At 40.3% G+C, this 125666-nt stretch overlaps 1 pseudogene across 1 annotated transcript; it reads left to right on the forward strand.

The window, feature by feature from the left end:
* The first annotated feature begins 47567 nt into the window (after nucleotides 1-47567).
* On the forward strand, nucleotides 47568-91485 carry LOC309858722 (lipase member K-like; annotated as a pseudogene). The gene is made up of 13 exons: nucleotides 47568-47678; nucleotides 50022-50136; nucleotides 56652-56850; nucleotides 58089-58180; nucleotides 59342-59477; nucleotides 64940-65086; nucleotides 66943-67014; nucleotides 69274-69345; nucleotides 73091-73308; nucleotides 82596-82657; nucleotides 84881-84962; nucleotides 91129-91250; nucleotides 91409-91485. The product of its transcript is annotated as a lipase member K-like (transcript).
* The last annotated feature ends 34181 nt before the right edge of the window (nucleotides 91486-125666 follow it).

Raw genomic sequence — 125666 nt, forward strand, 5'->3', positions numbered from 1 at the left:
GGAGTTCGGGGGAGAAAAAAGGGAAGAAAGAGCCTGGATACCAGTGTGATAGGGCTGCGTCTGCCCCACTTCCGGCCAAGCTTCAGAAGTAGGGGGATCATAAAAGCCATAGAGGGTTTGCATCACCTCACTTCCCGAGTGTATAGCCGGCCTTTCCAAAAAGTGTGTGCAAAGAGTCACAATGGTGGTTGGGGCACCTGGGTGGCTCAGTTCTTAAGCATCTGCCTTCGGCTCAGGTCATGATCCTGGAGCCCTGGGCTCAATGGGCATCAGAGGGTGGTAAAGGGGACACCACATACAAGGACTTAGACTCCAGTCCTTCCAACTCCTCTATAATGCATAACTTCACAGGCTTTTCTTAGTCCATGGAGACAGCAAGATGAAAAGGGAGAGTTCTAGAATTGAGTGTAAATTTACCCCATAAATGCTGAAAAAAAAATAATCTATAATTTACTGGATTGGAAAACTAAGTTTCTTACCCAAGTCAAAATGGAGGTTAGAAGCCAGGCCAAGTCCAGTTCACTCTGTGGTTGCTAACTCTGTGTTCCACACATGCTTATGGGCCTTTAAAAGGCTTCTACAGAGAGGAGAATGGAGTTGGGGGAAATTTGAAGGGGAGGTAAACCATGAGAGACTATGGACTCTGAAAAACAATCTGAAGGTTTTGAAGGGGCAGGGTTGGGAGGTCAGGGTACCAGGTGGTGTGTATTATAGAGGGCACAGATTGCATGGAGCACTAGGTGTGGTGCAAAAATAATGAATACTGTTATGCTGAAAGTAAAAAATAAATTAAAAAAGTCTTCTACCAAAAATAATGGAATATGCATAGATAGTGAGAAAAAAATAAAATACATGCATATAAGATTATTGGAATGCAGTTAAGAGAAGACACATAACTTTAAAGGACACAGTTCATGCTACAGATCATTCCTTCCTTTTTTTGGCACCAAAAAAGTAGAGCACTGAGAATAGATACACATTTAGAGATATCATTTTAAAGAATTTTTTTTAAAGATTTTATTTATTTATTTGACAGAGAGAGATCAGAAGCAGGCAGAGAGGCAGGCAGAGAGAGAGAGAAGGAAGCAGGCTCCCTGCTGAGCAGAGAGCCCGATGCAGGGCTCAATCCCAGGACCCTGGGACCATGACCGGAGCCAAAGGCAGCGGCTTAACCCACTGAGCCACCCAGGCTCCCCGTCTTTTTAAAGAATTTAAGAAGGTGAATATAGTGTAAGCGTTTCTTCAAAGTTTTCAAATGACCCTTCAAATAAGACTTACTAAGAATTACTTAAGCTGATATTTAAAAAATAAGTTGGTGGGTATTATAGAGGGCATGGATTGCATGCAGCACTGGGTGTGGTGAAAAAATAATGAATACTGTTATGCTAAAAATAAATATATTAATACAAAAATAAGTTGGGGGTATCTGGTAATGGTGGACTGGGACAATGTGAAAAACATTTATTTGAAGAAAAGGAGAGTTAAAAATGTGGGGAAAAATTACAGGGTCAAGGAAAAGAAGCCCAGGAAAGTAAGCCTGGCTTTTTAACTGTTTATATCCCAACCACATCTGCTTATTTCAGGTGTATAATTAAAATCCTGAAAATCATTAGTTGAGAACAAAAGTTGTAATTCAGCTTACCAAAGGGAAGTTTCCCTGATTAACCCTGATCTTCAGACTTTAGACTGAACCTCAAAGTACTATAACCTAAGAATAAAGTCAAACCACAAATTGATGACCCTTCCAGAAACTGCAGACCACCTTTGAATCTTAAGAATTCTTAATTCTTAAGATGATTTGGGAATACCGATGCCATAGCCATCTGTCAGAAACAAAAGTAAGTCTTCTCTGAAGGAAGAACAAGTCATTTAAGATGCTAGAAATAATGCTAAATCTTGCAATATTTCAGGATAGGTTGGGTTACAAAAATAAGTTGTGTCTTTATATACTAATGTCAAATAATCGCAAAATGATATTTTAAACATGCCATTTACAATATCACAGACAGTTATAATACTTAGGAACACAGATAAACAAATGTGCTCAGGTCGAAAGGCAATATCATTAAGATCTCCACTCTTTCAAATGTATCCATGTATTCAAAGGAATTGCAATCAAAATTCCACAGGGTTTTTTTTTTTTTCCTGGAAATGGTTATACTCATTCTAAGCTTTTTGTAAAATTACAATTAATCTAGAATTGTCAGAGTAATTTTTTAAAATGTTGGAGGATTTGTACTACCAAATTGCAAGATTTAAATCACAAAGCTTCCTTAATTAAGACTGTGTGGAGTTAATATAAAAAGACTTTGAGATTATGCTGAGTGAAAAAGCCAAGCAGAGAGAGTCAGTTATCATAGGGTTTCACTTATTTGTGGAGCATAACAAATAACATGGGGGACAAGGAGAGATGGAGAGGAGAGGGAGTTGAGGGAAATTGGAAGGGGAGGTGAACCATGACAGACTATGGATTCTGAAAAACAACCTGAGGGTTTTGAAGGGGCGGGGGGTGGGAGGTTGGGGGAACTAGGTGGTGGGCATTGGAGAGGACATGGATTGCATAGAGCACTGGGTGTGGTGCAAAAACAATGAATACTGTTACGCTGAAAATAAATTTAAAAAGAAGTCAACATTCAGTTCCTAAACCAGACACATTTAACTGGTTGTTTTTCTTGTTGTTTTAATAGAAAATCCCATAAAATAGACTAGAGTAGCTTTGTATGGTATAATAGTAAAAATTATCAGTTGGAAAAAAAAAAAAAGACTTCTAGATCCATGGGACAATTCAGAGTTCAGAGAGAGACTAACATGTATGTTGTCAGTTGGTTCTCAGTGGGTAAAATATTGTTTTCCAACGTGGATATGATTACAGAAAAAAGATGAACTTTGACCTCTATATTACATCACACATAAAATTTAATTTGAAATGAAATAGACCTCAATCCAAAACCCAAAACTCTAGAACTTCTAGAAGAAACAGAGGAGAAATTCTCTGCAACTTGGGGATAGTCTAAAATATCCCAGCTGAATCAGAGCATGAGCAGTCATAAAGGAAATTTTGATAATTATAATTAAAATCTCCTGCCTGTCAAAGGACACTTTAAGAGAATGACAGATAAACCACCACATGAGAAAAATATATATATACAACAAATAAATCTGGCAAAATCTATTTTTCTGAAATACATAAAAATCATTCTCAAACTCAGTCAGAAGAAAAGGAACCTAAGAAAATTTAAGCAAAAGACTTAAACAGATTCTTCATAGAAGATGTAAGAAGGACTAATCAAACGGGTATAGGGAAATGTGTTCAACATCATTAATCAACATGGAAATGAAAATCAAAACTACAATAAGATATCACCTCACATCTGTGGGGATGGCTAGAATCAAAATCTCAAACAATAGCAAGTATTGGCAAGAATGGAGAGAAAAGAGAAACTTATATCCATTGTTAATGTAAATCGGTAGGGTCACTATAGGAAGTATTCTGGAGATTTCTGAAAAGTTAAAAATAGAGCTATCATAGAATCCAATAACCTCACAACTGGTTATACATCCAAAGGAAATAAAGTCACTATCTCAAAGAGATATCTGCACTCCTATGTTCATTGTATCATTATTCTCAGTGGTTGAGATATAAAAACAGCCTGTGTCTGTCGATGGATGCAAGGATGAAGATCATTTATCTATCTAGGTGTACATATAGATAGATGTTTATGTACTATCATCAGGTTTATAATCATCAGTATCAATATACACTAGTTATATATGCATATAAAATTCGGCCTTAAAAAAGAAGGAAATCCTTCCATTTACAAAGATGTGGAAACCTGGATGAGCCTGGAGGACTTTACACTAAATGAAATAAGTCAGAGAAAGACAAATGCTGTATTATCACATTTATGTGTAGAATTTAAAAAAGTCAAACTCATAGTAACAGGGAGTAGAATGGTGGCTACCAGGAAGTGGGAGAAATAGGGAGATGTTGGTTAAAGGATACAAACTGTCAGATATAAGATGAGTAAGTTCGGGGCACCTAGGTAGCTCAGTGGGTTAAGCCTCTGCCTTTGGCTTGGGTCATAATCTCAGGGTCCTGGGATCAAATCCTGAATCAGGCTCTCTGCTTTGGTGGGGAACCTGCTTCCCTCTGTCTGCCTCTCTGCCTACTTGTGATTTCTGTCTGTCAAATAAATAAATAAAATCTTTAAGAAAAAAGATGAGTAAGAGATCTATATATGAATAAGAGACCTATATAAGAGATGTATATATGGTGACTATAGTTAATAATATACTTTATTCTAAAAAATAATGATAATAATATACTGTATTCTAGAAAGTTACAAAAGAGGTGGATAGCAAACATTCTCACCACACGCACAAAAGATAATGACATGAAGTGATAGTTATGTTACGTAGCTTGATTGTGATCATCATAGAACATACACATATAACAAATATGAAAATTTACATCTTAAATATATACAATTTTTGTCAATCATACCTCAGTATAGCTGTGGGGGTAAAAGGAATGGCCAATCAGCCTCTGAAAACATTTTCAGCATTATGAGTCATCAAAGAACCACAAATTAAAACAGTACAAAGTATTTCATAGTCACCAGAATGGCAAAATAAAAAAGAGGTTATTGCTAAGTATTGGGAAGATGGTGGAATAATTAGAATCCTTATACATTGCAAAACAACCCAGTGATTTCTTATAAAAGTAAAATGTGCTTAACATGAAACCCAGCAGTTCCATTCTTGGGTATTTACTCAAAAGAAAAGAAAACAGGAGTGAGTGCTATGAAGTATAAACCTGACAATTCACAGACCTGTACCCCTGGGGCCAATAATACATTATATTTTAATATAAATAAGTAAATAAATAAATAAATAAATAAATAAGAAATACCAGAAGACAGATAAGAAAAAAGAGCAAGCACAACTCTGAAACCACTATGTACATTTCTGTATACTTCTCTTTCTTCTACACACGGATGTGTATACTTTATTTTAAAGAAATAAAAAAAAAAAAACAGGAATGCCTGAATATTGACAACCAGTACTGAAAATCACCATGTTAATATTATAAGGGGGAAGTGGAGAGCCATATGATCCTTTTAATAAATGAAAAGAAGTATTCAACAAAATTTAAAATCTACTTATGATAATAACTCTTCAAGTAAGAATAAAGTTTTCTTAATCTGACAAAGAGTATTTAGAACATAATCTACATCAAACTTCAAAGTGACTGATGGAGAATTGAAGCTTTCCTGCTGAAGCCAGAACGAACAATACGTCTCATCACATACTCATGTCAACATTGCAGTAAAGATCCTAGCCAGTGCAACAGCACAAGAGTAGGAAACAAAGGTGTGAAGGTTAGTAAAATGAAAAACAAAGCTCATTATTCTCATTTAATATGATTGAATACATAGAAAATTGCAATGGATTTACATATAAATCAGTGGAATTAATCAGTGAGTTTAGCAAAGTTACTTTGACTTAATGTCAGTCTTAAAAATATTATATTTATATGGATCATTTATAAGGAAGCAGAACTGACACGATGCCCCACCACCATTGTCAATAAGTGTACACAGTACATTTGTGGTTAAAAAGGGGGAAAAATGACTTTGTACCCTTGGATAAACAAAAAATAATTGGGTCACCCTACCTCAGTGTAGGTCTCAAAATAAATGTAACCTGGAGCTTCTCTCATAAATGGTTGACTCTTGATAAAAAAAAAAAAAAAACCTTTATTACTGCCCCATATAGTACTGTTGTCTGAATAAATTTCACGATCTTTGTGGATATGATAATTACACGAAAACATTGCTGTATTCCCTACATGAATGAACTAATACAACCAACACAACCTTTGTAATCTTGGTTTTTCTCCTTTCAAATACTCATTATATTTCTTATTTGATAAGCCAGGACTTCTAAAGTCTCTCCTTGTGTTTTATGAAAGAAAACCAAAATTTTCTTTTCTAATATAATTTCTCTCTGAGTTATCTATCTGTTTATGTCCAGAGAATCTCGCCTACTAAGAGTTGAAACTGACAGTGTGCCAAGTGATGCTTCCATTGGCCCCTCACATCAAGGCAAGCCTTTACTTGGCTTTTGAGGTGATCTTATGTAGTCATAGAATTCTCTCTTTTCCTCCCACCTTCTGTTTTCTTCCTCTTATTCTAATTCGGTTCCAGACTATGTGCAGTTCTCCATCCAGCCTGGTTCTGGTCAAAGGACTGATTTGTGTGTGTGGCCAAATAATGTCTCTCTCGATGCTGGGATGAAGATATTTGGCTCAAGGATCTGATCATCTGGCGATCACTGTTTTTGGAAGAAATGTAGAGAATCACCTTATTGGTAAAGGGCTGCATGGATAACTTCCTAAATATTGATTCTACAGCAAATAGATGAAGAGTTCTTATCTTTGGCCATCCAGTTGACATGATCATTACAAATGGACACTTGTCAGATGGTCCCAATGGCTGTATCAGGAATGCCAGCATATTTTCCATGCAGAAGATGATTACTTTCTGGGGGGAGACTGCCTAACTCAACACCGGGTGAAGAATCATTTATGCAGGACAAAATATTCTTTAATGAAAAAATGTCTTTCCCAGTAATTTTTTGCAATGCTGATGTCTGAAAAAATATGATTTCTGGGGATATGATGATTATGGGAAGAAGTAGCTGTTTTTCTACCATAAACAGTCTGATGATAATCTTGCTATTTTTGTAAACACCTACTGGATTGTTTTTTTCAGTTTGGTGAGCTGGTACTTCTAATTTCTGACTTCTTAAATTAATTGCAAGTAAACATCTCTTAAAAAATGTTTTTTTCTCTAGCTCATTTTTTTCTAACCAGAATAAACGTAAAGTAAATTTTTCAGAAGTATGCTATATACAATAACATCAAAAATATCAAATATCTTGGAAAAAATATAATAAATGTTGTCTGAGACCTCTATACAGAGGAAACTACTTTCCTAATAGGTTTCTCTCTGTTTAAAGATGAATTATGGAATGCATGAGTTAATGGATAGATCTACCATGTGCAAGGATTGGGGAGAGTAACATTGTAATCAATTCTCTTATTATAAAGCCACAATAATTAATGCAGGGATTAGTCAATGGAAAAGAAGTACGAACTTCTGCTTATCAAAGCAGTTAAGAAAATAAAAAACTAGTCAAATAGTGGGAGATAAAAATTATAACACATGCATAGGAAATAGGCTCCAATGTATAATACATGAATAATTTCTACAAGTCTGTATGGTCAAGGGTTAGCTTAGCAGGCCAGTGTTGCACAAACTCTGCACAGTCCCAAGAAAGCTTTGTCTTCAGGACTGTCCAGACTCTGAGCCTTTGCAAAATTCTACCTGATGAGACTATTTTTGTAGACCTGAGGCCTGGCCCTTGGGTACGGGTTGGATCAGGCAGTTCGTGCAAAGAGTGTGACTTAACAGTGAGTCCTGCAGCTGGAGTCTAAGCGGCCAAAGCCAGTCATGCAAACACTGCATGTTTACAGAGTTTCAGATATTATTTCTGGGGAAAGGAAACAGCTCCATGTAACTCCACTGGGAGAAAGAAGCTGGAAACTTGCACCTGGTCTGTACTCAACTTCACCCCGGGCTTTTACCTTTGCTGATATTAGCCTGGATCCATTCTCTGTACGAGCTTAACTGGCTTTCTGTAGCTTGGAAGTCCATCTAGTGAAACACGGAGTCTAAGAATGGCATTGGGGACTTTCAATGCAAACCAAAGAAGAAATGACAGATAACCCAATAATAAAAGAGGCCAGATATTTGAACAGACTTTCATAAAAGAGAAAATCCCAAATTCCATGAAACCTTTCAAAACTGCCTCCACATTTGAAAGCTTTGAAAACATGCAGAATAAAACTATAACAAGATGAGGGAATAACTGAAATTAAAGTACCTGGAAATGCCAAGTGTTGGTCAAGGATATGGAACAAATGGAAATGTCATGCGCTGTTGGCAAGAATATAAATTGATAAAGCTATTTTGCAAAACCTTGGCATTGACTGCTGACGTTGGATAATAACTACTGACTGTAATTCCATATATCCAACAAAACTGAAGGCAGATGTGGACCAAAAATGTAAAAGAATGTTCATGACAGCATTATCCTTAATAGCAAAGACTGGAAACACAACAAATACTCATCAACACCAGCAGAAAGTATCAATGAAATGTTGTATCCATCCAACATGTTGTGCAGTAATGAATATTAATGAAGCATTGCTATATACAGGAACACATACGAGTCTCAAAAACCTAATCTTCAGTAAAACCATGAGAATGCCTGGTTTAATTAATATAGTCTTCAAAACCGAAACTGTAGGGTACCTGGGTGGCTCAGTTGGTTAAGCCTCTGCCTTCGGCTCAGGTCATGATCTCAGGGTCCTGGAACTGAGTCCCACGTTGGGCTCTCTGCTCAACAGGGAGCTTGCTTCTCCATCTCTCTTTGCCTGCCTCTCTGCCTACTTGAGATCTCTGTCTGTCAAATAAATAAAATCTTAAAAAAAAAAGAATATGTAATATTAGAAGTTGAGATAGTTAGAAAGAGAAGGTTCTGGAAAGAAAGCTGGGAGTAAATGGGACAAGGCTTGGGGACTATTTCTTGGGTGTCAGTAGGGTTTGGTTTATTGATCTGGATGGTGGCTACACGGTTGCATTCATTTGAGATAACTCATTGATTCATGCCCTTGTGGTGTGTAGATTTTGCTGTTTTTGTTATACATCAACCAAGAAGTTAAGAAATAAAAGAAAAATAAAGAGCTTAGTTATAATTATGGGAAAAAATTCAGTTAAGCGATTCTTAGGGGATGACTGTTTATAATGAGAATGTAGCTAATTCATTGGTGGGGTGATACAGGAAATATTAGAGATAAAGAACCCTTAACACTTTTTATGAGAAAATGGTAGCCAAAAGAATTTTTGGGAACTTAAACATGACAGTCTTATTCAGTCTCCCTATGAATAAAGTATAGTCAATAATAACTAAGGAAATGACACTATTTTTTTAAAGATTTTATTTTTAAATAACCTCCACACCCAACATGGGGCTCAAATGCATAAACCCAAGATCAAGAATCACACACTCTACAGAATGAGCTAGCCAGGAACTCCAGGAAATCACATAATTATCTTATGGAATATTGAATATTTGTTTATGTCTTAAGAAGCTATATTGACACATGTGAGGCATAACAAACACACATTATTTTCTTCTTCTACATTTGTTGTTATAACTTTCTCCATTAGGACTTTATGTTTGCATTCTACTCTGATAGGGTTTGGTTTATATTTGCTTTGCTTTTTCTCATGCATTTACTCCTCCACTATCTTTCTCATAGATAATTATTTTCTCCCACATTCAAATATTTATTTAGGATCCCTATTGTCTAAGCACATGCTCTTGGTGCTGGACTGCCTTACTGAGAACAGAGAGAACATTAAGTGCTGGAAACCTCTGTATCTTCTCCCTCTAAAGCATAGGATCACTTCATTTCTTCATCCTTCCTTTCCACGCTTCCCTACATTTTTAAAAACTATAGTCCATGATCCTGTTGATTCTATGACCTGTACCCATAATCTTTCTCTTCCCCCTTTCTTTCTCTTCTAGGATCTTGTTCTATTTATCATCTCCCTTTTGCATATTCAATCTCTTTTTTTTTTGTTTGTTTGTTTACAATGTCATCTTCTCCCATCAAATGATATGCTTAGGTCTTCACAGAACTGACTACATAACTTACAGAGTCCAGTACAAAAGCAAACCCAGGGCCCCTTGTTCTAAAATTACTAAATTTTTCAAGGACAAAGTGATGGTAATGCATTAAACCAAGGATGGGCTCTTTTTAATGTGGGACCCTGTGTCACTTTGCAGGTCCCACCTTCATGATACCATCGCTTTGTCTTCACTGACTTAAATGAAAATCTATTCAACTTCATTGTCCTCTGTAACTGCTCTTCTGCTTTAGTCCTTTAGTCCAGGATGGTAATGCAAGGTACCCTCTCCTGAAAAGAGATCACATCTTCTTGATAATGCAGTAAGGAAGAGAGTATGGGAAAACTTAGAAAGTAATTAACCATGAAAATAAAGTAGTGATTCAGTTTAACAGGAATGTGTTGTAGCAAAGTGTGATCACTCAGTGAGTATAGTTGTCACTAAATCAACCTGAAATAGATGTATTTATACATGTCAACCACCTCATTTACATCTTCCAAAGACTTACTTAAGAATCACCTATTTGGGGGCACCTGGGTGGCTCAGTGAGTCAAGCCTCAGCCTTTGGCTCAGGTCACAATCTCAGGGTCCTGTGATCAAGCCCTGCATCATGCTCTCTGCTCACCAGGGAGCCTGCTTCCTTCTGTTTGTCTCTCTCTCTCTCTCTGCCTGTCTCTCTGTCTACTTGTGATCTCTGTCTGTCAAATAAATAAATAAAATCTTAAAAAGAATTTCCTATTTATAAAAATGCTAAATTTACCTAGTACAATGCTAGCCTTTAGCCTGTCTTTACTTATAAAACCACTCTTCTCTTATGCTCTACTCCTGAACCTCCTAGAGAGATAACACAGGACTGTCTTGGAAAGAACCAAGGCTGAGAGTGTCCTAAAATTTCTGCTATAGTGTGAACAAGGGGAAGATTATAGAATGTGGACATCAAGGTAATAGCAGGAGGTAAGTCACGTGGTGCAGCATCTTAGAAGCCATTGTTAGAATGTAAGTCTTCCTTAGAGTGGAATGAGGAGCCATTGCTGTGGTTATAGCTGGGAGGGACATGGTCTGGCTAAACGTGTCTTCAAAAGGGTCATTCTGGCTCTTTCATTAGAATGGACTCAAGGAGCCTCGAGTGAGAGCTGAGAGACCAGTTAAGAAGACATGGCAGTAATCTTCAGGGAACAGTGATGGCTTGCTGAGCGGAACCGGTGCAGGTGTAAAAAGTAAATTATTGTGCCAGCTAATGCAATAAGACAATACAGAGAAAAAAAATAAAAGGTATGCATATTGGGAAGGAAGAAATAAACTATCTTTGTGTGCAGATGACATAATTGTCTATGCAGAAAATATGAAAGAATTAAAAAAAAACCTAGATGTAATAAACAATTACAGCAAGATTGTAGGATACAATACTAATACACAAAAGCCAATAAATTCCTTATATGCCAGTAATTAAACACTGGAATTGGAAATTAAAGGCATAATATCATTTAAATAACACCCAAAAATAAAATACTTAGATATAGATATCACAAAAGCAGTACAAGATCTATATTAAAAAGACTACAAAACTCTGATAAATGAAATAAAAAAAAACTAAATAAATGCAGAGATATCACATGTTCATGGATAGGAGGACGCAATGTTGTCAAAATGTCAGTTCTTCCCAACTTGATCTATAGCTTTTATGCAATCCCAATCAAAATCACAGCAACATATTTTGCAGATATTGAAAGATTTATTTTAAAGTTGTGCTATATGGAGAGGCAACAGAGCTAGAAAAGCCAACACAATAGTGAAGGAGAAGAACTATTTTGGAGGGTCAACATTACCTAACCTCAAGATTCACTGTACTTATAAAGCTATAATAATCAAGACAGTGTAGTATTGGTGAAAGAATAGATAAATAGATCAACAGAACAAAATAAAGAGCCTAGAAACAGACTTCTGTAAATATAATCAACTTATCTTGGACAAGGGAGTAAAGGCAATGCAATGGAACAAAGACTCATTTCAATAGATGGTGTAGGCACACACATCCACACACACAAATAAATCTAGACACAAAAATTAAATCAAAGTAGATCCTATCTGAATATGGAATGGAAAACTGTAAAACTCCTAAAAAATAGCACAGGGGAAGCATAGATGACCTTGAATATGTAGATGACCTTGAGTATGTAGAGGAGTCCTTAGATACAACACCAAAGACATGATCCATAAAAGAAACAATGGAGCTCAAGCCCTATAAAATTTGAAATTCTGCTCTGTGAAAGACCATGTCAAGAAAATGAGAGGATAAGAACAGACTCAGAGAAAATACTTGTAAAAGCACATCTGATAGAGGACTGTTATCCAAAATATACAAAGAACTTTTCAAATTGAACAATAAGAAAGATCAGGTTTTAAAACCTGATTTTAAAAATGGGCCAAAGTGAAAACATAATTTTCAGGTTTTTTGAAATATGAGTTTTAGGACAATATAAGAAACATGTTTTAAAATCTTTTTTTTTTAAATATTTTATTTATTTATTTGTCAGAGAGAGAGGGAGAGAGAGCGAGCACAGGCAGACAGAATGGCAGACAGAGGCAGATGAAGAAGCAGGCTCCCTGCCAAGCAAGGAGCCCTATGTGGGACTCGATCCCAGGACGCTGGGATCATGACCCAAGCCGAAGGCAGCGGCTTAACCCACTGAGCCACCCAGGCGTCCCAACATGTTTGAAAATCTTAATTTTATGGTTCCTAATCTCATTAAATAATGTGAATAAATATTTTTATATCCTTTAAAAAAATAAAAACAGGCCAAAGATCTGAACAGACACCTCACCAAAGATGATATACAGGTGGCAAATAAGCATATGAAAAGATGTTCCACATCATATGTTATCAGGGAAACACAATCTAAAACAATAATTAGATAGCACTGCACACTTATGAGAACAACCAAAATCTGCAGCTCTGTCAGCATCAAATACTAGTGAGAACATGGACAAGGAGGAATTCTCCTTCATTGCTAGTGGACACATGAAATGGCACAGCCGCCTGGAGAACATTTTGACAGTTTCTCACAAAAGTAAACATATCCTTACTATACAACCCTGCAATTTCACTCCTTGATATTTGTACACAAAAGTCTGCAGCAGCTTGCAATTCTTTCTGGTACATCCATTTTACTCAAATAGTAAATTATCTCAATTTTCATTGTATTGTGCCCATTTATGGACAAGAAAGCTAAAGTCATACAAGTGTTGAATGTCAACTGAGAACTTGCAACTTCTCACTTGAGGAATCCCATCAGAGAGTGTGGCAGGATGAGGAAACCATTTTCCCATATGTCTGAAGTTGGAGAGCACTAGTGAGAGTTGGGTGTTTATTTGGTGGGAGAGGGAACTGTGGTATACAGGAGGATATTTTGTATCTGTCTCTCAAGGGGGGAAGACACCCTGATTTGTAGAGTTTGCCAATCTTCCTGGTGAAAATAATTCTTGGCAGAACTGCTTTCAAACTACCATCTTGGAGGGGCTCCACGCAGACCTGGTGAAGGGAGCGCATCCTCGGTTCTCCTCCAGACTATAGGAACAGGTCCCGGCACTGCATGGGAATCAGGAAAAGGCTAGGAGTTAAGGCAGATCATGGAGAGTAGTCCTCTCTGCTGAACTTTATCCTGCCAACAACAGAGAGACAGAGAGTGTGTTCTAGAACTATGGATTGGGTCTCATGTTTATTGTGGGAAAAGAATCCCTTTGTATTTAGGAACTATTTGTATGTGAAGGCTGAAAGGAAAAGAAAATGGAAAATTAAGAATTCCAGGGTCAAGCACCTAACAGTGAGAAGACACATAGCTACTGAGCACCATGGGGAAGCCAAGGAGGTGGGAAATGAGATTCACTTCCACATTTCTTTTCAGTTACACGAGTAATATGAAAATGTAAATGAAATGTATGAAAAAGAGAAGATAAAATATACCTTTTATTAATAATGTAATATCTGGAAATAAAGAATATTATTTAAAAAAAAAGATACCTAGGAATAAACCTAACCAAAGGGGTAAAGGATCTACTCCAAAACTACCGAACATTTATGGAAGAAGTGGAGAAAGGCACAAAAAGATGGAAAAACATTCCATGCTCATGTACTGGAAGCAAAAAGATTATTAAAATGTCCATGCTTCCCAGAGAAATCTGTGTATTTAATGCGTATTACATCTGCTGGCTTTATAGGGGCCAATCCAGTGAGACTGGTGTGCTTATAAGAATAGGAAGTTTGGACACAGACAGGTACAGAGGGAACATGTTGTAAAGACACAGGGAAAAGGCGGTCATCAGCAAACCAAGAAGAGAGGGCTCAGATGAAACCAACATTGCCAATACCTTGATGTCCGACTTCCACTGCTATGGTTCAAGACACCCAGCCCTAGTAAGTGAATGCAGTGACTTTTGTTAAATGCTGCAGAGAACCCTCAGGGTCATCCAGAAGGTGAACTGTATATAAAACCTGAAGCTCTTCTCCTAATTTCTCAAGTCACTAACTGTACACCCTTAGCCAAACGAAGGTCACAGAGCTGGTTCAATTAGAACTGTCAGTTACAGGGGATCCCTACTGACTGCCTCACAGGTTAGCTCTAGAGATTGTGTATATTTTTTAAGATTTTATTTATTTATTTGACAGAGAGAGATCACAAATAGGCAGAGAGGCAGGCAGAGAGAGAGAGGAGGAAGCACGCTCCCTGCTGAGCAGAGAGCTTGATGTGGGACTCCATCCCAGGATCCAGAGATCATGACCCGAGCCGAAGGCAGCGGCTTAACCCACTGAGCCACCCAGGTGCCCCGAGATTGTATATTCTAATACAAGTGAAAACACATAAAGTATACAACGTGTCTTCTGAAGCTAACAGAGTCTTAATATTTTTTTTATAATTTTTTTTCTAAACATATATTTTTATCCCCAGGGGTACAGGTCTGTGAATCGCCAGGTTTACACACTTCCCAGCACTCACCAAAGCACATACCCTCCCCAATGTCCATTACCCCACCCCCCTTCACCCAACTCCCCTCCCCCCAGCAACCCTCAGTTTGTTTTGTAAGATTAAGAGTCACTTATGGTTTCTCTCCCTCCCAATCTCATCTTGTTTCATTGATTCTTCTCCTACCCACTTAAGCCCCCATGTTGCATCACCACTTCCTCATATCAGGGAGATCATATGATAGTTGTCTTTCTCTGCTTCACTTATTTCAATAAGCATGATACGCTCTAGTTCCATCCATGCTGTCGCAAATGGCAAGATTTCATTTCTTTTGATGGCTGCATAGTATTCCATTGTGTATATATACCACATCTTCTTGATCCATTCATCTGTTGATGGACATCTAGGTTCTTTCTGTAGTTTGGCTATTGTGGACATTGCTGCTATAAACATTCGGGTGCATTTGCCCCTTTGGACCACTATGTTTGTATCTTTAAAGTAAATACCCAATAGTACAATTGCTGGGTCATAGGGCAGTTCTATTTTCAACATTTGGGGGAACCACCATGCTGTTTTCCAGAGTGGCTGCACCAGCTTGCATTCCCACCAACAGTGTAGGAGGGTTCCCCTTTCTCCGCATCCTTGCCAGCATCTGTCATTTCCTGACTTGTTTATTTTAGCCATTCTGATTGGTGTGAAGTGATATCTCATTGTGGTTTTGATTTGTATTTCCCTGATGCCGAGTGATATGGAGCACTTTTTCATGTGTCTGTTGGCCATCTGGATGTCTTCTTTGCAGAAATGTCTGTTCATGTCCTCTGCCCATTTCTTGATTGGGTTATTTGTTCTTTGGGTGTTGAGTTTGCTAAGTTCTTTACAGATTTTGGACACTAGTCCTTGATCTGACATGTCGTTTGCAAATATCTTCTTCCATTCTGTCAGTTGTCTTTTTATTTTGTTAACTGTTTCCTTTGCTGTACAAAAGCTTTTGATCTTGATGAAATCCCACTAGTTCATTTTTGCCCTTGCTTCCCTTGCCTTTGGCGTTGTTCCTAGGAAGATGTTGCTGCGGCTGAGGTTGAAGAGGTTGCTGCCTGTGTTCTCCTCAAGGATTTTGATGGATTCCTTTCACACATTGAGGTCCTTCATCCATTTTGAGTCTATTTTCGTGTGTGGTGTAAGGAAATGGTCCAATTTCATTTTTCTGCATGTGGCTGTCCAATTTTCCCAGCACCATTTATTGAAGAGGCTGTCTTTTTTCCATTGGACATTCTTTCCTGCTTTGTCGAAGATTAGTTGACCGTAGAGTTGAGAGTCTATTTCTGGGCTCTCTATTCTGTTCCATTGATCTATGTGTCTGTTTTTGTGCCAGTACCATTCTGTCTTGATGATGACAGCTTTGTAATAGAGCTTGAAGTCCGGAATTGTGATGCCACCAACGTTGGCTTTCTTTTTCAATATCCCTTTGGCTATTCGAGGTCTTTTCTGGTACCATATAAATTTTAGAATTATTTGTTCAATTTCTTTGAAAAAGATGGATGGTACTTTGATAGGAATTGCATTAAATGTGTAGGTTGCTTTAGGTAGCATAGACATTTTTACAATACTTATTCTTCCAATCCAGGAGAATGGAACATTTTTCCATTTCTTTGTGTCTTCCTCAATTTCTTTCATAAGTACATTATAGTTTTCTGAGTATAGATTCTGTGCCTCTTTGGTTAGGTTTATTCCTAGGTATCTTATGGTTTGGGGTGCAATTGTAAATTGGATGGACTCCTTAATTTCTCTTTCTTCTGTCTTGCTGTTGGTGTAGAGAAGTGCAACTGGTTTTTGTGCATTGATTTTATATCCTGACACTTTACTGAATTCCTGTATAAGTTCTAGCAGTTTTGGAGTGGAATCTTTTGGGTTTTCCACATATAGTATCTTATCATCTGTGAAGAGTAATAATTTGACTTATTCTTTGCCGATTTGGATGCATTTATTTTCCTTTTGTTGTCTGATTGCTGAGGCTAGGACCTCTAGTACTATGTTGAATAGCAGTGGTGATAATGGACATCCCTGCCATGTTCCAGACCTTAGCGGAAAAGCTTTCAGTTTTTCTCCATTGAGAATGATATTTGCGGTGGGTTTTTCATAGATGGCTTTGATGATATTGAGGTATGTGCCCTCTATCCCTACACTTTGAAGAGTTTTGATCAGGAAGGGATGCTGTACTTTGTCAAATGCTTTTTCAGCATCTATTGAGAGTATCATATGGTTCTTGTTCTTTCTTTTATTGATGTGTTGTACCACATTGACTGATTTGCAGATGTTGAACCAACCTTGCAGCCCTGGAATAAATCCCACTTGGTCGTGGTGAATAATCCTTTTAATGTACTGTTGAATCCTATGGGCTAGTATTTTGTTGAGTATTTTCGCATCTGTGTTCATCAAGGATATTGGTCTATAGCTCTCCTTTTTGATGGGATCCTTGTCTTGTTTTGGGATCAAGATGATGCTGGGCTCATCAAATGAGTTTGGAAGTTTTCCTTCCATTTCTATTTTTTGGACAGTTTCAGGAGAATAGGAATTACTTCTTCTTTAAATGTTTGGTAGAATTCCCCCGGGAAGACATCTGGCCCTGGGCTTTTGTTTGTTTGGAGATTTTTTAATGACTGTTTCAATCTCCTTACTGCTTATGGATCTGTTCGGGCTTTCTACTTCTTCCTGGTTCAGTTGTGGTAGTTTATATGTTTCTAGGAATGCATCCATTTCTTCCAGATTGTCAAATTTGTTGGCATAGAGTTGCTCATAGTATGTTCTTATAATAGTTTGTATTTCTTTGGTGTTTGTTGTGATCTCTCCTCTTTCATTCATGATTTTATTTATTTGGGTCCTTTCTCTTTTCTTTTTGATACGTTGGAAAAGGGTTTATCAATTTTATTAATTCTTTCAAAGAACCAGCTCCTAGTTTTGTTGATTTGCTCTATTATCTTTTTGGTTTCTATTTAATTGATTTCTGCTCTGATCTTTATGATTTCTCTTCTCCTGCTGGGCTCAGGGATTCTTTCTTGTACTTTCTCCAGCTCCTTTAGGTGGAGGGTTAGGTTGTGTACCTGAGACCTTTCTTGTTTCTTGAGGAAGGCTTGTACCGCTATATATTTTCCTCTCAGGACTGCCTTTGTTGTGTCCCACAGATTTTGAACCGTTGTATTTTCATTGTCAATTGTTTCCATGATTTTTTTCAATTCTTCTTTAATTTCCCTGTTGACCCATTCATTCTTTAGAAGGATGCTGTTTAGTCTCCATGTATTTGGGTCCTTTTCAAACTTCCTTCTGTGGTTGAGTTCTAGCTTTAGAGCATTGTGGTCTGAAAATATGCAGGAAATGATCCCAATCTTTTGATACCGGTTGAGTCCTGATTTAGGACCGAGGATGTGATCTATTCTGGAGAATGTTCCATGTGCACTATAGAAGAATGTGTATTCTGTTGCTTTGGGATGAAATGTTCTGAATATATCTATGATGTCCATCTGGTCCAGTGTGTCGTTTAAGGCCTTTAACTCCTTGCTGATCTTTTGCTTGGATGATCTGTCCATTTCAGTGAGGGGAGTGTTTAAGTCCCCTACTATTATTGTATTATTGTTGATGTGTTTCTTTGATTTTGTTATTAATTGGTTTATATAGTTGGCTGCTCCCACATTGGGGGCATAGATATTTAAAATTGTTAAATCTTCTTGTTGGACAGACCCTTTGAGTATGATATAGTGTCCTTCCTCATCTCTTATTATAGTCTTTGGCTTAAAATCTAATTGATCTGATAAAAGGATTGCCTTTCCTACTTTCTTCTGATGTCCATTAGCATGGTAAATTCTTTTCCACCCCCTCACTTCAAATCTGGAGGTGTCTTCGGGCTTATAATGAGTTTCTTGGAGGCAACATATAGATGGGTTTTGTTTTTTTATCCATTCTGATACCCTGTGTCTTTTGACAGGGGCATTTAGCCCATTAACATTCAGGATAACTATTGAGAGATATGAATTTAGTGCTATTGTATTGCCTGTAAGGTGACTGTTACTGTATATGGTCTCTGTTCCTTTCTGATCTACCACTTGTAGGCTCTCTCTTTGCTTAGAGGACCCCTTTCAAGATTTCCTGTAGAGCTGATTTGGTGTTTGCAAATTCTTTCAGTTGTTGTTTGTCCTGGATGCTTTTAATCTCTCCTTCTATTTTCAATGATAGCCTAGCTGGATATAGTATTCTTGGCTGCATGTTTTTCTCGTTTAGTGCTCTGAAAATATCATGCCAGCTCTTTCTGGCCTGCCAGGTCTCTGTGGATAAGTCAGCTGCCAATCTATTATTTTTACCATTGTATGTTACAGACTTCTTTTCCCAGGCTGCTTTCAGGATTTTCTCTTTGTCACTGAGACTTGTAAATTTTACTATTAGGTGACGGGGCGTGGGCCTATTCTTATTGATTTTGAGGGGCATTCTCTGATCTTCCTGAATTTTGATGCTCGTTCCCTTTGCCATATTGGGGAAATTCTTCCCAATAATTCTCTCTAGTATACCTTCTGCTCCCCTCTCTCTTTCTTCTTCTTCTGGAATCCCAATTATTCTAATGTTGTTTCGTCTTATGGTGTCACTTATCTCTCGAATTCTCCCCTTGTGGTCCAGTAGCTGTTTTTCCCTCTTTTGCTCAGCTTCTTTATTCTCTGTCATTTGGTCTTCTATATCACTAATTCTTTCTTCTGCTTCATTTATCCTAGCAGTGAGAGCCTCCATTTTTATTGCACCTCATTAATAGCTTTTTTGATTTCAACTTGGTTAGATTTTAGTTCTTTTATTTCTCCAGAAAGGGCTTTTATATCTCTCGAGTGGTTTTCTCTAATATCTTCCATGCCTTTTTCGAGCCTGGCTAGAACCTTGAGAATTGTCATTCTGAACTCTAGATCTGACATATTACCAATGTCTGTATTGATTAGGTCCCTAGCCTTCGGTACTGCCTCTTATTCTTTTTTTGGGGTGAATTTTTCCGCCTTGTCATTTTGTCCAGATAAGAGTATATGAAAGAGCAAGTAAAATAGTAAAAGTGTGGTAACAACCCCAGGAAAATATGGTTTAACCAAATCAGAAGAGATCTGAAATCATGAGGGGGGAGAAAGGGGATAAAAAGAGGTTCAAATAGAAAGAAAGGAAAAAAAAAGAAAAGAATTTAAAAAAGGAAAACGAATAAAGAAAAATATAAAAAGGAAAAAATATATATTAGATAAACTAGGTAAAAAACGTTAAAAAAGAAAAGGGTAAAAGTTTAAAACAATATTAGTAGAAGAAGAGAAAAAAAATGAAAAAGAAAAAAATTAAATTAACTGCAAGACTAAAAAAATCACAGGGGAAAAAAAAAAGAAAAGAAAAAAAAATCACAGGGAGAAAGCCTTGAGTTCCATGCTTTGCTTTCTCCTCCTCTGGAATTCTGCTGCTCTCCTTGGTATTGAAACCGCACTCCTTGGTAGGTGAACTTGGTCTTGGCTGGATTTCTTTTTGATCTTCTGGGGGAGGGGCCTGGTGTAGTGATTCTCAAGTGTCTTTGCCCCAGGCGGAATTGCACTGCCCTTACCAGGGGCCGGCTGTGTAATCCGCTTGGCTCTGCTTTCAGGAGCTTTTGTTCCCTGAGCGCTTTCTGTAGTGTTCCGGAGGACGGGAATACAAATGGCGGCCTCCTGGTCACCGGCCCGGAGGAGCCGAGAGCCCAGGGGCCCCACTCCTCAGTGCACCCTCAGAGAACAGCACCCATCTACTCCCGTCTGCCTGACCTCCGGCCGCGCTCCGATTTACGGAGCCTGCGACAGGTTCAAGGTAACCCCGAGCTGCTAGCTTACTGTCGGCTCTGTCTCTGCAGCCGGCTTTCCCGTTCCAATACACGCAAGCTCTGCGACACTTAGATTCCCCTGATCCTTCTGTGACCCTGCAGGACCTGAGGCCACGCTGAACCCGCGTGGGCTTTGCCCCAGTTTAGCCTCTGGAGTGATGTCCCTCAGCGGAACAGACTTTTAAAAGTCCTGATTTTGTGCTCCATTGCTCCGCTGCTTGCCGGTAGCCGTCCCCTCCCCCCGGGGTCTATCTTCCTGTCGCTTTGGATTCACTTCCTACCTTTCAGAAAGTGGTTGTTTTTCTGTTTCCAGAATTGTTGTTCTTCTTTTCTTCGATCTGCTGTTGGATTTGCAGGTGTTTGCAATCTTTAGATAAGCTATCTAGCTGATCTCCGGCTAGCTGAAGTAGTCTCAGCCTGCTACTTTTCTGCCATCTTGACTCCTCCCACACATTTTACATTTCTTAATGAATTATCTCTCTCTGAATTTAAACACTCTTATGTAATTATTTCAAGGTGTATTTCCAAGACTGAAAAATATCTGGAAACTTCTTTTTCCCGTGTTCATTTGGTTTGCCTGCTCATTCATCCCAGCTTCTCCCCTATTGTATCACCCATTTGGCTCTCCAGACCAAGGTTCCTTATCTTGCCATATCTGTGAGCTCACCTTTTAAGAGAAGCATTAACACTTTTTTGAAGTTCCTCAATTCAAGGTCTCCTCAGCAACCCACTACTTTTTACTGAAGTGAATACAATTCATAGATTCCAGTAAATTCAATAGCACCAGACCACCTCGTTTACCATCACTGTGTTGTGCAATTTGTGTCATTATACCGAGGTCAGTCCCCACTAAGTACAGAGGAGAACTGAGTGGCTCTGTTTGTGAATCCTTACCTCCTTACCTTCACATTAGATCAACTTATGGAACACAGAAGAATACATGCACATTGTATGTGTATCTAAAATACATATCTGAGTATATTTACAAATGCATGTTATATGTTGTATGTGTGTATATATGTTTTATACATAATAAACTTTGTATAATATACATGTATTTATAATGCATATATTTATACACACATGTACTACTTAGAATATGTGTGCAAAGACACAGGCACACAGTCAGAAAGAATTACTTTCCCTTGAGTAAATATTCTGCCAAAACATTTTAATTATCTAAGCATTAATATACCCTTTATAGTGACCTTAGGATTCCGTGTTTTACATAAGTGACTCTTAATCTCACAAAACAAACCAAGGGTTACTGGGAGGAGGGGTGGTTGGGAGAAGGGAGGGTGGGGTTATGTATATTGGGGAGGGTATGTGCTATGGACAGTGCTGTGAAGTGTGTAAACCTGGCGATTCACAGACCTGTACCCCGGGGATAAAAATATATTATATGTTTATAAAAAATGGAAAAAAAAAAGATTCCATGTTTCAAAGCCTCATTTTGAAGCATCTCATCACAAAATGTGGCTGAATTTATCAAACAGGCCAAAATGGATCTATTAGGTTAAATTTTTTTTAAAAAGCTTCTTGGTCTATGAAACCTGTACAGCTTGTGGGAAATATTTGTATTCATTTAATAAGCCCAAGTTACATATAATATATAATATTCATATTCATTTAACAAATATTATGTTCAACAAAAAAATACAGAGCTCAACACTGTTCTAGGGGCAGGAACAGAAGACAATAAAACTTACATTTTAACGGTAAAACTTATTAATGAATTATAAACAGATGTATATTATGGTATCAGGTCATAGTAATCACTGATAATAAAGATATAGCAGGTGCGGGAGTAGGAAGGACACAAGGTACTATGTTAAACAGAGCAACCAAGAGAGTCCCCTGTGGGAAGTGACACCTGACCAGAGAATGGACCAAAATGAGACAGATGCTATTGATTTGAGCATCTGGTTCACAAGCTCTACACCATCAAGGATGGAGAGGGTCTTAACAAGGTAGCAAGTTAGCCTGCCCCAATGTCATCAATACTGGGAAAAGATAAGAAATTCCCAGGTCAGAGACAAAGGACTGTGTTACTCATAGCACCGCAGACCTTACGACTTCCACCTTGCCCTTGTTCCCCAGCCCCGGGGAGATGTGAAAGCTGACCCAGGTCAATGTTGCTCATAGAGAATGGGTCTATGCTATAATGAGGAAGCACCCCCAATCTTCTAAAGAGGGTTTATAGACAACCTATCCAGTCCCTGCCCCAGAGAGGGATACTGTCTTTATTACACTGGTTGGCAACAAACCTGCCCCATATCATGTAAAAAGATACTACCTCTGTTTTCTAAGGCTATGCAAGCATCCTTGAAAAGAATCCCAAACAAAAATTGATCTGAGATATGCAGACATGTCCAGGAAAATAGTCTCCTCATGTCAGCTTTTAACAAGTACCAGAATCACCGGGAAGGCTTGTTCCAACACATATTGCTAGGGCTAACCCCCAGTGCTCCTGATTCAGTCTGTCTGAGGCAAGTCTCAGTGCTTGTATTTCCTAAAGTTCCTGGAAGATAGTGATATTGCTGATCAGGAATCCATACTTTGAAAATCACTGTTTTAAGTCTGTTAAACAGACCGTGTTCTTTTGTGTTGTCCCTGATTCACTTCCATTTCACTCTGCTTTATAATCAGAAAATCACGATTCTAAATTGCTCTGCATCTTGGTATCTTTCATTTCATTAAATCTGGTAAGTAGTATCTCTTATTAGAAACAATTCTCATATCTTATAATGTGGTTCAGCTCACTGACTTTTATAGTCCATTACAGACACAACACAAAGGAGACAGTTGCAATAATAGAGAAAAAAAGAATCCTGTTTACAAAATTACTTTAGTACTCTTATAATCTGAATAGTAAACTTGTGCCTAGAGTTGATATTAATGACATTCCAGTTTTTAGCTACAAGATTCCTTGATGGAAACGCAGATGTCTGCATTGTCTAAAGAGCATTGATCATTTCCATTTACTGTAACCTACACTTGGTTACTGCAGCTCTAAAATTTTATTGAGGTCAAAATTGATCTTTAAATGACCTAATAATATTAGATATTTCAGATTACACCCGTGTCCATAAAGCTGTACCATTAACACGTAAATATGCCTTACGGCTATGTCAAAATTGTCTCAAACACTGCAGTGTTTTGTTGTTATAGCTCAAAAATCTAACCGTTCTATGAAATTAATTCCATAAAACGCACAGACATGCAGTTTATTCTTATTTTAAAAACACTCACTCCTATTTAAAATATTTTCACATTCACCATCTATTTTAACAAAGAAATTTTGTAAGAATTATCGCATTACCCAAATTTTCCACTAGAATGTAGATTTGGAGATTTGCTTTCAGTTTCTCTTAATCCAAGGATTGACTCTATTTCACCTATAGATGGTGCTTGTGCCCATATTACTTAGCATTGTAGTAAAAATTGTGAAAAGTTCTCTCTTAAAAAAAAAATGGCATTAAGTATTTGGGAAGTTCACAAACAGAAAGTAGGGCAAACTCTCACTTTATATATGACATCACAATTCCCGCAAAAATACTACAAAATTGACAATATATCAAGGATACAGAAAATAAATTGTGTGTGCATAGTCTCCCTCTCCCTGCAAACAGTGGAAGCGGCATTTGAATTCAGGTCAGCTTGACCCCAGTTTGTCAGTATCTTATACCAAACACCAAGTCCTAATACACAGAAATCCTCCACATGATGCTCTGCTACAAAGTCCATTTTTGCCTTTGTTAACACTCTTCCCTTTTTGTGCTGGACCTCAGGGATGTGTAACAGTTTTTATCACAGCTTCTCCCTCTTCCCCTCCCCCAGGCTCATGCTCTTTCTCAAACTCTCTTAAATAAATAAATAAAAGATTTTTTTAAATAACTTTTTTAAAAGTTTTCAAGCACAAAAATTGAGAAAGTAGTGGAGCCCCCAAAGATCTCTCAGTCAACCTGTCCATATTTCATCTTAAATCCCATGGCCAATTTTATTTCATCTCTACTCCCAACATAATGAGCAACAGATTGTTTTAAAGCAAACTTCCAAACATCATATCATTTCATCTGGAAATGTTTGATGATGTAGTTCTAAAGCATAAAAAAAATTTTAGAACATAACCACAATGTCAGTACTACCCCTAAAAAACAAGCAAATAATGAATTCCTTAATATTATCAAATATCCATGCAAGGTTCACATTTCTGTGATTGTCTCATAAATATACTTTTTATAGTTTGTCCAAATCAAGAATAAACACTCCCATATACTGCATTTGGTTTATAGGCATCTTAAGACTCCACGTGGAACACCTGGCTTGCTCACTTGGTATAGCATTGATTGTTGATCTCAGGGTCATGAGTTTGAGTCCCATGCTGGGTGTAGACATTACTTTAAAAACAAACAAACAAACAAACAAACAAAAATTCTTTCTACACCAGTTTCCTTCCTGTTTTCTTATTTCTTTATGCCTGTATAAATTTACTGATGGTATCCCCCAATCCCAATAATGTAATTTATCCTTGAGAAAACTCTCTATTGATTCCTTTTCTGTAGAGTGCAATCTGTTTCCTCTAAGACAATAAGTATATCCAATTTATATCCCCAGTTTACCTTTCAATGATTATCTTCTTTCCCCAAATGGCCATGCTAAACTCAGTCTATCCAAGCACTATACCCCTAATCTAGTTCCACCCCTCAGTCCCTCCCTGCAATCATCTCCTTCCACATCACGTCCACACCACAAAGCTCCCATCCTCAACCTCACACCAGGACTGGAATACTTAAGGCTCCTTTTTTGGTTATCCCCATCTCTCCTGACCAGATGCTACACAAGGAGCCACTCACACCTTCTAGCAGTTGACTTAACCTAACCATTTGGGTTACTTCCTAAATCAGAATCAGGTTTATTTCTGAATTTCTCTTTAAAAGGTTTTTTTTCATTAGGACACAAATAAATAAAATCATGAATGAAAGAGGAGAGATCACAACTAACACCAAAGAAATACAAACTATTATAAGAACATACTATGAGCAACTCTACGGCAATAAATTTGACAATCTGGAAGAAATGGATGCATTCCTAGAAACATATAAACTACCACAACTGAACCAGGAAGAAATAGAAAGCCTGAACAGACCCATAACCAGTAAGAAGATTGAAACAGTCATTAAAAATCTCCAAACAAACAAAAGCCCAGGGCCAGATGGCTTCCCGGGGGAATTCTACCAAACATTTAAAGAAGAACTAATTCCTATTCTCCTGAAACTGTTCCAAAAAATAGAAATGGAAGGAAAACTTCCAAACTCATTTTATGAGGCCAGCATCACCTTGATCCCAAAACCAGACAAGGATCCCACTAAAAAAGAGAGCTATAGACCGATATCCTTGATGAACACAGATGCGAAAATACTCAACAAAATACTAGCCAATAGGATTCAACAGTACATTAAAAAGATTATTCACCACGACCAAGTGGGATTTATTCCAGGGCTGCAAGGTTGGTTCAACATCCGCAAATCAGTCAATGTGATACAACACATCAATAAAAGAAAGAACAAGAACCATATGATACTTTCAATAGATGCTGAAAAAGCATTTGACAAAGTACAGCATCCCTTCCTGATCAAAACTCTTCAAAGTGTAGGGATAGAGGGCACATACCTCAATATCATCAAAGCCATCTATGAAAAACCCACCGCAAATATCATTCTCAATGGAGAAAAACTGAAAGCTTTTCCGCTAAGGTCAGGAACACGGCAGGGATGTCCATTATCACCACTGCTATTCAACATAGTACTAGAGGTCCTAGCCTCAGCAATCAGACAACAAAAGGAAATTAAAGGCATCCAAATCGGCAAAGAAGAAGTCAAATTATCACTCTTCGCAGATGATATGATACTATATGTGGAAAACCCAAAAGACTCCACTCCAAAACTGCTAGAACTTATACAGAAATTCAGTAAAGTGTCAGGATATAAAATCAATGCACAGAAATCAGTTGCATTTCTCTACACCAACAGCAAGACAGAAGAAAGAGATATTAAGAAGTCCATCCCATTTACAATTGCATCCAAAACCATAAGATACCTAGGAATAAACCTAACCAAAGAGACACAGAATCTATACTCAGAAAACTATAAAGTACTCATGAAAGAAATTGAGGAAGACACAAAGAAATGGAAAAATGTTCCATGCTCCTGGATTGGAAGAATAAATATTGTGAAAATGTCTATGCTACCTAAAGCAATCTACACATTTAATGCAATTCCTATCAAAGTACCATCCATCTTTTTCAAAGAAATGGAACAAATAATGCTAAAATTTATATGGAACCAGAAAAGACCTCGAATAGCCAAAGGGATATTGAAAAAGAAAGCCAACGTTGGTGGCATCACAATTCCGGACTTCAAGCTCTATTACAAAGCTGTCATCATCAAGACAGAATGGTACTGGCACAAAAACAGACACATAGATCAATGGAACAGAATAGAGAGCCCAGAAATAGACCCTCAAATCTATGGTCAACTCATCTTCGACAAAGCAGGAAAGAATGTCCAATGGAAAAAAGACAGTCTCTTCAATAAATGGTGCTGGGAAAATTGGACAGCCACATGTAGAAAAATGAAATTGGACCATTTCCTTACACCACACACAAAAATAGACTCAAAATGGATGAAGGACCTCAATGTGCGAAAGGAATCCATCAAAATCCTTGAGGAGAACACAGGCAGCAACCTCTTCGACCTCTGCCGCAGCAACATCTTCCTAGGAACAACGCCAAAGGCAAGGGAAGCAAGGGCAAAAATGAACTATTGGGATTTCATCAAGATCAAAAGCTTTTGCACAGCAAAGGAAACAGTTAACAAAATCAAAAGACAACTGACAGAATGGGAGAAGATATTTGCAAACGACATATCAGATAAAGGACTAGTGTCCAGAATCTATAAAGAACTTAGCAAACTCAACACCCAAAGAACAAATAACCCAATCAAGAAATGGGCAGAGGACATGAACAGACATTTCTGCAAAGAAGACATCCAGATGGCCAACAGACACATGAAAAAGTGCTCCATATCACTCGGCATCAGGAAAATACAAATCAAAACCACAATGAGATATCACCTCACACCAGTCAGAATGGCTAAAATCAACAAGTCAGGAAATGACAGATGCTGGCGAGGATGTGGAGAAAGGGGAACCCTCCTACACTGTTGGTGGGAATGCAAGCTGGTGCAGCCACTCTGGAAAACAGCATGGAGGTTCCTCAGAATGTTGAAAATAGAACTGCCCTATGACCCAGCAATTGCACTATTGGGTATTTACCCTAAAGATACATACGTCGTGATCCAAAGGGGCACATGCACCCGAATGTTTATAGCAGCAATGTCCACAATAGCCAAACTATGGAAAGAACCTAGATGTCCATCCACAGATGAATGGATCAAGAAGATGTGGTATATATACACAATGGAATACTATGCAGCCATCAAAAGAAATGAAGTCTTGCCATTTGCGACAACATGGATGGAACTAGAGCGTATCATGCTTAGCGAAATAAGTCAAGCGGAGAAAGACAACTATCATATGATCTCCCTGATATGAGGAAGTGGTGATGCAACATGGAGGCTTAAGTGGGTAGGAGAAGAATAAATGAAACAAGATGGGATTGGGAGGGAGACAAACCATAAGTGACTCTTAATCTCACAAAACAAACTGAGGGTTGCTGGGGGGAGGGGGTTTGGGAGAAGGGGGTGGGATTATGGACATTGGGGAGGGTATGTGCTTTGGTGAGTGCTGTGAAGTGTGTAAACCTGGTGATTCACAGACCTGTACCCATGGGGATAAAAATATATGTTTATAAAAAATAAAAAGTTAAGATGAAAAAAAAAATAAAAAATAAAAGGTCTTTTTTCATTGTGATAGAAAAAATTCAAGAAGGTGTTGCCATTCCCTGAATTTCCACCCTTCTATCAAAATATCAAGGTATGCCTTTCAAGAATAATTAGTATGTGATGGGAGGTTTTTCTTCCCGGTCTCATTTGGTTACTCCTTTTTCCATGTTAGGATTTTATTTTATTTACACAATCTCCAAATGAGCTAACTAACCTCACTGACTACTAAAAGCTGTTTCTAGAATCTCTTCTTACACCAAACGAATGCACAGCATGGTGGAATCAGAAAGACACTTCTGTCCAGAGGAGCTCTGGTCATCAAGGACACAGTAAGGTGGTTGCTTGAAAAGTATATTGTCTGCCATTCATCCTGAAGGAAGACACCAGACCAAGGTCATTCATGTGTGTTCTCAAGGTATTAAGCGAATGTTCTCATTCAAAATTGTCTCTTAGGTATGCCTGGGTGTCTCAGTTGGTTTAGCTGCTGCCTTCAGTTCAGGTCATGATCCTGGAGTCCTGAGATTGAGTCCCACATCGGGCTCCTTGCTCAGTGGGGAGCCTGCTTCTCTCTCTCCCTCTGCCTGCCACTTTGCCTGCTTATGTTCTCTCTCTCTTACAGATTAAAAAAGGAAAAGGCTCAAAATTGTCTCTTAGATGCTGCTTGCAAATGGTCCAAGATACAGCTCTTGGATTTGAAAGCTGAACTCAATGCATACAAAAAACAACTGAGCTCTTAATAACAGAACTTTGACCATTAAAATACTTGAAAATACTTATTTCTCTTAAAGCCATGGTTGGTTTGTTCAGAAGATATAAACACAAACTGATGAGAATTTTTTCTCACTTGGGATGCCTGGGTGGCTCAGTCAGTTAAGCATCTGCTTTTGGCTCAGTCATGGTCCCTGGGTCCTGGGATCAAGTCCCTTCTTCAGCAGGGAGCCTCCTTCTCCCTCTACCTGCTCTGTCTCAGGATCCCCCTGCTTGTGGTCTCTCTCTGTCTCTGACAAATTAATAAATAAAATCTTAAAACAAACAAAAGAATTTTCCCCACTATTTGTTCCTTATCATTTTTTTTTATTATTGCAAGAAAGAATAGTAGAACACAGGCTTTAGAACCTGGACTGAATCCAGATTTCAATTCATGACTTTTTTTAAAAAGATTTTATTTATTTATTTATTTGTCAGAGAAAGAGAGAGCCCGAGCAGGCAGAGTAGCAGGCAGAAGCTGAGAGAGAAGCAAGCTCCCCGCTGAGCAGAGAGCATGATGTGGGACTCGATCCCAGGACCCTGGGATCATGACCTGAGCCAAAGGCAGCAGGCTAACCAACTGAGCCACCCAGGCATCCCAATGATGTCCATTTTTGATTGGCTTCCTATCATCTCAAAATTCAATTCAAGATGGCTAAGACCCATCTTGTTACTCTCATTTGAATATTTTTAACAAATTAGTCTTAAATATTCTCAAATAGTCTTATTCTTTTAGTCTTAGTAGAATTTATACTTTCAGCAAGTTTCCAAAAATTATTGTTGGGAGTTTTATTAAATCTATGTTAAAACTTTTCAATAATTCTTGGGCTGCTGGAGTGACTCAGTTGTTAAATGTCTGCCTGGATCAGGTCATAATCCCCAGGTCCTGGGACTGAGACCCACATTGGGTTCCCTGTTTGGCAGGAACCCTGCTTTTCCCTCTCCCACTCCTTCTGCTTGTGTTCTTTCTCTTACTGTGTCTCTCTCTGTCAAATAAATAAAATATTTTAAATTTTTTTTCAATAATTCTTAAAATATTGATAATTTTTCAAGTAGAATCTTCTTCAAATAGTGTTTCTGGACTTCTGTTCAAGTTGTCTTCTATGTCCCTTAGTAAAAGTATGTAATTTCCTATATATAGGGCTCTCTCATATCTTATCCAAGAAATGCAATTTTATGATTTTGTGGGTAGCATGAATTAGATTTTATCCTATTCTAGTATATATCTCATGAGTTATTACTGGTGCAGAGCTGTGATAATCAACCAAGGAGTTATAAAATCATTTGTGGAATTTTTTCCAAATGATATTCCCTTGACGTTCAGGGATTCTGGTGTATCTTCTAGAATACAGCCCCCCACCACCTTATTTATGAGTGTATATATTGCCCTTAGGAACAGGAGCAGGGAGCAATATTAACTGCAGAGAAGTAAAACAAAGCTATGGGGTCATTGTTTTTTTTTTTTTTTTTTTTTTTTTTTGTTGTTGTTGTTGTTGTTGCATGGAATCACTTCATTATTCTCTTATTCTGAAAGTTTTCTTTTGCATTGAGCAATTTGCTTTCTAAAATAAACCTCAAGCATTTCCTCTATTAATCAATAACCAGTGAATGTAATGTGTGATAAAGCCTGTACTGAATGCTTCAAGGATACACAAACCTGAAGATCTTAACTTGCCTTTGATCAGTCAGGTTTGGGTAGGAAGTGGTACGTAACAGTTGGGTTAATTGTGCTAAGCCGAAAACAGAGCAACAACAGAAAGAAGCATGTGCGTTTTTATGAACCCTGCTAATAGTCTGTCCTTCCACATATAGGCATCAGGAAAGTAAAAATAATTGCTGAAGGAGGATACTGAGGCAGGAAATAACCCAAATTTTGGGGAAAAAAAGTCAAGTTTCACATTTCTGCACATCCTATAATTTCATTTATATATATAAATCAGATGTGCATGGAAACCTTATGTTGACCAAGGATGTCAGCTAGATCACTCTCTTGAGGTTGGGAGAGGTGGAGGGGAGGCTTTACCATATGATCTGGCCCTTGGAGAGAGCATCCACAGCCCTCTACCTAAAGAAGGGATTAGCTCTTCTCTTCATAAAGCCAGCACTGTCTACACGAATAATGGGCCATCTCCGAATGGTGATTTCTAAATGGTTCATTTAGAATTTGCAACACATTTTCCTATGAAAATGATGCTTTATGGCAGAGCTTTTCAGACTTCAGTCTACACCACAGTTTCCTAGAGAGCTAGGTAAAACACAGAGACTCAAGTCCAGGATGTTGATTGTGGACACAGAGAGCAGGCCCCAAAGAAATCGCATTTGTGTTAATTACCAACAAATACAAACACACACATGCTTGTTTCCTGCCTTCTGGAGCCTCTCCTCCTGCAATCCAGCTTCAAGCAACCACTAAGGCAGGTGCAGAACCCCTGACAGTCGTCTTGCTGCTGGTCAGAAATAAAATTTTGAAGCGAACCTGTGGAATCCGTTCGCCTCTTTCCTTCAAAGCCCGGTCCAGTGGTTTCTACTGTTGCCTGCAGTGCTCTTCCCCAAGATTTTTCTGGAAGCATACGTCTCCTTGTTTATATTTCAGCTGCATCCCTTTTAGAGAACAACATTTTCTACATGCTTGTCCCGCCAGAATTTGTAGCCTGCTGTCTCAGGATGTGCGCCTCTGGGGTGGTGGGATTTCAGCTGCATCCCTTTTAGAGAACAACATTTTCTACATGCTTGTCCCGCCAGAATTTGTAGCCTGCTGTCTCAGGATGTGCGCCTCTGGGGTGGTGGGTGGCAGGCTTAATAAGCCAAGAAACTTAACTTTTTCAAGTTTGGTAGATCTCCACACATGATTTTTTTTAAAGATTTTATTTATTTATTTGACAGAGAGAGATTACCTGTAGGCAGAGAGACAGGCAGAGAGAGAGAGGAGGAAGCAGGCTCCTTGCTGAGCAGAGAGTCCGATGTGGGACTCGATCCCAGGACTCTGGGATCATGACCTGAGCTGAAGGCAGCAGCTTAACCCACTGAGCCACCCAGGCGCCCCTCCACACATGATTTTAAAAGAATCTTAAAAGTTGCTGTAGAGGGCTTACCTGGATTCCCCGTAAGTATCCAGTCCCACGGGCTGAACATCACTTGAAATCCACTAGGCTCTGCTCCTGGGCTGCTTCCAGAGCAGGGAAGGAGAGCAGAGCACACGTTTCAGGGACACAGAGGAGGTGAAAAGCCTCCAGGTGTTAGGTCCATCTTGGGTCCATCTTGCGGGTCAACCAGGGGTCATGTCTTCTCGGTGATGGCCTCCAACACAGCCTCAAAGTTCTCAAAAGATCAGAGATTGTGAATTTCAGGGGTGGGCTTTTGGAGAAATGTATTACCATGCTCTGAATCCCACTGTTTCCTCTCCTTCGGGATTCACCCTCTTCCCAGGGTCACCGAGGCACATGCTTGTCCTTCAGTTCAGGCCAAAAGGACTTGGAGAGCATAATGCATATGCTCTGCACTTTGGGAATCAGCAACCTGGTGTCTGACTCCACCTGCAAAGCTAAGGATGGAGGAATGTCTTGTGTGGCTGCTTTCTAGGCTAAAATGGGCTAGATGGGGCCTGGGAGAGGCAGTCCCTGTACGCTTGTCTTTCACCTAGAGGACCGCCTGGAAGACCAAGAACCATCAGCAGGAAGAGGCCAGAGTTATCACCAAATAACTTGGTGCTTCAGGTAAGTAAGTGTCTGCAATAAAGTTGGGAGTCCTCTGCCCAAAGAGCTAAGGACAGGTTTCTCCAAGGAATCCCACAGGAGTCAGTTTTCAATATAATCAAACCACGTAGTAAAATGCAATAGGACAAGTAGTAAGGGCTTGCTCCCCTTTTATCTTCTGTGTCCCAATTTAGGGGGACCAGAAACCAAAGTTCAAGAACCCAAAGAGAAAGGGTAGAAGCACCCAGAGAGAGTGTGTGAGCCAACATACTCCCTTTCCTAAACAGACTTCTGATCTCAGGCTGCTGGAACATGGGCTCAGAAGTGCAGAAACTTTAATTTTAAATCCAGAATGAATTGTGATGCTTCTTGGAAACATTGTGTTATTTTCCTGAGTTTTCAGCCAGATGGGAAAAATTACCTCCATATGGCAGATGTATAAAATCAGTAAGAAATAAGAAGGGGTTGTTCCACTAACATTTCACTGGTTCAGTGTAATGGCCCTAGAATTCTGGCCTGGAAGGCCTGAGATGTCTGATTACCCAGGCCTTATCCTTGACTGACACTGCACACATAAGCCTCACCAGGCTCCCAGACCTCAACCACGGCTCTACCAAGGTCACTGATAATTGCGTACTGTCTTTTATTTGCTGGTTCCAAAGTACTCCTTACATATAAAGATGACTAACTCTATTCCATAAGTTGTAAATATTTTTCTAAATTCATTTCTTTTGAAAATTCTTTATGCTGCTTTTAGGAACATAGGCCTAATTTTACATGGCTTAATTAATGATTTATTGTCATAATTCCTGCCTTTGGTCATATTTAGAAAGCCCTCCCTCACTCAAATATTATAAAAAATATTTACCTACATTTCCTTACCACTTGATATTATTATATTTTGCATTTAAATTCTTAATTTACATGGACTTTATTTTTGGAATTGGAATGATGCAAGTGTTTACCTTTATTGTGTTCCAAGTATTTGCTCACTTATTCTGATGCCATTGGGGAAAAATTCTTTATTCACACATCTTTTTTTTTTCTTAAATTTTTTAAGAGTTTATTTGACAGACAGAGATCACAAGTAGGCAGAGAAGCAGTCAGAGAGAGAGGAAGAGAAGCAGGCTCCCTGCTGAGCAGAGAGCCCGATTCGGGGCTCGATCCCAGACCCTGGGATCATGACCTGAGCTGCAGGCAGAGGCTTTAACCCACTGAGCCACCCAGGTGCCACATACCCACACATTAAACAAGGTTTTATTGTGTTCTGAAGTCTAGGCATTTAGATGCATTTTCACAGTGAAAGTTTTTATGATATTATATACTTTTGCATAGCTAGGAGGAATCCATGGTGGTGTATTATATTTGCTAATTTTTTATTTAACATTGATGTATCTCCATTTATACATAAGCATGGTCTGTAATTACCTTTAACTTTTTTTGATTCTTCTGTTTTCTATGAGGGTTATTCTATTTGGATGCATTAGAAAAATCTTCTTGATGCTCTGTAATAGTTTAGATAGCCTAAGAATTGTTTGTTCTTTCATGATTTGATAGAACTCTAATCTATGACTCCTTTAAGTATAATGTCTTTTCCACGAAGGGATATTTTACTGACTTTTAATTTTTTTCTAAGATCTAATCAGATTGTCTATTGCTTCTAGATTTAGTGTTAATTATTTATTTTTCACAATAAAGCTTCCATTTCACCCAAAAGCATCCATAAAGCTAACGGGCCTTGTGAATCTCTAAGTATGACATAAAGGGTTCTTACACATTTCTAAATCTTTTGTTGTTCTTCAATCTTTCTGAAGGACTATTCTTCTAAGTTATATAATGTCCTAGAACATTCCCTTAAATTTGTTTCTAAATTCTGTCTGAACAAAGAATTGTATTCCCTTTCTTATTCTGAATCTTGTATATTGCTTTTCTTTTATTATATACAGTTATTTTTTCTCAAAGAATTAGTTTTAGAATATGAAGAATTAGTTTTTGAATATTCTTCTGTTTTTCAAACTCTTTAAAAAAATTTTTCTTTCTTCCTTACAGGAAAAGGGAAAAGAAATTGAAATCAGTAATTCACAATGAATTTGTTTCATAAAACCCATTGGATGTACTTTTAAGTATTTAAACTAAATGAAATAAAAGGAAGCTAGAAGAATGAACAGGTATACAACATAAAGGTTTGAGTTACATATATTGTGAAATGATGTCATGGTAAGTTCAGGTAGTATCCATCATCTCATACAGGTACAATAATAGAAATGGGGAAAAAAAAGAGAGGATAAAAAGGTCTCTCCTTGTAATGAGAACTCTTGGATTCATTCTTTTAACTTTCTAATAAGTAACACAGCAGCAGTAACTACAGTCATCATACTATACATTACATCCCTGTGTTTATTTATTTTAAGTGGAAGTTATCATTGGATCACCTTCTCTCAATTCCCTCTGCCTCACCTCTCAGCCTCTGCTAACCCCCAATCTGATCTCTTTTTCTATGAGCCTGTTTTTTTCTTCCCTTAGATTCCACATGTAAGTGAGATCATATAGTATTTGCTTTTCTCCATCTGACTTATTTCACTGAGCATAATGTCTTCAAGGTCCTCCCATGTAAATGGCATGATTTATCTTTCCTTCTTAGGATTGCTTTGGGTATTTAGGATCTTTTATGGTTCCATATAAATTTTAAGATTTTTTTTCTACTTCTAAAAAAAACCCATGGAATCTGGATAGGGATTGCATTGAACCTAATGATAGCCTTTGCCAGTATTGACATTCTAACAATATTATTTCTTCCAATCCCTGAACATGGGATACTTTTCCATATATTTGTGTCTTCTTTGATTTCTTTTATCATTGTCTGATACTTTTCATTGAGATCATTTACTTATTTGGTTAGATTTATACCTAAGTGTTTTACTGTTTTTGATGTTATTGTAAAGGGCGTTGGTTTTATTTTTATTCATTTATTTTTCAGAGAATTCATTGTTAATGAACAGAAATGCTATTTACTTTTGTATGTTAATTTTGTATCCTGCAACTTCGCTGAATTTGTTGATTAGATCTAACAGCCTTTTGGTTGAGTTTATGATTTTTATATATTAAAAACATGTCAGGGGCACCTGGGTGGCTCAGTGGGTAAAGCCTCTGCTTTCAGCTCAGGTCATGATCTCAGGGTCCTGGGATCGAGCCCTACATCCGGATCTCTGCTAAGCAGGGAACCTGCTTCCCCCTCTTTCTCTGCCTGCCTCTCTGCCTACTTGTAATCACTCTCTCTCTCTTTCTGTCAAATAAATAAATAAAACCTTAAAAAAAATGTCAACTGAGAATACAAACAACTATACTTCTTCCTTTTCAATTCCAATGCCTTTTACTTCTTTTTCTTGTCTGATTCCTCTGTCCAGGACTTCCAGTACTATGTCAAATAGAAGTGGGGAAAGTAGGCATCCTTGTCTTTTTTGTGATCTTAGAGGAAAAGTTTTCAACTTTTTTCCCATTAAGTATAGTGTCTCTATGGGCCTGTCATATATCGGCTTTATTATGTTGAAATATGTTTCTTCTATTCCTATTTTGCTAAGTGTTTTTATTGTGAATGGACGTTGAATTTTGTCAGATGCTTTTACTGCATATGTTGATATGACCATAGATTAAAATGGTATTATAACGTTGATTAATTTGTGTCTATTGAACCATCCCTGTGTCTCAGGGATAAATTCCTTTTAATGTGCTGTTGAATTCAGTTTGCTAATACTTTGTTGAGAATATTTGCATCTATATCCATCTAGAATATTGGCCTATAGTTTTCTTTTGTAGTAATGTCCTTTTCTGGCTTTGGTATTAGGGTAATGCTGGCCTCCTTTAAAAATATGAATTCTCAAGTTGCTTGTAAATATAGGCACCAGAAACAATTAGTCCACAGATAAAATATTTTGAGTGGAAGAGGAATTCTTTTCTCTTTTTCCCTCTTCTATTTTATAAAATGGACAGACTTGATCCTGTCTGTATATACAGCTTATTCGATAATAACACAAACGTAGTTAAACATTGACTTAGAAATCCCATTTGGGCTGAATGATACCTTTTTCTGTATTTCAAACATATGGACTGTCTACAAATGACCATTTTGACTATGAGACCTGTTACAAAATATCAAATATCTATATAAGAGGGCAATTCAGGCATTTGGTGTTAGGAATTAAATGTTTTGGAGAGTCATATCTGTCCTCCCCCCACCCAGCTAGTTCTCCAAGTATTTATAACTTTTAGGAATTGTTTTCTTACCTGTAAAATGAACATTATAATATCTACTGGACAAGGTTTAGGTGACAATTTGAGTTAAAGGGTTGGTCTCAGTATCCTATTTCCAGTAGTTATGGCCTTTTAAGACCCCTATGAAATTTTAAAAAACGATCTTTGGGGCTTGCAGAATCCTGGTTGATTTAACTTCATGATATATCAAAACATGCAAGTTTTTCAACCCATAGATATATCTGAATTGTGAAGCAAATTCTTACAAATATCTTATTGTCTAAGCCTTGTGATTTAACTCAGTGTGGCTGAATTATAATCTACATTATTATTTTTTTTTTACATTTTCATATCTCGGTACTCAGAATGTTTTTAATAATTGATGTCTTATGAGTATGGCTGATGTTTTGTTTCTTTCCTAGGAGTACATGATATAATGAAAGTTACAACTTATGAATGAGGACATCTTAGATTCAACAAAATACTGTAAATTCTTTAGTCTTTTCAAATTTAACACCCTCCTCCCTGGGAAAATCCACAGGCCTTAAGGAATTACTGCAGTCATCAGGAGAGGGAGTGAGTTTTTTTTTCCTCCCCAATATCCATAACCCCACCACCATTCTCCCAACCCCCCTCCCCCCTGCAACCCTCAGTTTGTTTTGTGAGATTAAGAGTCACTTATGGTTTGTCTCCCTCCCAATCCCATATTGTTTCATTGATTCTTCTCCTACCCACTTAAGCCCCCATGTTGCATCACCACTTCCTCATATCAGGGAGATCATATGATAGTTGTCTTTCTCTGCTTCACTTATTTCGCTAAGCATGATACGCTCTAGTTCCATCCATGTTGTCGCAAATGGCAAGATTTCATTTCTTTTGATGGTCGCATAGTATTCCATTCTGTATATATACCACATCTTCTTGATCCATTCATCTGTTGATGGACATCTAGGTTCTTTCCATAGTTTGGCTATTGTGGACATTGCTGCTATAAACATTCGGGTGCATGTGCCCCTTTGGATCACTATGTTTGTATCTTTAGGGTAAATTCCCAGTAGTGCAATTGCTGGGTCATAGGGCAGTTCTATTTTCAACATTTTGAGGAACCTCCATGCTGTTTTCCAGAGTGGCTGCACCAGCTTGCATTCCCACTAACAGTGTAGGACAGTTCCCCTTTCTCCGCATCCTCGCCAGCATCTGTCATTTCCTGACTTGTTGATTTTAGCCATTCTGACTGGTGTGAGGTGATATCTCATTGTGGTTTTGATTTGTATTTCCCTGATGCCGAGTGATATGGAGCACTTTTTCATGTGTCTGTTGGCCATCTGGATGTCTTCTTTGCAAAAATGTCTGTTCATGTCCTCTGCCCATTTCTTGATTGGATTATTTGTTCTTTGGGTGTTGAGTTTGCTAAGTTCTTTACAGATTTTGGACACTAGTCCTTTATCTGATATGTCGTTTGCAAATATCTTCTCCCATTCTGTCAGTTGTCTTTTTATTTTGTTAACTGTTTCCTTTGCTGTACAAAAGCTTTTGATTTTGATGAAATCCCAATAGTTAATTTTTGCCCTTGCTTCCCTTGCCTTTGGCGATTTTCCTAGGAAGATGTTGCTGCGGCTGAGGTCGAAGAGGTTGCTGCCTGTGTTCTCCTCAAGGATTTTGATGGATTCCTTTTGCACATTGAGGTCCTTCATCCATTTTGAGTCTATTGGGATTGAGTTTTGATGTTTATTTTGTCCATGTGCCTTGTTTCCCTGTGACTCGTAATCTTCAGCACACTCTGGCCCACAAAATAGCAGGTGCCTATACACATAGGCACATACAAAAGGGCTTCAGCGCATACCTTTGGAGGATGACATCCCCTAAAATAAAAATCTTGAATCTCACAGGTACTTTAGGTCCCTACCAACCCACAACAATACTGCCCCAGGGGAGAGTACACAAAGACAATAAAGCAAAACAATACAAGTCAGTACAACATCATGCACACACCAAGGCATAGAATCTCATTGATGAAACAATGCCAGATCCCTGGCTCCAGCTTAAAGGCACAGATTTTTATTTTATTTTGAAAACAATGTTTTTAGCTCAGTTTTAGGTTTATAGCAAAATGGAGAGGAAGGTACCGAGGTTTCCCATTTATCAGCTTTCTCCACAGGTGTGTAGGTAGCCTCCCCATCATCATGAATCCCTGACCAGAGCGGTCCATTTAGAACCAATGAACCTACTTTGACACATGGTCATCACCACAAATCTGCAGTTTATTTTAGGGTTCAGTCTTGTAAACTGTTGTGAATTCTACTAGTTTCAGAAAAATGTGTAATGATTTGCATCCAGGATACTACCTGGATAGTACAATACAGAGTATTTTCCTTTTGCTCAAAACCGTCTGAAGGCCCAGATTTTAAAATGGGCTCAGACTGGGGACCCAGTTCCCATCCACTATGAATGTTGCAATCCCTTTAAGACTTCCCTCACCCCCAGCCCCTGGAGCATGGTTGCTAGATAGGCTCAGACACACACATACACACACATACACACACACACACTACGAGGATGAGCCTATAGCAGGGGTTAGACAGGGATTACCCTCTCCTTTCCCTTACTCTGTCCTAATGCCCTGGAGCTTTTAGAAATCATGATGAAAGAGGAAGGAAGTGTTCCTAAAAGAGCACATACTTCTTCAGCAGAAGGCCGGAAGAAGAAGCAGCAGAGTAAGATGGGCCCTACTTCCAAACAGAGAGAAACCATCTTTGTCCTGTGCCTTGGTGATCTAGGAGTTGGGGAATAAGTTTAAAGAAAGCACAGATATGCATGTAAAAGTAAATATGTAGACAAAGTTGTACTTCTATTCAATGAGTCAAGTCACAGATGAAAGAATAGAGAAATGACAGATTGACAGAGAGGTTTACATCAGCACAACTAGCAAAAGAGGTAGAGAAATACATGAGAACTTTCAGCACTCTGGATGGAAGCCCACAGCCTATTCTAGAACAGTCTGGCAGCATACAAGAAAATTGAGCAAACAGTATGATGTATGACCAAAAGATCTCACTTCTAGGAATAGATCTCAAAGAAATTCTTACACATTTGATAATGGGGAGTGTAAATGCTAATGTTTTTAACAGTGAGGATTTTGCAGAAATAAAATTGTATGTCTGACTCAGGGGAGACAGGATACTTAAAAAAGAGATATCGCAGGGACACTTGGGTGGCTCAGTTGGTTAAGCACCTGCCTTTGGCTCAAGTCATGATCCCGAGGTCCTGGGATCGAGTGCCGCATCAGGTTCCCAGCTCAGAGTAAAGCCTACTTCTCCCTCTCCCTCTGCCTGTCTCTCTGCCTACTTGTGCTTTCTATCTTTCTGTCAAATGAATACATAAAATCTTAAAAAAAAAAACACACAGATATTGCGGAATTCTGTGGGACAGTAATTAAAAATGAACCAATGCACAGACAGAAACATGCTGTGTTCTCACAAGCAGGGCCGTCTTGATAGTTACTTCACATATGCAAAGCGTAGGGCCCCGTGCTCAGTATGTTCTCTCACTGTTTACTCCTCGGCTGCCTACATCTTGAAATTCTTCATCACTTTCAGCATGGCATCCTGTGCTGTCCCTTTGCACTGGCTCTCGTCTGGTAGGCCCTCAGTCCTGCTCATAAGAATAGCATAGAGAAAAGTAAGAAACAGGATGAGATTTAATACAAATACCATATGGAAAGGTAATATACTGTATTCTTTACAATGATATGCTACAGTGACAGGTTATAGTGGAAAGGAGGTCAGGCATGTGGGAGCAGGGAACAGAGACAAAGGTTAAAGTTAAATAAGAACAAACAAATCCACAAAGGGCCCTTATATGGGTGAATAACTCATTTACTGTAAGTCTCCAAACAACAATGATTTGGATTTTCTTTGGGTAAAGGGTGCCCTGCAGAAAACTCTGGGTAAAGTAGTTTAATAATGCAGTCATTGAAAACTTCAATTCAAAATTAAAATAATTTAATGCAATACTTGAAAACTTCACCTTTCCATTTCTTTTTTGCCTCAGAATATTTAATTTTCTAGCATGGACTAGATTCCAGATGTTTCTATATTGCCAACACATGAACCATCTTTCCAGTGGGTTTGGTTTTTCTTCTCAAGACTGAAAATGGCGGGCTGGTAAAACATATTACTTTGTAAGTGGAGCTGCCTATGAAAAACATAGAGATATAAAAATTTTCTAATAAAAAAGTCAATCTCTAAAACATTTTAATTAACTACCAAAACTATTACAGGACAGGAGCAAAACCAATGCTGATACAATTCTTAATCAAATCGAGTCCAATCTTATTACTCACAGACACAATCCAAAGAGATTTGTTGGTGTTAAAATCAGCCTCATGCCACATAGTCCTGACTGTCTCCATGAAACTGCAAGTTCTCCTTTTGTGTGGGTTTTGTTTTTGTTTTTTTGTTTTTCTGAAGATTTATTTGATTGTTTGAAAGAGAGCACAAGAGTTGGGGAGAGAGGCAGAAGGAAAGAGAAACTCCTCATCAGACGCCCCATTGAGGACAGAGCCAGATTAGGGACTCGATCTCATGACCCTGAGATCCCAACCCAAGCTGAAATCAAGAGTGGGCTGCTTAACCAACTGAGCAACCCCGCAAGTCGTGTTGTGACTTCGCAACCATGTCCTGTGCTCTGAGTGGCCACAGAGATGCCAGAACCTATGGGGAAAACTCAGGGGCTGATTCAGGAAGACTTCATTTTTCTTCAGATGACTTTCAAGCATGTCGAATGTTAGTGTTTGCATCGTTTTAGAAGTTTGCTTGGTTTAGTGTCGTCAGACTGGATCTGCAGCCTCCCAGTTGTGAAAACAGAAAGCAGGATTCCACATAGGTCTAACACTCCCTGCAGGTTACATCCCACACCCCTCCAGCACCCCCACCCCCCAGTGCAGATGCAGGAGCTGCTCATTTAGTATGAAAGACACTGGTTGGAGAGAGCAAAAGCCCCTGCTTCTGCTGTTAGCTGGCTGGAGACCTTGAATGAGACACAGTGTTTCTAGGTTTCCGTTGAAAGACTTGGATACACTTTCTCTGTTTCCTGCCTGTTCTAATACTCAATTTACATAAGAAGATAGCTAAAATTTGGGAAATCCAAGGCAGGAATTGGGAATGAATAACACCACATGTGTTGCAACTAATGGTGCTGGGCGGGGCGGGGGGCGGTGAGGGGTGAGGCATTTTGTGAAAATGCTTGTATGACTGGTCATAGCATCCATCCTTGGGTGGAATTATTTTCTGGTTGGAGAGTCTGTGTTCTTCTGAGAAGTTTCCAATCCATCTGACCCTTGAGGCACAGAAGCTGGGGACCAGCTTGGCAGGAGCAAGGTTTTAGCCCATTCATACTTTTTTTTTTCTGCCCAGCTAAGAACTCACCTGACAAGGTTGCCTGGGCGGCCTCTGTCATATTTAAAGCCATGATTAATCTGCCTCAAGTTGAGAAGTTTCTGGCTGTGACATCTCCCTGGCTGGCTGCAACAGAGCATGTTCTCCTGGCAACTGCTTCTGGAAGGAGCTGGAATCCATCTGAAGCTGCCAGGGCTTGAAGACAGCAGACCCCCTTGTCCCAGAGACTTCAGGGATCAGGTGGGCAATGACTACTGATCTATTTGCAAAGCCTGAGTCCTAGTATTTCAATGAGACTTGGGAAATATTTGGAGGCACTGAAACATCATATGTTGGTGAAGAATGTTGTATTTGTTTCTACGTCATGAAGCAAGTGATAATGCAGGTATAATGGAACCACCAAGAAGACAGGATGCTGTTGGGAACTGTTTGCATTGTTATGGCTCTGGAAGCCTAGATAAAGAAGTGAATTTGGACACACTTGGGGACGCCCTTGTGTGCCAAGGGAACTTGGAGCAAGTCCAGCGGGGATGCTCGCATGGCTTGACTCTGAAAGGCTATTCAGGGTGAAAATAACATTTGCATAGTTTTATGTGATTCACTTATGACTTGTCTTGAGAAAAAACACATTCTTGGAACCTTAAGATTATCACAAATTTTGGAGGTTAATAGCCTGTTAACATCCTGCCTGATTCATTTTTCACTGATGTATATGATTGAGTATTGATACCAGCATTATGCTGAAGCTGTATAAAAGTGGTTACCTGAAGAAATAAATTTGCTACTCGCCTGAGATGGGGTAGTCCTCCTGAGTCCTCTCTCTCTCTCTCTCTCTCTCTCTCTCTCTCTCTCTATTTTCCTTAAATCTCCCAGACCTACTTTCAGGTGTTGTTCTCCGGCTGGACCAGCAGGGTACAGAGTTTTCCTGAGAGAATATCATAGCAAGTTTCAGAAAGCTGTAGCATTTGGATAGGAGATGTATCTATATTTGAGTCTCCTCAAGAGGAGGTAATGTAAGTCCACAGCTGGAAAAGGTAAGTGGCAGATTTCATGGATTTAAGAGACCATTCTCTTGGATTGTACATCTAGGGGTTTGGGAAGAATGCTTGGATACTGTTTTCAAATTTTTTGGAATTTTCAAAAAGCCTTTTATTGTCTCTTTCCAATGGCCTTGAGCATGAATATTCCTTCTTAAAATCAGGGTCACCTGTGGGAAAATGTGGGACCAAGTGACTGGCTGGCGTTGCTGTTCTAAGTGACATTCTTACTTATGGAAATTATGAACATTCTTCCAACAATATCTGAGGATGTGTCATTCTTCCTTTCTGTTACTTTGTAATGAGTAGCCTCACTGGGGAAAGAGTGAAAAAGTGGTTCCTATGAATGCAGATATAAGAGTCAAGTGCTCCTCCAGTCCTCATAATTTCAGACCTGTGTGAACCCCCCGGGGAATCAGGGATTAAATGATGGTCCTCTCAGTCCACATGTCAAAGCTAAAGGTTTATTTTCTTGCTTTTACAATATCCCATCTTTTATTCTCTGTTTTCAGAAACAAGAAAGTTGTTATCAGATGTTCATGTTTGAATAAAGACAGTTGTTCAAATATAGAATCCCCTGAGCCCACTTAACACTTCAGACCAGAAATATGACACCCTGTGGAGCTAACTGGGGGATAGGAAAATGGCGTCAAAGGAGTCATTTTACTCTAACACAACCAGCTTCACTGACCTATTCTATGTCTCCATTACTTCATAACAGAATTATCTCTTCCACAGCTCCTCCTTTGTTATCTTACTTTTTATAAATTTTGATGCAATGGTTTTCCAGAGTTCAAGGGCTTTGTCCTCAACGTTGTAGAAGAGACATGAAAATGCAATACCCTCTGGTGTTTGCTTTTTCCTTTTCCTCGTGAGCATTTTATTCCCCATACAGCCTGAAAGTCTTTTTTTTTTAATTTAATTTTATTTTTTCAGTGTTCCAAGATCCATTGTTTATGCACCACACCCTGTGCTCCCTGTGTTACATGCCCTCCATAATACCCAACACCAGGCCCTTCAACCGATGAATGGATAAAGAAGAGATGAAAGTTTTTTCTGTTGGAATTCCCCTGGCCTTGATGCCCAGAGCTATTAGCCTCTCAACCCCATTTGTAGATCCTGTCAAAGCTTTGGGAGTCCTTCTTCCTTTGACATGAAGTGCTAAATCCTCACATCCCAGATTTGCAGGCCTGGATGTCCTGTTGCGTAATGATTTCCTCCCATTCATTTGTTGATAATAATGTCCTCACTCTTCCCCATTCCCTCTTTCACTCTGGGTGGAGGACTTCAGGAAACAGAGAACCAGATTGGATCCAGATTTTGATTAACCTGGTTGCTAAATAGTGACTTAGCCTTGAGAGTCACACTTCTTTGGTAAGAGATAAGAATATCAGAGCTTTGTGGAACATGCTGAGGAAAGGACGAGACAGAATTAAAATTTTTGTAAATGCCCCATTGGTTTTGGATAGAATATGTCGGATAAAAAGGGAAAGTGTGGCAAACACCAAAACATCTTCACTGACAGACAACAGTCTTCCGGCCAACACAGTCATTGGCATCACTGCCCAAAATCCTGTAATCAACAAAAAGTGAGGGGGGATGGGAGCTGCTGATATGGTTATTACAAAACAGAAATACTAAAACGTGTCAGCTTTTCCCCCTCAGAAGACTTCCAGTGAAGCAGGAGAGTGAGGCTTTTGTCTCACTGGATCGGAGAATGAAATCCCATGGACAAAATAGAGTTTTATTAGTCAAGGATATAGAAAAAGCTCTCAGGAGTGAGAGGGGTCCCTCACTGGGTTGCCAATGTGGGCCTCCATCCACAATCTTTTATTTGGAACTGACCTGGGAGCTTGTACCCTTATTATTGCTGTGATGTCTCATTTTGAGTGAGGAAGGAGGGCAGAAGAGGAAAAGAGAATGATGTAGAGAGAAGGAAAAAGAAGGAAAGAAAAGGAGGGAAGATGGGAAGGAAAGAGGAAGATACTGAGAGAGGAAAAAACAAAAGCAAACCCTTTGAGATGGTGTGCAGAAATGATGAGTAATTTCTCCTTCTCTTGAATAAAGAAGTTTTTCTATTTTTTTTTTTTTTTTTTTTAACCAGAGGGCCAGGAATGAGGAAGCAGCAAGGTGACCAACGTCTTTGGAATTAGATTGTTGATTGTAGACTTTTATATTAAATTACCATAAATTCCATGAATGGTAATCTTGCTGCTAGTCATGAAGAGATGACCTGATCCAAGGTCCCAGCACACACAGGAGAGGCAGTATGCAGTGGTGATGGGCCGCAGTGTCTTGAATCAAAGACTCTCCATCCTGCAAAGTGTCCCCCTGTGTTATTTCTGTGATCGTTTTCTGGACTGTTGCCTTTAAACTTAAGTGGTTTCAAAGCCAAATGGGGAATATAATCATCTTTTCTCCCCCACCCTTCTGAGAATTTTCTATTTGAAAAGTAACTTCTTTTTTATGACAAAGTAATACTGGATATTTTTTTAAAGTACTGTAAAGCATGGAAAGTCTAGAAAAATGAGACAATAATCACCCAAATATTCACCATCCAGATATAACCATAATTAAAATTTGGTGTTTATGCAACTGAGTGGGTTTGCTGCTTGGTGGGTCACAGAGAGAAACTACACCAGGTGTGTTGTCGCACAAAGAAAACGTCATTTGCAGCAAATAAGGAAATCCCTGGAAATAATAACTTCCAAAGCTGGGACCCCTGAGCAAGTGTGGATGGGTTCCTTTTCTCAGGGTGACGATGAGCATTTAAATACAGGAGCCTTGTTGTAGGACCTACTAGAGGCAGGGACGAGGTTGAGCATGCGCCCAGAGGAACCTTGCCTGCACATACATTGCATGCTATGTAAATAAGCTTGTGCCCCCCCTTGAGTGGAGATTTTAACGTTATAAGGAGGTAGAGACAACCGGGTCACTCCACGGTCCATCTGCGCAGGCGTGAGTCTGGCTTTAAGCTCACACCGGTCACGATGCTCTGGGCGACTGGAGCTCTTCCGCTGGACAATTGTTATTGCTTGAGGGGTGTACTTTGGGTTTCTATCATAGAGTGTTGTGCCCATCATGGTTTCCCACCTCCCACATCGGCTTAAAAGATAGACTCTAAAAAAGAACTTAAGGAAAATGTCAGGCGAATGTGGATGGGTAGGTGCAGCGGGCAGTCAAAGTCAGGTCTTAGGGTCAGTCATGAGGGGTTTGGCAGCGGACAATCTTTTTTCTCTCTCTGTCATTTGCTTTTTTTCATTGGGCTCAACATATGTGCACAATTCACATTGCTTTTCCCTTAATATTATATGATAGAGATTTCACATAACACTTATAAACATTGTACTTGATGGCTGGATAATACCTCGCCCATAATTTTTATTTTATCAATCTCTTAGTTGGTAAATTTCTCTATATTAAGATATATAATCAGGAGTGATTTTATAATATGTATTTCTTTATTATTATGCATATTATTTTTCCTTTGGATAGACTGCTGGAAACAATTGCTGAGTGAAAAGTATGAATATTTTCAAAATTTGTATGTCATGGTAATAAATCTCTCTGTAAAGTTTGTGCCAGTGCTTACTCCTATGATCACAAAAAAGGAATTAATTTATTTGATAACTATTGAGATATTGAATGTGCTTCATGAATATATTGGCCAATATATTTCTTTCTCTGCAAATTCTACATTCCCTTCTTTTGTCCAGCTGTGTAGTGGAGACTTATTTGATGTTTATGCTTTCCTTCCTTCCTTCCTTCCTTCTATCTTTTCTTATTAAAGATTCATCATTTCATATTTTTCTTGGAATTAGTTTTGAATATTAAGTTTATTGCTTGCTAAAGCGCAATCTAGAATCATGTTTCTACTCTCTCCTGCAGTCGTATTACAGAAGGATTACACAAAGTTCACTTGTAGCCTTCTCTCTGATGACAAATATATTAATATTTCCTTTTCTAGGCAGACCCCAAATGCGGCAGCTTTTAACAGCAGCATACTGGATGCTTCTACTTGGACCTGTATATGGTTATCACAAGATAGGAAGTATAACAAATCCTGAAGCTAATATGAATATTTTAACTCCTTCATGAAGAACAAACATTAAGATAAAAAATTATTAATGTATCATCATTTTAGATCTAATTGGTGTGGTTCTCTACAACCAGTTCTGCATTGACTAAATCTGTGTTCGTGCCCCTGTTCCCTGGCATGGGCTAACCAGGTCTGGAAGTTGCTAATCTAATCTTGTTAAAGATATGAGCCAAGTTGAGGCAGTGATATTTCCTTTCCTGGTGGTTTGAGCTGCCAACTTATGGTGGTTTCCTGTAGATCAGTTCCATGAGTTCATATTGACGACCTCCACAGAGTATCTCTGCATTCTCCCTGAAGTTCCTTCTAAAGTCATTTCTTTAATTTGTGAGCTGTTTCAATGTTTTTCTTAGTTTAATAAGCCAGGCATTGTTTCTGTTGTTTATAACTGAAAGTATCTTAATGTACAGAAATTTATACCAGAGGTGAAAAGAAATAGAGTGGAATGGAACAGTGTTAGTCAAAAAAGGAGAGGAAAGAAGGAAAGAAAGAAAGGGGGGGAGGGAGAGACAGGAAGGAAGGAAGGGAGAAAAAGAAAAGAAAAGAGAGGGAGGGCACCTGGGTGGCTCAGTGGGTTAAAGCCTCTGCCTTCAGCTCAGGTTATGATCCCAAGGTCCTGGGATCGAGCCCCACATGGGCTCCCTGCTTGGCAGGGAGCCTGCTTCCCGCCACAAAGCCCTGCCTCTCTGCCTGCCTCTCTGCCTACTTGTGATCTCTATCTCTCTCTCAAATAAATAAATAAATAAATAAGAAAAAAAGGGAAGGAAAGGAAGAAAGAAAAGAAAAAGGAAGAAAGGTGGAAAGGAAAGGAAAAGAAAGGAAAGGAAGAAAGAAAATGAAGGAAGGAAGAAAATGACCAGTTTCCACCATAGTCTTCATTCCAGTGGGTTACTCCATACTCTTGCACACATTCTGCACCAGTGATGTCCTCACCCATGCCAAGGCTGTGTACACTTTAAGAAGAATGAAACTGTCACAGTGTCTAATTAGTTTCTCCTGTTGTTCCTCTCCCAATGGTAAGCAGCAGGCACCCCTAACCTCCTACATGGCAGACCTCACAGTCCGTGGCTATATATCATCATGTGGAATTTTCCCTCTTTCTCTAATTTTCACACACATTCTCTTCCTTCCTGGTCTGGGTGCTTTGGGGTTCTTAATTATTCTATAAAGATAATGAGAATGATAAACATCTCCAGGGCACTTGTGGGTGTCAGGCACTGTTCTAGATACTTTATGTAAAGTCCTCAGAACAAGTCTGTGAAGAGATACTAGTATTGTTTTTATTTTACAGTTGAGGGACAAATGGGTTAAATAAGTTGTCTGGAGTTGCCCAGCTAAGAAAATAAAGAACTAGCTTTCAATGCCATGTGGTTTGTCTCTAGAGTCTAGGCTCATAACCACTACTTTAAATGCATATGCACATCTTTCGTGCACTTTGCATGGATACCTGCATAATCCTGTGGTAAAGCCATGAGCTTTGGGGCTAAGCTTCCTTATGCTTTAATTTTGTCTTTCTCTCCTCCTAGCATACAATCTCAGATAGATTGTGAAGCTTGATGACACTCCCTTTTCTCCGTTGTAAGTGGGTACAACCCCATCTCAAAGGCTTGTTGTAAGGATTAATAAAGCAGAACATATACACCACACTCTTTCTGCTGAAGATGACCAGCAAACAATATTTCCCCTCCTGCCTATGTATCTGTGCAGGAGGTTTCATTTGGGTTCACATTCTCTTCTTTGCATCTTTCCCTCTGGTCAAGAAGCTGACCTAGGTCCACAAGCTCCTTTGACATAGATTTCAGTTCAGTTCAGCCCTTTGAAATCTTAAGCGGAGATCAGAAGGACAAGAGGGAGGTCGGATGATTCATTGCCCTCGTTTCCTCCATGTGGTCACCTTAGGTGGGCTGTCTCCTTCTCCATGTGGCCCTTTCTACCTATCTCATTCTGGACCTGGTGACTGCTTTCTCCTACCTCCCTTTAAGGTTGTATAGTCATAGATCACTTGTTACCCACCATGGAGTCCTATACAATCCCCATGGCTTCCCTCAGTAGCAGACCATGGCCATACAATTTTTTTCCCAAACATTTCGAGAATGTTTGGGTGGCATTAATAATATCAGGAGGTATGATCACCCTACCTTGCCTTCCCCTGCCTTTGCATGCAACCTTCTTCTAAAATCTTCCTCAGGTGATCCTGATTTTCCTGCTACATTCTATCCCAGTACTTAGCTAAACAGTAGGTTGTGTAATTCAAAGTGCTATACTGCAGTGTAGGTATACAAACCGAGTGGTGACATCATGGTTGTGTTGTTTTCCTCTTCTCTTTTCAGAGCCAGATTATTTCCTACTGGGGTTACTCTTGCGAAGAGTGTGATGTCATGACCAAAGATGGTTATGTCCTCAGAAATTACCAGATTCCTCATGGAAGAGGATGTCCCAGAACATCCTCTTTTATTTTGTTATGGAAGGAAGAATGCCTACAGCAGAGATTCCTAGGGGTGCTTAGAGAAGCAGAGCAGATAGGCAGATTTTGTTCTGAAATAAAAAACTCATCACCTCCAACAGTCTTGCTCCATTTCACTCGTAGAATCTTCTGGAGTTTTTCAAGCATTTAGATACACAGTTGGATCAAACAACACAGGAGTTAGGGACAACACTACCCCCACTCCAAGCATCTGAAAACTCACGTGTAACTTTTGTATCCCCCAAAACTTAGCTACTAATAGCCTACTGTTGACCACAAGCCTCAACAATAACATAAATAGTCAATTAACACATACTTTGTCTGTTATGGGCATCATATACTGTATTCTTACAGTAAAGTGGGGTAGAGAAAAGGAAATGTTTAAAAAATCATGAGTAATAAAACATACACTTATAGGACTGTACTGCATTTATCAAAAACTGTTAATCAAAATAAAGAGTCATATTGATATGAATACACTAATAGTAGGAGATTTTAACATGCCTCTCTCAGAAATAGACAGATCATCGAAGCAGAAAATCAATAAAGAAACAAGAGCATTGAATGACACATTGGACCAGATGGACCTCATAGATATATACAGAACATTCCACCCTAAAACAACAGAATACTCATTCTTCTCAATTGCACATGGAACCTTCTCAAGAATAGACCACATACTGGATCACAAATCAGGACTCAACTGATACCAAAAGACTGAGATTATTCCCTGCACATTCTCAGATCACAATGCTTTGAAACTGGAGCTCAATCACAAGGAAAAGTTCCGAAGGAACTCAAACACCTGGAAGCTAAAGACCACCTTGTTTAATAATGCTTGGATCAACCAGGAGATCAAAGAAGAACTGAAATAATTCATGGAAATCAATGAGAATGAAGACACTTCGGTCCAAAACCTATGGGATACAGCAGAGGCGGTCCTAAGGGGGAAATACATAGCCATCCAAACCTCCCTCAAAGAAACTGAAAATACCAGAACACAGCAACTGTCTCTACACTTTAAAGAACTGGAAAATCAACAACAAATCAAACCAACTCCACACATAAGAAGGGAAATCATCAAGATTAGAGCTGAGATCAATAAGGTAGAAACCAGAAATACAGTAGAACATATCAATGAAACTAGAAGCTTGTTTTTTGAAAGAATCCATAAGATTGATAAACCATTGGCTACACTAATCCAAAAGAAAAGAGAGAAAGCCCAAATTCATAAAAGTATGAATGAAAAGGGAGAGATCACAAGTAAAACCAAGGGAGTAGAAACAATCATCAGAAGTTATTATCAACAGATATATGCCAATAAGTTTAGCAACCTAGATGAAATGGATACATTCCTAGAAAACTAAAAACTCCCAAAATCGAATTAGGAAGAAATTGACAACCTGAATAGATCAATATCTAGTAACGAGATTGAAGCGGTGATCAAAAACCTCCCAAAAAACAAGAGCCCAGGACCTGATGGATTCCCTGGGGAATTATATCAAACTTCCAAAGAAGAAATAACACCTATTCTCCTGAAGCTGTTTCAAAAAATTGAAACAGAAGGAAAACTTCCAGACTCTTTCTATGAAGCCAGCATTACCCTGATCCCCAAACCAGGCAAAGACCCTACCAAAAAGGAGAATTTCAGACCATTATCACTGATGAATATGGATGTTAAGATTCTCAACAAGATCCTAGCAAACAGGATCCAACAGCACATTAAAAAGATTATCCATCATGACCAGGTGGGATTCATCCCTGGGCTACAAGATGGATCAACATTCGCAAATTAATCAATGTGATACAACAAATTAATATGAGAAAAGAGAAGAACCACATGGTCCTCTCAATTGATGCAGAAAAAGCATTTGACAAAATCCAACATTCATTCCTGATTAAAACGCTTCAAAGTATAGCGATAGAGGGAACATTCCTGAACTTCATAAAGCCTATCTATGATGACCCACAGCAAATATCATTCTCAATGGGAAAAAGCTTGCAGCCTTCCTGTTGAGATCAGGAACAAGACAAGGATGCCCACTTTCACCATTATTTTTTTTAACTTATTTTTTTAAGATTTTATTTATTTATTTGACAGAGAGAGATCACAAGTAGGCAGAGAGGCAGGCAGAGAGAGAGAGAGGAGGAAGCAGGCTCCCTGCTGAGCAGAGAGCTGGATGCGGGACTTGATCCCAGGACCCCGAGATCATGAACTGAGCCGAAGACAGCGGCTTGTCCCACTGAGCCACCCGGGCGCCCCACTTTCACCACTCTTGTTTAACATAGTATTAGAAGTCCTAGCAACAGCAATAAGAAAACAAAGGGAAATAAAAGGTATCCAAATTGGTAATGAAGAAGTCAAACTCTCTCTCTTGGCAGATGACATGATTCTTTATATGGAAAACCCAAAAGACTCCACCCCCAAACTACTAGAACTCATACAGCAATTCAACAATGTGGCAAGATACAAAGTCAATGTGCAGAAATCAGTGGCTTTCTTATACACTAACAATGAAAATACAGAAAGGGAAATTAGAGAATAGATTCCATTTACTAGAGCACCAAGAACCATAAGATACCTGGGAATAAGCCTAACCAAAGAGGTAAAGGATCGGTACTCAAGGAATTACAGAACACTCATGAAAGAAATTGAAGAAGACAGAAAAAGATGGAAGACCATTCCATGCTCTTGGATCAGAATAATAAACATTGTTAAAATGTCTATACTGCCTAGAGCAATCTATACTTTTAATGCCATTCCAATTAAAATTCCATTGGTATTCTTCAAAGAGCTGGAGCAAATAATCCTAAAATTTGTATGGAATCAGAATCGCTAAGGAAATGTTGAAAAACAAAAATAAAGCTGGGGGCATCACGTTACCTGATTTCAAGCTTTATTACAAAGCTGTGATCACCAAGACAGCATGGTACAGGCATAAAAATAGACACATAGACCAGTGGAACAGAGTAGAGAGCCCAGATATGGACCCTAAACTCTATGGTCAATTAATCTTCAACAAAACAGGAAAAAATATACAGTGGAAAAAAGACAGTCTCTTCAATTAATGGTGCTGGGAAAACTGGACAGCTATATGTAGAAGAATGAAACTCGACCATTCTCTTACACCATACACAAAGATAAACTTAAAATGGATAAAAGACCTCAAGTGAGACAGGAATCCATCAGAATCATAGAGGAGAACATAGGCAGTAATCTCTTTGATATCAGGCACAACAACTTCTTTCAAGATATGTCTTCAAAGGCCAAGGATACAAAAGCGAAAATAAACTTTTGGGACTTCACCAAAATCAAAAGCTTCTGCACAGCAAAGGAAACAGTCAAGAAAACAAAGAGGTAACCCACGGAATGGGAGAAGATATTTGCAAATGACAGTACAGACAAAAGGTTGATATCCAGGATCTATAAAGACCTCCTCAAACTCAACACACACAAAACAGACAATCATATCAAAAAATGGGCAGAAGATATGAACAGACACTTCTCCCATGAAGACATACAAATGGCTATCAGACACATGAAAAAATGGTCATTATCACTAGCCCTCAGGGAAGTTCAAATTAAAACCACACTGAGATATCACCTTACACCAGTTAGAATGGCCAAACTTAGCAAGACAGGAAACAACATGTGTTGGAGGGGATGTGGAGAAAGGGGAACCCTCTTCCACTGTTGGTGGGAATGCAAGTTGGTGCAGCCTCTTTGGGGAACAGTGTGGAGATTCCCCAAGAAATTAAAAATAGAACTTACCTATGACCCTGCCATTGCACTTCTGGGTTTTTACCCCAAAGATACAGATGTCGTGAAAAGAAGGCCATCTGTACCCCAATGTCTATAGCAACAATGGCCACGATCGCCAAACTGTGGAAAGAACCAAGATGTCCTTCAACAGATGAATGGATAAGGAATATATGGTCCATATACACGATAGAATATTATGCCTCCATCAGAAAGGATGAATACCCAACTTTTGTAGCTACATGGACGGGACTGGAAGAGATTATGCTGAGTGAAATAAGTCAAGCAGAGAGAGTCAATTATCATATGGTTTCACTTATTTGTGGAGCATAACAAATAGCATGGAGGACATGGGGAGTTAGAGAGGAGAAGGGAGTTGGGGGAAATTGGAAGGGCAGGTGACTCATGAGAGACTATGGACTCTGAAAAACAATCTGAGGGTTTCAATGGGGCGGGAGGTGGGAAGTTGGGGTACCAGGTGTTGGGTATTATAGAGGGCATGGATTGCATGGAGCACTGGGTGTGGTGAAAAAAAAAATAATTAATACTGTGATGCTGAAAATAATAAAAGAAAAAGCCACGTATAAGTGGACCTATGTTGTTCAAAGGTTAAATGTATACTGTTTATTTAATCTTTTTATACTCCATCACATTTTCCTTCTAAAAAAGCATGAAAGAAATCTTGGTCTTGTTATGGAGATACCCTTGTCAGGCTGACAAACCAGAACCCTAGGAGTTAACTTGACACTTTCTTCTTCATCACTTCCTATATGCAGTGAGTTGCCAAGATCTACCAATTTTACCTCCAATCTGTCTCTTATCTGAAAACTTCTTTCTGCTTCAGTATTCCTCAAGTCTAGGCTTGGACATGATCACTGTCTTTTTCTTCAGCTATCCCAACAGCTTTGCACTTACTTCATTTCTAATTAGTTCTCTTCTTAAGTCATAGGGACTTCATGTTTTAAGTAAATCTGACCCGATTTTTTAGAAGATTATATTTTATTTATGTATTTGAAAGACAGGGAGAAAGGTAGAGGGAGAAGCAGACTCCTCGCTGAGCTGGGAGCCCAGTGGGGTGCTCGATCCCAGGACCCTGGGATCAAGCCCTGAACCGAAGGCAGACGCTTAACTGACTGAGCCACCCAGGCTTCCTAAGTTGGGCCCAATTCGTGCTATACTTAAACTTGATTAATGAGTCAGTCCTAGCTCCCTACAACACAGACTGATCTCTGTAGAGAAAGGGGGAATTCATCTGGAAAGAACTCTTTGCTTTCTTCTCTCAAATCTTAGCTCATTTGATCCTTTGGAGTCTTGTATAATGTATCTTACCAGTATCAGAATGGTTTATCGTGTGAAGAGAAAAATCTAGATTCTAGATAACCCCATTACCTTTGAAAATAGTCATTGAGAACTTTGTCTGCCCAAACTTTTATTTTGGTTCACCAGGTAGCTGCTAAAATGCGTGAGCTGGACAGTTGACTCTACAGTGAGAAGATCCAGGGCGGGCTATGGCTTATGACTGCTCTTTAGCAATAACCGAGCAGAATTAATAACACTCCTTCTTTCCGCTTCCTCCAAAGGAAGACTGAATGAACGTAAAGTTTAGTTTCTTGTGTCTGGGTGACATAAGGCTCTCTGGGACCCCGGTGTAGCTGCCTGATCCCCAGGAACTGGTCTAGCCCAGGGGAGCTGAGGGGGTCCTGGGTACCAGCACAGTTACAAACCCTTTGTAAAAGACAAGAACACCATTGTCACTTTCTCTCTTGTTTGTGTCTCAACACCACTTCTCGCCTTCTTCTTCATCAAGCTGTCCCAGTTCTACATTGTGAACAGGACTTTGCAATTACACTTTGCATAACATGTTCCTGAACACCTTGCCTTTTGCTGTTTAGCTTTCTGACAATGTCAATGAGACCATGTGGCGTGTGTAAAATCGAGCCTAGTGCCTGGATCTCAGTCTATATTCAAAACTGGCACTTTTTAATGTTTCTGTTATTATTTCGAGAAAAATTTAGTTTGCTAGTCAGATGCTCCATGAGACAGCAAGCCTTATTGATATGAATAATGAAATGAATTATGAAATAATTGCTATGAATAATGAAATAATGAAATGATTCATTATGCTGGACAGTCTTTTATGTATTTTTTAAAGAATTGTTTGTTTATTTTAGAGAGAGAGTGAGAGAGGAAAGTGTAGGGGGGAGCAGAGATGAAGAGAAATAATCTTGAAGCAGACACCCCTCCCCCCACTGAGTGCTGAGCCCAACACAGGGCTCCATCCCAGGACCTTGAGATCATGACCCTGAGCCAAAGGCAGATACTTAACTGACTGAGCCATCCAGGCGCCCCTAAGTATTTTAATTCTAATTTAATTCCTTCGACTACACTAGGAGATAGCATTGTTATCACTGCCCATTATACAGATAAATTAACTGAGGCACAAGGGGCTAATATGTAGTAGAATCAACTTTGAGCAAGAACAACCTGACTCTAGTGCCCACAGAACAACATAAAACAGTATATATAATCCAAATTTTACAAAGAGAAAAATAAGACAGAAGATGAAAAATTACTTGCCCAAGTCAGTTGTTCACAGAGGACTCAAAGCCAGGTTTGCCGGGTGCCAAATGCCATTTCTTGCCCTCTGTTCTGCTAGAGGAAGTCAGGAAAGAGGATTCCCCTACAGACCCTGAGGCCATAGAGACATGAGACTCTTGTTGCCCGTGTGTGTTTCAGCTCTGAGACCCGTCTTGTATTTGCAACATGGCTTAATCACGTCTGCCACTAACTGGATATGCAATCTCCCGAACAACAGCCTGGCATTCCTTCTGGCAGATCACGGTTATGATGTGTGGATGGGGAATAGCCAGGGCAAAACCTGGTCTAAGAAACACTTGAAATTCTCACCCAAATCTAAAGAATACTGGGCCTTCAGGTAAGGAGCTGCATTCTAATAAAGGGTATACCTTGTTCATGGACACGAACACCCTTGGGTTTTCCCCTTTCTGTGCACACACAACTCAGTGGAATCCATAAGAAGGAAACAAATGTTACTTTCTTTACACATGCTCTGGAGAAATGCCCTTATTCACTGCATTGTTGTTTGTTTTAAAAACCCCACTTGCTGGTGTGTGTGTGTTTGTGTGTGTGCAAAATATATATGCAAAAAGAAAAATCAAAATGCAGAGATGATTTTTAGGAAGGTTAATTCCAGGACTATCACTTGGCCACTGTGGACCCCAAAGGAAGCTTACATGGGGTGCTTGCTCAAGTAGAAATTGATGGAGAAATGGGACCAGAAACAAGGTTCTGGGTGCAAATTTTGAGGCCCAGACATTTATGATAAGCCAAGAGTGAATCCTGGGTGAGTCTGCACAAGTGGTACCTCCAATGTTTGTTTGCTGAGGAGGAATAAACCATTGGCTGGCGGGGCTGAAAGCTAGGCCTAGAGTTGGGGTCCTGGGGAAATTAAAAGAAAGCCTGAGGGCACAGAATGACAGAAGAGCAGAGTTGCCAGCAACAACTCCTAGGGCATGGTCTGTTCTAGAAGCCACAGCAGCCAGGAACGACCATCCATCTTGGCCCAGGAGCTAAGAAGCATGCCTTACGGGCCACTAAAGCCATTGATGCCTTTCTCGGTATTTCCTCATTCCTCACCCCAGTGCCACCCTATGACAACACTAGCACAGGTACCACAATCATTCCCTAGCTGAGCATTTTCCCAGCTACATCAGCAAAGCAGCTGATGTGATTGATAAATACACAGATCGCTGTGCCGCTTCCCTGGAAATTCTGATTCCATCTGTCCCGGCTAATACCTGCAGATCTGCTTGCTTTAGTCTGCTTTTAAAATAAGCATCCCAGACACTGTTCTTTTCAAGGGGGTTTGGTAAATCTGCCATAGAATTTAATGAACTATGACAAGGCTTACAGGAAAATGCTCTCTGGGCCTTTGCAAAGCAGAATTTTCCAATTCTGGTCTTTTCACCATGTGACTCTTACAATCAAGAGGAAATCCCCAAAACTTGCCGAGATACCAAAAGTTCTATATTGACTCTAGTCTTAAACTGACAAAAGCCTTGTCTCTATACCTGCAATCAACATGTCTAAATATTGCAGGCCTGACAATGGATGGTTTCTTTTTCCAGTTTTGTTGTTCTTTCTCTTTGGCAGCGTCGATGAGATGGCTGGCTGTGATTTTATCATAGAGGAAACTGGACAAGAGTGACTCTATTATGTGGGCCACTCACAAGGCACCACCATCAGTATGTTCAGGGCAGGTGGGATCTGAGAGTGTCAGAGAACCTTCCAGATTTATGAAAGGATTCAATACTTCTTTCCTCTGTGCAGTTTCAAACTTGAGGACTTGGCCTGGGAAACCATTTCCTCTGACTGGTTTCTGAAGAGTAAATGAAGTGAGGAGGACACCAGGGATTTCTGCTGCCCCAGGACTGAACTTGGAAATGGACAGATAAGCCTGAGGGAGAGGGACTTATTCACGTGTGTATATACCACACATGGTTGCTGGACACTGGTTTAGACACAGGGAAAGCCAAGATAAAAAATGATAGTCTTTCCCTTAAAGAGCTTTCAATTGAATGAGGACACCGAAAAGAAATCAGAGAACTACAAACTGTGGAAATTATATGCCATAATTATTGTTTCTTTTTGCTCCCAGAGGCCCTGGGATAGGCTAGAGGTTGATGGGGCCATGTTGACAATGGCATGAGGCACTTCGCCCCCTGCCCTGCTCCCCATGTAGCTAGACACCTCAACAATACTAATAACATCTCCAGCAGGCTCTTTTCTACATCTGAATTCTGACCAGGTTTCTGGTGTAAAGTAGGTCTTTGGATGCTGTGCATCTTACATACTATACCTCATGGCAACCTAGAAACATTTAAGACCATTATCCTCCATGTTTTACAAATGGCTGAATTTGGAAATCCTTCCCAGTGGCAAGAATTCCAAAGTATACCTTCCGTTTTATATATATGTGATCCAAAAGAATCATCCTGTGAGGATTCTGTTTTCCACATTTACAGTTTGAGCAAACTAAGACGTGCCATGGCTAGTGAATGGGAAGTCAAAATTGTGGGCCAAGTATTTTCTGATACCAAAGAGTATGGTCAAGGTAGAATGGCCCTTGGGGTCTAGCTGGCCATGCCCCTCCCCAGTGGATGTTTGAACCCTTTCTGCAGCACTATGAGTAGACTTAAATTCTCCAGAGACAGGAAAGTCACTGCATTTTGAATTACCCAATTTTCTTCTTGAGAAGTTTAGGAAAGTTTTCCTTACCAGTGGTAGTTATTTTGAGTTGTTTTTGTAGTGGCTGTTGTTGCTTTTAACATGCCTCCTTTTGCTCTCATTTATGGTGAATGAAGAATTGTTTTAAATCTATAGACTCATGTGTTCTTCCCCTTCAGCCTTCATAGCATTCTCTACCAATCCAGAGCTGGACAAAAGGATTAAGATATTTTTTGCATTGTTTCCAGTCATCACGGTGAAATACACCCAAAGTCCTATGAAAAATTCAAAACTCTTTCCAGAGAAGTAGTCAAGGTATGTGACTCCTCCAAGTTTAAATCTGTAGTTACTAAAACTAGTTCTATTTTCACTGATTTCAAGAGAAGAAAACCTTAGTCAAAATGGCATTTTACAAGCTTCTGATACTATCATAGATGTAAGATGTCTACATAGATCTGTTGAAAACGTGATTTTACCGACAGGGTTCAGGGAGCTCACACCAATACCATCCTCCCCTATTGTCTAAATCTACATCAGGGATTTCTATCCCATGTCGTTTCTCACTCACAGATGGAGCCAATGTTGAGGTGATTAACTGATTTGTTTAATCTTGTGGGTTAAATTTTTCTCTAGTGGCACCTGGGCTTTTAGGAGCAATATGGGGTAGGGATTGAAAACACAGCATGACAGTCGGGGGAATGTGGTTGGATCCTAGATGGCTAGGTAACTTTGGTCAAGACCTTATGAGTTTTGTGAATCATGTTCTTCACACATAAATATAGGATCTATTTTTTAAGATTTTATTTATTTGACAGAGATCACAAGTAGGCAGAGAGGCAGGCAGAGAGAGGAGGAAGCAGTCTCCCTAGAGGGATCCCAAAGTGGGGCTCAATCCTAGAACCCTGATATCATGACCTGAGCAGAAGACAGAGGCTTTAACCCACTGAGCCACCCAGGTGCCCCAAAGAGGGAATATTAATAGTTCCTACTCCTCAAACTGCTGTGGGGATTTAGTTCAGAATTGTGAATCCCTTAGAACCTGGTCTTGCACATTATAAAACTTTAATGAATGTCAGTTACTCATTGCTATCAGGATTTGCCTAGAACCTACTTTCTTCCCACCTGCAAAGTCAACCATTTAAAAATATTTATTTATTTATTTATTTATTTATTTATTTATTTATTTTTTATTTGAGAGAGAGAGCATGAGCAGGAGGGGCAGAAGGAGAGGGAGAGAGAATATGAAACAGACTCCCCGCTGAACATGGAGCCTGATGTGGGGATAGATCTACCAACCCTGTAATCACCACCTGAGCTGAATCAAGAGTTACCCAACTGCATCACCCAGGTGTCCCACTGAAAGCCCAACCTTATTCAACTGCCCATGCTTCATAGACTCTCAGTCTGTTGACTCCTCAAAATCTGGGCAATATCCTGAACTCCAAATTCCCTCTGTGCACTGACAGATAACAAATCTGATCAATTACTCTGTTGAAATGAATTGGTTTAGTGTGTTTTCCTCTAACAGATTAATATGGGCTTCTCCCATGGCAGACTGAAAGTGATTGCTGCATTCAGTGATTTCAGTTAAAGTGGAGTGAAGGGAGAGCATTTTTGTAGAAGCCAGGGATTCAGGCTTGTGAGAAATAAGTAAATTAGCCCATGGTGATTCAGTTCCATACCTATGAAACCCAGAAAAATGCAAATAAATAAAAAGATACCCTGTGTTCACGGACTGGAAGGATTAATATCACTAATGTGCCCATATAAACCAGAGAGAACTGCAGATTCAGTGCTATCCCTATCAAAATTCCAATAGAAATTTTCACAGAACTGGAAAATACAATCCTAAAATTTGTACGGAAATACAAAGGCCCCAAATAGCCCAACCAGTCTTGTGAAAGCAGAGCAAAAGGGGAGGCATCCCACTTCCCAATTTCAAACTCTCTTACAAAACTATAGTCATCAAAACAGTATTGTACTAACATAAAAACAGGTGCATAGACAAGTGGGATAGAATAGGGAATCAGAAATAAACCCACACTTCTGGTCTACTGATCTCTGACAAGGGTACTATGAACACACAATGGTGAAAAAACCAATCCCTTCAATACATGGCATTGGGGTACCTGGACAGTCACATGCAAAAGAATGAGGGACGCCTGGGTGGCTTAGTCGGTTAAGCATCTGCCTTCGGCTCAGGTCATGATCCCAGGATCCTGGCATTGAGTCCTGTGTCCAGCTCCCTGCTTAGCAGGGAGTCTGCTTCCTCTGCCTGCCACTCCCTCTGCTTGTGCTCTCTCTCTCTTGTCAAATAAAATCCTTAAAAAAGAATGAAATGGAACCCCTATGTTACACCTCTCACAAAAATTAACTCAAAGTAGATTGAAGACTTACACTGAATATCTGAAACCACAAAACTCCTAGAAAAAAAGCATAGAGAGGGGCACCTGGGTGGATCAGTGGGTTAAGCCTCTGCCTTCCGCTCAGGTCATGATCCCAGGGTCCTGGGATCGAGCCCCACATCAGGCTCTCTACTCAGCAGGGATCCTGCTTCCCCCTCTCTCTCCCTGCCTGCCTCTTTGCCTACCTAAGATCTCTCTCTCTCTCTGTCAAATAAATAAATAAAATCTTTATTTAAAAAAAAAGCATAGGGAAAAGCCTCCTTGACATTGGTCTTGATGATGATTTTTCTGGATAAAACACCAAAAGAACTGGCAATATCAGCAAATGGGACTAACTAAAAAGCTTCAACAGCAAAGTAGTGATTAATATATTGAAAATGCAGCCTACAGAATGGGAGAAAATTTTTGCAAACCATGTATCTGATTAGGGGTTAATTACCAAAATATATAAAACGCTCATACAATTCAATAGCCAAAAAAGTGGGTAATCCTATTAAATAGGGCAATGGACAACAATTCACATTTTTCCGAAGAAGATATGCAAATGACCAACAGACACATGGAAAGATGCACAACCTCACTCATCATCAGGGAGACGGAAACCAAAACCACAATGGAGCATTGCCTCATAATCGTTAGATGGGTTTTACCAAAAAGAAGAGAAATAAATGTTGGCAAGGATGTTGAGAAAAGCGAACCCTTGTACGCTACTGGTGAAAATATAAATTACTATAGCTCTTCTGGAAAATAGTAAAGATGAATTAAAATGGGAAAATTTAAAAGAACACCAAAAAGTCAAAAGAGAATAAGGAAACCAGATGAAACTCGTGGGCACAACGCTAAGTGAAATGAGCCAGAAAGAGAATGACAAATACTGTACTGAATCACTTATATGTAGAATCTAATATTAAAAAACCAATTTCATAGAAAAGGGGAATAGAATGGTGGTTAGTAGGGGCTGGAGGAGGGGGAAATGGGGAAATGTAGGTCAAAGCATACAAACTTCCATTTATAAGACCTTACTGTCTTATGATATCAATTATTCCTCAGTAAAGTTGAAAATGAATGAAGGAGTTAAAAATAGGGTAAGATTTGTCAAATTTTTTCGGAGATTGATTGAGACAATATATGTTTAAGCATCGTATCTGGCTTATAGCAGGTGCTCAGTAAGAATTATCTAGTATTATTATTTTATTTTAGATTCAAAATCTCAGCACTTGGCGCTTCAGATCTCCTAATTACCAACTGATTATCCTCTCTACCTCTTTCACCCCTGTTTAACCCCTGAGCATTTCTGTGTTCTTTCCCCTCTATCTTTTTTCTGACCTACAGCTTGCTTTGACCCTTTCCTCTTTGCATGTTATCTATAGTAGTAAGGATTGTTAATATTGTCTTCCTTTCTTCCATCCTTTCTCTATTTCTTTTTTTCTTCCTCTCTTTAGAGGCAGAGGGAGAGAAAGAGTCCAAAACAGGCTCAACACTCAGCACAGAGCCCAAGGTGGGCCTAGATCTCACAACCCTGAGATCATGACCTGAGCCAAAATCAAGAGTCGGACACTTAGGGTCGCCTGGGTGGCTCAGTGGGTTAAGCCGCTGCCTTCGGCTCAGGTTATGATCTCAGGGTCCTGGGATCGAGTCCCACATCGGGTCTCTGCTCAGCAGGGAGCCTGCTTCCTCCTCTCTCTCTGCCTACCTCTCTGCCTGCTTGTGATCTCTGTCTGTCAAATAAATAAATAAAATCTTAAAAAAAAAAAAAGAGTCGGACACTTAATAGGCTGAGTCAACAAAGCACCCGTCTTCATTTCTAAAGGAAGAACCTGTGGCTCAAAAAAGTAAGCACCCTGTCCCAAATGACCCAGTGAATGGGTGGTGGAACCAGAACCTGAACCCAGATCTAACCAGGCCATCTATGGTCGATGTTCTTTCTTCTACATAGTAATTTCCCCTCCTTTCCAATGCCAACCTGAAAAAGTCAGTTCTGGATCCTTACACAGCCATGCACATGGTGCCCAGTTCAGCAGGCCACTGAGAGCTGCATCTGGCCCATGTTCTGCTTGACAAACCATGTGACCTCGCATGGGGCCCTGTACCTAGAAGGAACTCCTTAAATTCACAGCAACTAGAACTAGATGCTGCTACGTGACAAGTACACCCCATCCAGAACCAACTTGGAATTATAGTCTACAGATCACGTTGGCTACACCTTAGGAATAGGCGCAGCATGGTTGGCTGGCCTGCATTGCTATCCTTCCTCTTTCGGTCAGGGTGAAGGAGCAGTTGTCTGGCTTCAGCTCAAGTAATGATCTCAGGGTCCTAGGATCGAGCTATCACGCTCTGCACTCAACAGGGAATCTGCTTGTTTCCCTCCCTCTTCCTCTGCCCCTCCTGCTGCTCTCTTTCTCTCTCAAATAAACACATAAAGTCTTTTTTTTTAAGGATATTTTCATCTTTGTATCTATTTTAAGATTATAAAACAAGTTATTGTGAAACAAAGGCAAGATTCATCTTCTATGCACAGGAATTAGATATGAATTTGTGCTCTAATTTGAAGGGATTCCTAAAGTTCAGAAGGTAAATTAAACTCACTGGCAATATTGCCTAAAATTCCATTAGTAGAGTTTGATTTGGGGGCGTTAAGCTTTTGCCTCTGGAAGAATTCGCTGAAAGATTCTGGAACAATCATTCACTAATTATAATAGCAGTTATTGTTTGAGGAGTGTTTACAAGATTATAGAAACTGCAGAAGGCTCCTTTTTTTAAAAGATTGTATTTATTTATTTGACAGAGAGAGAGTTCACAAGTTGGCAGAGAGGCAAGGCGGTGGGGGGGGGAGCGGGCTTCCTGCTGAGTAGAGAGCCCGATGTGGGGCTTGATCCCAGGACCCTGAGATCATGACCTGAGCTGAAGGCAGAGGCTTAACCCACTGAGCCACCCAGGTGCCCCCAGAAGCCTCCTTTTAAACATGACCTATTATCTTCACAACATACTGCATGTTAATTTTTCATGTCAGTGTTGAGAAACTTCTGGATAATTGAAATTCAATACTTCCTTAAGGTATAAGAAACAGAGTCCAAAATTGAACCAAGGTATCCCCAACTCCAAAGACTTACCAGTTCCCTACAGGGACTGATTTCACAAGGGGCATTCCCAAAACACCCCAAGTAGAGGATCTTGGGAAAAGGCATCAAGTGGAAAGTTGGGAAGCCCACCAGGGTGGGTTGGGAGAACCAAAGACAAAATTTAACAGAGCTCTCCCTTTCAATGAGGACTAGTATAGTGCAAATACCACCGCTGTCCAGCCCTTGTCTGTTCCTTTCCACTCTTGACATCCACATCCATGAAATCTGATGGTGTCTTATACTCATCCTGCAGGCACTATTTGGTGACAAGATGTTCTACCCTCATATGTTTTTTGACCAATTCATTGCCACCAAGGTGTGCAACCAGAAGCTATTTTGTCATATTTGCAGCAACTTCCTGTTTACTTTGAGTGGATTTGACCCTAAAAACTTAAACATGGTATGTGTAAGTAGTCAAAGCCAAGAAAACAATTTTCTTGTTGCACAGAGGTGAGGAGAAATTGTATTGAGTCATGTGGAGACCACATTTCAATACCTACCTTTCTTTCTTTCTTTCTTTCTTTCTTTCTTTCTTTCTTTCTTTCTTTCTGTCTTCTGAATTGAAGATACATGGTGGTGTTTTCCAACCAAAGCTGGGGAGTCCACCTGCTTTAGTAAGAGAATTTGAGGAGAAGGCTTGGCCACTGAACATTCTCACCAACTCTTACTATTGGCCAACATGCTGCCCTTGGAAAGTCCTTCACTTACATGAAGGCTATGATTTTGAAATTTATCTTGCTATGCCTTATCACTACCCCACACCTACCAAAGTAGAATCTCAGGGAGTAAGCTCAGGCATCTGCTTTTGAACCAGTCTTCCTCTTTCATAGGTAACTTGGAAATAGTCATTTTGTGAACCACTTACTTCTTTAATCCAAAGAGGTTAAGGGGTGGCTTTCCAATGTTAAGCATAGATTCACTGTTCAAGGGACACTGAGAGGGATAAGTCGGGTTACTGGTGAGTTCTCTCCAGATGAAATCCTTTTCTTCCTCGGTCCCCACTAGCTGAGCCAAAGAGTCAGCTACTTTGCACTGTGTATTGTTTACTCCCCAGCCAGAGAGGAAGTATCTTTGAAGCCAGAGGCAGGACAAAGCTGAAAATGGTCTTTGACTATCTCCCAGACTTCTTCCCAGAGCCTAGTCTCCCTCTGTTAGTGGAAGGCACTGATAACACCTCTCTTGCTTTCAAGCAAGACTTATAAAGGGTGGTTTATGGAAAGCGTGCCTTAGTCACTGGCTTTCCACATTCCCCCCCTACATTATTCTCAGTTTACTGAAGGGAACTGTGCTTGTTTATCACTTCAATGGAGGCATATCATGTAGGCAGAGCTAAGTAAGAGGACCTTTATGCACACCCAATTGAGATCATTTCAAAAGTACCTTCAAGGCATGGCCTAAGAGCTTGCTAAAGAAAGACTTCACAGAATAACTCCCATGGAGGGCCTTCGTTGTACACTTTTACAGTCAGATTGGCCCATTTTTTTTTTCACTGTTGGGGACCATCCAATGGAATATTACAGTCTCTACAAGAATGTTTTAGTGGATAAGCAGGGACTCATAAGTAAGAGTTTGTGGAACTTTGAAAAACTTCACAAGTCCAGAATTCACCCCTAGAAGTTTTAATATTGATTCAATAGGTTTGGGTAATTCATGAGGGGTTGTGTTTTTTTAAAAGCTCCTTGATGCTTCTAGTAGGCTTACTTTGGTGCAAATATGTAACTCTTTTGTATATGCAAAAAAATATGCAATGGAGAATACGAAAAAAAATTTTTTTAATCCAGAAAAATATCTAAATGTTAATGGAAGCTACAACACTGGTTGCATTATGTCCCACATATGGTGGGTTATGTCCCACAAACTTTCAGAGAGCCCTATAGAATATTGACCACATTGTTAAAATCAGAAAGCAAACATTCAGATCGTTTGTCAATGCCTCATGATAAACAGCTCTCTGGGAATGTCTTTTGGGACTCAACTCAGGGTGAGGAGGTCACTGTGGCTTTTACCCCTTGACCCCCTGGACTGTCGGACCTGTCTGAGGTGAGGCTGGAGAGAACATGTGTTAGTGCCTTCGACCCTGCAGGATGGCCTCTGGAATTTCGGAAGGCTGCACAGGGCAGACTAGAGCCAAGGGAGGAGAAAGTTCTTCAAGAGGGTATGGTACATGTTTATTCCTGACAGAGAGAATATTCATGTTTATCTGTGGTGTGGTCACATGAGTAGCCTCTAGATGAGGAAAAATTCTCTCCTTTGCAGAGTCGCTTGGATGTTTACTTGGCACAGAGCTCCGCGGGCACGTCTGTTCAGAATATGCTGCACTGGGCCTAGGTAAAAGCTTTCTATTCCTGAGATGAGGTCCACATAGGTCTCAGAGACCCCTGAGAAGTGGTCTCACAGAGCCCACTGTGGGGTTGTGCAGTGACTTCCTGTTCTCTCTTCTGTTCATGTCCTCAATAGTGTCTGGTGTACAGGCCTAGTTCTCACAGATTCTGACTGAACTGTGATTGTTGGATCCCTCCAAACTGCCTTTTCTGGGAAAGCTTGTATTTCCTCTTTTGGAAAATTGTCAGTTCTAACAGAACTTTATTCAGCATGATACGGGCTGTTTCAGAAAGATCTGCTCAGCTTCCTATTGGTATGTGGGCCATTTCAGAGCATGGAAATCATGCTTCGTTCTGAGCAAATTAAATGTTAGAGAGGGACTAAACTAGATTAATGGTTTCTGGTTTTACCCTCAGTTTCAATTTTTTTTTTTTAAAGTGTTCTACTTATCCTATTATCCAATATTCAGCAAGTGCAGAGACAAGTCAAATTCAATTGGTAGAGCTTTCTGAGCCACGTATGTATGAACATGTGTGTGTATGAGGGGGGAAAGGGAGGAGTAGAGAAAGGTCTTCCCAGAGTTTTAATATATCTGAGATGCCTAGGAATCTTTAACCTCCACCCAAATAAATTTTTTCAGTGGTTTGAGGTTGAGAAGCACTGCTCTAGATAGCCTGAAATACTAGTTGATGATTTCTGAACTCCTCTGAAGAGTTCTACCCCCCAGGAGCTAAGCCTTCAAGTTCCTGCAGGAAAAAGGCCACAGGGCCTCCTCCTGGTGAGGAGATGGTTGGAGCCTGTGATGGGCATGGCCTTCCAGGTGACGTGACCTCAATTTCACATTTACTGAGCACTTACTATGTGTTCCTGCTACTCATATGTTTGATTTCATTCAGTCTCACTAAATTCTTAATAACGGTCTTTCCATGGAGGTGTTGGGACCCCCATTCTACAGATGTCCTAGCCAGTCCCTTACGCATCTCCCAGCTGACTGCTCTTCAGAAGGTCTCTTCTCCTGTGACAGAAAATCCTCTTCAGGACAGGCATAAGTCAGGACAATGTGGGGAGGGGATGAGATAAATCACATGGCTCTAAGTTAACTCAGACAGCCAAGGCAGGGGTGATGAGGCTGATGCTGATGGTGGTAATTAGGTGTCACCAACTTCATATGCATTATCCTATTTATTTTATCTTGTTGTGTTACCCTATTTAATCTTCACAACTAAAAAGAAAAAAAAAATCTCCACAGCCCATGAGGAGGATGTTGTCATTTCCATTACACAGATGAGCATGGGAAGATGACCTAAGTAGCCCACAATAGTGCCTCCCGTTGTCAAAACCCTGCAAAATTCCAACAGCAGCAGACTACTGCATCTGTCCTTAGACATCATGATGGGACTAATTTTAAACTAAAAATCAGGATTAAATCAGTGAGAGTGGGAAAAAAAATCAGAGAGTCAAGTTAAGGAAAAAAAAAACCTTGGATTAGCCTGAGAAACATTTCATGAAGCACTTGAGACAAATGTGAATGTTACCCGCTTCCTGGCAAACCACAGAACAAAGAACCCTTAGGTGTAGAGGATTATGAATATTTCTATTCTAATAGCCAAAGTCTAAACATTAAAATGCAAATATGGGCACGTGTGGTGTCTCAGACCTGGAGGCTGTGGCCACAGGAACAGATGACATGGGAGACACAGGCTGCCTGGCTCTGCCGATGGGGGACAGCAACACTGTACCTCAAACAGAAAGCACTGAGGAGACTCTGAGTGAACAAACATTCCTTGCCTTGGCGACAAAAATGTTTAAGAATAAGGAATATGGTCCTAATATCCTAGACCACCTGCCTAGGATAATGTACAAAGCTGTTTGTACATGAAAACAGTCACTTTTCAATGTAGGAGATGTTCAGCTGGTGCCTTTTTAAAAAATATATTAAAATTCCTGAAGCTAAGATATTCAAGAATCATCCCACCCAGCATCATTGTAAACATTTCATAGGCATTAGAACATTTAAGGACATTGCTGCCTGGGTTTTCATTTGAGAAGTATGGGGGAAGGGATTGAAAAACAGTCAGTTCTGTGAATTAGTATATCAACATTTATCATATGATTGGATTTATTCCTCTTTACTGGGTTTTAGCTCTTGTGCCAAAACAGTGGGATGTGATGTCATCGTCTTTGTATATTTTCTGTTTATTGTCTTTCAATGTGTGCTGTCTTCTTATATCACGGTAATACATTTTTATTTTTATTTTATTATAGGCTGCTAATTCTGGTCTGTTCCAAGCTTTTGATTGGGGAAATGCTGATCAGAACCTGAGGCACTTCCACCAGGTACAGAGATGGCAATAATCATCAGGGGCACCTGCTTGAAAACTAATAAAGTAGTATTCACTCGTTAAACACCAACACTACCCCAGATGTTGTATATCAGTCAGATGCTACTTCTGGGTTTCCTGCCAAGTTTCACATCATGACTGTGATCCTCATGAGGACTCTGCATGGTAAATATGATTGTCCTCATTATGCAGAGGCTCAGAGAGGTTATGTAAATTGCCAAAATTATTTAGCTAGTAATGTACCTGACTATGACCCAGGGTTCCTGGATTTTGTATCAATTCTTCTTCAACTGCACTTCTTCCTTCTCAAAAAATAGAAACTCTCAGCGCTTTGGGACAGTTCTTTGGGATGCCATGTATGACTCATAAAACAACAACAACAGTATATGGATCACTAAAGATACACCAGACAGAACTATCACTCTAAGGAAGAAGTGCTGTTATCTGTCAGAGATACAGTGAGTCAAGATATTTCCTAACACAATCTCTGAAAACGTTTGGGGCCAAAGTTCTATATTAAACGGCATTAGGCTATGTTCTATTTGTTGTTATTTTTCCAGCATTTATAAGGAAATCTGTATATGATTTTGGCCTCATGCTAATAGACTGAGCTCAAATTAAACAAGTAGTCATCAAAAACACATGAGTTCCTCAAATAAGGAATACAAAAAAAAAATTGGAATTTTTTTAAAAAGCAAATTTTCAGTGCTACTCAAACTGCAGTATTGAAATTGCATAATTTTGGCTGGTGTAAAAAATCCAGTTTTCCTCCCGAACTTCTATAGTTTTCTCCTAAACTGCTGGCCACCCACAGACTCATCTACTATGTCCCAAGTGCCATTTACTCTTGTAACTGATTGACTCCTCGTCCTTGCAGGAGTAGAGAGTTGCTCAAAGGAAAGTGTCTTGGTTGATAAATTTATCTATGGCCTCAGATATCAATTTGGTTGAGAACTGAGTCACAAGGCTTAACTCTACCAGTGTGCTCACAGATCCTCAGAATACTGGGTGGGGAGAGGGGGTAGTTCAAGTTCATTTACAATCTTTTGCTTGGGACCTTGGAGGGAATGAATAATGGAAAATACCAAACTGAGGGTAGATGAAATCAAGTGTACAAAGCAATAGCTTTTGCCACAAGTATAAGTAATAGCCCTAAATTAGGCAGGTGTGATTATCAATGTAATCACCAATCCTTTATTACCACGAGAGTAAAAAAGAATTTCTTGGCCCAAAGCCAGCACGTCTAATTTGCATCCTGATTTTCACATTCAGGTTTGCTTTGCCATCTTCTGGGGTCCCTTTCGTCCTTCCTAGGGTCCTAAATCATTGTGGAGACCCAGTCTGTTGCCATATACTTGCTAGCACATGCTGCTCCCTCTGGGTTATGCTCTCGCCTCCTTGCATCCGGGTCGTTGTGCACTGTATGATCCCACTGAGAAACGCACAGAGTCAGGGGAAGCACGTCTCTTCTTGCCTCTGCTGTTCTTTGCCTTTGGGCACTGTGTCAGTTCCCCTGAGCCCTTCTGCTCCCCTGAGCCCTTCTGCTCGCAGCCGACCTGCACTCACTTGCTTGCCGACCTTTCTCAGTCCCTGTTGCAGCTATACCTTCTCACTGACCACTTTCTTCTAAGCCCAAGGCCACAGTAAGCCGTACGTGGAAACAGTAAGATATTTAGCGATGCGAAGACCCAGACACCAACACATGGACTGCCAGTGACTTCTGTAATGACTAAAGCCATGCTCTCTGCCTGAATACCGCCCTGCTCAGGGAATTCTGGGTGCACATTCGCCGAATTAGGGACAGCCCCCCATGTGCATTTCTCATCTAGGAAACCTCTCCCAGACAAGGTTACAAGTTCCTAAGGGTCTGTACCTTTGTCTGTATGACCTTTTCTTCCCTCTGTTGCTGCCAAAATTAATGATGGTGAATTTTCTTTTTTAAAGATGTATTTATTTATTTTTAGAGAAAGAGAGAGAGCATGAGTGGGAGGGGTGGAGACAGATTGAGAGAATCTCAAGCAGGCTCTGCTCCCAGCATGGAGCCTCGTGCAGGGCCTTGATCTCAAGATCTCAAGTTGACCACCTGAGACAAAACCAAGAGTTGGAGGCTTAAACAGAAGACAACTCTATTTTTTTTAAGATTTTATTTAATTATTTGACAGACAGAGATCACAAGTAGGCAGAGAGACAGGCAGAGAGAGAGGAGGAAGCAGGCTTCCGCTGAGCAGAGAGCCCGATGCGAGGCTCAATCCCAGGACCCTGGGATCATGAGCCAAAGACAGAGGCTTTAGCCCACTGAGCCACCCAGGTGCCCCAAGACAACTCTATTTTAAGTTTAAAAAATACAAAAGCAGTATGCTTTACTGAGTTAAGAAGTGTGGTGGGAAATTCACAATAGGTAGAACCTTAAACACTGTCCTCCAGGCTCTCCTGCTCCCTCAGTCCCTCTCTCTCTCTCTCTCTCTCTCTCTCTCCCACTTCTGCTTGTGTATGCCCTTTCCCTTCTTAAGCTATTCTTAAAAGTAGTAGTGAAATGGTGCCTGGTGGTACTTAGCTCATAGCATTCTTCCAACCACAAATCCAAAGAAAAAGCCAGTATTTTTCTCAGTTACTCTAGCCGAAAGGTTCAGAGCGAGCTCTGGCTTGGTTTTTAGCTAAGTACCTGTCTCTCATCCAGTCACGGAGGCCAGAAGGATGAAGGATGGATAGGACAGGCCTGGTCATCTTGGACCACTGATAAACTGGAGGATGGAATTTGTCAGATCCACGTGAGAAACACTGTATGTCCAGAGAAAAGGGGCAAGAGAGTCATACCACAGCCACTCTTCTCTGGAACTGGCTGTCTCCTTCTTAACTTTGTATTTCAGATGTTTTCTTTTGTTGGTCTCAGTGTTCCCCCAAGAGCCTGCTCAAGTGTCAGTAACTCCTTGTCCAGATTTCTGTGTATGAGAAGAAGTATTTACATGTATCCAGTACATAAACACATCTATTTTGTTGGAAAAGGACATAGTACCCATGCAAGGGTTACTAGAAAGATGGCCCCCATAGAAATAAGGGCCCCCTTCCCCTAGAATTCTTTCCTGTTTTCCTCCAAGTGCAAATCAGGAATAAAATGGTTGTGGGTTTTTTTTTTTAATTTATTTGACAGACATATCATAAGTAGGCAAAGAGGCAGAGAGAGAGAGAGGAGGAAGCAGGCTCCCTGCTGAGCAGAGAGACTGATGCAGGGCTCAATCCCAGGACCCTGATATCAGGACCTGAGCCAAAGGCAGAAGCTTTACCAACTGAGCCACCCAGGCACCCCAGTTGTGGGTTTTTTGATCATTGTTGTTCATTTGCTCACAATTGAACTTACTGCACAAAAGTGTTTTTAAGTACTTTGAACATTTTAATGTTTATAGATCACTAAGTGTATTCTAACTGCACACTTGGAGCATTTGAAGAACTTGCTTAACAATTAATAGTTAGGGCGCCTGGGTGGCTCGGTGGGTTAAGTCTCTGCCTTTGGCCCAGGTCATGATCTCAGGGTCCTGGAATCAAGCCCCACATCGGGCTCTCTGCTCAGCAGGGAGCCTGTTTCCTCTTCTCTCTCTTCCTGCTGCTCTGCCTACTGTGATCTCTCTCCCTCTGTTAAATAAATATAATCTTTTAAAAAACCAATTAATAGTTAATGCTACTTCATTAGGTGGTTTTCTGTAAAAACTTCTTTTTTCTCTATCTATCTCTTTACTTGTAACTAGCTTACACCTTCCTTATATGACGTCACAAAGATGGAGGTACCAACGGCTGTGTGGAGTGGAGGACATGACTGTGTGGCTGATCTCAAAGATGTTGAGAATTTACTCCCTAAGATTACCAGGCTTATTTACTACAAGTTGATCCCACACTACAATCATGTGGATGCGCCCAAGGAAATTTACCAAGACCCTATTAGACTGATGGACGAATGTTTGGAAAAGTAAATACATTTTCCTTTCTCTAAGTAAGTGGATTCTCAAACTAATAACGTGGCACACAAACCCCTAAAGTGACCCCTCCAGTGATTTTTACCTTCTAGTGTCCAAGTGTTGGGGTAATCCTCTCCCCCGAGTATGGGAGTGCCCTGAGACTTGCTTCTGACCAACAGAACTGGCAAAGGGTACAGAGCCATGCCCTTGGTTAGATCATGTTTAAGGCAAAGGTGATGGGACGCCACTTTCTGATTGCATTTTATTATATGAGACTCCATCTAAGTAGACTGGAGAAGAGCTTCCTCTTGTCGGCTTGATGAAGTGAACAGATATGGAAGCTTGCATGGCAAAGAAGCCACGTGTGACATCTGGCATCTGCAGGTGGCCTCCAGCCCACAACCAGCAAACTGACGGATCCTTAGTCATACAGGCACATGTGGCACGGATCCTTAGTTATACAGGATCCTTAGTCATACAGCTGCGGGATGAATTAGAACCAGCTCTTGGGTGAGCGTGGAAGCCCATTATTCCCCAGTGTAGCCTCCAGTGGAGAAAGCAGGCTGGCCACACCTCGTGTGCAGCCCGGGAAGTCCCTGAGCAGAGGAGGGAGCTGCATCATGTCCAAACTGTGGACGCACAGCAAGAGTGAGAAAATAAACGAATATTCTTTTAAACCTCCACATTTGTGGTTAATTTCTTTTTTTTTTTAATTTTTTAAGGTCTTTATTTATTTGACAGACAGAGATCACAAGTAGGCAGAGAGGCAGGCAGAGAGAGAGGGGGAGGCAGGCTCACTGCTAAGCAGAGAGCCCGATGTGGGACTCGGTCCCATGACCCTGGAATCATGACCTGAGCTGAAGGCAGAGGCTTAGCCCACTGAGCCACCCAGGCACCCCTTGTGGTTAATTACTTACCAGCAATAGTGAATTATTGTTGATAGTAATAACAAACCATTACTATTATTATTATTATTATTATTATTATTATTATTATTTTGTCTCTTTGGTTAAACACTTGAGAGACCCTGTTCCTTATTACCTTTATTTCCTTCTTTCTCTTGTTTTGATGAACTTTCTTAAACATTTTTTGTTTTGCAGATCTGCTAGCAATCAATTGACAGTGTTTGTCTGAAAAAAATCTTGTTTTTTTCCATCACTTAAGGTTGGATTATATTCCCTTATATGTATGTTTAAAGTAGATTTTCTTTATCCATTCATCCATCTATAGACATTTAGGTGGTTTCCATACTTTGGCCACTGCAAATAATGTTGGGATGACCTTGGAAGTATGTGTATCTTTTTAAGATCCTAATTTCTTTTTTTTAAAGTTTTATTTATTTATTTGACACATATTGAGAGAGATCACAAGTAGGCAGGCAGAGAGAGAGGAGGAAGCAGGATCAGAAAGCCTGATGTGGGGCTTGATCCCAGGATCCTGACCTGAGCAGACGGCAGAGGTTTATTAACCCACTGAGCCACCCAGGCACCCCTTAAGATCCTAATTTCAAGTCTTTTGATTATATATACCCAGAAGTGTGAATCGTGGATCATGGAGGAGTTTTGTTTTTAATATTTTGAGGAACTCCCATACCATTTTTTATAGTGGCTGCACAATTTTATATTCCCACTGACACTGTGTAATGGTGCAATTTCTCTACATCCACACCGACACTTATTTCTTTGTCTTTTGTTTTATTGGTAGTAGTGTTGTTGTTATAGCCATCCCATCAGTTGCAAGAAGATAGCTTTTCGTGGTTCTGATTTGTATTTCCCTGATGGTCAGCAATGAACAGAGAATGTGCATGGCCCTGGGACCAGTCCCCCAGGAGTGAGCAAGATAAGTGGCAATGCTTTGGAGAACAGTGTGGAGATTCCCCCAAGAAATTAAAAATAGAACTTCCCTATGACCCTGCCATTGCACTCCTGGGTTTTTAGCCCAAAGATACAGATGTGGTCAAAAGAAGGGCCATCTGTACCCCAATGGTTATAGCAACAATGGCCATGGTCGCTAAACTGTGGAAAGAACCAAGATGCCCTTCAATGGACAAATGGATAAAGAAGATGTGGTCCATATACACTATGGAGTATTATGCCTCCATCAGAAAGGACGAATACCCAACTTTTGTAGCAACATGGACGGGACTGGAAGAGATTATGCTGAGTGAAATAAGTCAAGCAGAGAGAGTCAACTATCATATGGTTTCACTTATTTGTGGAGCATAACAAATAGCATGGAGGACATGGGCAGTTAGAGAGGAGAAGGGAGTTGAGGGAAATTGGAAGGGGAGGTGAACGATGAGAGGCTATGGACTCTGAAAAACAATGTGAGGGTTTTGAAGGGGCGGGGAGTGGGAGGTTGGGGTACCAGGTGGTGAGTATTATAGAGGGCATGGATTGCATGGAGCAATGGGTGTGGTGCAAAAATAATGAATACTGTTGTGCTGAAAATAAATAAAAAATAAATTAAAAAAAAAAAAGAGAGAGAGAGAGAAGTGGCAATGCATACATCCTTAGGAAAAGTTTGAGAGGCTCCCAGAATCTCCACCTGGGCTGATTGATGAAGGTATTTTGCCTTCATTTCTAATTTTTTTTTTTCTAGTAAGAGACTCTTGGACAGATATGCTTCCTATTTGTTATTCTCACAGGGTTTTTTTTTTAAGATTGTATTAATTTATTTTAAAGAACAAGAGAGAGCATGCACATGCATGTGCAAGTAGGGGGAGAGGCAGAGGGAGAGAGAGATCATCTTGAGCAGACTCTGTGCTGAGTGAGGAGCCTGATGCAAGGCTCAATCCCAGGACCCTGAGACCATAACTTGAGCCAAATCCAAGACTCAGATGCTTGACCAACTGAGCCACCCAGGCACTGCTCTTGCAATGTTTTTTAATGTTGTTCATTAACTCCTGGCATGTAGTTTCTGGTAAGTATGCGAGTTCTTCTATTCCATCTTTGTATTCACTGCACATCTTTTTTCTTTACTCTAAGATTCGCTTTTCACCAAGAGATTTTTCACAATTTGATTTGATTGAACCTTGGGATGCTTTGGTTGTGTATTCTACTTGAAATTCAATGAACTTGTTGAATCTGTAGAAAGTTTTCATCAAATCTGAAAACTTGTTGAATCTGTAAAGTTTTCATCAAATTTGATAATTTAATAATTATTATTAATTTTATAATATAACTAAAATATTTCTTCAAATATCCTTTTTTCCCCTCCAAACATCTTTTGTGCCATCACATCCCCTGTATCTCTAATGCATTAGACCACTTGCTGTTGACCCCCAAGTCATTGAAGCTGGATGTTTTTGCCACTGTTTTCTTTGGTGTGCTTCCTTTTAGATAATGACCATTGTGTGTGTTCATATTCACAAATTTTTCCTTACACAGTGTCTAGTCTGCTGGAATCCTATATGATGCATTTTCTATTTTGGAGCCTATATTCTTCATCTCTAGAGATCCCATTTAGGTCTATTTCATATCTTCCTTTTTCTTTTTTTTTTTTTTGGCTTAAAATCTAATTTAACTGATATAAGGATTGCCACCCCAGCTTTCTTTGGATGTCCATTAGCATGGTAAATTGTTTTCCACCCCCTCACTTTCAATCTGGAGCTGTCTTTGGATCTAAAATGAGTTTCTTGCAGACAGAATATTGATGGGTCTTTTTTTTTTTTAATCCATTCTGATGCCCTATATCTTTTGATTGGGACATTTAACCCATTTACATTCAAGGTAATTATTGGAAGATATGAATTTAGTGCCATTTTATTGCCTATAAGGTGACTGTTACTGTATATTGTCTCTGCTCCTTTCTGGTTTGTTACTTTTAGGCTCTCTCTTCCCTTAGAGGACCCCTTTCAATATTTCCTGTAGGGCTCATTTGGTGTTTGCAAATTCTTTTAGTTTTTGTTTATCCTGGAAGCTTTTTATCTCTCCTTCTATTTTCAATGAAAGCCTAGCTGGATATGGTATTCTTTGCTGCATATTTTTCTCATTTAGTTTTTCGTCTGACTCATCTTCCCTATTCCTCTTTTTTCAAGGGTGTTTTCAATATGAAATACCATTGTACTGGAACTTACCATGACTCTGCTGCTTTTCATTTTCTTCCACCAAACTCCAGCTTCCCTAGCTATATTTCACAGTTCCTCATAACCTGACTTCACTTGCTTTTCTAGATATATCTGCCTCTGCTTCTCTAACCAGATGCCCATCTTTCATTTGAATTAGGTTTGTTTATTGCAGTCTTCCCACGCATCTTCCTCATTCTCCTCGACACATGATCGGCCCACGCTGTTTGCCCTAAACAGAATGGAATTCAATTAAAATGAAGTCACAATGTTGCATTTCCTGATCAGGTTGGATTTTCTTGCCTTTAGTGCTGTCTCTTAAAAATACTCTTTAAGTTTTTAATTTATTTTCAGTAAAAGCTTCAAGGCACATCACTATCACTCTCATCAATCATGTAAATATCGTACTTTTAGTTTGATTTTGTATTACGTGTCCAGGAATCTGAATATTGGCAGCTTCCAGAGGGGAGAAACTTTTGAATGAAACCACTTTTCAGTTTCACCCTAAGCCTATTTTGTGCAGGACCAGAGGGCTAAGGGTTCTCCATCTAGGGGTGTCTTTGTGACCCCTGAACAAAGAAATTTGTAAACAACTCCTCAGGGTTACAAGTCATTCTTTTAAATAAATGTACTCTGTGGGGCACCTGGGTGGCTCAGTCAGTTAGGTGTCCAACTCTTGGCTTCAGCTCAGGTTATGATCTCGGGGTTCTAAGATCGAGCCCCCCTTTGGGCTCTACACTGAGTGTACAGTCTGGTTGAGATTCTGCCTCTCCTTTTGCCCCTCCCCATGCTTGTGCTCTCTCTAAATAAATAAATACATAAATAAAATCTTAAAAAATAATTTACTCTGGGGCAGCCGGGTGGCTCAGTGGGTTAAAGCCTCTACCTTCGGCACAGGTTATGATCCCAGGGTCCTGGGATCCAGCCGCACATTGGGCTCTCTGCTTGTCGAGGAGTCTGCTTCCTCCTCACTCTCTACCTGCCTCTCTGCCTACTTGTGATCTCTGTCTGTCAAATAAATAAATAAAATCTTTAAAAACAATAATAATAATTTACTCTGCACCACCTATGTGTCAGAGGCTGGAGATAATAGGACATTAAACAAGGAAAATGTGGTTCTCATCTTATGACTTATACCGAGTTTAAAAGATGCTAGGGAATTTCAACCTAATGAGGGTAGTAATAAAAATAGTAACAGTCTTTCCCACTTACTGACTTATAGGGGATTTACCAAAGGCAGGGTCTGAGCCACTTATCCCTGCCCAAATCTCAGTGATAAAGGGATTAGGCTATTTCAAAGACCACAGAGGCCCAGAAGCCTTGCATACTACCTCGGGCCAATCTGGGCAAGTCTGGGTCTTAAAAGTTCTCTGAATCTGGATTCCAACTCTCATCACTTTCTTGTGTTGTCTCCATAAAGAACAGATAAGGAAGCGCAGGTGAGACCCTCTGGTCAGGGAGGCTCTTATTTGGTATGGGGGTGCCTGGCCAGGCCAGAATTTCATACTGATTTTAAGAAACAGAGCAAGTAAAACAAAATCTGTGTCACAAGAACTGCAGAAAGGGAGCTGCCTAGCCAGCCCAGGGGCAGGGGTGAAGTGGGTAGGGTCAGACTGGAGCAGGCAGGTCCTCCAGTAGGTGAAACAGGACACCCCAGTTCTGAGTCAAACCCAGCCCAGCAGAGAGGAGAGCCAGGTTCAGCAGTTGGGTTGTTATTCCTCTGATGGATCTGTTGACAGGTGTGCTAGGGTGGTTCTCTCACAGCCACAGCACATCAGGGTCACAGCCAGGAGTCATCCCCTTGACCCCACGCAATCCAATTCCTGTCAGGGAAGCCTTGCCCTGCCCCACTGGAGAATTACCCAACCTTCAACAGAGCCCTGCTCTCTCTGTGGTTAGGAGAACTGGAAAATCTGAGAGGTTGCCATCCTCTGCAATAACACGCCTTTCCTCCTTCTTCACCCGAGCTTTCTTATCTGAGGCTGCACATTTTTCCATCTTTGGGTTTCCATCTTCTAGGCTCCTCTTCCAGGCCTGGTGGCATCTGCTATCCCACCCACCAGCATGGCATCAGAGGGATGCATTCTGTTTAGAGAAATGAACCACCAGTTCTCAGCCCTTCCTTCTAGGGTATCATGGGGACCCTTGAACAGTTATAAAGATAATCATCACACACACACACACAAAAGAGCAAACCCTTCTCTCTATGACAACTCATGCTCTTTTCAAAACAGACTGATCATGGCCAACATTGAGGAATATAAAGGATTATTGAAACAGTGTGTTGTACCCCTGAAACTAATATAACATTACAAGGCAGTTAGACTTCAATAATAAAGAAATAATAAAAGAAAATAAATTTTTAAGTGCTTTCTCATGCATGATCACCTATTCTCTTGACTGAGCAGGAACATGGAACTGCTATAGAAACAATCCTCATGGTCACATTAGACACTGGAAGTTCAGAGTTAACGCCACAATTTATTAGCTGTGTGACCCTAGAAAAGTCATTTCTCATGGATTCTAGCTACTTCCTTTTTTTTTTTTTTTAATGAAATGGAGACCCTCATTCCTGCCTCAGCTATATGCGGCCATCATGAAGACTGAAACTGTTTGTAAAGTGAATTTGTAGAGGTCAGCACTTCATCACGGACCCTGAAGTCTTTCGGTTTGGTTCCTAGTCCACTGTTACCTTTATATCATAGACAAGTTAGTTAATCACCCTAATCCACATTTTTTCTACATTTAAAATGGAAATATTGTTAAGTGCCTCTATATTGAGTTGTGAGGTAATAAAGCAGAAGAATTTAGCACAATGCCAGTTCCATAGAAAGGGTTGGGTAGATATTATTATTTATAAAGTGCTGGGTACATTATGGTTTCAGATTTCCAGTCATGATCTATATCCCATATGGAAAAATAGAATTCTTGTTTCACATAGGAATTTGGTATACCAAGACGTTAAATGGCACATGTGAAGTCTTATTTAATCACAAGACCTGTTTCCTTGGACATACTTATCTGAGTAACATTACTAGAAGTCATCTCTACTTATTTCTTTGAGATACCTAACACTTGCCAAGCATGCTGTTCAGTGATTTCTAGATGGTTCTCTCATTGCATTCTCACACTGACCCTGAAGATGGACTCCATGGTTCCTCTAATTTACAGATAAGAAGATGGAATGTTTGAAAAGCTAATAAGTTCCTCAGGTGATGGAGTCATTTTTGCAGGGATAGAGAGGATAAACCCAAAGCTGTCTATCAGTTCAAGAGACAGTACTGAATCACAGTACCATATTGCCAGCATCATAGTATTTGTCAATCAATTATTCCCCATTTATTCACACAGTCAATTAAATCATCCCTGATATTTTGTCTGACACTCTACTCTCCAGTGCTATAGGGAGAGAAGGGGAAGAGGTACTGAGTGTGGCATGGGGATGAGAATGAATATTCTCATAGCCTCCCTGCTGTGTGACATAATGAACAAGATGTACTTTATATCCCTTAATCCTTTGGATAATTTATGACTTAGATATTAGTATACCCACTTTACAAATGAAGAAGATTAATACCAGAAACAATTAACTAAGGTACCCAAGGTCAAATAACAAATAACCAGGTGGTCACTCTAGTTCCCAAAAGCACTTCCACATGCTTTCAAGGAGTGGAAATAAAATCATGTGTACGTGGAAGCTGATAGCTTGTCATAACAGACACTAAGCCCAAAGTGTTACTGAACCTCAAAGAAAGGAAAGATCACAGAAGACTGAGAGTAGAGAAGACAGCCCAGAGGAGAAAAGGAATGGCCTGAATCATAAAGGAAGTCTTGGGTGGATGTACTGAAAGAGGAAGGGACAGGGAATACAGAGATTAATCTGGTCTCCAAATGAACTTGGGTGGGAGTCCAACAGCCTAATGACTGTGGATGTTTCTCATTGTGATTGTACAAAATTAGTCATCAATAAATAGTTGCTGAATGGCTAGGAGTGTCCTCTCTGTCCTCTAGCACTGGTTTAGGTCCTGTAGGAATTGGAGTACTTTCAAGATATATGATTAGTATATTTGGACCAAGACTCCTTTCTCAAGAATTTCTTATCATATATAAAGGAGCTTTAGATACAAGGGGGACGGTATTGAATGTGGAAGTTTGGCTGGCAGGACAACAGAAGGCTTCACAGGGAAGACCCTCTTTGGTGATGACGGCATATCAGCCTGGCATATGGAGACTCTTGTTCCTGGCAGTGTCCCAGAAGTGATGGAGCTTACGTAAAACTGAGCCACATAACTAAAATGACCAGAAAGTGCAAAACATAAATCAATACATGTGTTTATAATTTGCATTGGAAAGTATAGCTGTCAAAAGAACTGTATCAATTTTTTGGCCAAATTAGTTTATTCTTTCCCTGTAATAAAACACCTAAGTCCTAGTATGTGAATGTTACCTGGTGTCCAAGGGAACGAACACAAAGGAAGTATATGCTTTGGCAAAAATCACCATCTACACATCCTTTAAGAACATTGAGTCCTTCCCACATGTAAATAGCAGACAGTCTCATTACTTTATGTCTGTTATTTACATCTATTAGGTTTAATCTTCATAATAATCTCATAAAATGATAATTTCCTCATCCTTTCTTTCCAGATGAAGGAACTGAATTTTGTAAATATTGGACAACTTTCCCCCACAATATCAGTTCTCTAAAATTCGGGATCTTGACTTTACCAAGTTCTTCATCTTTATGTTATGAGGCTGTGAGTACCTATTACAACCTAACTGGGCATTCAGAACGCAAAGAGCAATAAGGTAGACACTGTTCCTGTCCAAGTGAAACTTATAGACTCATGAGAAAAGCAGATATCTGACAGCTGTTTACTCACATAATTAAATCTTTAATTATAATATTGATACATCTACCAGCAAGAAGGACACTCTCATCTAGTTGGACAGGGAAGGAAGTCTCTGAGCAAACAAAATTTCATCTCAGATCTGTCAAGTGTTCTAGATATTGCAGGCAGGGAACTGGCTCAGGTGGCAAAGAGCTAGGCTTGCTGGAGAAAATTAAAGAGGCAAGGGGAGCCAGGAGAGAGTGGGGCAAGATGAGCTCCAGAGGGAGGCAGAGCCTGGGCTGTGGGCTTTCCTAGACAGTCACAGAACTTTGAATGCAAAGCCATTTAAGAGTTTTAATTACAAGAGTGCTCAAAACAGACTCATATGTGTGATTTACAGGGATGACAGTAGCTGCAACATGGAGAAGGAATTACTAGAAAGTTCTAGCGCTCCAGCTGAAGGTAATGCTGCTTTGGATACCACAGGTCTACTTGGAACCACAGATCTAGGCATGGACAAATACTTTCTCAGTTCTACATTAAGGACTCCATCACCTTTTAGGGATAATCAGTGAAACTGTGTTGATACCCCTGGTCTCAAGGTAAAAACATCTGAAAAAAAGCTAGACTGATCACACACATATATAACTACTGTTTATTCAGCCAACACTCAGAAGAAGTGGATGCTGTCAATCTTGTAAATGAATTTAAATGATGGCAAAACTATTTTAATGACATTTTAAAATATTTATTTATTTATTTATTTGAGAGAAAAAGCATGAGCAGGGGACGGGGCAGAGGGAGAGGCAGACTCCCTGCTGATGGGGCTCTCCATCCCAGGACCCTGAGTCAATGACCTGATTCAAAATCAAGAGTGGGGCACTTAACTGACTGAGCCACCCAGTGGAAATATTAAATCCTTAAAAGAAAAGAAAAGAAAAGAAAAGAAAAGAAAAAAAGAAAAGAAAAGAAAAAATTTTAAATAACAGTTCAGCATTTGTTATTGGCATAGAGTCAATGTAACAAGCTCTCTATCTAGATTTACTGAGCTGGAGAAGACTGGTGATCAAGGTTCATTTGATGAAGTATTATAACTAAATATTGGTGAGCAAGATGTTTGGCTGGACAGGAAAACTTGAGGCTCAGCTGGGGAGAGCAGAGGCTGAGTACTTGAGAAGATACCTTTGATGAATCAGAGAGTGAACAGTACCGTAGGTAGATATCTAATTCAGGTCAGACATATGACACAAAGCTATGTATTTGGGTAGAGTTCCAGTGAAGAAATAAGGTATCTGGTTGGAGAAAAGAGCAAGCACAAGACTGATAGGACAGCACTGTTCCCTCCAATACTCAGCCACTAGTCCGATGTGGCTCTAATGTTTTTACAATGTGTTAGTCCTAACAGGGATGTGCTGTGAGTGTCACATAGTCACCAGGTTTCAAAGACTTAGTGCAAAAATCATAATAACAAAAGAAAGTCTCTTGTTAATAATATTGATTACATATTGAAATGATAATATTGCGGTTCTATTGGTTTAAAGGAAGTATAATATAAAAATTAATTTCACCCGTTTCCTTATTCTTTTAAAAAAATGTGATTAAAAAAATTTAAATGATATGTGTAGTTCACATCACGTTTCTATTGGACAATGCTGGCATACAGAAAAGGGTTATCTCCTAAGAAATCTGGTTATTTGTAAAAAAAAAAACTTGAACGGTTCTACATTGATGAGTTGTGTTTTTTTTTAATGTATGGAGAAATTAAGGAAGAGAGGTTGTGGGAAAGATATCTGATTATGCCATAATAGACTTAAGGGTATATTAATAATAACAGAAAAATGACTATCCAGTAGTAATTTTTTATTGTATCAATATGCAATGTAATCTATGACTAACGGTGGAATTATACCCATTTAGTACAAAATCAGAAACAAGATTGACTTTTCCTTTGAGTTTACTCTCTTATTAAATCTACTTTATAATGAAGTTAAGAAAAATGCCCTTCAAAGCATACTTAAAAGCAAAGAAATCCAGTAGAATCTATAGAGAGACGAGGTAAAACACCTGATACAAAGTAAATAATAAATAGTTAAGATTTCACTATTTTTATGAATAATAATATTATGCCTCAGTAATTAAGCAATGTTTTCTGGACTTCTGGATTCATCCGTTTATTTATTCACTCACTCAGCAAATACGTTAGAGGTTGACAGTGATTAGGAGAGGGATGAAATCAAAGCCATTGTCCCATTTTTCAGGGGTGTTGAGGGATTTGAAGGTGATTTAACAGCAATATAACACAGCAGAAAATTAATTCAGAAAAGAAACAGGAGCATGTATCAAAATAGTCAGTGTTATCTTGCTGCTCTTTCCAACGGCCTTTCATTTACCCACAAATTGATGAGATGGTGTCTAAAACTAGATACGACTAGATCCCTGGCCAAGTGTGTGTGTGTCTATGCATGTCTGTGCATGTTAAAAAAACAAACAAAAAACAAAACAAAACAAATTCCCACTTGAACATACCTCCTACAGGAATCAAATACAAAATGAGCTGTAGGGAATACCATACATAAATTCTGCACATTAAGTAGGCAGGCAGGCAGGTAAACAGACTTGGAGAATTAGATGCTATAAATCTCCTCCCAGGAGACGATATGGCTCCTCCTCTTCATTCCCTTGAAGCTTTTACCTTTGCCATGAATGTGGTCCTGATCTGGCCACTCCAGGAGGTGGAAGTCATCAAAGGCAAACACCTGCACTTTTGGTAACAACTTCTCTTTAAATGGACGTGATCTTTCCTTTGCGCATTTCCGATTAGGATGAGCGTCCATTCAATTAGCTTTTTATTACCTCTTTTCAAAAACCTTTAAAATTTCAGATATTTATGCTAGATCTTTTCATTTGCCTTTTCTCTCTACCGCCTCTCTATCCTATAGCCATCCAGTGATTGAAGGTGGGTACAGACTACTGGAGCTGACTGGGAGATTCAACAACAGCAGCCAGCATTAAAGAGAGCATGCTCCATTCTGATAGGTAACTTCAGAAACAGCATTGTTTCTTTGACATGTCATGAGCATGGCCAACTCTGCTTTATGGGTAAAGAAATAAAATAGTTAAATGTAATTTAAAGTGCCTTTCCTAAGGCCAAGGTGGGCTAATCAATCATTGTGGGTGTGTGCGCGCCTGCGTGCTTAAAGCTCTGTTTGAATTTTAGGATGTATAGTGAATTAGATAAATTATCTGGTGAACAAGCAACAGATTCTGTGTTTCTATTCATGCAAAGTCTTTTATTCCAGGGGAAAATTTGTCTAAAGGAGGTAAGGCTTAATTATTTGCTTTTCTAAAATTCTCATTCCTTTCTATTTTTAACCTTGAATTGCTTTCAAGGGAAAATGATTTCCCCTTTGACACAAAGTTATGTGGTATAAAAAAAAAATCAATCTTGGGGGAGAAAGAAGCAAACAAACAAACAAAAAAAGATAAGATATAATAGCAAAAGTATTTTGAATTAGAACATCAGAAGAAAAAGAATAATCATTGTCACCAATAGATACCAAGTTCAAGGATCCATGTTCTATGTTCAAGCACATGTTTTTAGACACCTTGATATTTGAATGAGGATCCATCATTAAAAAAATTGGCTCAGACTGCAATATGATCTTTGGACCAAGGTTTCAGAAACACCACCTTGCTTAAGAATGTTTGTATCAACCAGGAGATCAAAGTAGAACTTAAACAATTCATAAGCACCAATGAGAATGAAGACACTTTGGTCCAAAACCTACAGGATACAGCAAAGGCGGTCCTAAGGGGGAAATACATAGCCAAACAAGCCTCCCTCAAAAAAATTGAAAATCCAGAATGTACCAGCTGTCTCTACACCTTAAAGAGCTGGAGAACCAACAACAAATCAAGCCAACACCATACATAAGAATGGAAATAATCAAGATTAGAACAGAGGTCAATGGGGTAGAAACCAGAGATACAGTAGAATGTATCAATAAAACTAGAATCTGGCTTTTTGAAAGAATCCATAATTTATACCACATAACTTTGTGTCAAAGGGGAAATCATTTTCCCTTGAAAGCAATTCAAGGTTAAAAATAGAAAGGAATGAGAATTTTAGAAAAGCAAATAATCCATAAGATTGATAAACCATTGGCCACACTAATCCAAAAGAAAAGAGAGAAAGCCCAAATTCATAAAGACATACAAATGGCTATCAGACACATGAAAAAATGTTCATCATCACTAGTTGTCAGGGAAATTCAAATTAAAACTACGTTGAGATATCACCTTACACCAGTTAGAATGGCCAAAATTAACAGGACAGGAAGGGGGGGATGTGGAGGGGATGTGGAGAAAGGGGAACCCTCTTCCACTGTTGGTGGGAATGCAGGTTGGTGCAGCCTCTTTGGGGAACAGTGTGGAGATTCCTTAAGAAATTAAAAATAGAACTTCCCTATGACCCTGCCATTGCACTCCTGGGTTTTTAGCCCAAAGATAGAGATGTCGTGAAAAGAAGGGCCATCTGTACCCCCAATGTTTATAGGTGCAATGGCCACGGTCGCCAAACTGTGGAAAGAACCAAGATGCCCTTCAATGGACAAATGGATAAGGAAGATGTGGTCCATATACACTATGGAGTATTATGCCTCCATCAGAAAGGACGAATACCCAACTTTTGTAGCAACATGGACGGGACTGGAAGAGATTATGCTGAGTGAAATAAGTCAAGCAGAGAGAGTCAACTATCATATGGTTTCACTTATTTGTGGAGCATAACAAATAGCATGGAGGACATGGGGCGTTAGAGAGGAGAAGGGAGTTGAGGGAAATTGGAAGGGGAGGTGAACCATGAGACACTATGGATGCTGAAAAACAATGTGAGGGTTTTGAAGGAGTCGTGGTACCAGGTGGTGGGTATTATAGAGGGTGTGGATTGCATGGAGCACTGGGTGTGGTGAAAAAATAATGAATACTGTTATGCTGTAAATAAAAAATAAATTAAATAAATAAATAAATATATAAATAAATAAATAAATATTTTTTTTAAAAGAGACTGATCTTTAATCTACATTTTGCCCAAGATCATGTTCCAGCTTTAATATCATCTAATTGGTGGGGGGGGAGTGAAGCAGGGAAATTTTGAACTTTTAGAAAGTAGGAGCTATAATTTTGTATTTCACAGGGCCAATGAAGAAGTTGCAATGTGTTTCATTTTAGCTCATTTCAACATGTTGAAAGTGTTCATGAGGGGATCTGAGAGGGCCACGAAGTAGGGCCACAAGTTAGAATTCTGAAATTCGCCCTGGTCTGCAGCCTGTCAAGGCTGGAGACATTTAGCTCCATTCCTGCTGCTCCCACACCGAGCATGGCCACAAATCTACATTAATACTAATAACATGTGCCTCTCAGAACTCCCCAGAGAGTTTGCTAAGTTCTGTTTGAAGTGATTCTGGAAGTCAGAAGCCATGTGCATTTCCCAAAAGGTCCTCACCCCTTTCACTGGGCCATCTTTGTCAGGAAGAGTGGACTCTTGCCTCAAAGGGGGAATAATCTTGGCGCCTAGGGGGTTCAGTGGGTTAAGCATCTGCCTTCAGCTCTAGTCATGATCCCAGGGTCCTGGGATCCAGCCCCACATCAGGCTCCCTGCTCAGCCTGGAGTCTACTTGTCCCTTTCCCTGTGCCCTGCTTGTGCTATCTCTGTCTCTCTCTCAAATAAATAAAATCTTTTAAAAAGTGGGAGGGGAGGCAGAATAACCAATAATCCTCCCACCTCTTCCAACAATCATGAATTCATGAATTCATGAATCAACTGGCATGAATTCCCCATTCCAGTGGAACAGATCTGAGGTTTTGGACAAATGGAAGTAATAGCTTTGTTTTTGAAAGGGGTGCAGAACGAGTCCAGACTCAGAGAACAAAAACTACTGCCTCTGCTAGGTAGGACTTCACTGTCTCCCTGCTTCTTGTCCCGGAGAGCTTCAGTCATTCCTGGGGCCCTAGAGGGTTACTGAATACAGGGTGAAACAGAAACCCTGTTTGTGTGCCTCCACTAGTGTGTGCAAAAGAGGGTGGAGCTAAGTTTTGTCATTCTCCTCTGGCCTCTGCTTCTACTTTGTTTTTTGTTTTATTTTTTGTTTTTAAGATTTTATTTACTTATTTATTTTAGAGAGGGAGAGAGTGAGAACAGGGGGAGGGGTAGAAGGAGAGGGGGAATCAGGCTCCCTACTGAACAGCCCCAATGTGGGGCTGATACCAAGACCCTGAGATCATGACCTGAGGCAAAGTCAAGAGTGGGACACTAGGCCCACCGAGCCCCCCAGGCGCACTTGCTTCTGCTTTGCTTTAATTCAAGGTGAACTGGTCTGTGGTTCAGCGCCCACAAGGGTCACTGCCTCCCTTGGATGTATGTGTCAGTTTTCCCTGATGCTCTGCTAGTTCCAGGTCCTACCGGCCTCGGGAGCCTGGAGTCAGGGTGGCCTCATCCTCACCATTTAGCCCACAGTCAGTCACCCCCCTCACACCACATGGTTGACATCAGTAGTTTTCTAGACTTGCTTCGTCTGACTCCCACAGAAATGGTCTGGTATTGAGGAGGTAGATTTTGCTTCTATGCCTGGTTCTGTCCGTTAGGATCCCAAGTCCATCCGACTACCCCATTTCATGCCAGGCTTGGAAAAGATACCTTAACCCTCCCGACAGCAGCTGCCACTCCAAGGAAACATAAAGGATTCAGTCATACTGGTTACTTGGCACTCCGCAGACCACTATTTCCCAATCTGCAAGCACATCAGGGCATTTGGTGCATCAGGAAGACACTGTGGGTGGTGCCACAGCCTGGGGTTTCCACATTGCCATTGGCTTCCAGTCTCTGCTCTCTCTAGCTGCTGTCACTGCAACTACATCTTGTTCTTCAACCTGATGTCATAGCCAGAAGTTTAGAGGTTCTTAGTCGGTGAGGAGTCTTCTGGAGCAGAGGGCACTCATTGAGCTAGGCAAGGTCAAGATCTATCACAACTGGGAGGCGGGTTGGGGTGATGGTCAGATCCAAGGGCACTGCTGGGAGGCTGCCTGCCTTCTCCACCCAGTTCTGGCACCTGTGGGTTCTGTGACATGGGCAGACCTGAAATCTCTCTAAGCCTTGGGGTTTTTTATCCATAAAGTAAGGATGATAGGACCCACTTGATGGAGTTTCTTTGAGATTTAAATAACACACCCCAGGCATTTAGAAACGTTCTCTGCACAAGCTTTAGCACTCAGTAGATATTAGCTGTTGCTAGTTTTAACAATGTTTTAAATAATATAACATTTGCAGATATAAAATCGTCTTCAACCCGACAGCAAATGAATGCATGGGAAGCTATTTAAAATCTTCAAAAGTAAAGCTCTAAATTTCTGGAAGTCGGTCATTAATTTGTTACAGCTCTCTGATGTTACTTTCTGGCTCATATAGTGAAAGGACTGACCTGTTTCTTGCTTTGTAGGTCATTTAATCCTTCCTGTAAACCCTGCAGGGTAGGCTACATTATTATTCTAATTTCACCCACAAAGAAACCAAGAGACAAAGCTGCAAAATAACTTGTCCAAGGTCAGAAATCTTGTCTGTGGTGAGGCTGGACCTCAAAGTCAGGTCACAGTGGGGGTGGGGAGGGTGTCATAGGAGAGTCAGTCTGGACTGCCATGAGGTTGTTCTGCCTTGGAAGACGTAATTTAAGCCCTGCCAAGGAAGAGATCACACATTTAAGTGTGCAACCTTCCCCTTTGGGTATCCACAAGAGAAATAATCCCATCCTTGGAAGCCCATCTTCCTCCTCTCTGCTCACTGTTCTTGTTTGTTTTGTGGGAGGCTGGTTAGAGTAGAGGATAATGCCCCTTTTCCCTTTGCTGTGGCTTGGACACCTGTCCTCTGAGTCTTCAGGTATCCTGGCAATTTGCAGGTAAGCAAAGACTTAACATGATTCAAAACCTTTGATTAAAGGACAACCAAAACAATAAGTCTTGGTGCTTGATGAAATGTCTTGCAAGAAATGGATTGGGTCAAAGCACTTTCCATGCGAAGAATGGATTCCCACGCTCAGAATTAGCTCACTATGTTTGTTTGCTCCCTTCCACAGTTTCTCAGTGTCTCTAGGATGTCCGTCCAATTTTCAGTAGGGCACTATTTCCATTTCTTAAGCAACGTTGATGCATAAAATCAATTTGTGATTACTAAATGTCTTATGTCAGGCATTCCCACGATGTGGCTGGTTTTAACAACCTGTTGTTTGATCTGTGGAACTTTAAATGCTGGTAGATTCTTTAATTTGGAAAATGAAGTGAATCCTGAAGTGTGGATGAATATTGTAAGTCATGCCAAGTCCCAAAGGACATCACATAAGGCAGATGCCTGGTCTTGTGAGAGCAGAAAGTCTCAAATAAGGGAACAGATAAAACATAGGTGATATGTAAGGTTTCTCTGAGAGTCAAGCTAGGGAGAACTTCCCTTTTGGCTGAGTAAATAACACTTTCCAGTAATATAAAGCAAAAAAGAATTTATAGGCAACGTCCTTGTTTGAATTTATATTTTTAAAATATTAAAAATTTCTATTCTAAGCCCCTTGGATATTATATATGACCACCTTCTCCACAATCAAAAGGGGTCTCGAGAATTAGCTGGAGAACATAGTTCTGTTAGAAAAATGGGTCAATACCTAATACCATCTCTACCCAATTACCCACCCCCAAATTTGCCAATAGCAGACATTTTTTAATATTCTGCTATTTTTTTTTAAATCAAGACTTTACATAGTAAATCGATTTTGCAGTTACCTGGGGCTACAAATTTCAGATAATTCACCCCAATAAGTAGACACAAGATACTTTGTTCTAGTTCCTTCCAAAACCCTTTGGAGAAGATGTAGAGCTAATGTCTGTGTTTTCACCAGGCAGAGTGAGATCATCACCTATAATGGCTACCCCAGTGAAGAGTATGAGGTTACCACTCAGGACGAGTACATCCTCAGTGTCAACAGAAATCCCCGTGGACGAAGAGATGCCCGGAGCCCAGGTACAAGATGTGTCTATCCTGCGAAGGCGACAGCATATTACTACACCTTAGGACTGGCTTTCTACTGAGAGAATGACTGGTTTATCAAACTTGGTTCAATTCTTAGATTAGTCTTTAAACAGTTAAAGGGAGTCTCCTTCTTTTCCAATTTTCTGAAGACAGCGAAGAACCTAAAAATATGACGGGCAAGACAGATCTTGTTGACAGCAAACAGGCTCGCTTGCTGGGGGTGTGAATGCAAAGGCGGGACCAACATTTCTTTCGTTCATGACTCATTTCTCATGCGAAAAATTGCTGCATCCCAGGAAAGGGATTTCCTCACTCACAAAGAGGTTGGCTGGGTTGCATGAAGTCTCTCCTGCCCCCTTTAGAATCAATAGGCCCCCTTCGGCAGGACTAAAAAATCAAATTAGATGACCCTGATGCTTCTGAAACATTTTCCATGTAGGAAAATTGGAACATTCTTCCTATATTTTGATCAGAGGGACACAAGTTTTGTGGGAGGAAGGAGCATGGTGTTGATATGGCCTAAATTCTAGCATGAAGAGTCAGCCACGCAAAAGCAGAGGAAATTACTCTTTAAGTAGGGACAAGTCACTGCAAAGCTCAGGATGAATGAGGAACAGAGAAGAAGGGGCAGAGTATCTGGGAAGACAGGAGGGCAAATACTGTATCCCATCACCACACTTGTCTGTCCTGCCATTCATATTCAGAGGTGGCTAAAATCGCCATTTGACTTCTGTCCTCCAAGAAAGAAAGGCATAATTCTAGAGATTCAGAATGAAAATTGAGAGTGGGACAAAGGTGAGGGTAAAAGACAAATGGCAGAAGTCGAAGTTGACTCTGTGATCATTAACAAATCAGTTTCTTGGACAAGTTCCTCTTTAGAATGTATTTGACCAAAAATTATTCATCTTGTATCTGAAATTCAGATCAATGGCATCCTGAGTCTTCCTGTTAATCTTTTTTTTCTTTCTTTCTTTCTTTTTTTTAATCTGGCAACACCAGGCTTAGGGGGAGGGGGCTTGGAACCCTAAAAGGAGGGCATTTTTCTCCTTTCCAAGGAGGAAGATTTTGGGGATAGTTTGGAGTTAAGAACCATGGGTTAAATATGATCTCCCTGATATGAGGAAGTGGTGATGCAACATGAGGGCTTAAGTGTGTAGGAGAAGAATAAATGAAACAAGATGGGATTGGGAAGGAGACAAACCATAAGTGACTCTTAATCTCACAAAACAAACTGAGGGTTGCTGGGGGGATGGGGTTTGGGAGAAGGGGGTGGGACTATGGACATTGGGGAGGGTATGTGCTTTGGTGAGTGCTGTGAAGTGTGTAAACCTGGTGATTCACAGACATGTACCCCTGGGGATAAAAATATATGTTTATAAAAAATAAAAAAAAAAGAACCATGGGTTAAGTGTATTATTCTAAAAACTTTACATTAATTTATATTTGAGAAACCTCTCAGCATCCCTAAGAGGTCAGTACTATGAATTGTTACCATTTTACAGGTAATGAACCTGAGCAGTCTGTGTAACAGGCTCAAAGTCACACACACATAGCGAGTGATGGAATCAGGACTCAAACCCAGCCAGCTCCATAGCCTGTGCTCTTAACGCACTAAATCATGGTGCCTTTTGGAACCTTCTGTGCTGGTTCACCTCATCTCCCTGAATACCCTCTCCCTCAAGAATTTGACAGTCATCAGAGGGATGTTAAGCTGACTCTATTATATTTGGGGTTTTCAAATGCTCTCTGGTGGGCAGAGGCTGGGGATTTGGCTAGAAGCTTGGAGAGGAAATCAGTCACTGTCCATTTATGCTCCCATCCTCCTCCTCCCTGGAAGAGGCAAGGGATTCCATCAGACATGATCATTTTCCTGTCTTTGCCAGACCCCTGAGATATGCAAATGTGAATTCCTAGAGCTGGGAGCACAGTTTACAAGCACCCACTGCGGTGTGAAAAAGAACTGGGCTTGTGTCCTAGTTCTGCATCTTGTTAACCAGGTGGCCCCTTGGGAAAGGTACTTCACTACCCTAAAGCTCAGTTTCTGCAGCTGTAAAATGAAGATCCTTAAAGTAGTAGCTACTTGGTAGAGGTATAATGAGGCCATAACAAGCTCCTGCATGTTCATCCGTCAGCACAGCACATGCTTGAGAATAATAAACATGCTTGAGAAACTTACACGTGACTCTCCCCCTCTACACCAATGAATGACAAGGGGAAAGGTGAATGCTGGTTTTGGGTTTGGCTTCTTCTGGTGTGGGGTGTGTATGTGGGAGGGGTTTCTATCATGTTCCTGAGATGTTCTCTTTATCATAAGTTATTTTCTCTCCCCTCTCTCTCTTCTCCCTTCCTCCTTCCAGGATCCTGGCCAGTCATGTATTTGCAACATGCCTTATTTGCAGACAATGCCTCTTGGTTGGAGAATTATGCCAATGGCAGCCTTGGGGTCCTACTAGCAGATACAGGTTATGATGTTTGGATGGGAAACAGTTGGGGGAACACTTGGTCAAGAAAACACAGAACACTGTCAGTCACTAAAGAAAAATTCTGGGCCTTTAGGTAAGCCTCATCTAAGAAAAATCATGTGGAAAGTTGGAGACAATTTCTTTGACTATAATAGTGTGGGTGATATTAATACTAATCCATAACATTGGAAGGCACATAGTTCCTTGTAGTTTCTATTAATATCTCAAAGCAAAGAAACAGCAGGAATTTAGATTTCCACTGATTGGCCCACAAGTTAGTTACATCATTTTAGTGCGATGGTTTTTTAACACCCAATTTTATCCAATACTATACTATATAAATATGTCCCAAGAGACAGCTCAGGGAATTCCTGTGACCAGGGCACACACTCATTCAATCAATGTTTGCTGAGTGTCTCCTGTATGTACAGTTATAGGCTCTGAGCACTCAAGAGTGACAAAAGTGCCTGTCTTTGTAAAATGTCTATTCATTCTAGTGCTGCTAATCCAGATCTTTTCTCTTGGACAGAGATGGTGTGTGCTGGTACTGTATTTTATTTAGAGAAATTCTGGTTGTAACTGTAGTAGGTACCATTTTCAAGAGAACCCCAATATGAGGTTTTTAAAACCTTGCTGATGGGCCATAGAGAACAATCTCCTCATATGCTACCTCCTTGTTTTACTGAAAGTATTTCTGCTGTCACCAGAGGACAGGCTGATTCTTGAAAGATATTTCCCTGTTCGTGGCTAAGGTCCCTGTTGGTTTGCAAGCCTACTGCTAGAACAGAGTGTGCTTTCCTACCATGCTAATGAAATATTCAGCACCCACTGGCAGGTGGGGAATCAAGGAAGGGTAGAATAAATTGTTAGTGTCAGAGCCTTTGGGCAGGAACAAACATCAAGAAATATTTTGCGCCACTGCCCCTTGGCAAGCAGCTTGGAACTTGTTTGCTGTAAAACATCACAAGAATTTTCTTATACTTGGAAATGTCAGCCTACAGATTTCCTTACATGTCCTTTTGATAAGCAACCCTCGAGCTCATAGGCTACCTGGAGCCACTGAGTATTTTGAAGGTCTTTTTGTTCTCCTGCGTGAATGCCAGCTGAACTGGTGCTGTGGCATTTTGGTAGATACGGAACATGTCTCTGATACGGGAAGAAACATCAACAGCAGGTGCACCTGAGTCATGCCTTGCCTGTCATCCAGTCCCTTGAGCAGGCCTGCTCCCAAATGGGCATGATGATCATTTCACAGATGAGCAAACTGAAGCTCAGAGCGTTTAAGTAATGTATCAAGAATTTCTCAGCCAGAGTCATGATCTGCCTCCAGTTCTGCTTCCAAAGCTGAGTGTTCTGTAGCCTGAAGGTCTGGAAGGGCCCTGTGGCTGTTTGAAGAAGAGGCGGGCCGAGCAGGTGAGGGGATGGGAGGAGGAAGGGGAGGACAGGCCTTCAGACCATACACACAAGGCTGAAATCAGTCCTGCTATTAGACAGTAACACACAGAAATGCACCAAACGGAAGCTACACTAGCCCACATGTAATTGGATAAAGAATGAAGTGCCCACCAGCATTCTGGGCATGAAAAATAGGTGAGCGGGTGCTCTGAGTGTTCAGCTTGGTGGCAAGTACTTACAAGCCCCTGTTTCCTTTTGCGGTTTTGATGAAATGGCCAAATAAGATCTCCCAGCAATAGTAGACTTAATTGTAACTAAAACCAGTCAGCAGAAGATGTATTTCATCGGGCATTCCCTTGGCACTACCATAGATAGGTTTACAAATGTCAATGTTTTACAAGGGTCAAGGCCTCACAGGCGTTCACCTTTCTTGAATTTCAGAAACTGTGTGTCAAGCAAATCTTTCCTCCATTTCTAGTTACAACAGCACTTTTGTAATGGTGATAGAATTTCCATGTGCCCCAAATCTAACATATTTCCAAAGAGTAAGTTTCTAGGTCCCTTCTGCACGAAAATAGTAAGGCCTAATGACATGAAATATCCCTGAAAAATAAGTACGTGTTGATCACATCTTCCTCACAACCCATTTGGGATTTTAAAAAATAGTAAAAGAGTGAGGTTATACTTACATTTAAATGAATTGAAAATAATACGATCACGTTTTTTTAAGATTTTATTTATTTATTAGAGAGAGAACACATGAGAAGGGGCAGGGCAGAGAGAGAGGGAGAAGAAGACTCCCGACTGAGCAGGAAGCCCAATGTGGGGCTTAATCCTGGGACTCCAGGATCAGGACCTGAGCCAAAGCAGACATTAACCAACTGAGGCACTAAGGCGTCCCTATGGTCACTTTTTTTTTTTTTTAGTTGATACACAAAAGCATATATCAGCTGGGTTTATCTATTTAACATGCAATTTAGTATTTATGGACTAGAAATTTAATGTTAGTACTATGTAGAAAATGTTTAGAAGTCCAAGATCCTTCTCTTTGAAAATGTACTTCCTAATGATTTCCTAGATCTTTTCAGAGAAAATAAAAAATCCAGCTCCAAATAAAAATTTAGAGAAACCATTATATGAATATTGTGAATTTGTTAGTGATCTTCCACTAAAGCTTCCAATTTTAAGGACACAGATTCAAATTAGGTCCATCTGAACACCCCCTCCCACCCCCAGTGAGGGTGTTTGGGCATGTGGAGGAACCAGATGGAGAAGGAATGGCTTGAATAGGGTCTAGAAAGTGGGCAGGATGTAGATGTGCTCTTACATCTGATCTGCAAGGGAAGGACATAGATGGCAACATTGTGTCTAATAGTAAAAACACAGAAAGAACCAAAGTGGCTGCCAGTGGACTAAGCTATCATCCATCCATCCATCCATCCATCGTGATCCATCCGCGAAGTCGAATGCAGCCATAATGGGAAGGAGGACTCTCCCTTGGGAAGGGATGTGGACACGTTCTCTTCCGTGGTATAGCAAGTGAGAAAGAGCAAGACAGAGTACAATATCTATAGTAAACTCCTGTCTGTGTACAGCATGCTCCCACTTCTATGAAAAGAAAATAGTATACACACATATATGCATAAAACGTCCTTTAAAAGGAATCATGGGACACAGAAAGCATTGCAAGTCTGTGGGGCAGAACACTCAGTGTCTGAGGGATGAGAATGTCAGGGAAACATTTTCAGATGGAGGTTTTGGATTTTGAACCATCTGAATATATTCCCTTTTCAAAAAAATCAGTGAACAAAATGCACATGAAGGAAGAAAGAAGAAAGCAGGGGAAGTGCAGGGGGGTAGGGCGGGAATCGCCCTTATAGGCTGATGGTGTCCCAGCAGATAGAAGAACGCACCCTGTGGAGGAGGGGTGAGGGGAGAGAGGAGCAGTGTGGGCGTGGTCTCTGCTGGGACTCCTGGAGCAGGGTCTGGGTTGTAAAGTGCAGGAGGGGAGGGTGTTCAGAGTGTCACAGGAACTCAGGTTTCACCTGGATGAGCAGAGCAAGAATCAAAGGCAGAAATACTGGGACAGCATTGGACAGGGCACTAGGCTCCAGGCCTGATGGGATGCCTTTTATCTGGCAGACAATGGAGAGTCATCAGAGGCTTTTCATTAGAGGAGAGACATGATCAAAGCTGTGCTATTAAGGGCTTAACCTGATGCCAGCTGGGAGAATGACTTTAAAAGAACCATGTACCAGACACTGTTCTAGTGTGTTCCATGAAGGGCTTCATTTAATCCTAGTCACAGCCTTAAGAGGATGCTCTACTATTGTTCCCATTTTGCAGATGGGAGAAATTGAGGGTTGGGTTCATTGAAACCTTTGCCCAGAGTCAAGGCCAGGCAGGGTGGAGCTAGATTCACCAAGCACTGTGGCTGTGTAGTCTGTGATCTTAAAGAATATTAAACTCTGTTTAAATGCCTCTGTAGGGATGCCTAGGTGGCTCAGTTGGTTAAGCAGCTGCCTTCGGCTCAAGTCATGATCACAGCATCCTGGGATCGAGTCCCACATCGGGCTCCTTGCTCAGCAGAAAACCTGTTGTCCCTCTGCTTCTGCCTGCCATTCTGTCTGCCTGTGCTCGCTCTCCCCCCCCCCTCTCTCTGATAAATAAATAAAATCTTTAAAAAAATAAAATAAATGCCTCTGTAAACTAAGATTATGGTGGTGGATGTGAACAGGAAGGCAAAAGTTTAGAAGAAATCCAATAGCACACTAAGCCGGGAAATGTTAGGCTGATACCTTCACAGTTGCCATTGAATCGGATAATGAATAAGAAAGAAGTTTAAGGACAAAGAAGACATAATGCAACATATGTCTTTATACATTCAACAAATATTATTAATTACTGCATGCAAAGGAATTCACCAGACTGGACACAGGATAAATAGTAAATAACAACTCTATTTCAAAACATATATTAAAAACAGTAAATATCAGGGATGCCTGGGTGGCTCTGTCTGTTAAGCGTCTGACTCTTGATCTCAGCTCAAGTCTTGATTTCAGGGTCGTGAGTTCAAGCTCAGTGTTGGGCTCCGTGTTGGGCATGGATGATATATATATATATATATATATATATATATATATATATATATATCCTTTATCATTAATCACTTGGAATTAATAAACCTTTACTTGCGATTTTGTATAGACCTTCTCCTGGAATTCAGCAATCATGCAATAAAATAGATATCACTATTCCAATTTTATCTAGGAAGAATGGATACGTAGGAAACTGCCTTGCCAAAGGCCACACAGCTAGTATGTGGTAGACCTTCAGGCCTGCATCCTTGGACTCTGGAGTCCTAGGCTGACTCCCGGGGCTCCCCCTCCCTGCCAAACTCCGAACAGCATTGTCTGCACAGAGAGTTTTCTAGCCCAAAGCCTCCATCAGGCACCCACAGTCTGGAGGGACATTGCTCTATTCCAGTCCAAATAGAGTTCTAAGACAAATAAATACAATGCCATTTCTGGGACACCAGCCCGGGAGAGGATGGTTTTTAAATGCAGACTGTACTGAGAATCAGTGAGTCTCCGACTGTGTTCTGCATTTTTGAAAATGGTATCAGATAGTAGGGAACAGAAATATGCCCTCTTGGAGGATGGCATTTTCCAAGACACACTGACAGTCACGTGCCACCTGTGACTTCTGTGGCACGAGAATCAGTGAGTCTCCGACTGTGTTCTGCATTTTTGAAAATGGTATCAGATAGTAGGGAACAGAAATATGCCCTCTTGGAGGATGGCATTTTCCAAGACACACTGACAGTCACGTGCCACCTGTGACTTCTGTGGCACGAGCCCTAGGAGCCCGCCAGAGAGGTACGGTGTGCTCTTGTTGCCGTGTCCCTAGCCCTGCCCTTGGGCCAGAGACCACACACAGCCTCTCTCCAAAGGAGCTTTGACTGTGCATAGATAGAGGGGGCGAAGCTCCCAGCCGGGGGAGGGGCGGGGCTACACTTCTCCTGGTTGTGGGCATCCAGAAGGGCCTGCAGCCTCTCGTCTTGCATTTAGCGGGACCCATGTGAGCCCAGGAGGAAAATGAGGCGGGGAAGAAGCCCACCAGCTGCATGCCCACGCAGCTCTTCTCCAGATGCCGCCTGCCTAAGCCTCCCCCGCCTTCCACACATGGTAAAGAGAGCCCGCAAGCCAGACCTGGGATGGGGTTTGCAGGAAGGTAGGACCCCACCGTGGGGACCTCCTGGTGCAAGTTCCTATAAGCCGCATCCCAGGACCAGAAAGGATTCTGCTGCTTCAGGGGACAAATTTCTAGTGGGCGTTTGACTACATAAATGCTGCCTGTGCAGCTTCTCACGGAGCAGCTGCGCTGCCAGGCAGCAGCCACTAGAGGCGCTGTTCACCCTACATTTTCTCTCCAGCTCGGTCTCCGTCTGTCACTGCTCCTGAGATTAAGTGGCAGCTAAGTAGATAAGAAACATCCCCAGTAAAGCCCACTTGACTATGAATGTCCAGGAGCTGTTTATATCCTCACCCATGGCTTCAAACCCTCAATTCATGACCCCCACTCTAGAAAGTTCTCCTGTCCTTCCCAAGACCCACTGGCACTCTACATTCTTCTTTACCTCTGGTCTCCTTGCCCAGCATTTCTTTTCCGCACAGACTCATCCAGGAATCAGGTAGGGGCCCCGGAGCCTGGGGAGGAATTCGTGATGTTGGATGCTGAGAGCGAGTGAGCCTGGTTCTGTAGAGGACCGGTTGTCACTGTGACTTTTTGAGTGGAAGCTTCAGCTTCAACTGAGAGAGTGTAGATAAAAAAACTGCCTCACTTGAAGTATACCTGCGAAATTCTGTTTTAAGCCTTAGGTCCAGTTCCTAAGAAGCAAAGTCCGAGGCAAGGGTTTATGTATCCACAGAGGCTGGGGATGAGGCAGCATGCTCTCAGGAGCTGAGCAAGGATGGGCCTGGGCTGGAGCCTGCTTCAGCCTGATCCCTGCATGGCTCTGGAATCCACCTGTCTGCAGAGTTGTCCCCACCATGATGCCAGGCCCCAGCACAGTCGGGTGGAAGGGAACCCCTCTAGTGTCAGCTGCTGGTCAGTGGGGGGCCATGTACAAATGGGATCTACCCGAGACCCCAGCAGCAGGTACTATAAGCAGCCACAATACATCAAACCTACAGACTGTCAACCGGTGTGATTATACAAATAGGGCTTAGACTTGGAGGGAGATGGTGGTGAGTGTGTCCAATAGCAAAGACCAGAGGTTAGCCGGGAAGGACCCAACCACACTCTCCCACTTCCAACTCTGGTCTTTCTGTCTGAAAAGAGGCTCATAAGCCAGGGCGGGGGAATCAGGCACTTAGGTGGGGCACTGGATCCTCTTGACCTCCAGGCCTGCCCTCCATTCATGGAGGTGAGCCTCTGTGTGGCCTCGCCCCAGAGCCCTGGTCCCCACTGTCTAGAACAAGCACTTCCCAGGCTGGCCTCACCCCAGGAGCTGGGTGCGTGCCTGGTACGGGTTTTATTGCTTCTTATTAGGTATGATCTCTTTGTGTGCCCAGATTGTGAATTCTTGTAAGCAGAGACTATGTCAAAATGTCTCTGTGCCTCATTCTTCAATGGTGTTTGGCAAATACTCAACGGGTTGGTCACTGTTTGACTCGTCGGGGGCCAGAGGCTCCAGAGAGCTGCAAAGGGACAGTCTGTGGAGGAAGGAGCACTCGGGGGGCACTTGCAACTCACTGATTTCTGGTTTTGAGAACATTCTCTTCTGTTTAGAACAGGTCATTTTGCCATTGTTGCTTTTATTTTTTTTTTTAAGATGTCTTTTTCAGTAATCTTTACACCCAAGGTGGGGCTCAAACTCACAACCCTGAGATCAAGAGTCGCGTGCTCTACAGACTGAGCCAACCAGGCACCCCTTAGGATTCCTGTTTTTGCTGCCATGTGAATTCTAAATTGAGGAGGCCATGCTGGTGTTCTTGTTCTTGAGTTGTTCCTCGGTACTAGAAGCCAAATAGGACCAAGGCCCACCCTTGCGGTGCTCCGGGAAGATTCTAAATGTGTAAATGGTACAGTCTTTGCACACAAGGAGTTTATTATTTGAAGAGGGACAGAATAGGTGTTTGTATGCTGTGCAGAAGAAGGAAATAGGGCCAGAAGTCATGTCTCTGTGGAGTCATGTGTTTATACTCCGGACACTGAGAGAGGCTGGGGGCAAAACGCTAAGTGGCCATCCATCTTCCAGGTACGCACAGTTGTCCAAATAAGCAGAATTGTCCCTTCCAGGCAGGCAGGACAGATGAAACCTTGTCTTTTAGCTTCCTGTGCAGGCCTTCAATTAAGTCATATGATAAGGATTAATATTGTTTGTTGAGTGTCAGCAATGAACCAGACATATGACACCATCCATTCCCGGGAGCGCTAGACAGATGAGCAATTCAAACATAAAATGTGCCCACTGACGGGCTGGCCAAGGCTCAGTGGTGAGCACTTTCAGGGTATATGGGCTGGTTCACTGTTTGTTTGTTCTTTGGTGATTTTTCCCCAAAATTCCACCTGCTGCTCTGGGAAGGAACGCCGTCCCTCCTGTGTATTCTGTGCTCTGTGTTCACTCCGTGGTGATGCTGTGGACCTTGTTAGCCACTTTCTTTCATACGGAAATCTGGTCAAAGCAGAACTGCTCTGAGGAGATCCTGCTTTCCATACATTCTCACTGGTGCATTAAGTGCGCACCAGATCGTGGGTGCCCGGTGTGTTTATCCTCTCGTTGACTCAAATGACGATCATTAGTTTTCACCTGAGGCATTCCTGAAAGCAAGCTTCACTTGGAGGGAGCAAGGCAGAAACATAACAGCCAGCCACAGTGGTGATTTTGTGTCTCCCTTCTCCCTGCATTATCCAGACCCCCGGTCGTGTGCTCTGGTTCTGATCTAAAGTACGTTTTCTGACCATCCCAGCAGGGTCCCCCCTCTTTGAGATGTACTCCCAGTGGATTTTGCAAATTTAGGTTTGTGGAATCAGTCCACACACGTAGTAGTGAGAGAAGACGATCAAGAGAAGTGGATGGGGCACTTGGGTGGCTCAGTAGGTTAAGTCTGCCTTTGGCTCAAGTCATGATTCCAGGGTCCAGGGATCAAGTCCCACATCGGGCTCCCTTCTTAGTGAGGAGTCTGCCTCCCCCCTCCCTCCACTTCTCCCCTGCTTGTGCAAGCTCTCACTCTCAAATAAATAAATAAATACATAAAATCTTTTTTTTAAAAATATTTTTATTTATTCATTTGAGAGACAGAGATCACAAGTAGGCAGAGAGGGGGAAGCAGGGTCCCTGCTGAGCAGAGAGCCCGATGTGGGGCTCAATCCCAGGACCTTGGGATCGTATCCTGGGCCAAAGGCAGAGGCTTCAACCCACTGAGCCACCCAGGTGCCCCAAATAAATAAACTATTTTAAAAAGAAAGTAGAATGTTCATACTCTAATAGCATGGATGGGCACACATAATATTACAAACAAAGAGGCCGTCTGTTTGAAAGAGGAAAGGCTGGCTGGGATGGAGCAGAGATGGCTTCATGGATTGTTACACTCTTCTCCGTGTTTTAGTCACAGTGTGGATGGAAGCAAGTACCGCGGTAAACCTGAATCACAGTGCGCATGCTTACAATTTGTTCCGTCTCCCCTCCTTTGTTTTGTTTCAGTTTTGTTTGCAGTTTTTCTGGATTCGTGGTAAGGAGGGGAAATTTCCAGGCATTTCTACTAAGCATTTCCCACCATAATGTCCCTGGTTGCCAAGTATTCAGCAGCTGGACCAACAGCCACAAAGGGGGCTCACTGTGAGTTACACTCGGGTCGTCACCACAAACTCTACTTTGACTGGCGGGCTATAGTCTCCTTTTGAGTGAGCTGATAGAGGGCTATACTTTTCTCCTGGAGTCCTTTCACTGGTTTGCAAGTTGCACCCAAGAGTCTGGGAAACTAAAACAACAAACAAACAAAAAAACACAAAAAGAAAAGAAAAGAAAACAAGCCAGCTAAAAGGCTGAGAAGCTGAGCAGAGCCTTCAGCACTCCCGTGGGGCAGGACACACAAATATTATGACCCACCGAAGAGGAGAGGCCCCGATCAACCCCTGATCTTGCAAATGGGACCCCGGGGGTCATTCCATGAAATGAGCTGGAGACCTTGAAATAAACGTGCTTCCCCAAGTTGGAAGTTTTAGCTTCCAGCCAGCTCCACCCTTGATCGGATCAGGATCATTCGCCCCAGTCTGTCTGCGGAATAAAAACTAATCCTCTCTGGAGAAAGATATAAACACACAAAGCCTCAAATTATCCCTCAGAATGTTTATGCTCAATGTCCAGCACTGAAGTAAAAGCAAAAACATCAACAATAATGCAAGAATCAAGGGAAATAATTTTTTTCAATAGATGATGCTTAGTCAATTGTGTATCCACATGAGGGGAAAACCCGCACTACACAAAAAAATCAATTCTATACAGATTATAAATGTAAATGTGACAACTAGAGGCACCTGGGTGGCTCAGTCAGTGAACCGTTTGCCTTCGGCTCAGACCATGATCTCAGGGCCCTGGGATCAAGCCCCAGGTTGGGCTCCCTGCTGAGTGAGGAGTCTGCTTCTCCCTCTCCCTCTGACCTTCCCCCTACTGGTGATTTCTCTCTTAAATAAATAAATAAACAAGTAAATAAATATCTTTAAAACAATAAATGTGACAAGTAAAACAATAAGGCTTCTAGAAGATAATGTAGGGGAACAACGTCAAGACACTGAGTAGGCAAAGTAGGCAACACAATTTCTTAAACAGAGCCCAGAAAACATTATCCGCGGTGCAAAAGATTGATAAAGTATACCACATTAAAATGGGAGCTTCTGTTCCTCAAATAACATGATAAAAGGAATTGAAAATGAAAGACATGGAGTGGGAGAAAATATTTGTAATAATCATAATGATGAAAGTTTTGATTCCAGAATACATATTTTTTTTTAAATTCTGATACATCTAAAAGAAAAGGTGGGGGGTCAAATAGGGCAAGGGAAGTAAGAGCACACATAGTGTGATGAGCCCTGGGTGACGTGTCCAAGTGTTGAACCACTGCATTGTACACATAAACCTAATATAACACCATATGTTGATTATAAATGAGTTAAAATAATTCATAAGGAAAAAAGAGGATTAATTAAAGTAGTTATATTTTTATATAAAAAGTTTTGAGATGACGACAAAAAGGAAAGAAAAAAGACCAAATAACCCAATATAAAAATGAACAGAGGGCAGATTCAACTAAGCACTTTACAGAAGAAGGTATTTCATAGGATAAGCCAATGAAAATCTGCTTCAGTCATCGGGAAAATATAAGTTAAAATTAAAGTGAGATTCTAATACTAATCCACTGAAATGATCCAAAGAAAGAGGACTGACTCTATTCAGCAAAAATGGGAAGTGATTGAAATATTCAGATAGTGTTCCAGAGGGGAAATTGGGACAACTCGGGGAAACTATGTGGTAATATTTTCTAAAGCTGACTATATATGCATGGTTATGGTGAAGCGATTCCATCTTTAGAGAGTGCCTGTGTCAAGCACAATAATGGCACCCCCAGGGGCACCTGGGTGGCTCAGTTGGTTAAGTGACTGCCTTCAGCTCAGGTCTTAATCCTGGAGTTCCAGAATTGAGTCCAGCAATGGGCTCCCTGCTCAGTGAGAGTCTGCTTCTCCCTCTGACCTTTCCCCTCTCATGCTCTCTTTCTCATTCTCTGTCTCAAACAAATAAATAAATAAAATCTTAAATAAAAATAATAGCACTCTAAAAGACGTGTGCATCCCAATCACTTGTACCTGGGTTTAGGTTACCTTACTTGGCAAGAAGGACTTTGCAAGTATATTTAAATTGAAGATCATGAGATGGGTGTTGGGGATCATCCTGCATTACTGAGGTGGGTTCAATCTAACACATGTGTCCTCGTGTAGGGGGCAGCATGGGGTCAGATTCTGGAGAAAAGGTGTGACAATAGAAGCTGGCATCTGAGTGACGAGTGAGGGCTGGAAAGGACAGCAGGTCAAGGACTGTGGGTGGTCTCTAGAAGCAACAAAAGGCTGACAGACCTTTCCCTGGGCTCTCAAGAAGCAATGCATTTCAGCCAAAACCTTGATTTTAACCCAAGGAGACCCATTTGGGGCTTCTGATCTCCAGAACTGTAACATTATAAACTTAATATTGTTTTAAGGCACTAAATTTGAGGTAGTTTCTTATATAAGCCATTTGCAACTAATACAACAGCTAAAGAAGCTAAAGAAACGAGTACATATGTGTACCAAAATACATTCACAAGAATGTTTCAAGAGCATTACTTGTTCAATCTAAAGCCGGAAATCTCAGCTCTTTCCATACTTTGGCTATTGTGGGCATTGCTGCAGGTGAATGGATAAGGAAAATGTGATATGTATATATATATATAGATAGATAGATAGATACAGATATATGGGAATATTACATATTACATATAATATTACATATTACATCAATATTACATATATACATATATATGTATGTGTATGTATGTATACGTATATATACACAAAATATTACTCAGCCATCAGAAAGGATGAATAATTACCATTTACACTGACAAGGATAGAACTAGAGAGCATTATGCTGAGTGAAATAAGGCAGAGAAAAATAATGATATGGTTTCACTCATATGTGGATTATAAGAAACAGCACAGAGGGTCACGGGGGAAGGGAGGGAAAACTGAGTGGGAGGTCATCAGAGCAGGAGAAAATCCATGAGGGACTCTTAGCTACAGGAAACAGACTGAGGGTTGCTGAAGGGGAGGGAGGTGGAGGGATGGGGGTAAATGGGTGATGGGCATTAAGGAGGGCATGTAATGTGATGAGCCCTGAGTGTTAAATGCAACTGATAAATTATTGAACACTACATCTGAAACTGATGATTTACTCTATATTGCTCATTAATATTTAAATTTAAAGAAAGAAGAAAGAAAAATAAATAGCTGAAACTGGAAATCATCCAAACATCAGTGAACAGTAGAGTGGAAAAATAAACGGTGGTATAATCATTCAGCAGAATACCATAATAAATGAGCTACTACTATACACAACAATATGTGATGTAAGTGACCAGAGGGATGCTGGCAAATGTGTAAAATCTCTCTATATATCTATACATATACTTATTATAAATTTCAGTATTATAAAGGTTGGATAGGACACAATCTACAAGTAATAAAATCTGCAATACTCCTTAGTGGAAATTCCATATTGCCAATCGATTCTCTGTCGATTTTGTTGATTTTTGCTGAACTCCTGTATCTGTAGGCAGCCTGTGGGTATGGTCAACAAACCAACAATGTAGCCCTGACATGCTTGTTACTCGATCGTTTCACTTATGTTGAGAAATAAGACCAAAGAAACTAAAGATTTATGTCGAGCCTTCCCATACTTGCCAGTGAAGGAGGAACCTCTATACTGAATTAGATAATAGTTTTGAATACTGAAAGAATAGTTCTTGTTTTTTTGTGTGTTTCTCACAATGTAATTTAGGCTGCAGACCCAACATATTTTAAGGTTAAATTGGTCCTCTTAATGAACATTTTCTCCATCACTTTCTTGAGTCTAGATGATCAACAGAACAATAAAATAAAGCCCTAATTTACAGTATTTGCTAATTTCCATGAGGTAAATACTCCCACTGTGGCCAATTTTAAGCTACCAATGTGACAGTATTGAACTCAAGATTTGAATGAAATACACAACACCGCTCCTTTCAATAATATTTATTCTGAGCAGTTATAATTAATTTACATAGCCTCATGAGCATAGATTAAAAAAAAAGGTAGTTGAATAATTAGGAAGCAATGAGCTTTGAGTATTTATTACCTTTGTTTTTAATGTAATTAGTTTAATTATGATTTTTTATCATGTACCTTTTATGTTATGTTTGACACCTGGTTTCCAAAATTCCTAAAAATTTAACAATCAGCTCTTATAAGCTGTTAAGAGACATGCTGCCAAACTTCAAAAAATAATATTGAATTAATCTGCTAGACATAAAAGAATACCTATTGTAAGAGTCTATCTATGTAAAGTACTAAAAAAAAAAGTAAAACCTGACTGTTATGTTAGATGTCAGGACAATGACCCAGCTAAGCCCAATCTTGATCAGCTGATCCACAGACATGTAAATGAATCCAGATAAAATTAGTGAAGTCAAACATCCATGGCAATAGCGATTTCTGTCTTAAAGTGCCATTGAATTCTGGGATGGTTTGTTATGGGCATTTTTGTGGCAATAGCTAGATAATCCAGAAATTGTACCCTCTCCTCTGGGGAGAAGGGTAAAGGGCAGTGCTCAGAAAGGCAATGTTTGGGGTGCTGGGGATTCTATTTCTTGACCTCTGTTCTGGCTATACCATGTGTTGGCTTTGTGATAATTCGCCGAGCTGTACTTCGGGTTTGCACACATTTCTTTATGCGTGTTTTGCCACAACAACAACAAAAGTTTTAATAAAAAAAAAAAAAAACTGGAAAAATGTTCTTAAGGCTCTCCAGAGTAACAGAATCGATATTTATGTATATGAATGTGTGGTGTGCGTGTGTGTGTGTGTGTGTGTGTGTATGTGTATCCATGAGAGGTTAAATAGTCCCACCATCTGCCATCGGCAAGCTGGAGACCCCAGAAAGCTGGTGGCATAATTTAGTCTGAGTCCAAAGGCCTGAGGACCAGCAGAGATATTGGTGTAAGTCCCAAGCCAGGAGCTGGAGAAAGAGCTTGAGATGTCCCAGCTCAAGCAGTGAGGCAGGAAAAAAAGGGGTGAATTCTTCCCTCCTCCACCTTTTGTTCTGTTCAAGATTTCAATGGACTGAATGATGCCCACGCACATTGGGGAGGGTAAACTGTTTTACGAAATCCACCTGTTCCAATGTTACCAGAAATATCCAGAAATACCGCCCAAGGACACACCCAGGAATACTGTTTAATCTCTGCAGTCTCTGGTAGGTCAAGTTGACACATAAAATTAGCCATCACAACCAGTAATCAAAGATATTACAATTTTAAAAAGTAAACACCATTTCCATCTAAAAATTGGCCAAGATATTCAAATCTGTTACTCAGTGTTGAGAGATTGTTGGAAAATGAGCATTTTTAATATGTTGGTCTGTCACCAACATATTAAAATGCTTAGTATACCAACATCTCAGTGGGATGATTATATGCTGATATAAATTTTTTAAAGAGTTATTTGCCAAACTTAACAAATACTTATCAAAATATCTCTTGACTCATCATCTCACATTTGGAAGTTTACAGTAAGGAAATCATTTCAATCATTTGCAAAGATTTAGTTATTAGTGTGTCAATCACAGGATTGCTTTTGATAGTGAAATGCCTCAACAGGGGCACCTGGGTGGCTCAGTGGGTTAAAGCCTCTGCCTTCGGCTCAGGTCATGAGCTCAGGATCCTGGGATCCAGCCCCACATCAGGCTCTCTGCTCAGCAGGGAGCCTGCTACTCCCACCTCCTTGGCCTGCCTTTCTGCCTACTTGTGATCTCTCTCTCTGTCAAATAAATAAATAAAGTCTTTTAAAAAATAAAAGTCTGAACAAATTAAATGTCATTAAGTTGTGATTAATTAATAAAGAAGATACGTTCCTGCCAGTGTAGCCACTTTGAGATGATGGAAAGCATATAGTTAATTCTACAGAATGTTGTTTGTGATCTACTACTTAATGGAAAGAAAGAATTATATAGAATAATATAGCCTTTGTTAAAAGAGCTATATTTCTATAGCTAGATTTACATGTTAGATGTTAAAGATCACCAATGGTAAGCAAGTGAATAGGTAGATATGGAGATAAGTAGGTAGGCAGAAAACCAAAAGTGTGCCAGGAAACACACCAAAACACTGATAATTTTTATAACTGGATAATTTTCATTTTCTTCTCTTATTTCCATTTCCTAATTTCTTCTCTGATGTGTGTGTATTTTGTTTAACTCGAAGTGACTAACATGAGCATTGCCACCCACAAAAAAGTATAAATGCTTCATGTCAGATCAAGTTTTGCTACCAAATGAGCCTTTCAGACCTTTGCGGATCTTGAAGATTCTGCTAAGGGATCCTTGACTGTAGCATGTTTACTTTGGAACTTTATTACCTGTTTCCTCTCCCTGATCAGGTGGCCATAGAACACGCCACCTTTTTCTTTTTTTGTGATTTCTTTTCTCCAATTTACCCCTGTGCTCCACCAAGATCCTACTTCTGGATCTGGATTTCTAGACACAGAAATCCACGTTGCTGTTCAACTGCTTCTGCCCAGAACAAGCGCCCAAATTCCTGGGTTCCATTTTGAATGGTATCTTTCAAATCTCTGTGATAGTCTGATTTACCACTCCGTGTTATAACTCAATCCACTTTATTTACTCTGCATTTTCTATGTATTAAGTATCTGAGGTCATAAGTCTTACCTCTAGGTCCTTCCTTTACTGTTTTCTCGTGGGAATAACCAGATACTCATTTCCTTGCCATAACTGCTGTTTTCCATAATAATTCTATCCACGTCAGTGTTTCTCCTCTCTTACTCCTTCAGTTTAAATCACTCTTGATCTGATTAACTAGCCTTTAGGCAGATAATGATACAAGAGCTATTAAAATAAATATGTTTTATATGTTTATATCACATGTTTTTTTATTTTTATTTTTAAATTTATTTTTAAAATCCTAACAATTTTTTAAAGCTTATTTATTTATTTACATCATCTCTACACCCAACGTGGGACTCAAACTCATGCCCCAGAGATCAAGAGTCATAGGCTTTCCTGACTGAGCCAGTCGGGTGCCCCCCATCATGTTTTTTAATATACCAACTCCTTAATTACTCTCAAGGATTTAATTAATAATAAAATCAGAAAGTAGGATCATTTGGTTTCAAGACACCTGTTTAAATAGAGGGAGAATGTTGTCACTGTTCCCTAATGTTAACATTGGTGCAGAGAAAAAAAAGGGGACAGTCTCAGTGTCCACATTGAGGCATGGCTGGTAGGGTCCCAGGATCGAGAAGGAGGCTGGCAGAAGATCTCACATTCCTCAGAGCCCAGCAGTGTTGCTGCATCAGAACCTTCTGCGTGCACAGTTCTGCATCATGGTGCTTTATGTTAAAAAGCCACCTACCTGTATTTTAAACCTTGTGCAAATTATACCATTTGCCTATGTGATCGTGTTATTTGTGGCATGCTTTTCACTGACGAATATGGAAGAGCTTTAAAGCTGCACTTAGACAGAATTACAGATGCATTAGACCTGACCCTGAGATCATGAAACCTGCAAATGAAAAGACATGAGAGTACTTCATATCTTAATATGAATCATCACAAACTCTTTCTTGAGATCACACATCCGATTTGTTAAATACGGCTGAACCGACTTCTCATCTGGGTTGGACGCTGGAAGCTTTGGAAGTGAAGCTGGAATGGCATTTCCAGTGATTTTGTGTGAGGTCTTTTCTGTGAACCGAAGAATGTGTGAGTTAAGACAGAAAGCTAAGGGAGGTTTGGGTGTGTTCCTAATATTTAGTTTTAACTCCTAAACCTCTCTAAGAAATGGGCAACTTTTAGGCATGTTTGGTAGCCTTTACTGGCTTCATATTTCCTCAAATGCAGGCTCATGATCTTCAAAAGACCTGTGTTTTGAAAATATCAGTTACTTCATGTTATGGTTTGGAGGAAGTAGATACATGTGGGTGATGGACTGGGGTGCACAGAGCAGAACTGACTTGCCCAGCTGGTCAGTGGCTCCTAGGGCCTTAAACATTACAAGCCCATGTGGACTGGCCTGCTTTAAAATGCAGGGAGGCAGAGAATGGGAAGTAAATGTACAAATAAACAGCATAGCAACTGAAAGTCAATATTAAAGGTATTGAAATGAAGAGTTTTAAAGATAACATTTAGTTAAGAATTCAAGAGAATGACCAAAAATTCTCCACTAGTCATCACAAACCTACTTTTCATCCTCTAATCCCTCTGGGTGGGCTCAGTTTTCTAGTGCTTTCCAACACTCATTCCAGGGACTTGTAGGAAGTCATAATCGAAAGGGGACAGAAGCCAGCTATGTTGTCTCTCCCAGCTTCCCCAGACTGACCCTAACCTTATGCTACAGCCAGGCATTCTACGAAGGGATGCCCTTCCCCTCTTGGAACAACAGCTGACCATCTGGTACCAATTAGCTTGGTGTCTTGGCAAGAAATTAGCCCAACTCAGGGTCTACATCTGGCCTCCATGTTGATGGGCCTATCACAGTTCTGCTCAAGTGGAAGCATCTAAGAATCCCACCATCTGTTCCTGGAGAGAACTGTCCCAGGATTGGCAGAGAACCCAGAGCCCGGAGGGAATGACGCTGACGCAACACTGGGCCCGCGCAACATCAATGTTAGATACTAATGGCAGGGCGTGTGCCCTCCTTCCTGCTTTGAGCCTGCAGACAAAGCTGCAGTGGCCCAGGAAGAAAGGTTTATTACCCCTTCCTTCTCTGAAAGAGATCACTGGAAATATCCAGGCCCCCAGACTCAAACTGCTCAGTCCCCTGCCTCTCAGGATGGACTTGGACATCAGGCAGCTTGGGCACACAATCTCCCCTGCACTTGTCAGCTAATGACCTCACTCAACAAAACCTTAGTTTCCTCATCAGTGAGAGGAAGTGGTAATAGAAACTCTCTCATAAGGATTGAGAAGATTGAATGAGATGATAGATGTAAAAGGTAGAGTACTTTATTTCACTAGTGTTGGACATTATTATTGGCTGTGGGACCACAGGACAAAGTCAGGATATGTGCCTTCCTCGGTAGACAGACCAACAGAGAGACCTCTTTAGCAGGTGCACAGCCAATGTTCAGTAGGATTTTCCTCTCTCTGGGCACGGGCATGATAGTTCTCCTCAGTACTTGAGGACACAGGCATTGGAATCAAGATGGAATTCTGACTTCTCTGCCTATAGCCTCGTGACCTTGGGCAAAAGACTTATCATTTCGGAGACTTATTTTTCTTTCCTGTATAATGAGGATAACAATACCTGTGCCTCATAGGTTTGGGCCTAAGCTGGTGCATGAGTAAATTGTAGGCGTTCCCTAAATTGTAGCTATTCCTATTGTCATATTATTTTCTTATCATTCTCTCTAGTTCGAGTATAGTAGGTCAGGAAGATAAATTAGGATTATGGAACAGATACTTCTGTCAGGTGTGAATCCTTTCTGATAAAAAGAGGGAGAAAAATCTAGAAAAGATGCTCTAGGAAAAGAGGTAAATGGAAACCAGGGAAATCCAGTGCTTTGGCATCTGATCTGTCTTTTCTTTCTTTCTTTCTCTTTCTTTCTTTCTTTCTTTCTTTCTTTCTTTCTTTCTTTCTTTCTTTCTTTTTCTCTCTCTTTTTCTCTCTCTTTCTTAAATACATTAGCTTTCAATGGAAACAGTTTGAGTGAAGAAATTTAGTTGAATAGAATTACATTTCAAAGCATTTGGGGGTTTGTCTCTTGTAAAAAAGAAATCTGTCAAATATTTGCAAGTCTTATGTCTGATAAGGGATTAATATTCAGCATATATAAGGTACACATTCAGCTCAGTAAGAACAGTAATACAAACAACCCAATTGCAAAATGGGCAAAGGCCTTGAATAGACATTTTCCAAAAGATATAAAAATGGTCGTGGGGCACCTGGTGGCTCAGTGTATTAAAGCCTCTACCTTTGGCTCAGGTCATGATCCCAGGGCCCTGGGATTGAGCCCCGCATTGGGCTCTCTGCTCAGCAGGGAGTCTGCTTCCCTCTCTCTCTCTCTGCCTATCTCTCTGCCTACTGTGATCTTTGGCTGTCAAGTAAATAAATAAAATCTTTAAAAAAAATGGTCAATAATATATATGCATATCTTTTCCATACACTAACCATTTGTTAACTACATGTGTAGCAGATATGTTCTTCAAGGTTGTCTGTCATTTTATTCTGAGTCTTTGATTTGAAAAATTTTAATTTTAAAATTGTTGTTGAGTTTGTTAATCTTTAAGTTGTGTTTTCTGCTTTCCCTTTAATAAACTCTTGTCTTTCCTCAAGTCATAAGGATATTTTTCTATATTGTTTTTGAAACATTTCCTAGATTTTGTCTTTCACAGTTAGTACTTGAATCATCTTGGCATTATGGGGTGGTTTTTGGTGTGAGTTTGGTCTTTTTTCCCTACAGATAACCAATTTTTCTCATGCTCTGTTTTGAAACACCAGTTCTGTCCCCAGTGACCTAACATGTCAGTAGCACTGCCTATGAAGTACATCTACGTGTGCATTTCTGTCACATTCCAATGGCTTATCTACACCTCTATGCCTGAACCAGTGCCATGCTGTCCTAAGTATGAGAGCCTTATGATAAGGTCCTTCCCCCTTTCAAAGAGTGCCTTGGCTGTTACCAACACTTTATACTTCTTTTTTTTTTAAAAATAAATTTATTTATTTATTTATTTATTTATTTATTTATTTATTTATTTATTTTGAGCCCATGTCTGAGCGTTGGTGGGGGAGAGGGCAGTGGGAGAGGGTAAGAGAGAATCCCAAGCAGACTCTGCTGAGCATGGAGCCCACGTGAGGTGTGGAGCCCTAAGCAGGGTGCAGAGTTGCACACAGGGCTCAATCGCACGTCCCTGAGATCGTGACCTGAGCTGAAATCAAGAGTCAGCCAACATAAGCCACGTCATTGCCCTGGCTCTTTGTGGTTATATTTATATCTTAGACTCAAAGCATCAAGAATCTCCACCCTAACAACCATGTAATTAAATTATTTTTAACTTCCATCTGATGATCTTTGTCCTTTTTTAAAAAAAAGATTTTTTACTTAATTAAGAGAAAGAGACAGTGTGAGCTCGTGTGAGTGGGGGTAGGGGCAGTGGGAGAGGGGGACAGAATCTGAAGCAGACTCCCTTCAGAGCATGGAGGCCAACATGGGGCTGGATTCCATGACCCCAAGATCATGACCTGAGCAAAATCAAGAGTCAGATGCTTAACCAAAGGAGCCACTTAGGCACCTGATCTTTGCCTTTTAATTTATTGTAATTACTTATATATTTGGACTTCTGTCATTGTACTCACAGCCACTGTATTATTCCATACTTTCCCCAACCTAGTCTCACTCTTTCCTATGTCTTTTCTGTCTCCCTTTCTTTCTTTTGGACTAACTTTTTTAAAGATTTTGTTTTTAAGTGATCTCTACATCCAACATGGGGCTCAAACTCACAACCCCAAGATCAAGAGTCACCTGCCCCTGACTGAGCCAGCCAGATGCCCCTAACTTGGTTTTTAAATAATTTTTTTTCTTCTAAGTTTTCCTTTGACTATAGAAGTAACACGTTCTTTTTATCTTTTGTTGTTTTAATGCTTATTTAATTTATCAAAGCCTAGAGTTCATAAATATTTTTATATCCTTCCAATCATTTCGAGGATTTAAGAATAATTAAACTCCACTTGTCACTAACTGAATTTTATGATGTTTTTATGTATTTTAATTATATGTCATATTTAGACCTATAAAACATTACTGTTAATGTTTCATACAGCCATTTAAAAGTACATTTTCCCATATAATTATCACTTTCTTTGCTTTTTATTCCTTGCATCTAGTATTACCTTCCTTCTACTTAATGAATATCCTTGAAAATTTCCTTAAACTCTCCTATGTCTGGGGCACCTGGTGGCTCAGTTGGTTAAGTGTCCGACTCTTGATTTGGGTTCAAGTCACGACCTCATGGTGGGGGGATCAAGTTCCATGTCAGACTCCACCCTCAGTATGGAGCTCAAGATTCTGCTCAAAATTCTCTCTCTCTCTCTCTCTCTCTCCCTCTACCCACCCCAACGCACAAGCTCTCTTTCTCAAATAAATAAATAAATCTTTAAAGAAAGAAAGGAAGGAAGAAAGAAACCCCTTGATGTTTGCTGGTGGCAGGCTGAGATTTATTAGCCTAAAAATAGCTTTATATAACCCTAACCCTAACCCTTTAAAATATACTTTAGCTGGAGGTGTGTGTCGGTGTGTGTGCACAGTTCTTTTCTCCCAGCACACTGAAAATATTCTGGTTTTGTCTGATTTCTACAGTTGCTGTTGAGATTGATTGAGCTAAAAGTTGCACATTTGAAGGTAGCTTATCTCTCTTCTCTCTGATTCCTTTTATGATCTCCTCCTGTCAGTTTTTCTGCAGTTCCATTATGTGAGCTATTTGTTGGACCTTTGTATGTGGATTTCTGTCTTTTGAAAGTTTTTGAAAAATTGTAGCCATTACATCATTAAATATTATCTCTTCCTCATCTCGTCTTTTTTCTTTCCTTCTGAACATCTTGTTATACTCATGTTAGACTTTCTCACTTTATAGTTCTCGCTTTCAAATGCCCCATCTTTTCCTCTTTCTATGGGATGTTTAGTAAGTTCTTAAGATCTGTATTTTGTCCTTAGGATCCAGTTCTCTCTTCAGTCATGTTGAATGTGTTAAACTCATCCATTCAGGTATTTATTTCACTTGCTACATTTCTTTCTAGTCATTCTACTTCATTCTTTTTTAAATCTCTTCAGCCATTGAAGTCTGTTTCTTTTTTAACAGAAAACACAGTTTTTTAAAATTCTGTGTCTGATAATTCCAGTATCTGAGCTCTTTGCAAGTATATCTCAATTGTTGTTCACAGTGGCTCTCACTCGGGCTGCCTTTTTTCCTTAAATATTTATGATATTTTTCTGTGAGCTGCTTGTTTTCCGCAGATATGTGTTTGAGAAAGTTCTTCGAGGACTAAGGATTCCTAATTCTGGAGAGAGGATTTACAATGGCAGAGCAGTAGGAGGACCTGAACTTGTTTTGTCCCCAGAACACAACTAGATGGTTATCAAATTGTTTGGAAAGAACAGAAGCTGCAAGTCCACAAGTGGAAACGCAGCCATCTTTTGGAAGATAAGAGGTGCGGAAGTCCACCCGTGGAAGACACAGCTGTGGATGCAGCCGTGGGGGAGAAAACCCGCTTGTAGGGACAACCACAGAGTGTTAGAGGCAGAGCACGCAATCTGAACTTTTAAGTTCGCTATTGTGGGGGTTGTGGCTAGATTAAAGGCGCTCCAGTGAGGAAGAGGGGCTGGAATCCCAGGAGTGACAGGATGGTCCAACACCCCCGGGTCACAGAAGAATGATGGGTAGTTCCCAGTGCTACGCTATTCCCAGGCCTAGGAGCTGGGAAGCCAGCAGAGAGCAGCGGGTCTTGGTGCCGGCTTTCGGCTATCAACTGTGAACTGCCATTTGGACGTGGCAGTCCTTTTCTGGGATGGGTCCCAAAGCGTGGTGCGCCCCTCCCTTGCAGGAAAAGCACTGTGGGTGTTCCTGAAATTTGGAGTTTTGAAACTCTGCTCTGCACCTTTAGATAAGAAGGCTCAGACATGGGCAGGATAAATGCAGGTTCAGACGGAAACAGGGAAAAAAAATAGGGTGATTGCTTTTCCAGGAGGGCTCACTGAAGAGTAAGGGGTGCAAACTTTCAGCTCAGGGGTAGAACAGGGTGCAGCCATATTTGTCCAATGCATCAGCCGGAACAGCCTTCAGGGCTCAAAACAACGCCACCTAGTGGATGCACATACACCTAGCCCAGCCCTCTGCGCACTGGCCTCACATTTCCACTAAAACACTGTGACCTGAGAGTTAGCAGGGCAGGCCCCTCCCCTAGAACATCAGCGCAAAGGACTCACTCACACCCTTTACTGATCATAGAGGGCTGCAGAGCTTCAGATCTAGGGGAAATAAGATGGGGCTTCCTTTTCACTTTTATTCTTTATTTCTTTTACTTTTTTCATTTATTTTCTTATATTTTCCATTTCCTTTGCAATTTTAAAAATTTATATATATACTCTTCACATATATATATATTATTTTTTTCTAATTTTATTTTATTTTGGGACCCAGGTTTTTTTAACAAGCAGACCAAAACACTCCTGGATCTAGTTGGCATTTATAAAAGAATTTATTATTTATTTGAGAGAGAGAGAGTATGGGAGGGAGGGGACTGAGGGAGAGAGACAGGAAGCTACTCTGGGCTTGATTCAGGACCCCAGGATAGTGACCTGAGTCAAAGACAGATGCTTAACCAGTGAGCTACTCAGGCAGCCTTGAGCTGGATTGGGGGGGGGTGTCTTATTTTGTGTTTTCATTTTTCTTATTTTTTTCTATTTCTTTGTTTTTTGTTTGTTTGTTGTTGTTGTTCTCTTTTCTCTCTCTCTTCTTTTCTGGACAAAACGATGAGGCTGAGGAATTCACTCCAAAAGAAAGAACATGAAATAGAATCACAACCAGGGATTTAATCAATACATGCATAAGTAAAATGTCTGAACTAGAATTTAAAACGGTTGTGAGGATACCAGTTGGCCTTAGAAAAAGCATAGGCAACATAGACTATCTACTACAGAGATAAAAGAAATAAAATCTAGTCAGGCCAAGTTAAGAATGCTATACCTAACTACAAACTCAAATGGATGCTGTAACAATGAGAATGGATGAAGCAGAGGAGCAAATTGGTGATATAGAAGATAAAATTATGAAATAATTTTATCATTATGAAATAATGAAACTGAAAAGGAGAGGGAAAGAAAGATAATGGACCATGAAGGTAGATTTAGAGAACTCAGCAACTTAGTAAAACATAATAACATTTGTATCATATGAGTTCTAGCAGATGAAGAGACAAATAAAGGGGCAGGAGATTTATTTGAACACATTATAGCTGAAAACTTCCCTAATCTGGGGAAGTACACAGACATCAAACTCCTCTCACTAAATTCAACAAAAAAGCTGGCCATTGCCAAGACATATCGGAGTCAAATTCACAAAATACATGGACAAGAAAAGAAACCTGAAAGCAGCAAGGGAAAAAAGTCCTTAACCTACAAGGGAAACAGATCAGGTTCACAACAGGTCCCGTCCACAGAGACCTGGCAAGCCAGAAAGGAATGGCAGGAAATATTCAATTAGCTGAATAGGAAAAATCTGCTGCCCATAATAGTTTAATCCAGCAAGGTTGTCATTCAGAAAGAGTTTCCCAGACAAAGACAAACAAAAGGAGTTCATGACCACCAAATCAACCCTGCAAGAAATATGAAGGGGAACTCTTTGAGTGAAAAAAAAAAAAAAAAAAAAAGGACCAGAAGCCAACAAAGACTGGAAAGGAACAGGAACAGAGAACATCACCAGAAACACCACCTCTGCAGGTAACACAACAGTATTAAATTCATATCTTTCAATAATCAATCTGAATGTAAATGGACTAAATGCTCTGATCAAAAGACATAGGGTATCCGAATGAATTAAACAAAATAAGAGCCATCCATATGCTGCCTACAACAGACTCCTTTTATACCTAAAGACACCTACAGATTGAAAGTGAGGGGATGCAGAACCATCTATTGTGTTAATGCATATCAAAAGAAAGCTAGAGTGGCCATACTTATATCAGCAAATTAGATTTTAAACCAAAGACTGTAACAAAAGATGAGGAAGGGCGCTGCATCATAATTAAGTGGTCTATCCATCAAGAAGAGTTCACAATTGGGGGTGACTGGGTAGCTCAGGCAGTTAAGTGCCTGCCTTTGGCTCGGGTCATGATCCCAGCACCCTGGAACTGAGCCCTACATTGGGCTCCCCGTTCAGTGCAACTTATTCCTCTCCCTCTGTTCCTCCCTCTGCCCCTCCCTACACCCTTCCCTTGCTCATGCTTGCTCTCTCTCTCTCTCAAGTAAAGAAATCAAATATTTAAAAAAATAAAAGAAAAAAAAAGAAGATCTAACAATTGTAAATGCTTATGCCCCCAACTTGGGAGCACCCAGAAATACAAATCAGTTAATAACAAATATAAAGATACTGAATGATAGTAATACAATAATAGTAGGGGACTTTAACATGCTACTTACAGCAATGGACAGTCATCTGAGCAGAAAATCAAGGAAGCAATGGCTTTGAATGACACTGGACCAGATGATATTTTATATCAAATATAAAAATTCAGAACAATTCATTCTAAAGCAGCAGAATACACATTCTTCTTGAGTGCACATGAGACATTCTCCAGAATAGATCACAAATCAGCCCTCAACAAGTACAAAAAGATGAAGTCAACCACAAGAAAAAAATTGGAAAGATCTCAAATACATAGGCATTTTAAAATTAACATATAATGTATTATTTGTTTCAGGGTGCAGGTCTGTGAATCATCAGTCTTACATAATTCACAGAACTCACCAGAGCACATACCTTCCCCAATGTCCATCACCCAGCCACCCTGTCCCTCCCCGCTCCTCCAGCAACCCTCAGTTCATTTCCTGAGATTAAGAGTCTCTTATAGTTTGTCAAATACATACAGGTTAAAGAACATCCTATTAAAGAATGAATGGGTTAACCAGGAATTTAAAGAAGAATTTTAAAAATACATGGAAGAAAATGAAAAAGCACAGCAGCCCAAAACCTTTGGGATGCAGCAAAAGCAGTCCTAAGTACATTGCAGTATAGGCCTACCTGAAGAAGCAAGAAAAGTCTCAAATACACAACCTGACCTTACACCTGAAGGAGCTAAAAAAAGGAAGAGCAATAGAGCATAAAGCCAGCAGAAGAAGGGAAATAATAAAAGTTAGAGCAGAAATAAATTATGTAGAAACAAACAAAAAGAAAACCAGTAGAATGGATTATCAAAATTAAGAGCTGGTTCTTTAAAAGAATTAATAAAATTGATAAATCCCTAGGCCCATTCATCAAAAAGAAAAGAGAAAGGACCTAAATATATAAAATCACTAATGATAGAGGAGAGATCACAACCAATACCACATAAATACAAACAATTTTCAGAGAATACTATGAAAAATTACATGCCAACAAACTGGGCAACCTGGAAAAAATGGACAAATTTCTAGAAATTTATAAACTATCAAAACTGAAACAGGAAGAAAAAGAAAATTTGAACACACCCATAAGCAGCAATGAAATTGAATCAGAAATTAAAAATCTCCCAGCAAACAAAAAGTCCTGGGCCAGATGGCTTCCCGGGGAAATTCTATCAGACATTTAAAGAAGAGTTAATATATATTCTTCTCACACTGTTCCAAAAAATAGAAATGGAAGGAAATCTTCCAAATTTATTCTATGAAACCAGCATTACCTTGATTCCCAAACCAGATGAAGACCCCACTGAAAAGGAGAGTTACATGCTAATATCCCTGGTGAACATGGATGTAAAAGAAAATTCTCAACAAGATAATAACAAATAAAATTCAACAGTACATTAAAAGAACTATTCACCATAATCAAGAGGGATTTATTCCTGGGTTGCAGGGGTGGTTCACTATTCACAAATCAATCAAAGTGGTACATCATATTAATAAAATAAAGGATAGGATCCTGTAAATAGATACAGAAAAAAATCTGACAAAATATTTTTTCTTGACAAAAATGCTCACCAGAATAAGGATAGATGGAACATAACTCAATATCATGAGGGCCATATATGAAACACTCACAACTAATATCATTTTTCAATGAGGTAAAACTGAGAGCCTCTCCTCTACTATCAAAAACAAGATAAGGATGTCCACTTGCACCATTCCTATAACATATTCCTGGAAGTCTTAGCCTCAGCCATAAAAAGAAATAAACAAAAAGAAATAAAAGGGATCTAAGTTGGCAAAGAAGAGTCAAAGTTACACTATTTGCAAATGACTTGGTACTCTATGTAGGAAATCTGAAAGGCTCCACTAAAAAGTTACTAGGACTCATACATGAATTCAGCAAATTTGCAGGGTATAAAATCAATGTGCAGAAGTCTGTTGCATTTCTATATACCAACAACAAAGTAGCAGAAAAATAAATCAAGGAATGGATCCCATTTACAATTACACCAAAAACAAAAGGATACTTAATAATAAATCTAAAGAGGTAAAAGATCTATACTCTGAAAACTATAAAACACTTATGAAAGAAATTGAAGAGGACACAAAGAAATGGCAAGCATTCTATACTTCAGATTGGAAGAACAAACATTGTTAAAGTGTTTACACTACCCAAAGCAATCTATATGTTTATTAACTCATTTTAATACCACCAGCATTTTTTCACAGTTAGAATAAATAATCCTAAAATTTGTATGGAACCACAAAAGACCCTGAATATCCAAAGAAATTCTGAAAAAGAAAAAATTAATTGGAGGCACCACAATTTTGGATTTCAAACTATATTGCAAGGCTGTAATCATCATGGCAGTATGGTACTAGGGTGCCTGGGTGGCACAGTCAATTTAGCATCTGACTCTTGACTTTGGCTCAGGTCATGATCTCAGGGTCTTGGGTTAGAGCCCCACAACAGGCTACCCACTCAATGAGATGTCTGCTTGGACTCTCTCACTCCCTCTCCCTCTCCCCCTCAATAAAGAAATAAATCTTAAAGGAAAAAAAGACACTATAGTACTGGCACAAAAACTGACACATAGATCAATGGAACAGAATAGAGAATCCAAAAAATGGACCTACAACTGTACAGTTAACTGATCTTCAACAAAGCAGGAAAGAATATCCAATGGAAGAAAGAAAGTCCCAACACCATTGGGAAAACTGGACAGCAACATGCAGAAGAATGAAACTGAACCACTTTCTTATACCTTATACAAAAATAAATTCAAAATGGATTAAAAACCTTAATGTGAGACAGGAAATCATCAAAATCCTAGAGAACACAGGCAGAGCCGTCTTTGACCTCGGCCATAGCAACTTCTTACTGGACAGGTCACCACAGACAAGGGAAAAAAAAAGCAACAATGAATGAATCACTGGGATTTCACCAAGATAAAAAATCTCCTGCATAGCAAAGAAAACAATCAACAGCAGCCTATAGAATTGGAGAAGATATTTGCAAACAACAGATTTGCTGTTAAAGGGTTAGTACCCCAAATCTACAAAGAACTTATCAAACTCAACACCCATAAACCAAATAACCCAGTTAAGAAATGGGCAAAAGACATGAATAGATACTCTTCCAAAAAGAGACATCGATATAGCTAACAGACACATGAAAAGAAGCTCAACATCAGTCATCCTCAGGGAAATGTGAATCAAGACCACAATGAGATACTATCTGAAGCCTGTCAGGATGGCTAAAATCAACAACACAAGAAACAATAGGTGTTGGCAACGTTGTGGTGAAAGTGGAAGCTCTTGCATTGTTGGTGGGAATGCAAACTGGTGCAGAAACTCTGGAAAACAATATGGAGGTTCCTCAACATGTTAACAGTAGAATTACCCTACAACTCAGCCATCGCACTACTACATATTTACCCAAAGGATAGAAAAATACAGATTTGAAGGGACACCCCCCCCAATGTTTATAGTTGTATTATCAACAAGAGCTAAACTATGGAGAGAGCCCAAATGTCCATTGAATGATGAATGGATAAAGAAGCTGTGGTATTTACCTACAAAGGACTATTACTTAGCCATCAAAAAGAATAAAATCTTGACACTTGCAACAACAAGAGCAAGAGAGTATTATGCTGAGTGAAATAAGTCAGAGAAAGACAAATGCCATATGATTCACTTATATGTGGATTTTAAGAAAGAAAAGAGATGTACCTATGGGAAGGGGAAAAAGAAAAAGAGGAGAGGTACATGAGCTATAAGACTCTTAATGATAGGAACAAACTGAGTGTTGTTGGAGGGAGGTGGGTGGGGGATGGGCTAGGTGGGTGATGCACATTAAAGAGGCCACTCATTTTTTTTTAAGATTTTATTTATTTATTTGACAGAAGCAGGAGAGCACTAGCAGTGGGAACAGCAGAGAGAGAGGAGAAGCAAGCCCCCCCACTGAGCAGGGAGCCCAGTGCGGGGCTTGATCCAAGTACCCTGGGATCATGACCTGAGCCGAAGGCAGTGCCTTAACCAACTGAGCCACCCAGGCGCCCCAAGGAAGGCACTCACTGGGATGAGCCCTGGTTGTTGTATGTAAATGATGAATCACTGAATTTTGCTCCAGAAACCAATATTGCACTGTATGTTAACTACCTAAAATTTAAATTAAAAGTGAGAGAGAGAGAGAGAATAAATTCCTGATTCTCCTGGAATTAAAGCAGAACTCTCTGTAGAAAAGTCGAGGTTATTTTGCCAGATGCCCTGGGAGACCATTAGTGCATTGTCCCTTCGAGGTACATTTCCTCTTCAGTGTTGTTGTTGTTTTAAAATTTTATTCATTTATTTGACAGACAGAGATCACAAGTAGGCAGAGAGGCAGGCAGAGAGGGGGGGTGGGGGAAGCAGGGTCCGTGCTGAGCAGAAAGCTTGATACTGGGCTCAATCCCAAGACCCCGAGATCATGACCCAAGCTGAAGGCAGAGGCCCAACCAACTGAGCCACCCACGTGCCCTGACTGTTGTTATTTTACACAGGAAGTGTGAGTCTGTGCTGCAAATGTGTATAAGGTCTAGCCTGTGGCCGCGACTTCCCATGGGCGGGGTTTCCCTTCTGCTGGAGCCCAAGGAGCTGGGTGATTTTCCTCCTAGTGCTGTGCAGTGGTTAGGGGAAACTTGGGTCTATTTTCAGATCAAGCTGACGCTGAAGGTGTGATTTTCAGGTCTCCCAGTTTTGGGGGACGAGGGTCTTCTGGGACGTGCCACTTTGGCTGTCCTGTGCTGCATCTCCATCTCCTAGGCTCCATGAAGCTGTGAGCACCAGAGCTCAGTGTCATTGAAGTTGACAAATTCCCCAGGCGGGGAGCCGACTCTGTTATTTCCCTCTGTTGCCATGTTCCCTTGGATTCTGCTTTGTGTATGCCTTGATTTCTTGCCAGCTCATCAGTGCTTTGAAAAAGCCTTTGGTTTTCAACCTTTTTAGTTATTTTCAGCAAGAAGGGAAGATTTGGGTAATTAGGTTGCCATATTGCCAGAAAGAGAACCCTGCAGGGCTTGTGTGTGTGAAACATCAAGAGAAGAAAATGATGCCTAATAAAATGCACAGGTTAGTAAATAAAACTCTGCTTTAATTTTGTAAACAGGTGTTTCAGTCCTATTGTGTGATTGACACACATTGTGACTTTTGCATCTGTGCCGGGAGGTACGAAGTGCTACAAAGTCAACCAGGTGACTTTCTCAGGAAGAGAGAAAAGACATGTGAGAAAGGAAGCAGATGACAAAATCGAATGGGAGGATTTCCTCCCCTTGTTTAGGATTGTGCCTTTCCCATGTGAATGAAAATAAGTCTATGCCAGTGCAGACTAATTATAGGAGGAAAAACAAATACTCTTGAATAAATCACATTAATCTTTCAACTTTCTTAAAACAGACTTATAAAAATATGTCGAGTTTACCTGCTTAACTTCCCCCTCAATAGAGTCACAGAAAGTAAACTAGATGGGAATTCGTCTCTCCTTCACCCAAGTGTAAAAATCATTTTTGTCTAGGTGGAAGTGGGAGGCACCAGTTCCAAGTTTCCCAATTTTAACTCATCAAAAAATGAGCAAAAACACCCCAGGGGCAGTCTGCTTTCTAAGGAACCCTGTGCTGTCATCCCCACCATGGAGGCTCACCTTGCATGCTGGTAGACACTGACTTTTCTTCCTTTTGGGGAGTAGATGGGGTCCATAGGTGATACTAGACTGGCCTGGGGGACTGCAGACCAGGATTCGAGGCCTTTCCATGGATTGTGTGTATAAGGCTCAGCTCGGTGCCTTATTAACAAAACTGTGGGCTGAATGGGAATATGCCTAAGAGTCCTCCAGCACATTAAAACAATTTGTGGGACACCTCTGTTCTCCCACACTCTGTTCTCCCACACTCTTGCCTAGAGTCAGCTCTCTGGCTCTTTCTCCTGAAGATCTTTCTATATCCCAAGGGAGGCTGCCCTGTCCTCCCTCTTCAAGGACTTCGCACCCAACCTAATCTCCCCCAGAGCCCAGTCCTGATTTGGCCCTGGACTCAGCATGCTAGCCTCAGATGGACTCCAGCTTCTAGAATGGTCTTATGGAAAGACCATTTTATGAGGGAGTGAGTGGCCATGGAAGTTTCTAATCAGTGTAAGGTTGACAACAAGGCACTGGGAATGGAGAAGTAAGGCTCACTTTGATGCTGAGCCAGGCAGGGGGCATGAGGGATGAGAAGGATTTTGCTAAGTTGAAACTGACATCCTCATGCTGGAAATAGGCCATACTTTTATAGCTTCTCTGACTCAAGTTCACATTGCTTGCCTTGATCGGTTTAATGTTCCTAAAGACTGTTATTATCACCCAGCTCTCATGCCCCAAATCATTGCAGCTGTCTTTGGCTTGCACAATAACATCAAAATACCTTAGTCTGTCTGTCAGGGTCCTCTAGGATCTATCACTGGCGTATAACATTCTGAAGTTCTAAAATTCTAGCATCCCAGAAATGCCTGGATCTGCACCCACACTTGAAATTCTTATTTTGTAGAAATATTCCCCTTAATTCTTTCTGTGAAATCTGGT

This window comes from Mustela nivalis (assembly GCF_964662115.1).
Source record: "Mustela nivalis genome assembly, chromosome: 2".
In the NCBI taxonomy this organism is placed as follows: Eukaryota; Metazoa; Chordata; class Mammalia; order Carnivora; family Mustelidae; genus Mustela; species Mustela nivalis.